The 144179-nt window shown below is 42.9% G+C and overlaps 3 protein-coding genes and 1 long non-coding RNA gene across 5 annotated transcripts; 3 read left to right on the forward strand and 1 right to left on the reverse strand.

Annotated features, from left to right (window-relative positions):
* Nucleotides 1-7566: 7566 nt before the first annotated feature.
* LOC311230539 (uncharacterized protein) lies at nt 7567-14295 on the reverse strand. The gene is made up of 2 exons (XM_084316845.1): nt 14074-14295; nt 7567-10498 (listed from the first exon to the last, which is right to left on the reverse strand). The coding sequence occupies exons 1-2, from the start codon at nt 14258-14260 to the stop codon at nt 9603-9605; spliced, it is 1083 nt and encodes a 360-aa protein (XP_084172971.1). The 5' UTR covers nt 14261-14295; the 3' UTR covers nt 7567-9602.
* A 9760-nt stretch (nt 14296-24055) lies between these two features.
* On the forward strand, nt 24056-81693 carry LOC311230537 (uncharacterized protein). 2 transcript variants are annotated; one of them, XM_084316844.1, is made up of 5 exons: nt 24056-24280; nt 33627-34081; nt 48468-48585; nt 51148-51276; nt 51406-51947. In XM_084316844.1, exons 1-5 carry the CDS (start codon nt 24097-24099, stop codon nt 51864-51866), a joined length of 1347 nt encoding a protein of 448 aa, XP_084172970.1. In that variant the 5' UTR covers nt 24056-24096; the 3' UTR covers nt 51867-51947. The 2 variants fall into 2 exon arrangements, with proteins under 2 accessions (XP_084172970.1, XP_084172969.1); XM_084316843.1 differs by lacking the exons at nt 48468-48585; nt 51148-51276; nt 51406-51947 and adding exons at nt 67789-67859; nt 80029-81693.
* On the forward strand, nt 74872-75426 carry LOC311230538. The gene is made up of 3 exons (XR_014619816.1): nt 74872-74996; nt 75099-75214; nt 75320-75426. It is a non-coding gene; the product is annotated as an uncharacterized lncRNA (long non-coding RNA).
* Nucleotides 81694-89977: 8284 nt separating the features above from the next.
* On the forward strand, nt 89978-100243 carry slc48a1b (solute carrier family 48 member 1b). The gene is made up of 3 exons (XM_084316770.1): nt 89978-90389; nt 94443-94610; nt 98549-100243. The coding sequence occupies exons 1-3, from the start codon at nt 90260-90262 to the stop codon at nt 98683-98685; spliced, it is 435 nt and encodes a 144-aa protein (XP_084172896.1). The 5' UTR covers nt 89978-90259; the 3' UTR covers nt 98686-100243.
* Nucleotides 100244-144179: the final 43936 nt, after the last annotated feature.

Consider the following 144179-nt stretch of genomic DNA (forward strand, 5'->3'; position numbering starts at 1 on the left):
TCAACCATAGGAGCAGGTAAGGGTTCAGTGTCTTGCTTAAGGATACTTAAACCCTGGGAGGAGTTAAGGGTCCGGTGCCTTGCTCAATGACACTTCAACCCTAGGAGCAGGTAAGGGTTCAGTGTCTTGCTCAAGGATACTTCAATCCTGGGAGCAGTTAAGGGTTCAGAGCCTTGCTCAAGGACACTTTTACAGGGGTGAACACATTGGTCATTGCAGGGATCAAACGTGTGACCCTCTGGTTAGTTGAGTGGTTCTTGACCCTCTGGTTAGTAGAGTGGTTCTTGACCCTCTGGTTAGTAGAGTGGTTCTTGGCCCTCTGGTTAGTTGAGTTGGTTCCTGACCCTCTGGTTAGTAGAGTGGTTCTTGACCCTCTGGTTAGTAGAGTGGTTCTTGGCCCTCTGGTTAGTAGAGTGGTTCTTGACCCTCTGGTTAGTTGAGTTGGTTCCTGACCCTCTGGTTAGTTGAGTTGGTTTTTGACCCTCTGGTTGGTAGAGTGGTTTTTGACACTCTGGTTAGTTGAGTTGGTTCTTGACCCTCTGGTTAGTTGAGTTGGTTCTTGACCCTCTGGTTAGTTGAGTTGGTTCTTGACCCTCTGGTTAGTTGAGTTGGTTCTTGACCCTCTGGTTAGTTGAGTTGGTTCTTGACCCTCTGGTTAGTTGAGTTGGTTCTTGACCCTCTGGTTAGTTGAGTTGGTTCTTGACCCTCTGGTTAGTTGAGTTGGTTCTTGACCCTCTGGTTAGTTGAGTTGGTTCTTGACCCTCTGGTTAGTTGAGTTGGTTCTTGACCCTCTGGTTAGTTGAGTTGGTTCTTGACCCTCTGGTTAGTTGAGTTGGTTCTTGACCCTCTGGTTAGTTGAGTTGGTTCTTGACCCTCTGGTTAGTTGAGTTGGTTCTTGACCCTCTGGTTAGTTCAGTGGTTCTTGTTCCTCTGGTGATGTGATGGGAGTGGTTCTTGCCCCTCTGGTGATGTGATGGGAGTGGTTCTTGCTCCTCTGGTGATGGGAGTGGTTCTTGCCCCTCTGGTGATGTGATGGGAGTGGTTCTTGCCCCTCTTGTGGTGGGAGTGGTTCTTGCCCCTCTGGTGATGGGAGTGGTTCTTGCCCCTCTTGTGATGGGAGTGGTTCTTGCCCCTCTGGTGATGGGAGTGGTTCTTGCCCCTCTTGTGATGGGAGTGGTTCTTGCCCCTCTTGTGGTGGGAGTGGTTCTTGCCCCTCTGGTGATGGGAGTGGTTCTTGCCCCTCTTGTGATGGGAGTGGTTCTTGCCCCTCTGGTGGTGTGATGGGAGTGGTTCTTGCCCCTCTTGTGATGGGAGTGGTTCTTGCCCCTCTGGTGGTGTGATGGGAGTGGTTCTTGCCCCTCTAGTGATGGGAGTGGTTCTTGCTCCTTTAGTGATGGGAGTGGTTCTTGCTCCTCTGGTGATGTGATGGGAGTGGTTCTTGCCCCTCTGGTGATGTGATGGGAGTGGTTCTTGCCCCTCTTGTGATGGGAGTGGTTCTTGCTCCTCTGGTGATGTGATGGGAGTGGTTCTTGCCCCTCTTGTGATGGGAGTGGTTCTTGCTCCTCTGGTGATGGGAGTGGTTCTTGCCCCTCTTGTGATGGGAGTGGTTCTTGCCCCTCTGGTGATGGGAGTGGTTCTTGCTCCTCTGGTGATGGGAGTGGTTCTTGCCCCTCTGGTGATGGGAGTGGTTCTTGCCCCTCTGGTGATGTGATGGGAGTGGTTCTTGCTCCTCTGGTGATGGGAGTGGTTCTTGCTCTGTGGGGTCAGGACTTTCCAGGGGGTCACCAAATGTTTGGGGGGGCCATGAAAATATATACATATCGATAATCATATTGTCATCTTTAGTATAGATGTTTTTTTTATGAACAAATGTATATTTGAAGTCTAAAGCCCTCCAACCATGATGAATCATGCTTAGGTCATAGATGAACAGTTAGCTAGTTCTTCTTGTGACTATAGTTGTTTCCTCTTTGGAAAAAACTTTTAATTGTGAATTCAACACCTGGCCCTTTAATCGCTAAGTAAAGTATGTGGTCGTAAAAATATCAGTCAATTAAGCCTTTAAACTAAACTCTGCCTTCATAATGTCAATTGACAAATCTACATTGGTCTTAATACTGTATTTAAAGGGGAATGTCACGTTTTAAGAATCCACGCCGTTCCTGTGCCCCAGGACAGTTGAGTCAGTATTTGTGAACATGCACCACTCTCTCCTAAAGCCAGAAATCAGAGAGAGAACCCCTCCAATCTGTGATGTCACTGGGATGTATAATATGGGGCTGCTCCCATAGACAATGAATGGGGCTCTGACTTTATGAAGCCATAAAAGGTTTGTGTGAGGTTCTAATTCTGCTTCGGACCTTCGAGCAATGCTAGAATGTAAACGTCATTTGGGTAAGAGGTCACGCAAACATTTTATGGCCTCGTAAAAGTCAGAGCCCAATTAATTATAGAGCAGCCCCGGATTTTACATCCCAGTGATATCACTGAGTGGAGGGTTTAAAGAGAGAGTGCTGTGTGTGTGTTCACACATACTGACTGCACTGTCCTGGGGCAGAACATATGGGAATTCTTAAAAAGGGTGTCATTCCCTTTTAAAGACATCCTTTTGCATGACTGCATTGCTGCATTAATTTGCAAAAGGACAATAAATGGTAAATGGCTGCATTTATATAGCGCTTTTATCCAAAGCGCTTTACAATTTGTTCCTCACATTTTTACCCATTCACTCACACATTCACACACTGACGGCGGAGGCGACCATGCAAGGTGCCAACCTGCTCATCAGAAGCAATTAGGGGTTAAGTGTCTTGCTCAGGGACACTTCGACACGTTGCCCGGGAGGAGCGGGAATCAAACCGGGAACCTCCGGATTACCAGACGGCCGCTCTACCTCCCGAGCCACTGTCGCCCCACAACAGTGTGTGGGAAATGCAATTTTACACATTTGTTGATTAAATAAACTATCCGATGAGTTGACAGAATTTCTTTAGTCAAGGACAGCCCAAACTACTACCACTGGCCAGTATGACTTACTATCATAGTCAATTATTAAATGGTGCATTTATATAGCAGCTTTTGTCCAAATCGCTTTACAATTTTGTTCCTCACATTCACCCATTCACTCACACATTCTGTAGGATGCAAGGCGGCAACCTGCTCATCGAGAGCAGTTAGGGGTTAAGTGTCTTGCTCAAGGACACCTCAACACGCTGCCCGGGAGGAGCGGGAATCAAACCGGGAACCTTCCGATTACCAGACGACCGCTCTACCTCCTGAGCCACTGTCGCTCACTCACTGTACATAATAATACTGTAACACTGTACATACATCAGATTAGCATTATCACTCAGTAGTACTCATTTATATATATATATTCCAGTTTAATCACCTGTACATTGTATCTTGTTAATGCACTTTACCGTTACCTTTGCACTCTGGTTAGATGCCAACTTCTTTTCACTGTGCTGTACTTGTGCTGTATGATGACAACACATTTGAATCTAATCTGATCTGAATCTAATTAATTTGTACGTAATTTGTACGTCCAAATAAGTGTCACAGTTCAGATCCATAGAGACCCACCGTGATGAAGTGGCTCATCTCGTTATTGATGAGGTCTTTCAGCTCTGCCTTCTTCAGCTTGCAGTTGTGTCCGGAGTATCTGTGGAAAACGTGGATGATGTTGACCATAGCATTCTCCAGGTCTGACGTGCTTTGCTGTGACTTCTGCTAAATGAAAAGAAAAGAGTATATTTTAGTCACTCGGATTCTAAGAAATGAAACTGTCTATTTAGTCATTCAGATTTAAAGAATTAAAGCTGTCTATTTTAGTCATTCGGATTCAAAGAAAGAAAACTCTATTTTAGTCATTCGGATTCAAAGAAAGAAAGCTGTCTATTTTAGTCATTCAGATTCAAAGACAGAAAGCTGTCTATTTTAGTCATTCAGATTCAAAGACAGAAAACTGTCTATTTTAGTCATTCAGATTAATTTCTGAGTTCTGATCATATATTTTATCTTTTACACTCCCAGTTGAACTGAAAACATTCTGACAAGAGATCTCATTTAGAAATTCTTTCTTTGTATTTTGTTTACATACATAACACTACAGAAGACCGGTATCAGTCATACACTGTACACTGGCTACAGCATAGATCCAATTGTTTAGGACACAGGAAAGACACATAATTTATGCAAGCAAAAGATAATCATTATAAACAACTACTTTGCAAGGTTGGGCACAACTTACTTTTAATCCAACCTGAATACACGTTTAAGCTACATTTCACTCACTACATCCGTGCTAGGCCTATAAATGATTAAACGTTGTTTATAACAGAATTCATTCTCAATTATTTATTTATAGACTGGACATACAAACCTTTTTCTAAGAAAAGATTTAAAGGTTTTCTAGAGAATCCACATCTTAAATTTGAAAGCGAATCACCTCCAACCCATATACCACTTAACTTAATAAAACACATGTTACAATAACACAACGCACAATCTCTCTTTACCTCCATTTGGAGAAACTTCTCTTTCCTTTATCTGTAGTGTGAGGCGGTTATCCAGTGGCTGAGATGGATGCTTGATGCAGCAGAATGCTGAAGACTGCCTGCCTCGCCCAGTTTTGAAAACAGTCAAACGTACATATTGATTTAACACCACGAGGCTCCCAATCCCAGAGGCCACTGTGATGGTTAATGTACTGTATGCCTAATGGGTGTTCGTGGAATATACACAGGCTGAAAACCACTTCCTTCCCCAACTTAGGATGTGCTTATCTTCGTTGGTATATCACAGTAGAAGCTTAATAGCAGGGAGAAAACAAATCAGCCTGCATTATAGTGGAGACAAGACGTCTAAAAAGCTAAAAGCTAATTCAGTTTTCTCTCAATCTCATTATCTCATCCAAGACTTTCTAGGCGAATTCTGAGAAGCATAATTGACACACCGCTAGTACTCATTGTGCAAGCTCTTTAATCACTTAGAAGTGTGAGGTTGTCCCGGCCTTCTCTTCAATAGTTTGTTTACATATCGAACATCTAGCAGTGCTCTTGCTGGAAATCTGTGTAAGCAAAGCGCATGATTCTGCATCATAATTCTGAAGTCTCTTTAGGCATCTTAAGTACTGAACATGAGGGTATCGACATGAATGTACATGTTGTGTCTGCCCTTGCACAAAATGTAATAATGTTACGGTATTAATATAGCCAGCAATATCTTATGCCAAATGATTAGGGCCTATTTAAAAAAAGAAAATAATAAAAGAAATAACTGTATTTATCAATTAAGTCTGAGTCCTCGCCTGCACCTTCCGAGTCCGAATGCAGTCAGTGCTCGAGTCCAAGTCCAAGTCATCAGTGCTCAAGTCCAAGTCAAGTCACGAGTCCTGAAAGTACTACAAGTACTACAGTCCAGCCCAGGACTCGAGTACTACAACACTGCCAGACCCCCCCCAAGAGGTCCTCACTGCCTCAGGTCCCATGCTGGGGACGACACTGTCCTCTGCACTTAAGGCAGAACACACTGTTCCGAGTCATGTCTTCCTGTGACTAGAAGAAACACAGGATCTCACAGATCATATCATATCAAAATGTGTGATATTGCTAACCTTTAGAAATGGTTCAAAGACAATAAGAGGCTTTTCACAGAATGGTTAGAATGCTCCTTTTCCTCCATGTTGGAAGAGACAACGGTTGCCAGATATCAACAAAAATGTAAGACATTGGTTAGATATTAGATTATCACTGGATCCCGTGAACAAAAAACTCCTCTACCACTGTATAGAAGTCTGGTATTTTCTCTTGAAAGTGGTTACCAATAGTTACAAGCAGCCATGTATCGATAGGCTGTTTTAATAAAAAGCCATGTTAATAAAAGAATGATGTGCCACACGTCTCTCCATGTGAAAAATGACTTCATGACTAATGAGTTTTTGCTTTGCCTTCATTCTTTGCGCCAAAAACATGTTGGTCAAATAGGCCTAAAGTAGTATTTTTTACTGGATCCGGCCTACAATAGCGAGTGGCACTAACTGACCGACTGGCTAGTTGACTCCCTATTGTGTCGAGGCGGGTCCGGCTTGGCTTGCCTGTTCTTATTTTCATTGGGAGAAAAAAATGTGCGACTGTTGCGAACCTTCGTTGTGACTGATTTTGTAATGTCGGGGAGGTAAGTGTATGCAGGATACTAAAGGTGGGGTAGTGGTTAACACTGTCGCCTCACAGCAGGAAGGTCCTGGGTTCAATTCCCGCTTGAGGACCAGGTACGGTACCCAGGTGGGGTATCTCCCGTGCCTTTCTGTGTGTTGTTTGCATGTTCTCCCCGTGCTCACAAGGGTTTCCCCTCCAAAAAAAGAGATAAACCCAATAGAAAAACATGCAGAACAGATCACATCACTGGCCAAGACGGACAGGAGCACTTGGATTGGTCCCCGGGCACGGCCCATACTGCAGCCCATGTCTGCTCCCGGCTGCCCTTGGATGTTGAGGATGTTCTACTAGTCGGTGGTTTAAATCGACACTTTACAATTTGACACGTATTACTGTACATTTTAGTGTATATTTTATATTTTAGAATGTATATACATATGATACCAGAATGTATACCCGGGACTGTATTTTATTCTTTATTCTTTATTCTTGACTTTTGTTTTCGACTACCTAAATGTTTACCGTGTGCGATCTGTAGTGCTGAATTTCCCTCAGGATAAATAAAGGATTTCTATTCTATTAAAAGATCATGGCAACATTATGGGAAATGCGCATACCGTCTTCTCCAGAGACAAGAAGATAAGATACCAATTTCCTCTCTGTGCGTTCAGTAGAAAGCTATCCGGCTGCAAGCTGTCCCAGCTTAGTTTTGCCTAAGTAGGCAGGCTACTAAATAAAAACAATCCCTTCCTTACATACACAACAACCTCTTTGCAAGAAAGAAAAGACTGGCTAACAAAGAAATGTTTGTTATAATGGGCAAACGGTTGATTCATATAAAAAAATGTATAAAGAAAACATGGTTCTGCATATATCATGGTTTATTGCACAACAGATACAAGAACACACACACACACAACACACAACCATCACACACTGTTCAAACCCGACAGGTCTGCGAGGCGAGACGTATGAAACTGGTTAGTTGGTTTCTAGGCAGCACCATGACGACCATGTCACTTCAAAAACAGGGAATTCCACCAAAACTGACTTTTAGGTTATTATTCAGCGATAGTAGATATTTTCCTCATCGTTTCTTCAAGGGTCTGAGGAAACATCATGCGTGGTTTTAGAGGAGACTGTGGCCATGCTCTCGAGACACTGACCTCAGAGACTATGCGGCCATGCTCTCGAGACACTGACCTCAGAGACTATGCGGCCATGCTCTCGAGACACTGACCTCAGAGACTATGCGGCCATGCTCTCGAGACACTGACCTCAGAGACTATGCGGCCATGCTCTCGAGACACTGACCTCAGAGACTATGCGGCCATGCTCTCAAGACACTGACCTCAGAGACTATGCGGCCATGCTCTCGAGACACTGACCTCAGAGACTATGCGGCCATGCTCTTGAGACACTGAACTCAGAGACTATGCGGCCATGCTCTCGAGACACTGACCTCAGAGACTATGCGGCCATGCTCTCGAGACACTGAACTCAGAGACTATGTGGCCATGCTCTCGAGACACTGAACTCAGAGACTATGCGGCCATGCTCTCGAGACACTGACCTCAGAGACTATGCGGCCATGCTCTCGAGACACTGACCTCAGAGACTATGTGGCCATGCTCTCGAGACACTGACCTCAGAGACTATGTGGCCATGCTCTCGAGACACTGACCTCAGAGACTATGCGGCCATGCTCTCGAGACACTGACCTCAGAGACTATGTGGCCATGCTCTCGAGACACTGACCTCAGAGACTATGCGGCCATGCTCTCGAGACACTGACCTCAGAGACTATGTGGCCATGCTCTCGAGACACTGACCTCAGAGACTATGCGGCCATGCTCTCGAGACACTGACCTCAGAGACTATGTGGCCATGCTCTCGAGACACTGACCTCAGAGACCATGTGGCCATGCTCTCGAGACACTGACCTCAGAGACCATGTGGCCATGCTCTCGAGACACTGACCTCAGAGACCATGTGGCCATGCTCTCGAGAGTCGAGACACAGGACACCGATTATCACGCATCCTCCTCGCGACAGACGGGATAAAGGTTTAATATCGGCAAAGTGGTCAGAGAGTATAAAAACATCTACACCCCCTGACGTACAATCTTGAAGTTTAAAGGTACCATTAGTACTGTGTAAGAATACCCTTTGTTTGTTCTAAGACAATAGCTTAAATGTCACACCTGGGAGGGAGGGCCCAGTGCCCCCCAGTGCTCACCACGGCCAGCACACAAGAGAGCTGGGTTCCTTGACCTCTCATCTTTAGCCAAGCTCATTGACCTACCCGTTGATCACATGTCCTACCAAATACCAATACGTCTATATTGATCGTGAATATCTGTCCACGCGCATAATTGATTCATCCGGTTCCACCACAGTACCATTTTCAATGGTTTGGCATGAGGACCCTGTAGACTCGACCACAAACAATTCAACAATGTCCTCATTCCACACAGGTGAACGTGGTCGAGTCTACAGGGTCCTTATTCCAAACCGCTCTACTGTATATGCTTTTGCCTAGTCTTGGTGTGGATAAAACTGAAATCTGATTTATGCAATGGGGTAAAGATTACAATGATTATACAAGACAATAAAAAATATTACCCTTTGTGATGTAAAAAAAAAAGACAATTGTCTTTAATTAATCAATTAGCTGTGCTTTATGGAGCTAGGAACACTGCCCACCTAATGTACTGGCCAGTTTGTTGAAGTTTTTATTTTGGTAGCCAGGGAAGGAAGGGAATATATATTGCAATGCACTTTAAAACTCAATACTAGCATCCATTGGTCAGTTTAAATGTATAATAGCCAACCATTTCACCTCAGTCTGTGGTTGTTTTAAATCATTTGAATTGTTTAATTGATTCTATATACTGTTTCTATATATTGTTTTTGTATTTATTATGTGCTGTGCTTCTCGTCGTCATTGTAAACGAGAGCTTGCTCTCAATGATCTTTTGAGATTAGATAAAGATTTAATGAATACATTTAATTTAAAATAGAGATATGTGCCTGTTCCATGAGAAAAGAAAGAGGTGCTGGAAAATAAATAATTCTAAATAGATTTCACCTAAAAACAATTAACAAACAAGTTCCACAGAATCAAGTAAAATGTATAAAATCTTTGAAAAGAAAAGAAAGGGACCTTTAAAATGTTCTTTCAACCGTCTTGAGGCCACGCAGAACAACAGCATCACATTCTCACAGCAACTCAAAAAGCAAGAAGAAAAATAAATAAATAAAAATATCGGGGGGAAACCCTGGTGGAAAAATGTCTACTTTCACAAAATCATAACTTTTTTTAACAAAACAACAAACACAAAAAGGTCAATCCGGCGGCGGCATGACATCTCCCGTTGCGAACAGGCGTCTCTCATGGGGGGGGGGGGGGGGGGCAAACGCTCCCTCTCCGGCGCCGCCCCGTCACTTGGGGGAGGGGTGAGGCGCTCTGGTCCAGCGGTCCCGCTCGGCCGTGTGCAGGCGGAAGTGGGTGTTGAGGTGCGCCGACTGGTTGAAGCACTTGCCGCAGACGCTGCAGCGGAACGGCTTCTCCCCCGTGTGGATGCGGTGGTGCCTCTTCAGCATGCTGACGGTGGTGAAGCTCTTCCGGCACACGGCGCAGCCGTACGGCTTCTCCTTGGTGTGCCAGCGCATGTGCACCTCCAGCTGGCAGGCGAAGCTGAAGCTCTTGCCGCACTCCCGGCAGTAGTGCCACTTCTGCAGGCCCTGCGCCGCCTGGTGGGAGGGCCGCGGCATCGTCTGCGCCGTCCTGGACGCCTTGGCGTTCTTCAGGCGCAGTATGTGCGCGCTGCTCTGCTTGCCGACGGCGTGGGCCGGCGCTTTCGACTGTTGCTGCTGCTGCTGCTGCTGCTGCTGAGCCTCGCAGCCCGGCGCCTTCTCCCGCCGCTGGATCCGGTTGACGTCGGCGGGGGAGTCGTGCGGCGCTCCTCTGTAGTTGGAATAGTCGTGCTCCACCTTTATGTCCATGGTGGGCACCGCCCGGAGGAGGGGCGAGACGCTCTCGCCGTCGGTGTGCGCGGGGTGGTGGAGGTGCGACCTCTGCGGGTGGTCGACCTGACCGCACGCTCCGTCCGCGTAGGAGGGCGAGCCCAGGCACGCGGCGTCGGTGTCGAACTCGCACGCCGGACGTCGCTCTTCCTTGTCGATGTTCCTGAGCTCCGGCTCCTCCTTGATGTGCGGCGGCGGGGGCTCTGGCTCCTCCTCCGGCTCCTCCGCGTCGAAGCCAGACGCCCAGTCCTGCTCACACAGCTGGGGCTCGGCGGGCTGCTCATCCTCCTGGGCCTGGATGGACTGGGGCTCTGAGGGGAACATCACAGTGTCATGTATAGAAAAGCTTAACCCTTTCACTGACACACGATAGAAGGTTAACCCTTTACCATCACACTAGCGACGGTCGAAAGGGTTAACCGGCTGTTGTGTGGCAGTGAAAGGGTTAAAGGGGAATGTCGCCCGTTTTAGTAATATGTTCTCGCTGTGCCCCAGGACAAGTCAGTCAGTGTTAGTTAACACTCGCCACTCTCTCCTGAAGAAAGAAACCCCCGAGAGAGAACCCTCTTTGGTGATCTGGTCATCTGGGGTTGCTCCATAGACAATGAATGGGGTTCTGACTTAATGAGGCCATGAAATGTTTGTGTGAGCTCTCGCACCCAAATTAGGTTTATATTCTAGTATTGTAGACTAAGAGTACTTTCTCTGGTTGAAAGGTGCAACTATCAAATGGTATTTTTATTTTATTTTTAAAGCCCTTATTGGTAAACTTCCCTCTTACATCACAACACTGTTTGAATAGAATCTTGGAACTAGGGATGGGACAGAATATTCGAAAATTCGAAGTCATTCTGTTATTAAGATCGATTTCATTTTTTTTTTACAATCGAATATTCGTTTGGTAAAAAAATTATTAAACTTTATTTTTTTATTTTTATAAAATGCTTTTATTTTTATTGAAGCAAACATTCTTATTTAATTCCTTTTTATATTTAGAGGCAGCCTAATTTTCATAGCCTAATTGATCAAAAAGATGCACATGCTACTGTTTGTTTATTAAAGCCGGTTGATAGGCCAATGCAATGTTGTTATTATAGGCTACGATGGTGAATGGTGTCATTTTGATTTATTGTCGGTCAGCTGATAAAAAATATATTCGATATTATGAAACACGAATTTTCGAATAGCACTTTTGCTAGAAAGTCCCATCCCTACTTGGAAGTTGGAACCTATTCTACATGTTCAAATGGCTTCAGGGTGGCTTCCCTGAACTGCAGCGGTCAGGCAAGCGCTACCGGAGCCTCATGGTCAGCAGCACAGAGAGACTCAGAAGGAGCTTCTATCCCCAGGCCATCAGGATGCTCAATGACAAAGACACCATGTAACAACCCATCATCTACACACACTGCAGTGCACACACATCCACATGTACACACTCACTTTAAACAAACACTCACCTTACCCCTCAATTTATTCACTTTAGACACTTTAACACACTATATTTATCTATTATTAAAGAGATTTGCAACACATTCATACCTCATTTACACCCTACCCCAAGTTTTGTACCTCTGCATTCTATATCACAGTTACTCATTTTACTCTGTATTGTATATTGTATATATCACTTTACCTACTTTTGATTTTTTAACTTACTTTCTTTTTACAGTATGTAGCACACTCTCAGGGGCTCATACAGAAACAAGTATTTCATTAAAAGTATTCTGTATTTTGACAAATAAACAAACTTGAAACTTGGTTCTTAGGGTTCCTCCAGTTTGCTCTGAACTACTGTAGGTAAAACTGCTTTTTCCTTTGATGCTTCCAACACCTGGAATGCCCTCCAACCGACTCTGAAGCTTCTTCCTTTTCTTGCTGCATTTAAAAGTATGATCTCCGTCCTCCGACCACTGTGTGTCGACTTGTAACTGTATTAACTGAATTGACTGTGTGATGGGGCGTTTAATGCACTGCATAGCAGCCACACTTCTCACATATGCTCTCCCTCTCTCTCAGGGAGACCATAGAAACAGAATAATGCTAGGGCTGGGGGCAATATGACCAGAAAATATCACATCACTACACTAATAATATTTGGCGGTATGGTTTTCCAGTACAAATTACAATGTGTGATATTACTTTATTTTTATTATTATTCTATTTATTTTTGGGCTTTCTGTATTTTTTCCCCCACCGATCCCAATTTAGTCGTTATGCCAATTCCCTTCCTGGTCGTTGCGCGCATTGCCCCACTGTTGGCCTGGGAAGGGAGTAGAACTACCACATGCCTGCTCCGATACATGTGGAGTCGCCAGCCGCTTCTTTTCACCTGACAGCGAGGAGTTTCACTGGGGGAACGTAATGCGGAGGTTAGCTGAGGTTCACGCTATTTCCCCCAGAAACATAACCGACCTGACCGACCAGTTAGGAGTCGCTGTTTACAACGACATACCCCACTGGCTTCCCACCCGCTAACACTGCCAATATGTTAGTAGGGACGACTGACCAAGCCGGAGGTACCGCTGACAGCTGGATTCGATCCCAGAGTCTCTGCGGTGGTAGGCGAGAGCTTAGTCCTTGTCCCTGATATTACTTTTTTACATATTTCTCTAGGAACAGCTCCCTCGGCTGTGGTCTCGCTGAACTCCCCACCACCACCACACGACCTACTCCAGTATTCTGTTGAACTCTGAACTCTAAAATCTGTTGCCTCATTCCGCTTATCCTGCCTAGTACAACGGTCTTACACTATACTCATACCTACTTTCATTATACCACTATATTCAATCTATAGTCTATCCATATAACACTGTATAATAACAATGAATACACAATAACACATTGTATAAAAATGTATCTATATGTGTATAGCCATATCTGATCATATTAGTTACACCACTGGCTAGACTGGTTTGTTACCATAGTGTGTTCATACTTGTACCACTGTATATAATATTAAATACTGTACATACATTATCTTAGCACATTACCATTGACATGTTACATATATATATATATACTGTATACTGGAATGCACTTCACTCACTGCTTCTTTGCACTCTGGTTAGATGACAAATTGACAATACATTTTTTTTCACGATATGTATATATATCGTCGCGCATGGATCCCTGACAGTTAGCTATAATACCTTCATATTCTGTAAACCTTCCAGTCCTAAAAATGCTTGTTATTTTATATATTAGATTCAATTAGATTCAAATGTATTGTCATCGTATAGCACAACAAAAATAAGTTGGCGGTAACAGTATGTAACAGTAAAGTGCAATAACAATATACAACGTACAAGTCATTCAAGTGGAATATAAATTAGTACTACTGAGTAATAATGCTAATCTGATGTACAGTGTTACAGTAGTATGTACAATGATACAGGTACACACTGTGGCAGAGGCCAAACTGGCCAGTGGTATAACTAGTAAGAGTAGGTAAGGATACAAATATAGATATAGCCTAGTAGATACAGGTATGTAAACAGGTACGAAAGGGGCTAGTAAACAGGAATATATGCAGTTATATTGAGACAGGTGTGGATACATATATATATATTAATTATATGGTAAATGTATACGGTATATACAGCCTTATTGTACATGCTAGAGATATATGGGTATATCGTTTGAGGTAGGTAGACTAGCCCCTTACGTGACTGCCAGCGACCAGCAGTCACGTAAGGGGCTATGTAGACATGATTACAATGTAAAGCCGTTGGAGACAGTAGATATAGCCTAAATTGAGTATAGCAGGCAATAGGAGGAGACCCATTTCGCCGACTGTCACAACTTCAGCTTCACGGTAATTGTATATTGTGGTATTATACTGTACATGCCTGACCAAAGTCTGCCAATCGTCGTTGTTGTTGTTTACCTGGGTGAAGTAGCAGGCGTTGAACAGCGATATTCAGGAGCCGATTGAGACGCTCATTCTCCTCCTTTGAGCGCAGTATTTCACCCTGGTATTCAACTATCGTGTCTTTAATAGCTCGGAATATCTCGTCAGCGGCAGCTGTGAGTCTTTCGTTTAGAAACACGTTCAATAACTCCAGTTTCGTCATGTTTGGAGGTTGTGTTACAAGAGGTGTCCTTCTGGTGTTTACATCTGTTCACCCGGAAGTAAACGACGACGCCACTTTGCGTCTTCGCCCGTTCGTTCACAGTTTCCGGTATTTTGAGCTCATGGGAGGGGGGCGGCATGGGGGACGGGGGGCAGGGAGCGCGTGAGCTGCTACCACTAGACCAGGGGTTCCCAAACTTTTCAGGCCGCGACCCCCAAATAACGGTGTCCGACCGAGAGAGCCGCGACCCCCACTATTATAGGAGGTAAAAAAAAATTATAATATATATTATATATATAGGTATATATATATTTTTTTATAAATGGAAATGTATGGTTGAAATGCAAACGTTCAAACGCACACACACTAATAAGCATTGGAGGCTTTTAACCAGGGCCGGACTGGGGAAATCATTCAGGCCACGACATATAGTGCAAAATATAGCCCCAGGCAGGCCGGCCGGCCACTTTTTAAGCAGGGGGTCTGGGGGGCATCTATATTAAAGGCAGCCGAAGAGTGCTTCCGCATTGGCGTTTTGCGCTCTGATTGGCCAAGTGCGCGCATGCGCATGAGCCGCGACGCCCTCTAGCCAGGAATCGAAACTCTGTTTAAGCTCCAGAGAGCGAGGCTGAAAATCTGCAGTTCTTGCCCCACTGATGGGAGCCGAATCCCGGATCCGAGTTTTCTGATGAATACCCCCAAAATATGGAGGTCCCGAACGCAATTAAGTATTGATTACGCCGTAACGAATCATTAAAAAAATATACCGTTAACTGGAGTATGTTGTTTCTTTACATATATGTTGGATTAGAGAATTGGTTTGTCATGACAATCCAATAAAAAATTGCGATTTACCCGGTGGCTACAACAACACACAGTAACTACATGCATAATTGTTTACAATAAACGGTGGGGCTGGGCTGGGGCGCGCAGTGCTCCCACTTAGGTGGCGGCGGCGGCGGTTGACCGATGCCGAGGACGAGCGCGCGTCCGTGGGGTAAGACAGCCGGTGAGAGAGCGCGGCGCGGAGCCAATGGCAGTGACATGATGGGAATAATCGGATGCGTTAAACAGCAATCAATTAATTTAATATAACAGTCCGGTTCTGTGTTTGTTTGTCTGTAGATTGTTGGTGAACAACTAACTTTAGGTTAGTTTAACGTGTCCGTGTCGATTAGCCCCACCGTTCATTGTAAACAATGATGTGTGTTGTTGTAGCCACCGGGTAAATCGCGATTTTTTATTGGATTGTCATGACAAACCAATTCTCTAATCCAACATATATGTAAAGAAACAACATACTCCAGTTAACGGTATATTTTTTTAATGATTCGTTACGGCGTAATCAATACTTAATTGCATTCGGGACCTCCATATTTTGGGGGTATTCATCAGAAAACTCGGATCCGGGATTCGGCTCCCATCAGTGGGGCAAGAACTGTGGATTTTCAGCCTCGCTCTCTGGAGCTTAAACGGAGTTTCGATTCCTGGCTAGAGGAGCGTGTCGCGGCTCATGCGCATGCGCGCACTCGGCCAATCAGAGCGCAAAACGCCAATGCGGAAGCACTCTTCGGCTGCCTTTAATATAGACGCGTCTGGGCAGGGGTGTAGCTCCAGATTCTGGGCCCCATGAACGAATGTATTTGTAGGCCCCCAGTGAATGCGAGCGCGCGTTAGCGCGCGAGCAGATTTTTTTTGGGCCATTTTTTTATTGATTAAAACGCATAATATGGTTTTTACCTATACATTCGGATCAGCAGTTCAGCACCTGCACTGTTGGTGGGTGAGCCTAGTAAAGGATGTCGCATTGCGTTCATCTTCAATGCAATGCAATAGTCTACCAAAGCCCCCCCTCTCTCTCTATATATCTCACACACACACACACACACACACACACACACACACACACACACACACACACTTAACAAACATAGTATCAATGAGAGCATCAATAATACACCTGAGTGATGTCTAGTAAAAAAAAAAAAAAAAAAAATTTTTTTTTTTTTTTTTTGGGCCCCCTTCCAGTGCTGGGCCCTTGGAATCATCCTAAGCTACCCCCCCCCCCCAGCTACGCCCCTGCGTCTGGGGGTCCCCCACCAGGAAATGTTTTGTTACAAAGACTTCATTTCCTGCATTCTGGTGCAGGAATTCTTTCAGTTGACTGACTGCATAAATATATATATATATTATTTTGTGAAATCATCTGGCGACCCCCCCCACTTTTGGAACCCCTGCACTAGACGTCAAGGCTCTAATCAACATTCATTCATCGTATCCTCCCACACCACCCCTCACGAGCTCCATGTAGCGCGGAAGTGCAGTGGTCTAATAATGGTTTGTGAAAAGCACAATTGTAGTCATCACTTTAGATGAGGATCGCCTAGAGAGCACGTGTGTCAAAATCAAGGCCCGCGGCCCAAATCCGTTCCGCCTGCCATTTTTACCCGGCCCCCAGACTGAATTTGCTTTGACTCGACTGTCGATATAATCTAGAATCTATAACCTAGAATGACAATTAAAGTCTTCTTAATCAACATACACATTTTTGGCGAATAATTAATTAAATCACAATATGTCATTTCAATCATATACAAAATAAATCTATAATAGTTAAAATATCCATCTCCTTACCCACCTTTTGAACAGCCCTCATTGTATTTATTGAGGCACCAGAGAATGAACAACAACATATTGAGCTGGTATGCACAAACTGTATAGATAAACAAAATGAACTCAGAAAAATTCACCTTTTTTTGGTATTATTATGTGTCCGGCGGCAAAATCTATTTTATCTAAATATTTTTCACTTTGGCCCCCTTTGTAATTTAGTTTGACAACCCTGGCCGAGAGCTGTTCTAACTTGACAACATTCTAAATAGGCCATTTATTTCCTTGATTGATTGGTTGAATTGATTGATTGATTGAAAACTTTATTAACAGATTGCAGAATGGGTACAGTACAGTACAATACACACAATTGTTAAGGGGATGCAGACCAGAGAAAGACTTTTGTCTTGTTTACATCAGGGTCCCCCTGTTGCAATGCAAGGACTATAGTCTCTGTCGCAATGTTTGTTAACTAATACAGTTGCTGACAGGATATAAACAGGGGCCAAAGCTGTTCTCCAAGCAACGGGATAGCAAGAGAATACTTCTGGAAAGGTTTATACAGTTGGGGTCAGGGATGTAGTAGAGGGTCGACCCAGAGTCATTTATTACCAGAGTTTGGACACCATGTTGTGGCCACTTTATCAGAGTGAGTCAGCCACTGACACTATCACACTAGTACTCTTTTTGAAATCTTGCTGTCCAAACTCAGTAAATGGCTCTGGGTAGACCAACGTAAACAAAAAATTAGGGATGCTCGATATTGGCTTTTTTACCGATACCGATATACCGATATTGTCCAACTCTTAATTTCCGATACCGATATCAACCGATACCGATATATGCAGGGTTTCCCCCCCCAAAAAACTGAATAATTTCAGGTAATTAACATTACATATCTCTTGTCGTGTATTAACACAACATTATGCATACTTTGACAATAAATAAAATAATAATTTGTTCTTACTTGCTTGCCTGGGTAAATAAAGGTTAAATAAATGGAAAAAAAATAATATATATATATATATATATTGAAAACCGATACAGATATTTTCCGATATCACATTTTTATGCCAATATTGGCCGATAATATCGTTAGGCCGATAATATCGGACATCCCTACTAAAAACAAAACAAAACGTGATTATATATATATATATATATATATATATATATATATATATATATATATATATATATATATATATATATATATATATATATATATATATATATATATATATATATATATATATATATATATATATATATATATATATATATATAATTATATTATATGGTCTTTGGGGGGGATCATATATAGCAGGGGTCAGCAACCTTTTTGACATGGAGTGCCTGTTTGAAATATAGTTGTAACTAGTGTGCCTCAACAATATTCCATGCATCGTAATTTTTTTCTTCTCATAATCAGGTATTTTTAATGATAATTTTTACATTATTACATCATTATTGTTATTGTTATTATTAACAATATTATTATAATAATAATAATAATAATAATAATAATAATAATAATAATAATAATAATAATAATAATAATAATAATAATAATAATAATAATAATAATAATAATAATAATAATAATAGATCAAATTTATATAGCGCCTTTCATAGAACCCAAGGTCGCTTTACAATCAGGACAAAAAATAGGGCAAGGAAAGTAGGGGGGGGAGGGGAAAAGGGGATGAGGGAAAGTAGGGGATAATGGACCTAATTTAATCTAAAACTAACTGATGGGGAAAGCCTTGGTGAAGAGGTGTGTTTTTAGAGCGGATTTGAAGGTGTCCAGGGTTGGGGCGTTGCGGATTTCGGGGGGGAGAGAGTTCCAGAGGGTAGGGGATGCCACGCTGAAGGCTTATGATGGTTGTATCAACCCTAAATCTGAGTTGGGGGGGGGGGGGGGGAATGCAATGCAGACAAACAGCTGCATACAGTGCGACCATTTCACTCACATTTGCCCATTCATTTTTGGACACATCACACACCATCGGTGTGTGTACTGTACGTGTGCTGTCATAGCTCCACCTACAGGCCTAATGGAGAACACCAGGATGTGAATGGAGGGTGAATGTGAGGTATATCGTGTAAATAAGTTTTGATTGATCGCAAGACTACACTGTAAAAAAAAAAATAATAACAAGTTACCAGAACTTAAAAATATTGAGTTCAGTTACTGTGCATTAAGGTTTTCAGTTTTCAATCCATAATAAGTTAACAGAAAAATAAGTACACAACCACATTATTTCAACCTAATAAAACTATGTTTATTGTCATTGTTTTAAGAACACAAGTTGACTTTGTAATACTCACATTTTGAGTAAAAAAATTGCTTTTAACATGTGCAATGTTCAATGAAATAGAAAAATAAATTATAAAATGTGTTGATTAATCCCACTGGTCACAATGGTGACCGTAATAATGTGTTTGTTATAAGGCTCTGCAAATGTTACTGAATGATGTAGCAATGTATTTCCAGCTAAATTGAAATAATAAACAAATAAAGGGTCTCAATTAAATATGTGGTAGTAAAAAGAACCTGTGGGAGGATTTCAACAAGATAAATGCGACAACAGTGCAAAATATTTTACTATAATATTTCAAAGCAAAAAAAAAAAAAAAATTATAATTTTTTTTTTTTTTTTTTTTTTTTTATACTGCTGCCCCCTGTGCCTATGCAAATGCCCCCGCATGCCTATCGCGTGCCTAGGGTTGCCTACCCCTGATATATAGCCTAGTATATTAGTACTATCTTTTCTTATTAATCAAGATTGTTATATAAACAAAACATGTTATATATTTAAAATGTGTTAGAATAAATAGATAAAATACGATGTAATGTTTATAAGTGTTTGTGTATGGCAGCGAACGTTAATGCGAACGTTAATGCGAACGTTAATGCCGCCATCATAGTGGTGGGTGATTTCAATAGCGCCAATCTGAGAAAGGTATTACCTATCAGCATGTGACTTGTAACACCAGAGGCGGTAACATCCTAGATCACTGTTACACGCAATTCAAAGGTGGATACAAGGCTCATTCTGCTAGTGGCTTTGGTAAATCAGATCACGCGTCCATTTTCCTTTCACCAAAGTACAAACAAAGAATCAAAAGCACTCCCGTAGTCTCGCGAGAGGTGCAGAAATGGGATTTGACGTCAGAGGAGACGCTACAGGCTGCGTTTGACTGCACAGACTGGAGCGTGTTCCGCGACACAGATAACATTCATGTCTACACGGAGACAGTGCTGGACTATGTTCGTACTATGGTGGAACAAACAATCCCCACTACCAAAATGAGAGTTTACCCAAATCAAAAACCCTGGGTAGACAAATCCGTCCGTGAAGCTCTGAGAGCGCGCACCAAAGCATACAACGACGGCCTAGTGGCAGGCAACATGAATGACCACAAGGTGGCGCGATACAACGTAAGGAGGACAGTGACAGAGGCCAAACGACGCTACAAGGATAAAATTGAACTCCAGTTTGAACAGGCTGACTCTAGAGCTATGTGGCAGGGGCTCAAAACGATGACAGACTACAAAGGCGCCTCCCTCAAACTGAACAGTGACATCTCCTTAGCAAATGACCTCAATACCTTCTATGCGAGGTTTGATGCTGGTAATAACAACACCAGCTCACAAGCCACGGCAATGGGGGGGGGGGGTCTGCTGCTGATGGAGACGCAGCGTTCAGGGTAACAGAGCATGAGGTGAGGCGGACCTTTAAAAAAGTGAATATCAGGAAGGCAGCAGGTCCGGACGGCATCCCCGGCCGCGTCCTAAAAGTCTGTGCCGACCAACTGGCCCCAGTATTCACTGACATATTTAACCTGTCCTTAGAACAGGCTGTCATCCCCACCTGCCTGAAGAAGTCCACTATTATCCCTGTACCCAAAAAATCCAAGCCTGCTTGCCTCAACGACTACCGCCCTGTAGCTCTCACCTCCATAGCCATGAAGTGCTTTGAGAAGCTAGTAAAGGGCTACATCTGCTCCTCCCTCCCCATCAACATGGACCCCCTGCAATTTGCATACCGCCCCAACAGGTCCACGGAGGACGCCATAGCCCATGTGCTGCACACAGCAGCATCACACCTGGACAAGAGGCAGGGGAACTATGTGAGAATGCTATTCATCGACTACAGCTCGGCATTCAATACCATAGTCCCCTCCATACTCATAGCCAAGCTCAGGGACCTGGGCTTGAACTATGACCTCTGCCAGTGGGTCTTGGACTTCCTGACTGGCAGACCCCAGGTGGTGAGAGCAGGCAACTGCACCTCCTCATCCATCACCCTCAACATAGGGGCCCCCCAGGGCTGTGTTCTGAGTCCCCTCCTCTACTCCCTGTACACACACGACTGTGTGGCTCAGCGGAGTAGCAATACAATCATCAAATTTGCTGACGACACAGTGGTGGTGGGCCTGATCTCTGCCAACGACGAGAGGGCCTACCTGGAAGAGGTCAAGGTCCTGGCGGGATGGTGCCAGGAAAACAGCCTCTCCCTGAACGTCAGCAAAACAAAGGAGATGATTGTGGACTTCAGGAGGTCGGGGGTCAAGGACTACAGCCCCCTCAGCATCGACGGGGCACCGGTTGAGAGAGTCAACAGCTTTAAGTACCTCGGAGCCTACATATCCGAGGACTTGACATGGACCACACACATTGACAGTGTTGTGAAGAAGGCACGACAACGCCTCTACTTCCTCAGGCGCCTAAGGAAGTTCCAAGTCAGTCAGAAGATCCTTAAGAACTTCTACTCATGTACAATAGAGAGCATCTTGACTGGCAACATCACCTCCTGGTTTGGGAATAGCACTGCACAAGACCGAAGCAGACTACAAAGAGTGACACGTTCAGCCGAACGCACAATTGGAGGGGGGCTCCCCACCCTCCAGAACATTTACAACAAGCGTTGCAAGGGCAAGGCTAAGAGAATCATTAAAGACTCCAGTCACCCGAACAACTGCCTCTTTGAACTGCTGCGGTCAGGCAAGCGATACCGGAGTCTCAAGGCGAGCACAGAAAGACTCAGAAGAAGCTTCTATCCCCAGGCCATCAGGCTGCTAAACGAACAATGAACACTACACAACAACAACCACCAAACGCACATAGCACACACATCCACACGCACACACTCACTTTAAACAAACACACTGTAGCACCCACTCCACACACTTTATAGCACACACCCACTTTAAACAAACACACTGTAGCACCCACTCCCCACACTTTATATTTATTGATGAAGGATTGCACTACAACTCGTACACCTTACTGTAAATTGTACCTAAATTGTACCTCATCCCATTTCTGCTTTGCACTATATAGTACTGTACATTAGTACACTGCATAGTATTGTATATTATATGGTAACTCAGTTACGTCTATTCTGCATCGAACATTGTACATATGTCTATACCGAACACTGTGACCTCATTTTCTTCTTCTAAATTACATGCTATACTATGTTATTTGATACTATCTTGTCTAGCACAATCTCTGGAGCGTAACAGTAAGAAGCATTTTGTATGAAAGTATTCTGTACTTCTGTATGACAACTATTAAAGAAACTTGAAACTTGGATGTTGTGTGCAATGAATGTAGAATGGATGAATTATGTAGTGATCATCATTATTCTGTATCAAAGTGCCTGGTCTGAGGGGGACTGCAGCTCTTCACTAATGGGTTCGACTTGTTCACCTTGTTACCTCATGTTCCTGAAAACATTCTACTGCTATGTGTCAAAAAACATTTAAAAAAACATGTCAGAAATGTTGTTTTCTTCAAAATTACCTTCTTCTCTATACCTGGAAAATTATAACAAAAAGTCTGAATGAAATCTGACTGTCGATCTTTTTCATATGAATAAATATGCGTTTGGCTCTTCTCTATCGCCAGTTGATGCAACACAGTAGTTACTAGTTCATGAATGCTTTTACATTTGTTTACTGTTCTAAACACCAATGTCTGGTGGACATTCTCACAAAAAATCATGGAGAACAAAATGATTTAGTGAACATGAATAACTCAATCCCAAATCTGAAAACTAGAGTGCTACATTTAAAATATGTGATCACATATAAAGTTTGGAGCTTCTCAAGGAGACAAGGTGAAGGTGAGAGAGGAGGATAATGTGAGGAGACAAGGTGAAGGTGAGAGGAGGATAATGTGAGGAGACAAGGTGAAGGTGAGAGAGGAAGAAGAGGATAATGTGAGGAGACAAGGTGAAGGTGAGAGAGGAAGAGGAGGATAATGTGAGGAGACAAGGTGAAGGTGAGAGAGGAAGAGGAGGATAATGTGAGGAGACAAGCCTGAGGTGGTAGGCGAGTGCTTAGACCTCTACACTACCCTGCCCTAAGCCCACAATTTTACCACAGTGTGGCTGTCCACCTATGGCAAAAACATGGCTAGCAAGGCAATGTTATTGCTTGCCACAGTGGTGATGTAGACTCTGTCAGCCAACTCTGCCATTTTAGGTGCCAGTTTACCCTCCGGTAAAAGCTTTTGATCAGGTTGCCACATCAAGCCAGCGGCTTATCCAAGCTCAGACACCAATCCTAAGCCCCTGGTCCCAGCCTTGAACCTGCATAAAAGGCTGGTCAGACCCTTCATATTTGATGTGTTCTCATGCCCCTTGGAGACACAAGGGTCAAACTGAGTGGATTCAGTCTAAGGTAATCATTTAGCCAGATTCTTCTTGACAATGGAAGGTTTGGTATATTTCATGGAGGATCGAAAGGTTTTTTTTTTTTTTTTATATAACAAAATATATTATTCACAAATGCAAATCCTTAAATTCCCCATCTGTATTTATTTTCAACAATGACCCTAAAAGTGATTTCGAAATCTTAAAAAAAAAATGCTCAGCAACTATTTCTCCTTCTCTCACAATATGAATTATTCTGACCACACATACTGTTCATATCGATTATGTTTGATTAAGCCTGAGCACCGAGTGGATGTCCTAATGATCTGTACATTGACGTGTTTAAATAAAGGTTAAAGAAAATGTATGGTCTCCTTGACAATGACCCGGAAACAAACACGTTCCCATACTGCTGGCGGGAACGGGAGACAGGAAGTAATTCTACATTTTTAGAAACAAATATAAGCGATCAGCTGTGTGCCACACGCTGACCACAACGAAGCTCAAGACAAATCTCGCAAAAAAAAAACACAAAAACCTGGTCGACGGTTTTTCAAAATGTCGACTAACAAACTGGAGCTGTTGAGGTGTTTTCTCACCGAACGATTAACAGCAGCCGCGGTGGAGATCTTTGGAGAAGTCGTGAGTGTTGTCGGAGAATACAGAGATGAAAACAAACGTCTGCAGCAGATGCTGGACAACATGCAGCAGCAGCCGGGCACCAGGTTCCACCACGGGGCAGGTTTGTAGAATTAGCTTCACCGTCTTCTTCGCCAATGTTTACACTGCTGCTGTGTTCATGTCGTATAGTTTTCATTTGTCTCGTTACCATAGAGATATAGGAGGAGGATTGATTGAATTGATTGAAAACGTTATTAACAGATTGCAGAATGGGTACAATACAGTACAGCTCAATACACACAATTGTTAAGGGGATGCAGACCAGAGAAAGACTTTCGTCTTGTTTACATCAGGGTCCCCCATTTTCAATTCATCAGGACATATATGACATACAGATAGTCAGTACGGCTACATCTATACATTTATGACATACCAGATTTGCAAATACAGTACTGTTTGTGATACAAAAGGAGTCAAGAAAAGGGAGTATATACATTTGACGTAGAAACTGTACATTGGAGGAGGTTGGGTGGGGACCGTGGGGTTGTGTGGGGGGGGGGGTTGGGTACATTGGGATATTGACAACCATACTGGGTAATTTACATTGGAGGTGGTTGGGGGGGGGAAACACTGTATAAACAAGCAAAACTGTAGGGGGGGACGCCTGTAGCTTTATGCCAAGCAAGCAGTGCAAAAATGCTTCCGCATTCGTCACCGCACGCCAGTGCGGTAAAGCGCCCTTCTTTTCAGACAAATGCTACCGTGCGTGCACCGGCGGCGGCGTGCTCGCTCAGGTGCGTGCGTGCGCCGGCGTGCTCGCGCCAGGTGCCCGCGCATGCGCATGAGATCCCGCCTCGAGCGGAGCTCAATATATATAAGTCACCGCCCCTTATTCAGTATCTAGCAATAGCTCAATTGGCAAGGCCACATGGCTGTGGATCCTATGGCTCGTTTGCTGGCGAGTTCGAATCCCATCGAAAATATTTTTTAACGTGATTTTTTTTTAACGTGTATTCTTTCGCCGGTTAAGGTTAGGCATGGTTAAGGTTAAGGTTAGGCATTGTTTCGGAGTTGGTTAAGGTTAGAACGGTTAAGTTTAGGCGCTGTTAAGGAGCTGGTTAAGGTTAGAGTTTGTCAAAGAGAATGGCAATATAATTTCTATGGTTAAGGTTAGGCATGGTTAAGGTTAAGGTTAAGGTTAGGCATTGTTTCGGAGTTGGTTAAGGTTAGAACGGTTAAGTTTAGGCGTTGTTAAGGAGCTGGTTAAGGTTAGAGTTTGTCAAAGAGAATGGCAATAGACAGCCTATTTCCGCGCGACCTGGGCGCTGGGCGGCGGAAAATGAAAGGCGCATTACTGCACGCCACTACGGTAAATTTTTGCACTGCTTGCTTGGCATAAAGCTACACGCGGGGGGGACACTGTACAAACAAGCAAAATTGTACATTGGACTATTGACAACCATACTAGGTAAATGACTGTACATTGGAGGGGGTTGGGTTAGGACATTTACAGGGGCCAGTTTTGAATTGCAGTCTCCCGTAGGTGTCCCTTGAGATTGGTTTTGAAAGTGGGTAGTGATCCACATTCCTTTACAGCTTTGGGTAGGGCGTTCCACATTGATGTGGCATAATTGCGAAACGTGTTTAGTCCCTTATTTGAGCCGAATCTGGGTTTAACATGATTTGTGGAGCTCCCTCTGGTGTTGTGATCGTGGTATTCACTGACCTTTGGGAAGTATTTTGACATGTACATGGGTACCTTGGTCATGTAGTGTATCTTGTAGACCAGGCCCATTGCAAGTTGCTGTACTCGTCTACTCTAAGCCATCCTAGGTTGTCAAAGTGGGCAGGGGTGAGGTGGGTTCTAGGAGTAAGGTCAAGCAGTAGTCTGACCAGTTTGTTTTGAGATGTTTGTAATTTTGTTTTTAGCGCCTTTGAGGTGCTTTGGTACCATGAGGTGCAAGCATAGTCGTAGTACCCTTGAATGAGTGCTCCTGCCAGAGTCTTCAGGGTATTCCTGTTTACCAGAGAGGAGATCCGGTACAAGAATCGAGTTCTTTGGTTGACTTTTTTTTATTACATTGGATGCCATTTTGTCACAGGAGAGATTAGCCTCTAGGATGGAACCCAGGTAGGTAATTTCATCTTTCCTTGTGACAATATTGTCACCCACTGTAACTGAGAAGCCGTCGGTCTTGCTGAGTTTGTTATTTGAACCGAAGAGAATGGACTCCGTTTTGCCTATGTGTAATGATAGTTTGTTATCAGCGAGCCATATGCAGATTCTGCCTAGTTCCGAGCTGAGGGTTTTTTCAACCTGTAACTTGTTCTTGTCAGAGACCAGGGCTGAGTCGTCCGCAAACAGGAACAAGTTGCAGTCACAGGCTGACGACATGTCATTTGCATAAATTAGGAACAGTAGCGGTCCTAGTATGCTTCCTTGTGGAACACCACAGCTCACTGTGAGGGGGGGGGATAGGGTACCGTTTACCTCCACCATCTGTTCCCTCCCCTCAAGGTAGGATTGCATCCAGCTCACTGATAGACTATCAAAACCAATTGCTTTTAGCTTGTCAGTCAGAATGGAGTGATTGACAGTGTCGAAGGCCTTTTGTAGGTCCAGCATGACCATGCCGCAGTATTTGCCCGCATCCACCTCTTGTTTGATGTGGTCATTCAAATAGAGAAGGCATGTGTCAGTGGAGTGCGATGTTCTGAAGCCAGATTGGAATTCGTAGATTAGATTTTTTTCCGCTAGGTACTTTTCGACCTGTTCGTAGACTATTTTTTCCATGACTTTCGAGATGGAGGTGAGAATAGAAACAGGGCGGTAGTTGCCTGGGTCTAATTTGCTGCCCTTTTTGTGCAGAGGGGTAACCCTCGCAATTTTGAAGTCCTTGGGGACGTGTCCCTGTTTTATGGAGAGGTTTATTATGTGTGTGATGACTGGGGTGATGGCGGCTGCTGAGTCTGAGGAATTTGGAGGGGATGTTGTCATGACCAGTGGCCTTGTTAGGTTGGAGGGCGCTCAGTTTTTTGAGTACCTCATCTGTTGTTACCATTTCCAGCTTGAAGTCGTCCTTGCGGACCCCTAGGTTTTTGTAGTAAGCTACTATGTGTTCTACCCCATAAAGCCCTGAGTGGGAGGGTAGTTTGTTTACCAGTGTTGTGGCTATGTTTGTGAAGAAAATGTTTAAGTAATTGGCTACATCCAGCTTGTCTGTGATGAGCGTGTTGTCCGTTTTTATGTTTAGGAGACATTGTCTTCTTCTTCTTCTTCTTCTTGTGACAGAGGAGACACTTGTTGTTGATGCAGTAGGACCTAGCCCCTTTCGTGACTGTGATGGGGGGCTATTAAAGTAGGACCAGAACCTTATAATGAATCACATTGATATCTAACCAGGGTAATCACATTGTTATTTAACCAGGGTAATCACATTGTTATTTAACCAGGGTAATCACATTGTTATTTAACCAGGGTAATCACACTGCTATTTAACCAGGGTAATCACATTGCTATTTAACCAGGGTAATCACATTGATATTTAACCAGGGTAAACTAATCGCATTGATATCTAATCAGCCAGGATTGATACATTGATATTTCCACCTCTTTTGCAAACGGACCCTGGCCAAGAAGGCCGCAGCATACAGAACATTTTTACATATCGTCACCCTCTTAAAATAATGGCCTAAGTCATTTTTTTTTTTTTTTTTTGCCTAACTCATATCTTCATGATGCTGGCCACCCTCTGGTACAATCGCCTACATCCTTAATTGAAAAGATCATGCCGTTTCTACCCTGGAAGAATATTGCCTATGTCAAGAGTGTGACTTAGGCAGTTTTATCTTTTGCCTAAGTCACAAGACATGCGATTTTGGCAATTTTACAACTTTTCAAGATGGCAGATGCTTCGAGAAGCAAGAAAAGCTACAGTCTGGATGAAGTAATTTCCATGATTCAGGGCTCGTCCCCTATTGGTAAGTGATAAGGTTTACTATAATATAGGCCAGGCTATACATGTTGTGTAGTTATTTAGTCTTTTACTGTCACAAATTATAGTTTAATTACAAACACAAAATAGTGAATGAATCCAAGCAGAAACGTCTCAAATGAATGCCATACAAGGGCAAAGGTGGCAACAATACCTGCGAAGGCTAAGGGTCCTCCCTGCAATTCAAAGTTCTGTCAACGAGTCACGACTCGAGACTGCCAATCCATTACAGAAGAACGGAGGCAGTGGATATTTCAGAATGTTTGGTCGATGAACACCTGGGAAGAACGTCGATTATACATCAAAACTTTAGTCACAAAGGTCACCATAAAGCAAAGGAAAGTTGCTGAAGAATCCAGGCGCAATGTGTCATTGTCCTACCAACTTAAACTTCAGGATGGAACGAGTCATAAAGTGTGCCAGGCACTTTTTTCTTCTACACTTGGTCTCCATGAAAGAACCATTAGACACTGGCTGAATGAAGACACCATCGACCATGACAGACAAGCAGCAGCCCCGCCAACTAAATCTGGACCTAAGAGTGGCAAGCATGCAGGGACCGAAACTAAAGCCCGCCGCCCGCCAGGGGCGCTCAGTTTTTACCTTTGGCGCTTGACACTTAGAGGGCTGCCCGCCGTGTGGCGTGTAGACGTGTAGTTCATAACGATACTCTTATTTTGATTGTGCGAGTACAGATTATAGCCTCTCTCGTCTTTTTTTTTCTCCGCCGCGAGATCGTTAAAAAACTACAAGTCCCACATTGCACTCAAGTCAACGGTCCAATCACAGTAGAGTGACGTGACTGGTTTCATGAGAGAGAAAGCAAATGCGGGCAGTCTGCTCTAGTCTAGATCGGACCTCCATGAGCTACCGTTACTGTTTAAACAATGACTCAGTCAACTATTCACTTTTAGTTTAATACATGACAAGGCATTGTCTAACGGTATCTAGATGGCTAGCTACTGATAGCTGCTGATATCAACAAATGCTCCAGCAATAGTCGACTCGAGTGCATAATACCTCCGTTCCCTCGTTAGCTAGCTCACGTTAGTTAGCTCCCGTTAGATCTATCTGTCCCAGTAAACTAAATTGTCTTAACGTTATCTACCGGGCTAGCAGTAGCTACAGATAGCTCCTGATATCAATGTCTTATAACATTGATTGAATGCGTATTCTAGCTGAGGGCATGTTGAATGTGATTTGACAAAAGAACCGTAACGTTATACAAATAGGGTCCAGCTACATCGCCGGAGAATCCTTGCATGCTGAATGTAGGGTCTAGCTGAATATAGGGTCTAGCTGCAGGGCCGGAGAATCCTTGCTGGAGCTGGAGGCTTCTCAAGTATACACACAGACAGTGGAGCTGTTTGCAGATAGCGAGCATTTTGACTTATTGCGTGGTGGCGATGTCTCGCAGATAATACAACTACAAGTATGATTATATAATATATATTTTATTTAAAAATAATTTTTTTTTTATATAAAATATATATATCTTTTTGTTTAATCAAACAAAATTTGGCAGGTAAGAAATATGCTTGGCGGGTAGATTCTTCCCATCTACCCGCCACTGGCCGGTGAGTCAAAGTTAATTTCGCTCCCTGCAAGCATGCAAAGCTGGAAACTGACGTCACACAGATTTCCTTAAGGACTGGTTGAAGGACCTACCCACTGTTGATTTGCATTACTGCAGAAGCACAGCGACTTACAAAGACAAGAAGTTCCTTCCCCGAGGCACAACAATCTCCCAACTACATCGGGAATATCAACAAGCAGCTGCAACTGCTGGAGTGAAGGCCGTTGGGATACGGCATTTTACAGATGTGTTCCATGAAGGGAAGTATTCCGTATTCATTCCTCGAAAAGATCAGTGTGATGTTTGTTTCATTGAAGCATGGTAATATCAGTAAGGCCAAATATGATGCACATGTCATGGCAAAAGATGAAGCAAGACAAGATAAATCCCACGACAAGGATTCTGCAAACAATGAGAAGTCCGTTTGGACAATGGACTTGCAAGCCGTGCTGCTGTGTCCAAAAACCCAAGCCAGCTGCCTGTATTACAAAACAAAACTGCAGGTCCATAACTTTACCCTCTATGACTTGAAATCAAAGGAAGGGTACTGCTACATGTGGGACGAGACTCAGGGCGATCTCGGTAGCGAAGTATTCGCACACCTTCAATATTGCCATTTTGAAGGTTTGATCAAAGATCATCCAGAAATCAAGGAGATGGTAGTGTGGAGCGATGGTTGTGGTTATCAGAACCGCAATGCAAATGTGGCGAATGCATTTTCTGAGCTTGCCAGGAAATATGGGGTACTAATAACACCGAAGTACCTTGTTGCTGGACACATACACATAGAGTGACAGCATGCATAGTACCATGAACGTAAAATTATTACGGATATCATCACCCCAAGAGACTACGTGATCATACTCCAGGACCTTCAGTCCATGAAACATGTCATGCCCACCGAGTGTCATCACTTCTTCGATAATTTGCCACATAAATAGGCATCAATCAATAGCTCTGCAAAGAAGAGCTGAAGGGAGAAGTGAGGAGAGGAACATGCCTCCCAGTGTTTGATTTTCCTGCCATTTGTTTGATTTTGAGTGATTTAACTACAATAAAAACCCAGTAAAGAAGAGCTGGGGGGAGAAGTGAGGAGAGGAACATGCCTCCTCAGTGTTTGATTCACCTGGCATGTTTGATTTAGCCAAGAGTGATGTAGGAGCCAAAGCTATATATTTAGGTTATTGTATTATATGAATGTTTATTTTTATAACCTTACATTATTATAGCCTCCATAATTTAGTAAATAAAGCTGTAGCCAGCCAGCTAGTATTGATGCTATACAAAATGCTATCCACAAAATAGCTACATAGCTAACCAACTAAATACAATGGTATCCTGAGGTAACGTTAGATACAACGTTTGCTAGTCGAAATGACTGGACACACACAGGGACAAGTTAAACATCAATCAATTAATTTATTCCAACAGGTAGTTTGAGCTGCATGTGAGCCGCGGTCTTTCTCTCCTCTCCTTTGGAAACTAATGATGATACGTAACGTTAGCTAGAAAAAGCACAGAACCGGCCGGCAAAAGTCAAGCTGCTAGCAACAGACACTATAATACTTCCGTCGGGGGATTTCAAAATAAAAGAGCGACGTCTAAAAGCACCGTAAATAGGTTTATTTTGTACATTATCTAACGTTAACACGAACCTAAACTAACTTTAGATTAGTTTAGGTTCGTGTAACGTTAGATATTGTAAAGAATAAACGTATTTACGGTGCTTTTAGACGTCGCTTTTATTTTGAAACCCCCCGCCCGGAAGTAAAAATTATGCTTATTTGTCTGCTTGTTATCAATGGGTTGCTACATACGGGGTACAATGTTACATAGGCTGTGCGTCGATGTTGCAGAAGCATAAAGGCCTGCAACACCTTTGCTTTGTCGATGTTGTGGTGCAGTTGCTTTGAAGTTGCTGTAGCATTTAGAGGCCTTTAACGTTAGCAGAATAGACACACCGAGAGTCTGGTTAATGTTGTTTGGTACGCTAGCACAGTAGCTGAGAATACCGGTCGCAGCTGGTTTGTTTACTTCTGGTAAACGTAATGACGTTAACATCCTGTTTACGTTTACCCAATCAGAAGCCTTCCCAACCCCAAACCTTACGATGACAGTGACTTTCATGTAAACACCTTGTCGGAATTAAGATTTGACATGTAAACTCGCATGATTTTTTTTTTACATCCGAATGATTTGATTCCGAAGTTATAATTCGGAATTAAAAGTCACCATGTAACCGCAGCCACTGTGTAGCTTGAAACAGGACTGAACAGGACTGAACAGATGGACTAAACAACATAGACTGAAGCCTGCATTTCTCAACCAAGGTGCCAAGCCTACAGTTTATGTTTCCTGAAAAATGAGAAATTATGACTTAGGCCACTATTTTAAGAAGGCGACGATATAAAACAAACGCAAATAAAAACAAGATAGTGAGAGCACACAAATACTATAAAATGTCTTCACATTTCAATGAAAACAGACTATATTAAAAACACAAGTGTGATACTGCATGTCGTGTGGTGTTAATGGAAACTGTGTTTCACCAAAAGATTTTATGTTTTTGTTAACGTTCCTATTTTTAAAAGCCAAATTGCTAACCTTAAATGACCAGATGTTGCAGAAAATGCACTGGAGTTGGTGATGTCGGCCGGGTGACCCGATCTGCAATGCTACGCTAGTTTTGGCTTTAGCACGCTCTTGTGGATACTATGCTTTTTTTTTTTAAATTTTAAAACGTTTTCTCTTGGAGAGTAGCTCATATTCACAAATATTGATTGAGCTCTCCAAGGCTGTGGAAATAATTAGGGATGCATCGAAAATTTTCGGCCGAAAATTGCCAAAAATGGCCTTTCGGCTTTTGGCCGAAAGAGTTTTTTCACCGAAAATATATCACAGAATGTCAAAGAACAGAAACAACCTGTAACCTAACGCGTGTTGTTGTGATGATGTCATCAAAACGCGGCTTCAGTCATTACATGCGCAACGTGAGCTCTTCAGTCCTGCGTTCTGCAGCCTGTGATAACTCCTCTTGGGACTCGGGAGTCGTGCTGTTTCTATGTAAACTCTGCGCACAACGCGTCCAATAAATGCGTCTTTAACATGCTTTATATCCTCACCATTACTATATGCCCGTCGCGGTTAAAAACCTTTTTGATTAACGTTAGCGTTAAGCTAGCTAACAAGGCTTCCGGTCCTCTTTCACTACGTCATCCCCCGCTAATAGTCACGGGAGATGTAGTAAATACAACAGTCCTTCCATGTAGGCTAGAACGCAGTGAATTATGACAGTAGTTCAAGTTTCTTTATTAGTTGTCATACAAAAATACAGAGTACTTTTATATAAAATGCTTACTGTAGCCACTACAGTAACATCATTAAGTCTGCTATAAGCTATTCTCCCTCATGTGTGCAGATCTTTATGCAGTTTTAAAGCACATTGGCTTTGTTCTGAATGCACTTTGTTGTAGTTATCCTACAGAGAAAAGAAAATGCACTTGACTTGGAATTAATGTACTGTATGCATTCAGAAGTGCTGAATAAATGTTTTATGGACCCATAATAGTGATTATTTATTATTTAAGTTAAGTTTAGCCATAATCATATATTTTTCCATAATCAGGTAGCTGAACAACATTGGTATAAAAAAAATCTATTCTAGTATGAATCATTTTCGGCCTTTCGGTTTTCAGCCAACTGTTTCCTATTTTCGGTATCGATTTCGGCCAAGAATTTCCCTAGAAATAATGCATTTCAATTATTTAATTTTGTCAGTGTTCTCCTTTTTTTTTAACGATACAAATGCTGACAATAACACACGCCACCAGGCCAAAAGAAAATGCTGGCGGAAACCTATATTCTATGTTGCCGTTTTCTTTTTTTCATTTCACTAGACGAGCCGACTCCCACCATGATGTCCGTTGAGCCGCCCTCGGAGGAGCAGAGCGCCGGTCTGGCAGAGGGGAAGCACCCGGAGGCGTGGCTCATGAGGATCAAAGAGGAGCAGGAGGAGTACGCGACCAGCCCGGGAGGAGATGCGGCCGCCAACTTGGTCCTCCCGCGCGGCACCGTGAAGAGTGGCACGGATCAGGACCCGAGCCTGCCTCACGACACGGATCAGGCCCCGCCGGGCCTACCTTGCTTGTCCCCCGCGCTCCGCATCGTAAAGGTGGAGAGCAACGGCGACTCTCAGTCCACCTTCTCTGTGGCGGACATGGCCAGCGACAACGAGGGCCGGCAGAGCCCAGAGGAGCCCACGGCACCCGGCGATCCCGCGCAGGCGGCGCACCAGAAGAAAGGCAAGAAGCGTTCCCGGTGTGAGGACTGCCACAAGAGCCTGAAGAAGAAGGTGAGCTGTTTCACACATACAAGGGGGAAACAACTAGAGATGTGTTGGTGTGAACATTTCATATCACCATTATAGTGTCCAAAATAATAATTAAAATTTTCAAAAAGTACAGATACAAACTGAACAGATTTATATTAAACTTTAAATAAAATTAGCAGCACTATGCACTTTTTGTTTGCATATGTTATTATTATTGGTGTTACATTTATTATTATTATTTATTATTATTATTATTATTATTATTATTATTATTATTATTATTATTATTATTATTATTATTAACACAGTCTTATGTTCTGTGTTGCATTTGAGTATATGGGTGGCTGACGTGACAATCGTGACATGGCCTTTTTGGAGTCCTTGGTGTCAATAATGAAAAAATACATGATGATTATTTTTATATTGCACAGAACATTTTGTTTTATATGAATGCACAGAGCATTTATGGGATTATTGTTCCAGTTATTCTCAAATTTTAGCCAAATGAGTAAAAGCCCATATTACACAAAGTTTGATTTTTGAATAAAAACAAGAAAATGTATGCATTTGTTTATTTATTTAACTACATATTCACAACTTGGATTTCTACTTGTGAGTGTGATCTTCTAAAAGTCCAGGCATAATATTTTGAATGCTCCATAAACAAAAATATTTTGTCCCAAAAATGTTCCCAATGGATATCATATGGTGTGGCGCCATTCATATTTTTCAACTGGCAATTGTTTGGAAACCTTTGGGGTGGGGGGGGGGGGGGGGGGGGTCCTTCATCTTTTCCGGAAGTAGGACAACATCTCTGAAGGACATTGAAAGGTGAGTTACCCCTCTTAGTTTTCTCAATATATATATATGGTATATTTAGGCACTCCCACTTTTAGACCTTTCACACTGTCTTTTGGTGTGACTCATTTTATGCAAAAATGCCAAAAATAAGATACTTTTGAGTCTATTCTAAATCTATATTGCCATGTGCCAATGAGTGTTGTTAGCATGCTAGCATATAGCCCCAATGCACAATGGTGTTACAGGGTTTTCTCATCACACCATATGATTCATGTGTCACTATAATATGAACTGCATTTACAGACTTAATTATATAATACTATTTCATACATATTTTAAAACGAACTAACTTAAGTTGAATGAATATTCTGTCCTTTTAACACTTCGTCACTTGTATTAACACTATATACCTACTTCCTTACTATCCCATTTCTCAAACTAAATCCATGTTTATCTTCAAGATGTTGTAGTTTAAATGTTTCCCTTTCACTTGTTTTCTTTTTCAGTTTGAGACAGATTTCACTAGAGCGGTGGCGAGTGCAGAAAGAACAAGGAACTACAGGGAGAGATTAAATGGAGATCCTGTAAGGAGAGAGGATGTCCTGAGAAAAAGACGAGAAAAGTAAGTCAAACCATTAAACTGATCAAATATGTTAGTTGTACAACATGTGCTGTACACTGAGCCCATATAACGGGTAGAAAAGCCCTGTATATCTAGAAATCCAATAGTGTACACTAGGGCTGACCTTCGATAATTTTTTTCGGAATTCGAAGCTTCGGGGCCGAGATTCGATTTTAATTTGAAGCTTCGAAATAAAAAATGTAAATTTTTTTTTTATATTTTTTCTTTTTTATGTTGTGGGACTTGTACAGCACTTTGTTCAACTTTGTCAGTGCTGTAAAGTTTAAACCTTTTAAAATCTTAGACAAACTAAACACTTTGCTTTCATGAAATATTGTAAGTCGTCATTTGAGGCTTTATAAAAGCAGCACAATGAACACAAATCTGTCAGTGCCGAGTCCGACCTCATCTTAAATAACAAACGGCATTGCTTGTTGTAATTAACCCTTTAATCGTCAATGACGTGTTAAGACGTCATTCCTCGCCATGCGTAATCTGCCAATGACGTTTTACAGCGTCTTTGAGATCAATATTTCAAAAATCTGTCATGGTAATCATATTTCACTGACGGATCCTTGACTGGTGCTGGGGATCTCCACTCAACTCTCCAACGGTTCAATATTGCCACTTGGTGGCCGATCGCCAAACCGGAAGTGGCTAAGTGGGGCCGGAAGTGCTTGGTGTCCCCCCTATTCCGTCCGCCACTCGCGATCGCTCCCGGGACTCCATCTTGACACACTGGATAATCGATCGGTTGTCATAACTCAATAAACAACGTTATTTGGACGTATATAATATTATACAACCCGAAAATGGTTCATCTCTAGATCAACATCCCATAATAGCGAACTTTTTGCTCCAGTATCATCCCCCATCGCTACAAGGAAGCTGCGGTGAGTTTCAGCGTTTTTGATTATTATTATCCATACAAACTACTAAGATCAATATATCACCCATACTACATGCTTCATTTAACGTCGGTCATTGCATTATAAACGACGATTTTTTTGCAAAAAAAAAAAAATCATATATATATTTTTTTTTACATAATCGGATTTTCTTTTCATATTCTAATCCCATGCCCATCGAACGAAGCTTCGAAGTATTTAAGACAGCCCTAGTGTACACACACACTCTTGGATGAAAAAGGTGATGATTTGACAAGGGGTCTGAGAAAACTAGTCTATAGTGTGAATGTTGTTATTATAATAAGTAAATTAAATTTTTTATTCAAAATGTATCTGATAATTTGTCTGTTTCTAAAATATCTATCTTGAATTGGTCTCATTACAGATACCAAGAGAAGAAACTGACAGGGCAATTACAAATGTTCAGGGTAAATTCTCTACCACCATCTAGAAGAGAAAGACTTAGGGAATTATGGAGACATGCGCAGTTAAAATGCAGGACGAAGAAGAGAGACAAAGAAGAGAGATCTACAGAAGATTTAGAAAGAAGTGCTTACCATGGGATTACCATGGGATTAATACAGTTGGACGATGAATGAATGTTTCTTCAGTTGTTCAGAAGTGCTATACAATGATAAAAAAAATATCAATGATTCTACTGTAAATTCGCACCATGATATCAATCATGTGTTGAAACTATTTTTGTTTGTTAAATGGATTAAATACACGTTCTTGCATTACAGATTGTTGTGTGGTGTGATTCATCCTATGGTGTGACAGCATATCATTTGACTTTCAGAATTATGACATTATGAAGGCTTTTTGGTAAGAAATGTTAGAATTATCACTAATTTGCATAAGGAAGAGCTAGAAATGTGTATAGTAGTGATGAGGAATGCTGATAAATAGACATACATAATTAAAATACACCACTTTTAAATTTTGTACAGAATAACTCGTCACACTATAAATCATTGGTTTGATATAAATAAATGATCTTTGAATCTAAAAACAAAATGTATGGTGTTTGGAAACCGCCAGATAAAAACAGACATTCAGTTGATAATAGATAATAATATAATGGAAAGAATATATGAAAATAAATTCCTGGGAGTGATTTTAGACCATAAACTGCTGGAAACCCCATATAGAATACTCAATCCCAATTCATTGCACACTCTGTACTGTGCAATGATTTTGCCTATTACTGCACAGAGGTATGGGGTAACGCATACAAAACAACCATAAATTCATTGATTATCCTACAAAAAAGAGCAATAAGGGTAATAAACAATGCAGGATATCGGGACCACACACACTGTTCCTACAATCGCATATTTTGAAGTTCATTGATATGGTAAACTTTAAAACTCTGCAAGATATAATCAATTACCGGCAAATGTATGGATAAAGAGGGGGGATACAACCTCAGAGGACCATTGAACTTAAAAAAAAACCTGTGATGAAAACAAAGCTGAAAATAATGTGCATCTCTTACCGAGCCACCCTGTGGAATGGGTTGAGAGGATGATCTCAAATATTGTGAAAACATAAATCAATTAAAATCTAGTCTAATAATCTATTTTCGATAGGTACAGAAGGGAAGAAGAGCTTTAATTGCATTTAATTAATAAAAAAATATATATGATATTGTATTATACGTTATATTACATTATATAATATTAGAATTTATTATTATATTAGTAAACTATATTTACACTATATACTATTATATCATATACTATATCTTATATCACATTATATGTGTTGTATACGCTATTATATACTGTAATGTGTACTATATACTGTATCACTTTATATACATGCAACTATGTATGGATATGTATGTATTAGGGCTGTCCCAGACTAAGGATTTGGATAGTCGATTATGATTGGCCGAAATTAGCCGATAGTAGACTATTGGTTGACTATGAAAAAAATATATATTTTAGAGAATTTATATATATATATATATATATATATATATATATATATATATATATATATATATATATAAATTCTCTAAAATATATATATATATATATTTTTTTTTCATTCCATTTGGGCTGTGGGGGTGCTTACTGTCTAGGCTGGTAAAGCTATGCCTCCTAAAATGTGAATCGGAAATACAGAAATACAGGCTTTCCGGTTTCCGGGCACCCCTGATCTGTTTATAGTCCCCAGCGAAACAAACAACAAGCAGGTCTGTCAGCCTGTCGAGGGAGGCGATAACGAGGTTGTTTCTGGGGGGAATACATTTTCATGAGCACCGTGTCGTGATTTCAGGGGCGGGACTTCCTACCTGATTCCCACTTTCGGCCGTAGTGCTTTACCAGGCTTTATCTCTCGAGATAAAGCTGGGAACGAGGTTACTTACTGTCTGAAGAAGTCGACCGAAGGCTTCTTGTCCTCTGCAAAAGCATGCAATTGGTCCACTGATGGATACATCTTGATATTTGTCTAGTCTAGTGTGTTCATTAGATGGGTGAAATCCTTTTTCAGTGCCTCTGTGCCTATTTTCTTAGGCAGTTAGCCTCTGGTATGCATGCCATTAGCGTTAGCCACGCTTCTAGGCCTCTTTTCTTTTGGAAAGAATGATAACATTTTTTTTTAATTATAATGTTTTTTTTTATTTATTTATTTTTTTTACTAAGAGGTTGGCAGTCGACTACGGCTCCTTTTGATAGATTATTCGACTAATAGGGGTCAGCCCTAGTATGTGTGTGTGTGTATATATATATATATACAGAGCAATGCTATAGACATCATGTATGAATATGGCTAGGTGTGTAGACATGTGCAGGTATATATGTGTATACTGTATATAGTAATTTTGCAATTTTGGGCAGCGGGTGGTCTAATGGTTAGAGAAGCGGGTTTGTGACCGGAAGGTCGCTGGTTCGATCCCCCGGACCAGCAGGAAAAAATCTGGGCTGGGGAAGTGAATTAATAACCCTCTCCTATCCCCTTAACACCAACCGCTGAAGTGTCCTTGAGCAAGGCACTTAACCCTTTCACTGCCACACGACAGAAGGTTAACCCTTTACTATCACACAACCGGCTGTTGTGTGGCAGTGACGGGGTTAACCTTCTGTGTATTGTCGCAATGAAAGGGTTAACCGTTTGGTAGTGTGGCAGTGAAAGGGTTAACCCCCAACTGCTCCAGTGGAGTTGCTCAGTGGCCAACGGTGGCAGACTGTGGTTGTACTGGGCAGCTCCCAGGTGTGAATGGAACTGTGTGAATGTGAAGCAGGGCGTTCCTGAAAAAGAGCATTCAGAACCTACGCTGGGTAAATAAAAAGGTTAATAATGTATGTAAATGTAACAAAAAAAAGTCTTCAGGGGTAGGGCCCGACAAGCCTAGTGCTTCTCCCTAGCCCTTTTCGGACAATGCTGCAATAGCAGCTGGTAAAACTTTGGCGATTTATGGAATGACCATTATGTGTCCAATATCCAAAATAAAAATTAACTGAACTGAACCATGATAATTTGACTCACTAGCACATTATACTAATAAAAATAAATTATTTTCACAAACATCTACAATACCACACACATTTTTGGAAAGATAAGAGTCTGTGAAACAGAACTGAATGATTCCATTACTATGTGAATTATATATATATATATAACCACCCATATGCAAGGACGCCATGCCAATTTACATAAATACAAAGGAGTCTTATGAAGATAGCATAGTAATTGCAGTGATATAAATACAGATGAGTTCCAACCAATTTGACAACTTGTTACGTAATGACTACATTGAATAATGCAAAGGACATATCAGTGGGTGGTATGGCCTAAAATCTAGTATAGTATATTTAAAATTGTGGATGGTAAAGGTATACTATATATCACAGTATATTTGTTTTTCTTATAATGATAATAGAATATGCTTTAGGAGCAGAACAAGACTTAACTATGAGGTTGTTCTTTGTCTTTTACTTAATGTGGTTCCAAGTGGTCATAATGTCTTGTGAAAATATTTCCCCTAGGAACGTAGGTCCACTCAAAGTTGTTTTTGCCACTGAAGCAGAAATCGAGCGCAAAAAAAAAAGTCTCGTTCTGAAATACTTTTTACTCAAGAAATCTGATGTCCAATGAGTAGAGAGAGAGAGCTGTTGCAGTGCAGACAAAGTGGAGGTAATGTTAATGATTACAAATGTTAACTGACTTTTAGTAGTAGTATCGGCGATAACATTATTGCAATAAGCCCCAATAAACACGGATAATATTTGACCGGAATTGACCGGATATTGAAATCTTCCTGGACATGGGGACCAGCACAATTTCAAAGAAAGCCTGGCTCAGAAGCACCTTTCTATCAAATCAAATTTATTTGTAAGGCCCGACAACACACGTTAATGTCCCCATCGGCCGGAAACGTCTTCTTTAAACAAGTCAAGAAGAAACATCACAATAAATTAAGAACAAAACAAAAACACCATAAAGTCCAAAAAAAATAATAAATGAATGCAACACTCCCAGACATACCCCACGCGAAGGTAAGGAAAAACTCACTAAAACCTAGCAATAGGAAAAAATGCACCACAGGCAATGTGGAGGAGAGAAACCTTAGAAGGCTGTTCAAGGGGGGGATCTCCCTTCTTAGATGTCAGTGATGGTAGTGTTGCAATAAAACAGGCGAACAGTTAGTAAGCATGCACTCGTATGTGTAAAGTGCATGCAATAGCAACTGGCCATTTTGAAATATTGGGGGTGGCGCAGAGAGGGTCACATCCTCCCGGTCATCACGGGACGTCTGCTACTCTCAGGGAGACTATCAAACTAGCTCTTCTTCTTTGTTTGCATCGGGAACGGGAGCTCCAGCACCACACACTCGCTGCCCTCCATTTCAGAGAGCATACGTTTGTTTCTAGGTTTAAGTTGCACTGCTTTTTTTATTGGCCAATAATGGGCCAATCTTTTGACGTGTCTTTTTCCACAAACTAGTTCATTATATTTGAATGGAAGCGTGCAGTTCGCTAGCTTTGTGTGTTACATTTGTAAATGTGAAAAAGCCTAAAAGTAGCCTTCTACCGGTACATCCGGAAGAGTCTCTACCGTGGCACAGATTTCTACTTGTATACCCGTTCAACCGGTCTACCGTCCAATTAACTTCTTAGGTACCAGGCCTACTTTTCAAGTTTCCTGCTCAAAATGACATGCCCACAATAAATATGGAATATGTCCACAACCACAAGGGCCATAAACATAATCTTTATATGAAAAGATTCAAGATTCAAGAGGTTTATTCATCACATGCATACACAAGACCTATAGTGAAATGAAGGTGGCCATGCCCGCTTCGATTTGTGCAAAGAATACAAATAATAATGGAATCAAATAGAATAGATAATAAAATAGACATGATAAAAGTACTAAGATAAAATACAATACAATGCTAAGCTTACGGATTAAAAGAAAGAAAGCTAACACGTGTCGGAATCAACATGGATGTTACTGTGACGGAGCAAATGGAGAACATTGTAAAGAATAAAAAATGTACGGTTTTTAGAGTGAATATCCACTTGGAAACACGAGTTAGTAGTCCAAATCATCTAGGAATCAGTTTTCCAATGTATGATCAGTATTTCAGTTAGATGCCTATAACTTGAGCCAGTGCAACTTTAGAGGTTTTAGTAGTTATATGCAGGCAGACCACCAGATGGTGCCATTGGACCTTTATCATGTACCAGACTGTAAAACTAATTATATTTCACTGACATCACTATAGGTTCCACCCAAATTCAACTGTTGTCTCACTTGTTTATTCAAGTCTATTTATTTTCCCACTCAAAGAAAACCATACAACCTAAATTAAGTTAGTCTCGAATGTATTTTCAACCTGAGAATAAAATGACTAAGAGCAAACTTTGAAACATGAACATAGAATGAGATTCACAATACACAACACAATATAACCAAATATAATCAAACGCACAAATAACAAATCAGAACTATGTATAAATATTATATACATGTCTGTTATGCCACTGTCATTTGTACCTGCTGCAAGCCTCAAAACTGTTCCTATTTTGCATCATGCCACTCTGCAAAACTGTTCCTATTCTGCATAATGCCACTCTACAAAACAGTTCCTATTCTGCATCATGCCACTCTGCAAAACTGTTCCTATTCTGCATCATGCCACTCTGCAAAACTGTTCCTATTCTGCATCATGCCACTCTGCAAAACTGTTCCTATTCTGCATCATGCCACTCTGCAAAACTGTTCCTATTCTGCATAATGCCACTCTACAAAACAGTTCCTATTCTGCATAATGCCACTCTACAAAACAGTTCCTATTCTGCATAATGCCACTCTACAAAACAGTTCCTATTCTGCATTATCCCACTCTACAAAACGGTTCCTATTTTGCATTATGCCACTCTGCAAAACAGTTCCTATTCTGCATTATCCCACTCTGCAAAACAGTTCCTATTCTGCATTATGCCACTCTACAAAACTGTTCCTATTTTGCATTATGCCACTCTACAAAACTGTTCCTATTATGCCACTACAAAACAGTTCCTATTCTGCATTATGCCACTCTACAAAACTGTTCCTATTATGCCACTACAAAACAGTTCCTATTCTGCATTATGCCACTCTACAAAACTGTTCCTATTATGCCACTACAAAACAGTTCCTATTCTGCATTATGCCACTCTACAAAACAGTTCCTATTCAGCATTATGCCACTCTGCAAAACTGTTCCTATTCTGTATTATTGTGTGTGGCCTCTTCATGTCAGGGTCATTCCTCCTCTTGAACAGCTCCTTGTGGAGAATGAAACTGTTCACCACTGCAATGTCCACAAAAATACTTGTATCACTTCACATAGCACACGTTAAAAAAAATATGTCTAAAGAGTATTTTTGTTATGAATAAAGTAAAGGATGTGTTAGTTAGAGTATGAGGCAATGAGAACACTCTACTGCTCACTCATCTCACCTTATATAAGTTATTGTGTTGAAGTATGGGGGAATACTTATGGGACTAATATAAAACCATTATATATACTACAGAAGAGGGCTGTAAGAATCACACATAAAGTGAGTTATCGAGAACACACAAATATATTATTTATTAAATCTAGAATAATTAAACTTGAAGACATGGTTAAGTTTCAAACAATGTTAATTATGTTTAGGGCAAGAAATAATACACTGCCAGAAAAATCTTTTTCATTTAGAAAGTGAGTTTAGTAGGAGAAAATACAATTTTAAACATCAGTTTGCACGTACCACACTTAAACAGATGTGTCCTTCAGTTATTGGTGTAAAGTTGTGGAATTCTCTCCATAGCGAGCTTAAGGGATGTAATAGTGTTTATCAATTCAAAAAAATTATAAAAAAATTTTTTTAGTCAGTATGAAAATCAAATGTGATCTGAATAGTGAGATCTTTTCTTTTTCTTTTTCTTCTGTCTTTTATTCTTTATCATTATTATTATTATTTAATTTTTTCTTGTTTAACTGTGGATTGTGTGTTTCTTTTATAATGGTATAAATTATTATTATATTTTATATTATATTATATAGGAATGACTATTTATGATTGTGTAATGAAGAAACTATGATTGTATGATTCCATGTGGCAAATAAAAACTCTGAACTGAACTGAACTGAAAATGTTTTGTGGTGGACGCTGTAGTAACCAAGCAACATCAGATCAATCCACACCACCCATGCTCCGATTGTAGTCCATGGCATACATATTTTTGTGTCGGAGTTCATTATTTCCATTTAACCCTGTGAGGCCATTGGTTGCAAAATTACAACATCACTTTTAGCTATAAAAAAAAAAAAAACGTCTAAATGTTTAAAACACATTTACTTATGCCTCTTTTCCATTGCATAGTACCTACTCGACTATACCCTACCCTACTCTACTCGCTTTAGGTACCTGCCTGGTACTTCATTCGTTTTCCACTGTACTCCGCTTGTCTCCGTGTGGGGAGGTGGGGCCGCTGGCGTACAGCATGAGAGCTCCGTGAGCATAGCTATGTCCGTGAGGGCTTGGAGCAAGCCAGAGTAAACGGTTTTCAATCAATCAATAACAACATTAACCAGACTCTCGTTGTGTCTATTCTGCTAACGTTAACGTTACCTCTTGTGTCTATTCTACTAGCGTTAACGTTACCTCTCGTTGTGTCTATTCTGTTAACGTTACCTCTCGTTGTGTCTATTCTGCTAACGTTAACGTTACCTCTCGTTGTGTCTATTCTGCTAACGTTACCTCGTGTCTATTCTGTTAACGTTAACATTACCTCTCGTTGTGTCTATTCTGTTAACGTTAACATTACCTCTCGTTGTGTCTATTCTGCTAACGTTAACGTTACCTCTCGTTGTGTCTATTCTGTTAACGTTACCTCGTTATGTCTATTCTGTTAACATTATCTCTCGTTGTGTCTATTCTGCTAACGTTACCTTGTGTCTATTCAGTTAACGTTAACATTACCTCTCGTTGTGTCTATTCTGCTAACGTTACCTCTCGTTGTGTCTATTCTGTTAACGTTACCTCGTTGTGTCTATTCTGTTAACATTATCTCTCGTTGTCTATTCTGCTAACGTTAACGTTACCTCTCGTTGTGTCTATTGTGCTAACGTTAACATTACCTCTCGTTGTGTCTATTCTGCTAACGTTACCTTTCGTTGTCTATTCTGCTAACGTTAACATTACCTCTCGTGTCTATTCTGCTAACATTAAGTAAGGGATAATGTATAGCTACAAGGTCATTGTCGCAAAATAATTGACCGACACAAGAGTTTAAAATACAGAGGCGCAGCGCCGAGGTGTTTTAAACGTCAGTGAAGGTCAATTATTTTGCGACAATGATCGAGTATAGCTATACATTATCCCGCTTATTACATGGCTAACTTACTAACAATATACCTAATTCATCGACAAGACTAGATCAAATGAAGACGCAGTTGTTCTGTGGCTCTGTCAGCCCAAATAAAGTGATTATTATTATCGGCAGCCGGCAGGTCTGTGGTCTGATTGCATGACTTGAGTGCAGCTGTGCATATGCTGAGCAGCACTGATACAGTGTTGTAGTGGGCTTGATTGCGAACAGCTGCGCACAGCGGTCATTATTGTCCCACAGCGGTCATTATTGTGTGATAAAAAAATAAAGTTATTATTATAACGGACCTCTGACGCGGGCTATTTACCAATCACAAGCAAGCATTTCGGCGAATGTGAAAACGCCATGTAATAACATTAGGTAATAACCGGTTTAAAATGGATGATTACCTCACGTTGTGTCTATTCTACTAGCATTAACGTTACTAGTACAAACAATCAATAGCGAGTTATATTGATCACGCTATGTACGCTAGCCATGGTAAAACGCAATCACATTAGCACGTAAGCTAACAACAAGCTTAACAAATCAGCTATCTTTTTGTGAGACTAAACTCTCCGCTCTTGGTGGTAAATTGTGTTGATGTTTGTTTTGTTTCATCAATAAATGAGGCAGAATACACAGTGAATGTATCCTTTTGTTTATTGCACTTGTTCCTGCTGCAAACAAATAATGATCTTACGCGATAAATAAAGATGGTTGTGTTTTGTGCAGGACGCTCCAACGTGTGACGCTTCTCTCTTTTCTTTTTTTTTATTGGTCTTTTTCCCCCTCCATTTTCCGCCGATTTTCTCCTATCCCAATGTTAGTCGTATGCCAATTCCCAGTCCCTTCCTGGTCGCCGCGCACTTACCCCCCTCAGTCAGATCATCTGGGAGAGTGGAGGCTACCACGTGCTTCCTCCGACACACGTCCAGCCAATCACCGCTTCTTTTCACCTGGCAGCGCGGATTCTCATTGAGAGGGCGTAGCGTGTGGGAGGACCACACTATCCCCCTCACGTCCAATCCGCGCTTAGCAGGCGCCCCGACCGAACTGTAGGAGTCGCTGTTTACAACGACCCGGACCCACCCCGCCAGCTTCTCCCACCCTCTGATACAGCCAATTGTATCGGTGCAGACGGCCAGCCAAGCTGGTGACAACCCCGGAGCTGTGAGCTGGATTCGAACAGGCAAATCCAGCTCAGCTCCGGGGCTGGTGACGAACGCAATCTCCGCTCGGCCACCTAACCGCCGACGCTTCTCTCTTCTGACCAATCAGTGGTCTGCAGTGTTTCACATCACTTTTCTGGTACCACTTCTACTCGCTTGTGTAAGATCCTGATCAAACTGGCCAGTATCACGTCTTCATCTGTTTTGGCTCTCCATCCAATTCCTCTGCGTTGTGTCATTTTAATGGTCCTGACGTCTAAGATACTGGCTGATGAGATCCTTATCTCCCCCGTTAGTGCAATCCATAAACCATACTAATTCTCCACCTCCGTAAGAATTCGACACTTCGACACCGTGAAATACCTTATGAGGAAAAGCGTTGTTTTATTGCTATAAACAGAACCTCATAATCGGATGTTATCAAATTGTATCGTCCTTGAATAGTCTTTTCTAATGATCTTTCGGTGTGTTCGTCTATCGTCCTTTTGTTATTCAGTCCAATAGTGTTCAGGCCTGGTCTTTAGCCTAACCCTCCTCGCGTTAGCCGGAGCTAATGATGATGTGGCATTCTCCCCCCCCCCCCCAGAGTGTCCTCTGTGTGATCTCAGTCCTACTCGCTCTTGGTCAGATTCTAGTCTGCCTTACACCCGGAAACACCGTTCGACTTATAGATCCTCGCCGTAGCAACGATAGCCCACCCCTTTCTGGTTGTCATGTGCCGCGTTGTCATGACAACTGCTAAATAACCTTTCACACCATTAAACGTTTCATTCCCTGTTGCATTAAAGAGGTCACCCCTCTCCCTCGCTCTGGGCCTACAGTACACTCTTATCAGTTTGTTCTTGCAAGGAATGCAAAACATTGGGCTGGCTGCTAAACATTCTGCTGGCTACTGCCTCTGAACCGCTTCTTCTATCACCGTCTTCCATGCACATTTCGATCACCGTTTTAGCTGTGATCCTCTCCCCCCAATCTATACATCACATACATTGAAAAAGCACCCCAAATCCTTCACTTGGAACCTCGAAAAAGCCGGTACTAAAAAAGTACCCAAAAAGTACCTGTTACCAGGTATTTTGGCAATGGAAAACCGAAAAGGCAGAGTAATATTTTTTACTTGTATCTTACCTCATTGGGCGCCAAAAATGTAAAATCTTGTGTTTCGTCGCCAAGCGTTGAGTGCCAAAACCGTAATATCAAGTTTTTAGATCCTTTGATCTTTTTCCTTTGATCCCTGTTCTATACACTCAGCCAGAGGTCTCCCTGGCTCATCTGCCTACGTTGGAATTGCAATGACGATCGAATCTCACCAGGTGGCAGTATCGCCTACCTTTTGAACTGGGATAGCTTGGTGTGGAGACACCTTTTTTTTCCTGTAAGGGCTCCTCCTCTGAGACAGAGCGATCGCTCGAGATTTTATTGCCTGAAGCCTATTTCCCGTATACACGAGTATAGACATATACACGGGTAATCGCAATGGGATAACTGGGTATTATTCTTTTTGGAGTACCTTCTGGCTAAGGTAAAGTATATTCTATGTCTATTTTACCAAACCTGAAACATGTCTTTGTAATGATAAGTGTCGTGTTTAACATGCTCGACAAACACAAAACGACCCCCCCCTTGATGATTTTGTGACGACACATATGTACATGGTATATACCTTTTTGATTTGGGAGTATTTGGGGTTTCAGGCGATCAACCAGAACGATTTGGGCATATTGCATATAATGCATCATATCTCGCTATTTTATGAAAAAATACTGGATTATTTTGGAAAGGGGCGATGTTTAGCGTGTAATAGCGCACAAACTACATTATGTAGAAATTTACTGATTAGTCAGTAATGGACTATGAACAATGCCTGTCAAATGAGCCATACTATCGTCTCCATAGCTATAATACAGAACACACGATGGGTCTGCAAACATCGTTAAAATGGTCAATAATGCTGGCGCCAGGCAGTACAGATGGGGAAAGTGGGTGGTGCCCAAAGAGTTAATTAATGTATTTTTGACATGTATCTTAATTGATTGTGTTCTAATCAGGTGAACACAACTCTCAAAGCACCAACGAGAGGACAACCACCTTCAGGCATCGAGAGTCCAGTAACGCAGACAGTGACATCAAGGAGCCCTTTGACTGCTCAGAAGAGACCATTCTCAGGTGCGTCTATACTTTCCGTAGCCGCATTTCTGGCAGACGCTCTCTGATTGGCCACTGTTGCCCAATCGTGTGACGAGCTGTGTCTTTGCCCATTTCTGTGTCGAACAGCCTGCAAACTACCTGCCGTTCTATCGCCATGCTCTAAGACAAACTCTAACCTTAACCAACTTCGAAAGAGTGCCTAAGCTTAACCGTCGAAAGAACTTGCCGTCACGCTCTAAGACAAACTCTAACCTTAACCAACTTCGAAAGAGTGCCTAAGCTTAACCAGTGTAGAAACAGGCGTCGGCCAATCAGAGAGCGTCTTGCCAGAAATGCGGCTACGGAAAGTATAGACGCTTCTCAGGTGATGGGAGTCAACCAAACGGGGGCCCATCCAAGAGGTCACACCACCCCCCACTGGATGTACGCATGGACCTAATATCACATTTCCCAGTGGAGACGACACTGCAGACACTGCAGTAAAGGAAACACTAGCATGCAATGCAGCAAGTGTGTTGTTCGGACTATCATTAGAAATTATCATAAGAATAAAAATAATGATGCTAGAACATGAAAGAATGATTTTATTTCGGTCTTTTTTTTCTTCTTTTTTTTACAAAGCATATAGTAGAACTTCCAAAACAAATTAAATTACCGAAAAGGTGTAGGCTGAAGCCCAGGCTTATAATTGCCTACCCTTTTTACATTACACTATTTACACACAAAAAATATATACAAAAAATAAACATAATTCAGTCTATCATTTAGCAAGGGTTACAAACGTTTCATAGTTTTATGTACAAAACGTATACACTTGTTTTTTTTATACTTTATTTTTTATTTTCATATGTTTCTTTTCTTTTTCCCTTTGTCACTATTTGAACACAGCTATGTTATAGATCAAATATAACTAGGATAATAATGAGGTTTTATATTTATGTATCACCTTATATTTGAGTAATTTCTTAAAAGTATGTAGCGAACTACACATTTTTACTTCTTTGTCAAAGCTATTTCATAATTTTGCCCCTTTAACAGATATACATTGACTTTTTATATTTGTCCTTGCCTTTGCGATATTGAATACACAAGTTCCCCTAAGTATATATCGGCTCTCTCTCGTCTGGAACAACTCCTGAATGCCACTTGGAAGTGAGTGCTTATGTGCTTTGTACATTATTATTGCAGTGCTAAGATTGACAAGATCTTCCAATTTTAAGTAGGGATGGGAATCGAAAACCGGTTCCCGTTGGGAGCCGGTTCCTAATTATCCAATTCCTGGAATTGCATGCCTCCGTGACTATCGATTCCCTTATCGCTGCCAGGTTTTTCCTACAGTTGCGCATAACGTTAGCGCCACGCATGTAGCCATGGCAGACTATTTGATTCCTTAAGGGCTCGAAATTGCCTGGGTTTTGGTCATATGCTCCCGCCAGTGATGCAGTACCACGCCGTCCTAGCAGTTCGCTGAGCAGATGTGCACTCGCGCGCACACAAAAATGCATTCACAACTTTGTTTGTTTGTTTATTAACACAGTTAAACAGAAGTAAAAACAATACATAATAAGTTATAACGATTGTGAAGGAGAAGTTAGAAGCCTAGAGGCTTATCAAGAACTTCCCCTGTTTTATAAAATCAAATATACAAAAATACAAAAATATGCATATTATAAAAGAAACACTATACAAAGAAAGAGAAGTGCAAGACCAAAATACAAGCCCTGTGGGGGATTGCTTCAGCTGGTTTGTGCACACGCGAGGGAACAAGTATGCACGTGGCGTCCAGGCAGTTCTGCAGAGAAGTGCATCAGTGAAAAGTAAAAAGTGATGAAATAGTTCAATTATGTCTTACAGCATAGCAAGATGCCACGTGGTCTTCTAGCTAACACATAAAGCAACTGTTCCATGGCCCCGTTTTGAACCCCATGACCCAGCCATGGCATCCCCCCCCCTCTCTCTCTCTCTCACACACACACACACACACACACACAATCAATACATTTACAGATTACAACCTTTATCTATATATTTATATAATGTAGTATTATTATGTTATAACAAGAAAAATATGAAGTAATGTTCTAAATAATACCTCTTCTGTATTAGAAAATCTAATTTAAAAGTGCACTATGCAGTTTCAGAGTTGTTGCAATTAGTGTACTAAACTAATTTATTACACAATACACACATAATCCTTAGAATGATTGTATCATAAGCATCTTATCAAACCAAAACATCATTTTGAGGCATCAAAATAGTTTTCAATTATTTTCTTTCTCTCTTAGCTGCATTCTTCAACCAATTCGGCAAAATATAACTGCGTTTTTACACAGACAAGCAATCTCAAGTTTATTCAGATCTTACATTGTAGTTGCGAATCAATCTCATATACAGCTTTTGTCCGAGATCATAGAACTTCACAATGGAAAACGATGAACAAAGAAATACAATGAAGTATAACAGTTTAGCCTTAGAGCATGGTTTTCTCCATTGATACACAGTTAATCAGATCATGCAAATACATTGCTTATGAAAATGTGTAAATAAATGTGTATGTATTTATTAATTACTTAATTTCAGATGAAGAATCTTCAGCTACAGGAGCATCTTCAGCTACATGGGCTATGAGGGTTTTCTTATTGCAGCACAGTGACCAAGCCACCCTCCCCTCGGCTAATGTCTGTGCCATCTTGATGCAAATGGGTATGGGTAAGTGTGGTCCAAACCTTTTAAATGGCAATGATGGCACCTTTTCTGTGAAATAACGTCTGTCTGTTTGAGGGATACTGGTAAATGGCATGTTCACATCATCTTTATACCAACTTGTTTGTCTTCTAGGGCCTCCAGCCAACCCGGGGCATGTACAGTTGAACTGGTCAATGAGCCAGTTCAACCAATTTATCTTTGCAAGGTACCCTGCGATAAATTTGAACCGGACAGGATTCAAGATGGCATCGGCAAACCGAAGTCGGAATCTTCTCAAGTTCACGGCTCATACGGTCATCGATGTCAAGAGGCACCTGGCGAGAAGCAAGCTATATTTAGTGCCAAATGTGTCCATCCCCTCACCTGTTGTCGGCACCCCTCCCTCCCCTGAGCATGCAGCGCCCAGGAGCACCCCTCCCTCCCCTGAGCATGCAGCGCCCAGGAGCACCCTACCCTCCCCTGAGCATGCAGCGCCCAGGAGCACCCCTCCCTCCCCTGAGCATGCAGCGCCCAGGAGCACCCCTCCCTCCCCTGAGCATGCAGCGCCCAGGAGCACCCTACCCTCCCCTGAGCATGCAGCGCCTGATCCCTGATCCCATTGCTGCATTGTACCTCACTGTTACTCTTTTTTTTTTTACTCTGTATTTTATATTGTATCATATGTGTATATTGATTGACTGAACACTTTTTGTTTACATACTCTTGACTTTGTCTATTTTATACTCTATTTTGGTCATCTGTCAACCTAGGATGGCAAATTACTCCTTCATTTGCCCACGGAGTCTCTGGATAGTAAATCTGGTATGTCATAAATGTATAGATGTAGCAGTACTGTATCTGTATGTCATATGTTATGATGAATTGAAAATGGGGGACCCTGATGTACACCAGCTTAAAATGCTACTGGTTTTTAAAGTACTGAAAGAAAAGGTCCCCAAGTACAGAGTAAATTATTTTAATAAAGTAGGAGATGTCCACAAACACGCCACAAGAGGAAGCCCCACAGACCTGGTCCCGCCGAGAGTCGGGACATGCATGGGGAAAGATGCATTTTTTTTACTCGGCTACGGTAATGTGGAATGCCCTGCCAACATTCATAAAACTCATGAACTCTCCTCGGATTTAAATCCGCCCTAAAAACATGGCTCGGCAGCAACTCAAATTGGTCTTAATATGTTTTTTATGTTTTTTATCTCTTATCATAACTTGGCTTTTATTTCTTTTATCATGAGTTGCTTTTAAGGGTTTGCGGATTTTCTTTTAACATTAGTTAACTATGACTATGAGTTGTTAGGTTAGGTGTTTTTAGGATGTGTCCTGTCTAGTGTACATGTCTATTTGAGTTTCTGTGCCTTTTTATGTTCCATGTATGGACCACAATGGAAACGAGCCTTGGCTTTATTGTGTTTTATCCATTTTTGACCAGCGTGTTGACACTGTTATTGTTTTGTCTTTTAAATGTTTTTGTCCTACGATTGTGTCAAAATAAAGTATTCAATCAATCAAAACAAGACGAAAGCCTTTCTCTGGTCTGCATCCCCTTAACAATTGTGTGTATTGAGCTGTACTGTACTGTACCCATTCTGCAATATGTTAATAAAGTTTTCAATCAATCGGCCACGTTGCCATTGCACCACCTATAGTACAGCGACCAATAGGAAACCGGATCATTTAACACCTTGTTGACGCAGGAAGATATTATACCTTTCCAATCCAGAGTATCTACTGCTTTCAGCACGATGAGCAACGACAATTATTTAAACACTGTGTTTAATCGTGTACTAACTGCAATTGATGGGGCTTTTGACGAGATGACTGAAAGTACAGCAACGGACATTGTCAGTGGTGCAGTCGTAATATGGGAACTGCCCGGACGCCACGTGCACATGCGCACAGAACAGATTATTATTATGCAGAATAAATAGTAGGAAACATGTTTGTATAGGAAATTACTAGTTTTAGTTTAGTTTTTGTAAATATTGCCTTGAAATAGAGAAGCTGAAAAAGGTAGCAGGATGTAGCCTTCAATATATAAAGAAATTAAATTGTCAACAGATATGGTTGAAAAACAAACAATGTTTTAAATGTAATGGTAGTTACAATTTCTTTAATTGAATGAACTTAAACTAGAAAAGTAAATACAAACTAAATTAACAATGTAACTTAGTTTACAGAAGGACAGTTTCCTTCTGAAGCACAACTTAATGCCTCATCCTTGATCCTTCCAGTCGGGACCATTGTCACATAGTGAGAGGTTCCACAGCTCAAGCAAACCCCCACCAATTGGTACAGGCTTGTATTTTGGTTTGGCTCTTCTCGTTCTTTGTTATGCTATCTGTATCCTATTATTATGCAAAGTCTAGGTGATAGATAAGTGCCGGCCGCCGGGTACTTGGCGCACGGCGTGACGAGTCCAGTGACAATTGTGAAAGCATTTTTGTGTGCGCACGCGTGCGCGTACTTCTGCTCAGCGAACTACTAGGGTGGTGTGGTACCCCGTCCACCCACCACTGAATCCCTGGCTCCCGCTGTTTGGCTGCTTCTATGTGCAGTGAAAACTACTCCAATGTTTTAGAACCTAGTCATTGATTTAATTCAGGGTAAGCTAAGATTAGCCGCGGAGCTAACGCTAGCTAATCAAGCTCACAGAGAGAGATAAACAGCTGACAGCAGGTAGTACAGGTACAAATACAATAAAAAGGGGGTGGGGGCTGTTGTGTAAACCTTGTACTCTTTAGTTCACATATAATAAGAGACTGGAGAGCGTGTGATGATCACGTTGACTGTTTAAGCCAGGAAGTACCGTGCAACATACAAACATGTCCGTGTAGCAACACAAGCCAATACCTTACAGGACAGGAGGCCCGGGGAGGGAGCTCTGTGTGTGTGTCTGAAAGACCAGAGACGGAGAAGACAGAGGAATAACGACCTGTTGAATGCAACTACGGTTCAATAGATTAAATTAGTTTAAGATATTGAACTGTAGTTACATTCAACAGGTCGTTATTCAATAGATTAAATTAGTTTAAGAATAAAAAATTTCTAAAAATAAATTATTTAAGAGAATCTCAAATACATTATTTTATTTAAGTGTAGGCTATAGTTAAATCTTTTTTTTCTTTTACAGTTTTTGTATTTTTCTGACATGGGGGCTCAACAATAAATGACAAATCAGAAATGTCAAGTTGCATGTTGTTATTCTAACCAGCTTAGTTCTGTTGCATTTCCAATTTATTTATTTAAATCATAAATTTATCAGGAATCGATAAGGGAATCGAATCGATAAGCAGAATCGATAATGGAATCTTATCGATAAAATCTGATCAATTCCCATCCATAATTTTAAGGCATTTGATTTAATAAAGAGTGCGTTTGTCGGTTCATAGTAATCTGATTGATTCACAATTCGTATGGCTTTCTTCTGCATTATGAGGAGTTGCAGCAATCTTCTCCTCAAAACTCTTGTTTAGAATCACAGAACTAGGCGAGTTCATGTCAATGGAATATCTTGCCATTGAACTAAAAACAGAATCAACTATTGTCACAATATACCGCCCGCCTAGACACTCACCAATATTTATACAGGAGCTCTCTGAACTGATCTCACTATGTGTTACCGGATATGATAAGGTGATCCTAAATGGAGACTTGAACATCCATTTTAATAAGAAAACAGACTCCAAAACTATAGAACTAAAAAATCTACTGGATAGCTTTGACCTAATACAGCATATAACAAATGCAACTCACAGGCTTGGGAATACACTAGACTTAGTTAACAACTGGGCTAAGCATAACAAATATCTCAATAACTGAATTACCTCTCTCCGACCATCACTGTATATTTTTTGTTACTCAAATAACCCTTACTAAAACAAAAAAATAAATCATAGTTAAAAAGAGGCTCCTAAACGACAAAGCTGGATCAAAGTTCATTGATCTTATCAGACTACATGAACCACACAATCATGACAGCTCTCTAAATGAAATGGTAGAAAATCTCAATGATGCAATGTTATCTATATTAAATTCTGTCGCCCCATTAAAAACGAAAAAGAAGAAAACTAGAGCCTCGCCCTGGTTAAACTATAATACGGTCAACAAAGAAAAAAGGAAATGTCGTGCAGCGGAGCGAAAATGGAGAAAAACAAAAACCACCATATGCTGTGATATATACAAAGATGCTTTAACTGCTTATAATAAAACCATCCGCTTAGCAAGGAAAGATTACTTCTCTAAAATCATTACAGAAAATGCTGGAAACTCCACAATCCTTTTTTCCACTATTAATGTACTACTCAACACTGCCCCTACACCTCCTCAGTCATCAACGGTTAAGTGTGAAGAACTTGCACTATTCTTTAACAACAAAATAACCTTGATCAGGGCCAGCATTACTCATGATGGAAATAAAGCTGATTGCTGCAAACCGCGCAATGTAACCATGAGAAGTTTCACATGCATCACATTAGATGTACTCTGCAAAACTGTCTCAGAATGTAACTCCTCCACCTCAGACATTGACCCTATACCTACAGCTTTCTTCAAACAGGTATTTAATAGTGTTTCAAGCCCTGTGCTATAGATATCATAAACACTTCCCTTAGGACTGGTATTTTCCCGGATGCCTTTAAAACAGCAGTTGTAAAGCCATTACTAAAAAAACCTAACTTGGATAGTAATGAAATGGCAAATTATCGTCCAATATCCAACCTACCATTCATTAGTAAAGTACTTGAAAAGATAGTTTCAGTTCAAATAAATTCCTTTCTTGAAGAAAACAACATCTTAGAAGAATTTCAGTCAGGATTCAGAAAATATAGCACTGAAACTGCCCTCACCAAAATAATCAGTGACCTCAGACTAAACTCTGACGAGAATAAGATCTCCATCCTTATCCTGTTAGATCTCAGTGCAGCATTTGATACAATCGATCATGATATTCTAATCGATCGTCTTGAAAACCATGTCGGTTTCTCAGAACATGTGCTGGGCTGGTTTAAAACATACATCAGAGGGAGGAAATTCTATGTTAAACTAGGAGATCACATGTCTGATATATACGACAACAACTATGGAGTTGCACAAGGGAGTTGCTTAGGTCCTTTACTCTTCTCCCTTTACATGTTACCGCTGGGTGATATCATCAGAGAACATAATGTAGATTTCCATAGCTATGCGGATGATACACAACTGTACATATCTGCTGAACCAAATGATACAGCGATTAGCTCCATTACAGACTGCTTACTGGCAATAAATAAATGGATGAGTAAGAACTTCCTGAAACTAAACGAGAACAAAACTGAAATTCTAATTATCGGCTCCAAAACTAAAAAAGAAACATTAATAAAGAACCTGGGGGGACTAACCCCTTGGATCAAATCTGAGGTCACTAGTCTTGGGGTTATCATAGATTCAGAACTGAACTTCAATTATCATATTAGCAAAGTGACAAACATCGTTCTTCCATCTTAGAAATATAGCAAAAGTACAACCATTTATTAATCAGAACGATGCTGAGAAGCTAATTCATGCATTCATATCTAGCCGGTTAGACTACTGTAATGCACTTTTCACAGGTCTCCCTAAGAAAACCACAGAGAGGCTTCAGCTAATCCAAAACTCTGCAGCCCGACTGCTAACTAGAACCAAAAGGAGAGAGCACATTAGTCCAGTCTTAGCTGCTTTACACTGGCTTCCTGTAACATTTAGAATTGACTTTAAGGTCCTTCTCCTTACATACAAAGCTCTAAATGGACAGGGACCTAGCTACATCGCCAACACTCTAATAAATTACACACCAGCAAGAACACTGCGATCATCAGCTGCTGGACTACTAGAGGCTCCCAGAAGCAGTCAAAAGAGGATCGGTAATGCAGCCTTTATCAACTATTAGGGATGGGTACCGAATTCGGTACTTTTGAGGTACCGAACCGAAACACGTCGGTACTACCGATTATCGAATCAAGTGAGAAACCAAAAAAAAATAAAAAAAAATATTTTTAATTAATTTTTTTTTACCTTTTTTTTTTTTTTTTTACCTTTTTTTTTTTCATGTCAACGTTCACACGCACAATATATGCTTACCTAGGATTTGACTTGATTCAACAACAAAGCAGTCGGAGCAATGACAAGCCGAAAACTGTCGAAATTGTAGTTATTTGAAGTTTGGATTTTTTTTTACGACTGAGGTAGGTAAATTAAATTTCGACAGTTTTCGGCTTGTCATTGCTCCGACTGCTTTGTTGTTGAATCAAGTCAAATCCTAGGTAAGCATATATTGTGCGTGTGAACGTTGACATGAAAGAAAAAAAAATAATAATAAATTTTTTTTTTTTTTCTTTTTTAAGTGCCGAAAAAAGGTACCGTTGGGTACCGGTATCGATTCACAGGTACCGGTACCGGTATCGGTTCAAATGTGAAAGGTACCCATCCCTATCAACTATGCCCCAAAACTATGGAACAAACTACCCCAAAACATCAGGGAAGCCAACTCGCTAGACATCTTTAAAAGACAGCTTAAAACCTATCTCTTTGCTCAGGCATTTCACTGATAGATATCTGCTACCACCTAGTGGCAAGAGGAAACATCAGGGATATCCTGACACAACTTGTATTTACCTGCACTATTCTTACCCTGCCTACTCTTATACACTGCCTATCAAATTCATGTGTCGGTTATTGCACTTTTTACTTCTTACTGATGACTATTTTTAAACTGAATCATTTTAAACTATTTTTATTATTTGCTAGATCCAAATGTGAAACACTGATTATTTGTATTACTGAATAGAGAGCCTATTAGGATGCTAGATCCTAATGTGAAACACTGTGATTTGCCATACCTTGCTATGCTCGCTCATGCCTGTATTTTTTATGTCCGTTCTATTTTATAATTTTTTGACTATTTTTAAACTGAATCATTTTAAACTATTTTTACTATTTGTGTTACTGAAAACTGTAAGCGGAGAGCCTATTGGGACGCTAGATCCTAATGTGAAACACTGTGATTCTACCTGTCTATCTTTTTATGCTCGCTTATGCCTGTATTTTTTACTGTTGTGAAGCACTTTGAACTGCAACCTCTGTATGAAAAGTGCTATACAAATAAAGTTATTATTATTATTATTATGAAAATTGGTTAGTGTTTGTTTTATGTGTTCCCCCATACCTCCACACAGTAGGTTATGGAACTATGAGCGAACAGTACAACAAATGGAGTGAGTTCTTGTTTAAGATATATTTCATTGTATATAATATTGCAATGGTTTTTTTATGTGATTTCCAGTTTAATTTATCATCAATTGTCACTCCCAAAAATATATTTTTGTACACACATGGCTGAACACTGGACTAAGATGAAATTCTGTTTTGTAAATACAATCTTATCCATTTATTTTATTTAATTTTTTGTATTTGTAGGAGCCATTATTATTGTGGCATATTATTTTATTATTTGTAATATTATTGGACACCTGGTGGCGGGTTTTAGATTTGACAGCACTGGTTAGGTATTTAGGGTCACAGGTGCAGTAATCAACTAGGACACACAGGTAGTGAGGAGCACACCGTTCTTACCAGAAGCTCAGTAACAGTAGCTCAGTAACACAAGCTCAACAGCTCAGCAACCAGAAGCCAAGAAATACCAAATAAATATAGAATACCATATAATTCCTACAGAACCCACACTGGCAATAAATTGAATGTACAACTGCAACTTCAGCAATAAACACCCCTAAACCTGGAATCACGACTGGATATCCATCATTGCTGTGTCTACTGCGTAAGATCACTCCCTACCATACCTGTGAAGTAACGGGCAAGAGAAAACAGGACATTGGAAATGAAAAATGCCGTTACAGTATTACTTTTTAAAAATAAATGTCTATTTATAAAATCAATTGGGATTATTATTCATGATGTATACCGTTATGGGGCTAAGTAAGCAATCAACTCTGCAAAAGAACCCTTAGTTGTTCTGTATATTTGTTCAGACAATGTGAGTACAAATACAGACATTCTGCTAAGCTAGAGCCAACGTTGCAATGTTACAACATTTCCCTAAAAACATACGAAAATGTAAACATTTTGAAAACTCTTTCATTTGAACATCATCTGTAAGGTAAAACCGTCCCAGCAAAGAAACTTATTAAGAACACTGTTTAAAGTGGTATTTTAATAATACATTAAATATAAAATACTGTGGCATGATTTTAGGTTTGAAACATTTAAAATAAAGGCAAGTTTACAAATAACAAGTTTTAAAGCTATTGAGATAATCGAGGACCCTTTGTCCTGTGATTTGTGCTTCTCAAATGCACAATCTTAAACGTGAAAAAAATAACTTATTTTTAAATCAAGAGACCGCATCAGCCAGATGTTGCATCATCCAGAGGACCATGTCTGACACCTGTGGCTGAGTGAAAAGGTGTGTAGAGCTCTCTCAAATGTCGATAAAAATAGTTTGACCTCAGAGGTACACTTCATGTTTTTGTGGTTGTGGTGGACGCTGTAGTAACCAATCGGATACATCCACACCGCCCATGCTCTGATTGTAGTAAACTACAGCGCCAGGGACGGGTGCAGTCTTAGTCTGCCACACACCTGCCTCTTTCACTTTCCTTTTGGACATTCTGTCCACTGAAGGCTCCATGCTCTGGAGCACATGGTGACATCAAGGATGTCCGTCCACTTCCACCTCAAAAAAACAAAAAAAAACAGCTGGGATGAACAGTTATACGCCCGTCATGGGCTCATTGTAATTCAGGTATTTCAGAGGAGGAGCTGAGGACCCATCTGGCTTTGGACCACCTGGCTTTGAACTCACGGAGTGACTTACACAAATGTACATAAAACGCTAATTTCCAACCATGTGAAATGAAGTAAAAAGAAGAAAGAAAGTATACACTGGAAGAGAATATATAATCAGTTGTCTTTTTTTTTTACACTAATATAATTATATTACTTAATTTGTTTTTGCTTTCATGAGTATCTCAATATCACCTACCCAAACCTTTCACTGGCTTGTCCCTTATAGATGGAATTTCCTTCTCATCTACATAAAACTTTATTTCTACTACCTTCCCTCTGGTCAATCAAATGCTTATTGACTTACTAGGCTTAATCTTCATCCTAGCCCACTTTTTTGTAAACATTTTGTACAAGGCACTGTCCTGGTCACTAATGTCATCCATGGAAGCCCCAATTTCCCAAAGGAAAATACTCAACATTACAATGAAACAAAACGAAGAGGAGCATTATAACATCTGGCCTGTAGAGCGTTATAACATCTGGTCTGTAGAGCATTATAACATCTGTAGAGCATTATAACATCTGGTCTGTAGAGCATTATAACATCTGGCCTGTAGAGCATTATAACATCTGGTTTGTAGAGCATTATAACATCTGGTCTGTAGAGCATTATAACATCTGGTCTGTAGAGGAGCATTATAACATCTGGCCTGTAGAGCATTATAACATCTGGTCTGTAGAGCATTATAACATCTGGTCTGTAGAGGAGCATTATAACATCTGGTCTGTAGAGCATTATAACATCTGGTCTGTAGAGGAGCATTATACCATCTGGTCTGTAGAGCATTATAACATCTGGTCTGTAGAGCATTATAACATCTGGCCTGTAGAGGAGCATTATAACATCTGGCCTGTAGAGCATTATAACATCTGGCCTGTAGAGCATTATACCATCTGGTCTGTAGAGCATTATAACATCTGGTCTGTAGAGCATTATAACATCTGGTCTGTAGAGCATTATAACATCTGGCCTGTAGAGGAGCATTATAACATCTGGTCTGTAGAGCATTATAACATCTGGCCTGTAGAGGAGCATTATAACATCTGGTCTGTAGAGCATTATAACATCTGGCCTGTAGAGCATTATAACATCTGGTCTGTAGAGCATTATAACATCTGGCCTGTAGAGCATTATAACATCTGGTCTGTAGAGCATTATAACATCTGGTCTGTAGAGCATTATAACATCTGGTCTGTAGAGCATTATAACATCTGGTCTGTAGAGCATTATAACATCTGGCCTGTAGAGCATTATAACATCTGGTCTGTAGAGGAGCATTATAACATCTGGCCTGTAGAGCATTATAACATCTGGTCTGTAGAGCATTATAACATCTGGTCTGTAGAGCATTATAACATCTGGTCTGTAGAGCATTATAACATCTGGTCTGTAGAGCATTATAACATCTGGTCTGTAGAGCATTATAACATCTGGTCTGTAGAGCATTATAACATCTGGCCTGTAGAGCATTATAACATCTGGTCTGTAGAGCATTATAACATCTGGTCTGTAGAGGAGCATTATAACATCTGGTCTGTAGAGCATTATAACATCTGGTCTGTAGAGCATTATAACATCTGGTCTGTAGAGCATTATAACATCTGGTCTGTAGAGCATTATAACATCTGGTCTGTAGAGCATTATAACATCTGGTCTGTAGAGCATTATAACATCTGGTCTGTAGAGGAGCATTATAACATCTGGTCTGTAGAGCATTATAACATCTGGCCTGTAGAGCATTATAACATCTGGTCTGTAGAGGAGCATTATAACATCTGGTCTGTAGAGCATTATAACATCTGGCCTGTAGAGCATTATAACATCTGGTCTGTAGAGCATTATAACATCTGGTCTGTAGAGCATTATAACATCTGGCCTGTAGATCATTATAACATCTGGTCTGTAGAGCATTATAACATCTGGCCTGTAGAGCATTATAACATCTGGCCTGTAGAGGATTATAACATCTGGCCTATAGAGCATTATAACATCTGGTCTGTAGAGCATTATAACATCTGGTCTGTAGAGGAGGATTATAACATCTGGCATGTAGAGCATTATAACATCTGGCCTGTAGAGGAGCATTATAACATCTGGTCTGTAGAGCATTATAACATCTGGTCTGTAGAGCATTATAACATCTGGCCTATAGAGCATTATAACATCTGGTCTGTAGAGCATTATAACATCTGGTCTGTAGAGGAGCATTATAACATCTGGTCTGTAGAGCATTATAACATCTGGTCTGTAGAGCATTATAACATCTGGTCTGTAGAGCATTATAACATCTGGCCTGTAGAGCATTATAACATCTGGCCTGTCGAGCATTATAACATCTGGCCTGTAGAGGAGCATTATAACATCTGGTCTGTAGAGCATTATAACATCTGGTCTGTAGAGCATTATAACATCTGGCCTGTAGAGCATTATAACATCTGGTCTGTAGAGCATTATAACATCTGGCCTGTAGAGCATTATAACATCTGGTCTGTAGAGCATTATAACATCTGGTCTGTAGAGGAGCATTATAACATCTGGTCTGTAGAGCATTATAACATCTGGTCTGTAGAGCATTATAACATCTGGTCTGTAGAGCATTATAACATCTGGTCTGTAGAGCATTATAACATCTGGTCTGTAGAGCATTATAACATCTGGTCTGTAGAGCATTATAACATCTGGTCTGTAGAGGAGCATTATAACATCTGGCCTGTAGAGCATTATAACATCTGGTCTGTAGAGCATTATAACATCTGGTCTGTAGAGCATTATAACATCTGGTCTGTAGAGGAGCATTATAACATCTGGTCTGTAGAGCATTATAACATCTGGTATGTAGAGCATTATAACATCTGGCCTGTAGAGCATTATAACATCTGGTCTGTAGAGCATTATAACATCTGGTCTGTAGAGCATTATAACATCTGGTCTGTAGAGCATTATAACATCTGGTCTGTAGAGCATTATAACATCTGGTCTGTAGAGCATTATAACATCTGGTCTGTAGAGCATTATAACATCTGGCCTGTAGAGCATTATAACATCTGGCCTGTCGAGCATTATAACATCTGGCCTGTAGAGGAGCATTATAACATCTGGTCTGTAGAGCATTATAACATCTGGCCTGTAGAGCATTATAACATCTGGTCTGTAGAGCATTATAACATCTGGTATGTAGAGCATTATAACATCTGGCCTGTAGAGCATTATAACATCTGGCCTGTAGAGCATTATAACATCTGGTCTGTAGAGCATTATAACATCTGGCCTGTAGATCATTATAACATCTGGCCTGTAGAGCATTATAACATCTGGCCTGTAGAGCATTATAACATCTGGTCTGTAGAGCATTATAACATCTGGCCTGTAGAGCATTATAACATCTGGTCTGTAGAGCATTATAACATCTGGTCTGTAGAGCATTATAACATCTGGCCTGTAGAGGAGCATTATAACATCTGGTCTGTAGAGCATTATAACATCTGGCCTGTAGAGCATTATAACATCTGGTCTGTAGAGCATTATAACATCTGGCCTGTAGAGCATTATAACATCTGGCCTGTAGAGCATTATAACATCTGGTCTGTAGAGCATTATAACATCTGGTCTGTAGAGCATTATAACATCTGGCCTGTAGAGCATTATAACATCTGGTCTGTAGAGCATTATAACATCTGGTCTGTAGAGCATTATAACATCTGGTCTGTAGAGCATTATAACATCTGGTCTGTAGAGCATTATAACATCTGGTCTGTAGAGCATTATAACATCTGGCCTGTAGAGCATTATAACATCTGGCCTGTAGAGCATTATAACATCTGGTCTGTAGAGCATTATAACATCTGGTCTGTAGAGCATTATAACATCTGGTCTGTAGAGCATTATAACATCTGGTCTGTAGAGCATTATAACATCTGGTCTGTAGAGCATTATAACATCTGGTCTGTAGAGGAGCATTATAACATCTGGCCTGTAGAGCATTATAACATCTGGCCTGTAGAGCATTATAACATCTGGTCTGTAGAGGAGCATTATAACATCTGGTCTGTAGAGCATTATAACATCTGGTCTGTAGAGCATTATAACATCTGGTCTGTAGAGCATTATAACATCTGGTCTGTAGAGCATTATAACATCTGGCCTGTAGATCATTATAACATCTGGCCTGTAGAGCATTATAACATCTGGTCTGTAGAGCATTATAACATCTGGTCTGTAGAGCATTATAACATCTGGTCTGTAGAGCATTATAACATCTGGTCTGTAGAGCATTATAACATCTGGCCTGTAGAGCATTATAACATCTGGCCTGTAGAGGAGCATTATAACATCTGGTCTGTAGAGCATTATAACATCTGGTCTGTAGAGGAGCATTATAACATCTGGTCTGTAGAGCATTATAACATCTGGTCTGTAGAGCATTATAACATCTGGTCTGTAGAGGAGCATTATAACATCTGGTCTGTAGAGCATTATAACATCTGGTCTGTAGAGCATTATAACATCTGGCCTGTAGAGGAGCATTATAACATCTGGTCTGTAGAGCATTATAACATCTGGCCTGTAGAGCATTATAACATCTGGTCTGTAGAGCATTATAACATCTGGTCTGTAGAGCATTATAACATCTGGCCTGTAGAGCATTATAACATCTGGTCTGTAGAGCATTATAACATCTGGTCTGTAGAGCATTATAACATCTGGTCTGTAGAGCATTATAACATCTGGTCTGTAGAGCATTATAACATCTGGTCTGTAGAGCATTATAACATCTGGTCTGTAGAGCATTATAACATCTGGTCTGTAGAGCATTATAACATCTGGTCTGTAGAGCATTATAACATCTGGTCTGTAGAGGAGCATTATAACATCTGGTCTGTAGAGCATTATAACATCTGGTCTGTAGAGCATTATAACATCTGGTCTGTAGAGCATTATAACATCTGGTCTGTAGAGCATTATAACATCTGGCCTGTAGAGCATTATAACATCTGGTCTGTAGAGGAGCATTATAACATCTGGTCTGTAGAGCATTATAACATCTGGCCTGTAGAGCATTATAACATCTGGTCTGTAGAGGAGCATTATAACATCTGGTCTGTAGAGCATTATAACATCTGGTCTGTAGAGCATTATAACATCTGGTCTGTAGAGCATTATAACATCTGGCCTATAGAGCATTATAACATCTGGTCTGTAGAGCATTATAACATCTGGTCTGTAGAGCATTATAACATCTGGTCTGTAGAGCATTATAACATCTGGTCTGTAGAGCATTATAACATCTGGTCTGTAGAGCATTATAACATCTGGTCTGTAGAGCATTATAACATCTGGTCTGTAGAGCATTATAACATCTGGCCTGTAGAGCATTATAACATCTGGTCTGTAGAGCATTATAACATCTGGCCTGTAGAGCATTATAACATCTGGTCTGTAGAGCATTATAACATCTGGTCTGTAGAGCATTATAACATCTGGTCTGTAGAGCATTATAACATCTGGTCTGTAGAGCGTTATAACATCTGGTCTGTAGAGCATTATAACATCTGGTCTGTAGAGCGTTATAACATCTGGTCTGTAGAGCGTTATAACATCTGGTCTGTAGAGCGTTATAACATCTGGTCTGTAGAGGAGCATTATAACATCTGGCCTGTAGAGCATTATAACATCTGGTCTGTAGAGGAGCATTATAACATCTGGCCTGTAGAGCATTATAACATCTGGCCTGTAGAGCATTATAACATCTGGCCTGTAGAGCATTATAACATCTGGTCTGTAGAGCATTATAACATCTGGTCTGTAGAGCATTATAACATCTGGTCTGTAGAGCATTATAACATCTGGTCTGTAGAGCATTATAACATCTGGTCTGTAGAGCATTATAACATCTGGTCTGTAGAGCATTATAACATCTGGCCTGTAGAGCATTATAACATCTGGTCTGTAGAGGAGCATTATAACATCTGGCCTGTAGAGCATTATAACATCTGGTCTGTAGAGGAGCATTATAACATCTGGCCTGTAGAGCATTATAACATCTGGCCTGTAGAGCATTATAACATCTGGTCTGTAGAGCATTATAACATCTGGCCTGTAGAGCATTATAACATCTGGTCTGTAGAGCATAAAACATCTGGCCTGTAGAGCATTATAACATCTGGTCTGTAGAGCATAAAACATCTGGCCTGTAGGGCATTATAACATCTGGTCTGTAGAGCATTATAACATCTGGTCTGTAGAGCATTATAACATCTGGTCTGTAGAGCATAAAACATCTGGCCTGTAGGGCATTATAACATCTGGTCTGTAGAGCATTATAACATCTGGTCTGTAGAGGAGGATTATAACATCTGGTCTGTAGAGCATTATAACATCTGGCCTGTATAGCATTACATCTGGCCTGTAGAGCATTATAACATCTGGTCTGTAGAGCATTATAACATCTGGCCTGTAGAGCATTATAACATCTGGTCTGTAGAGCATTATAACATCTGGTCTGTAGAGGAGCATTATAACATCTGGTCTGTAGAGCATTATAACATCTGGCCTGTAGAGCATTATAACATCTGGTCTGTAGAGCATTATAACATCTGGTCTGTAGAGCATTATAACATCTGGTCTGTAGAGCATTATAACATCTGGTCTGTAGAGGAGAAATATAACATCTGGTCTGTAGAGCATTATAACATCTGGTCTGTAGAGCATTATAACATCTGGTCTGTAGAGGAGAAATATAACATCTGGTCTGTAGAGCATTATAACATCTGGTCTGTAGAGCATTATAACATCTGGTCTGTAGAGGAGAAATATAACATCTGGTCTGTAGAGCATTATAACATCTGGTCTGTAGAGCATTATAACATCTGGTCTGTAGAGCATTATATCATCTGGCCTGTAGAGCATTATAACATCTGGCCTGTAGAGGAGCATTATAACATCTGGTCTGTAGAGCATTATAACATCTGGCCTGTAGAGCATTATAACATCTGGCCTGTAGAGCATTATAACATCTGGTCTGTAGAGCATTATAACATCTGGTCTGTAGAGGAGCATTATAACATCTGGTCTGTAGAGCATTATAACATCTGGTCTGTAGAGGAGCATTATAACATCTGGCCTGTAGAGGAGCATTATAACATCTGGCCTGTAGAGCATTATAACATCTGGCCTGTAGAGCATTATAACATCTGGCCTGTAGAGCATTATAACATCTGGCCTGTAGAGCATTATAACATCTGGTCTGTAGAGGAGCATTATAACATCTGGCCTGTAGAGGAGCATTATAACATCTGGTATGTAGAGCATTATAACATCTGGTCTGTAGAGCATTATAACATCTGGTCTGTAGAGGAGCATTATAACATCTGGCCTGTAGAGCATTATAACATCTGGCCTGTAGAGCATTATAACATCTGGTCTGTAGAGCATTATAACATCTGGTCTGTAGAGCATTATAACATCTGGTCTGTAGAGGAGCATTATAACATCTGGTCTGTAGAGCATTATAACATCTGGTCTGTAGAGCAATATAACATCTGGCCTGTAGAGCATTATAACATCTGGTCTGTAGAGCATTATAACATCTGGTCTGTAGAGGATAAATATAACATCTGGTGAAAACAGGATGAAATATCAAGTAACTAAGCACACATTTGTGATTTTGTGAAATCCTAATCTTTATTTATTTTCCTCTATAGGGTGGAAAGGCAGCCTCCAAAAAGCAGAAGGTGAAGAGACCCATGCAGAAAACCCTGTTGGAGTTCCCAAGGTAGGATGTGAATGACAGAGTCCAGTGAGACGTTTGTTTGTTTTGGTTCTGTACTGCAGCACATTGTTAGGGTTTGTTTTGTCTCTGTACTGCAACACATTGTTAGGGTTTGTTTTGGTTCTGTACCCCAGCACTAGGGGTGGGAATCACCAGTTTCATCACGATACAATATTGTTTATTTGGACGATACGATATTTGCCTATATCACAAAGTCTGCCACGATACGATTCGATTCAGGTTCCTGCGATCGATATGAGATGATATTATATGCCCATATAACACGATCACTAACATTTAGATCAACTCAAAAAAGGCAACGGAAATATCATTTGACATTTTTATTTTTGAGCTCTTCCAGACATTTAAATGAAAAACAATCTATTGTTTTTAATACAAATGAATGAATGAAAAGTTTATTTTTGAACATTTATTCTTTACATTCCTCTAAATAAATCATATCAAGCTTTGTCAAACAGAATAATCGGAATGAAAAAGAAATTATAAACAAAGTCAAGAGCAATATAGTTAGTTGACATGTTCAAAAAAGGAGGAAGCTCCTGTTCACAAATAAGACCTCCTGTTCACTGTAAAGTGCCATGTTTTGATATATTGAGCTTTACACTTTAAGTAAATCTTTTTGGAACTTGCAACATGCAACCTAAGACCCCTTCCTCTCCCAAACCGTTCCTACAATTGTTTTATGTTGCATGATGATCATGAATACATTTATTATGTATTGTATTGTTTATGTTTAAATATCAACATTATCTGTCCATCCTCAGTAAATTTACTATCAATATAATATACTCGTCTGACTTAAAGGTGACATGCATTATAAATGTCATTTTTCAGTCTCTAGCATTGTATTATAGTAATAGGAGTTAGTATCAATGTGTTTTAGTGTCTAAATACCATATTGGCGGATTGCTCTGATTCAGCTCAGACCATTTCCTGCTCCAGTAAATTAAGCCATCCTGATTTGAAGGCCTGAGTGACGTCACTCAGGCTCTGGGTAGCGGACAGTGATGTGATTGGCTCTGTGGTTGTAGCTAATGCCCGCCCACAATCTACCTAGACTGACTACACAGCGAGTGGAAACCACTTCCTCATACTGCGGTAGAGTGAAACCCACCTCTGCATGCACTCTGGAGGGAGAGAGAGAGAGAGAGGGAGGGAGAGACGGAGAGACGGAGAGAGACAGAGAGAGAGAGGGAGGGAGAGAGAGAGAGAGAGAGAAACACTCCGCGCGCAGGTCCCCCCCCCCCATTCGGGAGCACAAGCTCTCTCTCTCCCACCCCCCTCTCTCTCTCTCTCCCACCCCCCCCCCTCTCTCTCTCTCTCTATCTCTCTCTGTCTACCAGTCACCTGTGTGGACTGACTGTCACTCAAAGTGCTTATGGGCGGAGCCAGGCCATAACAGCCTGAAATCTTGAGGCTGAAAAATTATGGTTTTGAGTACTTGATTAGAAATATAAAACAATGCATTTTTTTGAAAAAAAACCTTACAGATGTCTTCAATAGACTCACAGGAATTGTGTAAAGTTGCCCAAATAGTGCTAGGAATAGCAATGCATGTCCCCTTTAATCTGGTTTTTCCAAACGCACACACACACAGAAAGGGAGAATGCTCCCCCCCCCCCCTTGCGCTTGCGCCTTCGAAATCTCATCTACTCTGTGCCATTGTGTCAAATCTTCATTTGATTGACGGTCCATTCGGGTGCCAGCGTTCATTCCGTTTGATAGAAAGCAGGAAAATGCAACCAACCAGAAGGCGAGATTGTTTCAAGTTTACAGCGCTTTCACCCGCCTCTGCTGTGCAATGGGAATCCCTTATTTGCTTTTGGACTTCTTCTCAAGGCGCCATTGCTCTACTCGAGTAAACGAAGTCGGAGTGCTTTTTCCGAGACAGTAAGTTAATTTTACTTATTCTAGTCTAATGAAACATATATATTACTATTGCTATTGATAAATCTAGGTAACGTTAATGCCATAAAACTAATGCCTTTGTTAATCAGAACGTTATTTGCGTTATAACCACTGTATGGTAATACATTATACATTCAGGTATGACATATTACTATTGCTATTGATACATCTAGGTAACGTTAATGACACAAAACGAATGCGTTATAATAATAATAATAATATTTTGACTGTTTTCTGAATATTGTGTCCATGTATACCTGCTGGATATGCAACGATGTCTGCATTATGAGGAGATGAATGCTAACACATGTTTGTGCTTTGTCTTTGTGTTACAGGTTCTCTGCACAGCAGAAGCGGAGTGAGAGGACCCTCTTGAAGCAGGGACTGGGGGTCATGCCTGCTCCGAGCACCTCCACCCAGCATCTCCCTCCACCCATGGTGCTGTCCTTCCAGCAGGTTGGACAAGGACAGCCCGTCACCTTCATCGTGCTGGAGGACCACGCACGCCAGGCCACCAAGCCAGTAGTGCCCATCCTGCCCCGCCCCTCTACCGGCCCTCCACCACCACCTCTCCCCCGGTCCACGGCCTACGCCTACAGGAAGATGAAGGCCGCAGCGGCGGCTGCTGCTGCTGCAGGCGTGGAGCCCCCCTCGTCAACACGCGCAGCACATGTGCAGCAAGTGTGGTCAGCCTAAGAGGCTGGACACTGGCCACACACACTCGCATCACAGGCGTGGCCTACTGCGCTGTTGTTGGCGGGAGGAGTGTCGATGAGTGGCGGGCAATGATGAAGGACACTAAGTGCGAGGACACTTGAACCCCTTAGCTGGGTGGCCTTGGACGTTTTTGTAAATAATTCATGAGTTGGAAGATTTTGTAAATAGTTCATGAATTCAGTTCTACTCCTACGTGAACCGAGACCTCGATGTGGTGTAGGGGCCCCGAGTGGGTCAGTGATCCACAGAGCCATATTGTCGCTAGTCTTGACTACCGGTGGGGACTCCCTTGTCAAGCGGATCTGTGGTGAGACAGACAAAACATCGGTTCAAGTGACTTTTGTGCCAACAACATTTCTTTTTAACAAGGCTTTTGCCTGAATTTTCTTTTACTTTTATTTTTTTTTACTTCTATTCATTTTACTATTATTTTTATTTTATTTTACTCTTAGGTTCTTCCAATTTACTGGTTGTTAGTCTTTTTAATTGTTTTTATTAATTTTAAATTGTTTTATTCATTTAACTTTTGTATTTGTCTCCTGTAAGCGCTCTGAGATTCTCGCGAATGTGGAGCGCGGTACAAATCGAATCCATTATTATTATTATTATTATTAATTAATTCATTCGAGTGTGGGCCTGTATTTTAACAGTGTAATTTAAAATGTTCTGCTTGTGACGCTCTTGGACTGGGCTGTATTTGCCTTTTAACAGTGGGGCCTATTTGTTCATCACATTCTATACTGATTTAACACAACCGGTCCTGTATTGTGTTTTGGAAACAAATGCAAATTTAAAGATATGGAAACACAAGGTTCATCAATGCAGATGGTTAATGTCTGCTATATGGAAACACAAGGTTCATCAATGCAGATGGTTAATGTCTGCTATATGGAAACACAAGGTTCATCAATGCAGATGGTTAATGTCTGCTATATGGAAACACAAGGTTCATCAATGCAGAGGTTTCATGTCTGCTATATGGAAAGATATAGAAACAAAGTTCATCAATGCAGATGTTTAATGTCTGCTATATGGAAACAAGGTTCATCAATGCAGAGGTTTCATGTCTGCTATATGGCAAGATATAGAAACAAGGTTCATCAATGCAGATGTTTAATGTCTGCTATATGGAAACAAGGTTCATCAATGCAGATGTTTAATGTCTGCTGTCTGGAAAGATATGGAAACAAGGTTCATCAATTCAGATGTTTAAATGCCCCATGTACCATTTTTCTCAACATGCATGCAAATTGATTGATTGTGCCATGTATTACACAACTACTTACTAAATAAATATATAGTATTTTCCAAACAAGTTATGCCGTCTGCATTGTTTATTTAAACATATTTTCAATGTACATATTGTTATTACACATTACTATTCTCCCACATTCCTGGTCAAGAATACTTTTAGCCTTATAGTAAAATAAATCAAGGTTTTGCCATAGTCAGGCAGTTCCCATAAAATAACAGTGTGGGATGAGTTGTGCTCACACACCCACGTTTATACAATAAGATGTGTCAGAAGTATGGGGGTAGATTTCTATCAAAAATAAACAAATGCAAAAGTAGAATCCACAATCGTAAAAACGATCCACACACACACCTCTCAATTTGTGTTTCATAAATCATAAAAACACGCTTGATTTGCTTAGATTTAACGTACGGAATTCTAAAAACAGCTTGATCTGGTTAGATTTACATACGGAATTCTAAGGACATGCTTGATCAACTTGGAGTTACGTACGGAATTTTGAGACAAATATTTCACTGTTTTCCCCGCAGGGATTCGTGTGTGACGCTTCTTCTTCTTAGAGGTCCATCATAAATAAACAAACGCAGAAGTAGAATCCACAATCGTAAAAACGATCCACACACACCTCTCAATCTGTGTTTCATAAAACGTTTGATCTGCTTAGATTTATGTACGGAATTCTAAAAACACGTTTGATCTGCTTAGATTTACGTACGGAATTCTAAGGACACGCTTGATCTACTTGGAGTTACGGACAGAATTTTGAGACAAATATTCCACTGTTTTCCCCGTGGGGATTCGTGTGTGAAGCTTCTTCTTCTTCGGCGGTACCGAACACGGCCCGAGTTGTGTTCGGCTCATGAGCGCTACCAGTGGCCAAAATCGCACATTATCTTTAGCCCTATCAACATTCCATTATGAAAATGAATGCTCAAAGTAAATATATATAGTACCATTTTGAAGATAACAACTAGGGCTTTCAAATGATATAAAATATCTGTATGATTATCATGATTATTATTATTATTAATATCTTTCATATTTGATACAGAAATTATTACAAAAATCTTGTCCGGCCACCACATTTCAACAAACAACTGCATTTTCAACCACTTTACTGACAAGCTAGCAGGAAACTTAGAGGGTATGGGATATAGACAATTATATGGGCAATATAGAACAGCTGACAGATTAGAAATATAATTTATTGTTCAAAAGTTATTATAATTATAGTGATAGTAATAAAACAATTCCGTCTGAAAATTAACTTGAATGGGTTTATGATGAATATCTGTTTGTGGGTATGCTCAAAGTAATATATTATTCATATCTTTCATATTTGATACAGAAATTATTACAAAAATCTTGTCCGGCCACCACATTTCAACAAACAACTGCATTCTGAATTAATTTAGCCTTGTAGTTTTCTAATCCCATCGTTTATGTTATATTTGTATTGATTAAACATAAGTCAGTTACTGTACATGACACTGTACATGTCAAATATGCTAAGGTAATTATCTTTACCTTATTGCTTATGGAGCAGTGTCTCCATTTATCCCAGAGGAGTTGATGAACACTGCAGCTGTATTATGTAAGAAATACATACAGTATATAATAATTGTAAAGTGTTTTTTGATGTGTTTTTTTTTGTTTTGGTGTAAATCTAATCTAATATATAATCTATAAATGCTAAATGCTATATGATCTGATAAAGTATACAGTATTCACATAAGGTGCTATAGGTTCCTAGTTGGAGGTCTGGCAGCAGTCCCTGCCCACTGTTGTGGAGTCTGGTATGAAGGACTGGCCGAGGCGGATAGTTGAGTGTGGGGGGGGGGGGGGGGGGGCTTCTCATCTTGACTAGCTCGTCATAGAGGGGGTGGGAGGGATTCTCCAGGATAGCAGCCAGCTTCCTTCTCATCCTCCTCTCTGCCTTTAGATTGGCAAGAGTATAGGGTTTTAGGATGAGGTGGAGGTGGTGGAGTCTATAAGTTCCTTGGGGTACACCTGAGCAATAACCTGGACTGGTCGGACAACACAGAGGCCCTCTACAGGAAGGGACAGAGCAGGCTGTTCTTCCTGAGGAGACTCAGGTCCTTTAATGTTTGCAATAGACTCCTGCAGTCATTCTACCAGTCTGTAGTGGCAAGCGTCCTCTTCTATGCTGTGGCATGCTGGGGGGGGGGCTACATCAAATCGAGGGACACCAACAAAAACTGAACAAGCTGGTGAGGAAGGCTAGCTGGTCAGACTAGAGGTGGTGGCAGAGAGGGGGATGAGAAGGAAGCTGGCTGCAAGGCATCAGGGAGTGAGGAAAACGTATGCCTGTGCACTGAGGGCCCTTTCTCACTTACGTTTGGGGATCGAATCACTGCTCCCGGGAACGGGGGGAGTGTTCTCACTCACCCCTTTTGGGATGCGAAACGGCGCTGATTCGTTTTACCCCCCGCTGAACGGGATCAGTTGGATTAGGTGGTCTCGGAATCGGGCCGTGCGGGTGCGGGGGGCGTGACACACACAGCGTCGTTACTGTCATGCTTGCTTGAATTTTGGGCAGATAACACCACACACAGCAACAACTGGAGAATACCCACAAAAACATTTATTTATGGGCAATTTGAGAGTTCAGACCTCAACCAAAAACAAGTGGATGAAAACATGAAGCCATGTTACAAACGCACGTTACAAACGCACAGCGCGGTTACAACGTGCAAGCCAGCGGAGAGGTACAGTAGGTTACATGATTGATTGATTGATTGAAAAGTTTATTAGTACAGGTCGCGTACAGGTCAATACATACAATTGTTAATACCTAAATAGCTAGCCTGCTGTTTTTGCATTCATTTGGACTTTAGACGCAGTGATGGTGTTTGTGAGCAGGACACGCCAGTGAGAAACAATATAGAGGACTACCCACACTTAAAGGTAATCCCTGTCGTTGATTATGATCATTCCTAATCTTTATGTGGGGGTCTTAAATTACTTAAATTACCAGTAGGCTAATTGCATCTCTGCTGTAGGGTTGGCTGCCTGACGCGTTTCCGCTCCATGTGTGTGAGTATGAAGAAGAGGTCGCCCCAATAGGAGACGACCGTGGTTTCATGTCTACAGTACACGCGGATGTCCGCACTGTGGAACAGGCCAACGAGTGGGTGGAGTTGGTGAAGGAGTCATCCGGGGTTACATGGAGAGTGGAGGTTACGCGACCAAGGGGGGGGAGCCGTGTCCTATTCAAGGTAAGAATTGTGTTGTCAAAACGTCTTATGTCATTTGTTAGACTACCATTTGTGCCTTTCAGCCATACGCATAATGATAACCTCAATCAAAATGTTGTGCAGAAAAGTTACAGGTGCCAGCATAAGGTGATCGGGGCGAGACAAGGCAAGCAGACATCCACAAACACCGGCTGCCGCGCTACCATGGCTGTAACACTAAAAAATAGAGGAATGACCCGGTGAGTTTGAACTATACAATACAATACTTATAATTCAATTGTTTTTATGGACATAACAGTTGGGGCCTAGTTTTTATTGATAGTTGATTTTGATTTATTTTACAGGAGTAAAGACCCACATATCCCTAATTTCCCAATGCAAGTTCGCATTGTGAATATTCACAACCACAATCTCCATGTCTCAGAGGCCATGCGCTATCGAGACGTTGGACAAGAGGCCATAGACACGTTGACAGCGTTGTTCCAGATTGGCCACAACTGAGTCATTCTGGACAAAACACCAAGACTGTCCACACGGTGCGTTGGATGCTCTGACTCTGTCCCATTGCAGACGGTGTCCCTGTGCCTCTGCAGACTCCCTTTCACAAGTCGATAGCCGACATGGGGCATCCTCATCTTAATTCCTGTGACCATTGCATCCAGCTCTTCATCGGTACAGGTGGTGTACAATGCCCTGACTGATATGTTGTTGTCTTGCATCCTTCTGTAGAGGGTGGCATATGACATCCCCAACAAATTTGGCGATGCAAGCCACAGGCAGCCCTATCTCAAGGAGATTAACCAAGCGATCCATGTTGACTACTACCCTTGGGGGGTCCAGGTCCAGGTGTATCTCTGGAGGTGGCAGTTGGTTTTGTCTGTGTCTCTGAATCATGTTGTGCAGCTCTGTCAAACATTCCATAAACCCCTCAGACATTTGAATGTGCTGTGATATGGCATCAATAAAAACCATTTCCTGACTGCACACAAACTCAAGATAGTCGATATCCAGTGGTGGGTGCTGGAGCACGTGTGAAAGGCGGTCTTGCAACCTCGCCAGGGTGTGCTGTTTTAACAATTCCTACGGAGAAAGGAAAAACCTGTGAGGGGACAATTCGACTTTGCTATATTTTACACTATGTAAAGAAAATCTCCTTTTGTATTTACCTATATACCTATATATAATCCCTTCTGTTTGAATGAGGGTAAGCTAATATTAATATGGCTCTCCAACAATAATTTACAATCTGATTAAGATAAGATAATCCTTTATTGATTCCCTTGGGGGAAATTCGGGTGTCAAAGCAGCATATAAATAAAGTCATCCACTCCAAATATTTCCCTAAACGTGTATAAATTATTAATCTGAATCCATTTATCCTTGTCGTTTTCTAATCCCATAGTTTATTTGTTCTATTTGTGTTGATTAAACATAAGTCAGTTACTGTACATGACACTGTACAGTACATGTCAAATATGCTAAGGTAATTAGCTTTAACGTATTTCATAAGGAGCCTTGTGTCCCATTTATCCCAGAGGAGTTGATGAACATGCAGCAGTCAACTAAATGTTTAAATGTGTATTTATCAGGCATGGTAGATGTTCGTTTGTCATTGTATGATTTTTTGTTTCATACAGTTATCGTGGGCTACACCTGCATGCTATTGATTGATTGATTGATTGAAAACTTTATTAACAGATTGCAGAATGGGTACAGTACAGCTCAATACATACAATTGTTCAGGGGATGCAGACCAGAGAAAGACTTTTGTCTTGTTTACATCAGGGTCCCCCATTTTCAATTCATCATAACATGTGACCAGCTAGCTACACAATTAGCTAGCTGAAGCTACCAATGTAGGTATTCATATACCCTGTTAAATACTTAGAAATAATTTCAGTTACTTTGCCCATCATATATTTACTGTACTTACCCATCCAGCTTGCTGCATCCTGGCACCGTGCTCCATTACAGCATGGATTATCCATTCAGATTCAGATTATCCATTCAGATCCATTACAGATTATGTGCGATTTTGGCCACTGGTAGCGCTCATGAGACGAACACAACTCGGGCCGTGTTCGGTAGCGCCGAAAAAGAAGAAGCGTCACACGAATCCACACGGGGAAAACAGTGAAATATTTGTCTCAAAATTCCGTACATAACTCCAAGCAGATCAAGCGTGTCCTTAGAATTCCGTACGTAAATCTAAGCAGATCAAACGTGTTTTTAGAATTACGTACGTAAATCTAAGCAGATCAAGCGTTTTATGAAACACAGATTGAGAGGTGTGTGTGTGTGTGTGTGGATCGTTTTTACGATTGTGGATTCTACTTCTGCGTTTGTTGATTTTTGATAGACCTGTAAGAAGAAGAAGCGTCACACACGAATCCCCGCGGGGAAAACAGCTAAATATTTGTCTCAAAATTCCGTACGTAACTCCAAGCTGATCAAGCGTGTCCTTAGAATTCCATACGTAAATCTAAGCAGATCAAGCTGTTTTTAGAATTCCGTACGTAAATCTAAGCAGATCAAGCTGTTTTTAGAATTCCGTACGTAAATCTAAGCAAATCAAGCGTGTTTTTATGATTTATGAAACACAAATTGAGAGGTGTGTGTGGATCGTTTTTACGATTGTGGATTCTACTTTTGCGTTTGTTTATTTTTGATAGAAATCTACCCCCACAGGGCGGTCAGGTGGCGTAACGGAGATTGCGTTCGTCACCAACCCCGGAGCGGCTGGATTCGCCTGTTCGAATCCAGCTCACAGCTCCGGGGTTGTCACCAGCTTGGCTGGCCGTTCACACTAATACAATTGGCTGTATTAGAGGATGAGAGAAGCTGGCGGGGTGGGTCCGGGTCGTTGTAAACAGCGACTCCTACAGTTCGGTCGGGGCGCCTGCTAAGCGCGGATAGGATCTAAGTGGGATAGTGTGATCCTTCCACACGCTACGCCCTCTCAGTGAGAATCCGCGCTGCCAGGTGAAAAGAAGCGGTTGATTGGCTGGACGTGTGTCGGAGGAAGCACGTGGTAGCCTCCACTCTCCCAGACCGACTGTGGGGGGTAAGTGCGCAGCGACCAGGAAGGGGATTGGGAATTGGCTAACATTGGGATGGGAGAAAATCGGAGGAAAAAGGAGGGGGAAAAAGATCAAAAAAATAATAATAATCTACCCCCATACAGAAGTGTCATGATTTCACTAAAGCCAGAACACGGGTGCAGACACAACCAAGCAGAAACGGTGTGGAATCAGAGTATAACCCACATGTCGGGTGTATTTAATGAGAAAGGAAGAGTAACAGAATCCAGTCGCTTTTGTGATAGAAATGTATATTAATGGCAAATCCATACAAAGACTAGTTTAGGGCCCTAGATTAACATAGGACTGTGTGTGCACAGGTCAATGTACATGGGTATTCCACAACTCAATCAGTGTATAGTATGTAATGGGGATTTATTTCCTTAACATGTCACGTCTGAGGTGAGATTCAAGACGCCATCGTGGCCTCTGTGCCCCCCGGGCACCCCCCCCCCCTCCTTGCAGTAAATCCTGGCTCACTGATCCGCACCCGGATCACCTTTCGCGAGCTAACTGTGGAAACACTTGCAGCGAGGTGATTCCACGACACCAGTTCCATTAGTGGGGAAGGGTGGGGGGGTATATTGACGAGGCTTGACAATAGATAACTTCACATTTATTGGCTGTTTATATTATATCATCAGGGCTTCTCCAGGTTCCAACACCGTGTTACTGTTGTTGACTATTTACTTCCTCGTGTGACGTCACTTCAAATACGGCTACCAAGATGCTCAAAAAGCAAAAGCGAGTCGAGTCAATTAGGTACCATGCAGTGAAAACTGCAAGCAGTTCTAGAAGATTTGGCTATGACATCACTGTGACATCATCAGCGTTCCAGACCGTTCCAGACCGTTCTAGCCTGTTCTAGCCGGTACTACTATGACATCATACATACGAATTAAACTGGGACACGGCGGCAGTTACAACATATACCGAACCGAAAACATGATACGAACCGAACCGTGGATTTTGTGAACTGTTCCACCCCTAACTGCAGCACATTGTTAGCGTTTGTTTTGGTTTGTACTGCAGCACATTGTTAGGGTTTGTTTTGGTTTGTACTGCAGCACATTGTTAGTGTTTGTTTTGGTTTGTACTGCAGCACATTGTTAGTGTTTGTTTTGGTTTGTACTGCAGCACATTGTTACGGTTTGTTTTGGTTTGTACTGCAGCACATTGTTAGTGTTTGTTTTGGTTTGTACTGCAGCACATTGTTACGGTTTGTTTTGGTTTGTACTGCAGCACATTGTTACGGTTTGTTTTGGTTTGTACTGCAGCACATTGTTACGGTTTGTTTTGGTTTGTACTGCAGCACATTGTTAGGGTTTGTTTTGGTTTGTACTGCAGCACATTGTTAAGGTTTGTTTTGGTTTGTACTGCAGCACATTGTTAGGGTTTGTTTTGGTTTGTACTCTAGTAGTACATTATTATGGTTTGGAACTTTTATCCAAAGCGACTTACAAATTGCGTCACCAGGAGGGGCTCCCCTCTGGCAATATTCTAGCAGTATTGAACTTGAGTGCTTCACTCTTGAGTGTATAGTAGTAGGCTGTAGACATATTAGCATAGTAGTATATGTATAGGAGCATAGTAGATAGTAGTATAGACATATTAGCATAGTAGTATATGTATAGGAGCATAGTAGATAGTAGTATAGACATATTAGCATAGTAGGTAGTAGTATAGGTATAGTAGAATAGTACATAGTAGATAGTAGTATAGTGGCATAGTATGTAGTAGTATAGGTATAGTACATAGTAGATAGTAGTATAGACATAGTAGCATAGTAGGTAGTAGTACAGGCATAGTAGATAGTAGTAATCCATTTCAAATACAATGTGCTGGAGTACAGAGCCAAAAACGAAAATGTTTCACATGACTCAGACACACAGCTGCACTATATATTAACTGTGTGGCAGGTGAGTGGTATGCTATTATAATATTTGTCACATTTTAAAATGTTTGTTTTACAGGAGCACACTCTACAAGCCTTTCAAAGGCCAATTTCCTGACCCGAAGGCCTTCATATCCAAGATCTCTGAGGCGTTCAAGGACCTCCCTGATGACGAAAAACCTCTGATCACCAAAATGGGCCTCAGCAGCGACGTGGAGTTGGTGAACTCTGCTTTCGGCCTGGTTCCTAAAGGCTGCCCTCTGTCCTACCAGTACCCAGTGCCGTCGAGCCACGACTACAGCCCACACCATGACGCCCCCCCGCCGCCGGCCCTCCCCCTGGCCTCCCAGGCCATGGAGAAAGTGTGGCCCCCCCCTACCCTCCAGGACAAAGACAGGGAGTACATGATGACCCTCGAGACCTCCTGGGAGGGGGCGCACCGTCTGGAGCTCTGCACGCGCGGGGCGACCGACACGCTGGAGGGACTGCAGAAGCAGCGCATAACCGACCGCTTCCGCGAGATCTGCCACCTCAAGGCGGGGAGGAGCACCGGGCAGCACCTGGCCTTCAAGATGCAGAGAGGCCCTCCCGGGACGTCCAAGGCCTCCAAGAGGGACAAGGAGCAACGGCCGGAAGCTCTCCGGGAATACTGCAAGCACGTGTTCGTCAACTGGTCCCCCTGTGGCCTGGTGGTCCACCCGGACGCTCCGTGGCTGGGGGTCGTCCCCGACGGCCTGGTCTACGACCCCTCGGAGAAGCCCAGGTACGGGCTGGTGCACGTCCGGTGCCCCAAGGTCCGGAGCTTCGTCGACTGCCACTTTATGGACTTTCAGTTCGGCGTCCTGGAGCTGAAGAAGACCCACGCCTACTACTGGCAGATGCAAGGGGAGATGCTGGTGACGGGCGCGGCCTGGTGCGATTTCGTGGTGTACACGGAGGACGACATCCTGGTGCAGCGCATCTATCGAAACCCGGCCATGGTGTTCTCCATGAAGCCAAAGTTGGACAACTTCTTCTTCCAGTTTTACCTGCCGGCTCTGACCGCTGTCTGACTTCCTGTTTGTCATCAAGGAAACTATGAAAGAAGGAAGGGTCACTGTGTAGCGCGCGAACGCAGATTGGTGCCAAGTGTGGAAACGTTCAGTTTGGCCGACATTGAGTCATCTCCTCGTTAATGGCCTGTCATTTAAACGGGTTATTACCTCGGATGTCAGAATCATCTGCAATGTGTTGCATTGTTAACTAGCTAACGTTTGATGTATTGGTTGTGGCTGATGTATATTTCCTCAGATAGCTGGTATATTTAGAATTTGAATACAGGCTTCAATAGAACTGGCACCGAAGTCTGGCACCAAGCAGAGCATAGAACGCTGGTATTCTGACGCGATGACCCGTCCTCCTTTCATAGTTTCCTTGTTTGTCATGTTGTGAATCATTGTTGTTCTGTATAAAGTTCCTAGTGGGTGCTTTGCTGGTAATCTACGTTTTATATCTCGACTGATGATGGTATGAGCGAATGAAGCTCAAGTTCTGTGATTTGTATTGCTTTCATTCAAACGAGTCAAAGACAAATTCTTTGGCTTCACATTTTTTTTTTGTATCTATGTCTCAGGGGTGTATATTGTTTTAGAGCATTGTGTGATTAGATGCGTTGATGTTGGCAAAATATGTTCTGCATTGCATTTCACCTTTTGAAATTGTGCCTTTTCTCTACTCATCTTCATGTAGGCCATGTTCAAGTTTCAAGTTTGTTTATTAAATATCACAATAAAATACACGTACTTTACGGTGAAATGCTTGGTTCTGTATGAGCCCGTGAGAGTGTGCTTCATACAGTAAAAGAATAAAAAAAAAAAAGTAAGTAAAAAGTAAGTTAAACAAAAAAGTAAGTAAAGAGGAATATACATATATACAATATACAAAATTAGGTACAAAACTTTGAGGTAAGGTGCGATTGCAAATGAGGTATGAATGTAGTGCAAATCTCTTTAATAATAGATAAATATAATGTAGTGTTTAAAGTGAGTGTTAAGGTGAGTGTTTGTTTAAAAGTGAGTGTGTGCATGTGGATGTGTGTGCAATGAGTGTAGATCAGGGGTAGGCAACCCTAGGCACGCGTGCCAGCATAGGCACGCGGGGGCATTTTCATTGGCACGGGGCAGCATTAAAAAATATATATATATATATATATTTTTTTTTTCCCGCTTTGAAATATTATAGTGAAATATTTTGCACTGCTTCTAACGGTGTACACAATATGTACAACGACACAATGATTTACATTATTACATATGGTAACGTGGTTGTGGCTTTTACAAATAGTGGTTAGCTTTAGAGATGGATGGCTATGATCACGGAGCAATAGTGCTGTTAGGTGAAACAGATAGAGCTTCATTCATCACTCGGCTAGTAGTAGCAAGGCTCTCTGGCTGCCGCTAGCTGGTGTGTGACTCTCAGGCGTAAGCGGGGTAAGGGGGGCGGGCTAGCGTAGGGTCACGTGGGCTTAGTGGCCAATCAGGCCAACCCCGGAAATCAAATCCGTTGCGGAAGTGGTACACGCGGCCTGGGGATAGAAGCTCTTTCTGAGTCTCTCTGTACTGGCCATGAGACTTCGGTAGCGCTTGCCTGACCGGAACAGTTCAAAGAGACAGTTGTTTGGGTGAATGAATGAAAACTTTATTTAACAGATTGCAGAATGGGTACAATACAGTACGGCTCAATACATACAATTGTTAAGGGGATGCAGACCTGAGAAAGACGTTTGTCTTGTTTCCATTTTCAATTCATATAGACATATATGACATACATGACATACAGATAGTCAGTACTGCTACATCTATACATTTATGACATACCAGATTTGCAAATACAGTACTGTTTGTGATACAGAAGGAGTCAAGAAGAGGGAGTATATACATTTGACGTAGAAACTGTACATTGGAGGAGGTTGGGTGGGGGGGGTTGGGTACATTGGGATATTGACAACCATACTGGGTAATTTACATTGGAGGTGGTTGGGGGGCGGGGGGCACACTGTATAAACAAGTAACACTGTACATTGAGGGGGGGGGGGGAGGAGACACTGTACAAACAAACACAATTGTACATTGAACTATTGACAAAACCATACTAGGTAAATGACTGTACATTGGAGGGGGTTGGGTTAGGATATTTACAGGGGCCAGTGTTGAATTGCAGTCTCCCGTAGGTGTCCCTTGAGAGAGGTTTTGAAAGTGGGTAGTGATCAAGTTTCAAGTTTGGGTGACTAGAGTCTTTGGTTATTATCTTAGCCTTGGCCCTGCAACGCTTGTTGTAAATGTCCTGGAGAGTGGGAAGCCCACCTCCAATTGTGTGTTCGGCTGAACGTGCCACTCTCTGTAGTCTGTTGCGGTCGTGTAGTAGGACTGTTCTTGACAAAAGCTTAGTTGACTAATAGTCATAGGACTATTATCAGAATCAGAATCAAAAAGGTCTCACCCAGAGTCTAAGTGCTGCCTTCGAATAATATATTTTATTAAAATAAATAATAATAATGAATTTAATTTAATCTTTCAGGAATTCAGCATGGGAAAAAATCACTGGTCGACTAAGACCTAACGTCAACAAAGAGAGCCCTGGTTGACTAAGACCTAACGTCAACAAAGAGCCCTGGGCCCTATTCCCCGTACCTGGTTCAACTAATGTGCCTTTCTCACTCATTATATTCGTTTCCATTCTGTTCTAGCCCGTTCCGAGATCTAATGCGAACTTCCCCCTTCCCTCTCCCCCCTCTAGTTTGTGTACACACTGCAGTCTTGGTTCGCTTCGGGTTCTGTTTATGGTTTGCCTTTTGAGCGTTTACGCTTGCCGTAGGCGATGATGTCACGTTCGAAAATGTAAACAGGAAGTGTCTTAACACGACTGCGGAGACTGGATGCTGATATAAATGAACAAATAACCAATAAATATGAAGTTATATTTGAACCTCTGTTGTCAAGCCTTGTCAATATAACCCACCCCATTTTATCACGGTGATGGTGTTGTAGAGTCCGCTTTCGAGTGTTTTGCAGGGTTAACGATAGCGCTAAGCTAACGGCTAACGCTAGTTAGCTTAGCCTTTTACTAGTAACATTGCTGCATCGATTATATTGAATGTCATTGATCTACTGGTCGACCACGGCCGACTGGTTGGGCACCACTGGTCTAATAGAAATAAATGCATTCGAACAAGAAAGTATAGTATACAGCAATGGCTAACGCTAAGCTAACGGCTAACGCTAGTTAGCTTAGCCTGTCCAGCAGCTAACATCCCATCGCTCATGGCAATTATATTACATGTCATTGATCTACTGGTCGACCACGGCCGACTGGTTGGGCACCACTGGTCTAATAGAAATAAATGCATTCAAACAAGAAACGAATGTATAGAAATAAAATTGCCAGGCCTAATGCGAGCCAGAAGTGCTGTGCTTTGTAACGTGGCTTCATGTTTTCATCCACTGAGCTGTGAGGTTCCACATGCTTGTTTTTGGTTGAGGTCTGAACTCTCAAATTGCCCATAAATATCGTTTTTGTGGGTATTGTCCAGTGTGGTTTTATCTGCCCAAAATTCAAGCAAGCATGACAGTAACGACGTTGTGTGTCACGCTCCCCGCTCCCACGGCCTGATTCCGAAACCACCTAATCCAACTGTCCCAGGTTCAGCGGGGGTAAAACGAATCAGCGCCGGTTCGATCCCAAAAAGGGGTGTGTCCGTCTGAGTGAGAACACTCCCCCCCCCGTTCCCGGGAGCAGTGATTCGATCCCAATACGTGAGTGAGAAAGGCGATCAAAAGTCCCATTATCCAGATTCAATTAACCCGATGCTTGAATCCAGGCTTTCCCTGTTCCTCGAACGCTGATTCAGTCTTGTTAATTCGAACCAGACTTGATACTCAGGATAATTGTGCGCGGCCGCCTCACCTGAAAAGACAGCAGGTGTCGATCGCAGGAATATATTTTAAACCCAGTTACAATATCACAATAACGTGTGAGTGACAGTGATACAATTCAACAATCCACAGATTCAGATTCCTCGTAATTCATGTCCACAATCCACACATATAAAGATGCTTCAATTTATGCTTGAATGAAACACAATTCGGGCGCTCCGCCGCAGATACATCCACAGCGCAGAATATTAAACTAATCAGAGCCAAACGCCCGATAGGTTTCATTCATTAAAAATATCCCCACGGGATTCACATTTGCAATGATCCGTTTAGTCCATTATTAAAATAACTGTGTGTCGCGATCGCGAGCGCCGTATCCGTATAACTATGACGTGTATTATTTAGGACAAAGTACATTTAGTATCAGCATTTTAGGTCTATTATTTTACATTTCAAAAGCCCCCTCTAGGAAAACAAAGCACAAAAACATAATTCAGAATGGTATAATGGGATCTACACACTGTGATAATTATTTCAGGAAGCGAGCTGGCATTTCTTTGCGAGGGTGTGGCCATGGTTCATCCAGCTAACTGAACTAAACCCTGCTCCGGAGCAGGTTCAAACTTTTCGATCTGTTGCCATTGCGACTTAGAAAATCCGACGTCGGGGAACGGAAATGTCTGGCTTAAGTCAAGCTATGCTGAAAATTATCCGGCTAACTCAGTTAGCCAGGTACAGGGAATAGGGCCCTGGTCACAATTCACTGAATTGAAAATGGGGGACCCTGATCTAAACAAGACAAACGTCTTTCTCTGGTCTGCATCCCCTTAACAATTGTGTGTATTGAGCCGTACTGTATTGTACCCATTCTGCAATCTGTTAAATAAAGTTTTCATTCATTCATTCTCCTCCCGATGTGTTCGTTCAACTCGCATCTCTGCGACCAGCCGCTCTATCGGAGATAGGATCACATTGTGTCATGTTTTGCTAGAGGGGTGTATATGTTTATTATTCCGAATAGATCTACACAGGCTTATAGCCTATAATACGTGACATTTGAAGCAGGCACCACTGCTGTTGTAATTGTCTGGTAATAGCTGTTTCGAGTGTTTATTATTGGGTTGTTGTCGCAGACTCACTGCATGTTCAATTTGCGGCTCGTATGGTACTTCCTTCTAATACCCAGTTAAATCTGTCTTCAGGGGATTTAGGAGGGGGGCGTACTACTAGCGTAGGTCAGTGGCCAATCAGAGCGCAAAACGGGAACCCGGAAACACAAACGCGTTGGTAAAAGCATAGACGCCTCCTGGCAACACGTTCTTCAGGCGCTTCACACCGCTTGATGACACCATCGCCATGGCCCTGTCTGCTCAAGTTCTTTATTTGTCAAATACACAACAATACAGGGGCATTGCAGGTAATGAAATGTTTGTGTTTCGAGCTCAACGGTGCACAAGATAAAATATAAAATGAGATAAGATTAAATAAAATAGTCAATTATTTACAGAAAGTGTCTTGCGCATAGTGTATGTGCATGTGCAGTGCAGGGTGCGTGTGTGTTCAATAACAATAAGTAGTAGAAAAATATAAAATGAGTCACACTCTAGTGTTCCTCTCCAAAGAGGAGACTACCAGACCCAAGTACCCAAAATAATTCAGGAAAGAAAAGTTCTAGGAGTGCTAGGATCAGGCTAGGGGCAACGTGCTGTCTGTGTACATAAGATAAGATATTCCTTTATTGATCCCCTTGGGGAAATTCAGGCATCATAGCAGCATGGGGGGGGGGGGGGTACAGGTAGTGAAACAACACAGTATACAGGTAGTAAAAGACAACACAGGCAGTGTAAACAAATTGATCAATGTGGTCAATATAATTTACTATCTGACTAGCTGAGGAATATTCACATTATTCACAGTGTCACATAAGGTGCGGTATGCATGAGGTAGTGTTATAATTTACTATCTACTGAGTATACATTAATCAAAGTACCAGGGTAGTCTACTTTGTCCCCCTTGGGTTCCTATAAGTCCCAGGTCAATGTCTGGTAGCAGTCGCTGTCGCTGCCCCCTGTTGTGGGGCCTGGAGGCTGCTAGTCGCTGCCCACTGTTGTGGAGCCTGATGGCCGCTGGTATGAAGGACTGTCCGAGGCGGTTAGTTGAGTGTCGGGGGGGAATGAATGAATGAATGAATTTCACACATTCCATTTAGGCTAGTACATATCAGCTTGGATATAATTTAGTAAGTAAATATCAGCTTAGATATCATTTAGGCTAGTAAGTAAATATCAGCTTTGATATAATTTAGGCTAGTAAGTAAATATCAGCTTTGATATAATTTAGGCTAGTAAGTAAATATCAGCTTGGATATAATTTTGTCTAGTGAGTAAATATCAGATTGGATATAATTTAGACTAGTAAGTAAATATCAGCTTAGATACCATTTAGTCTAGTAAGTAAATATCAGCTTGGATATCATTTAGACTAGTAAGTAAATATCGGTTTAGATACCATTTAGTCTAGTAAGTAAATATAAGCTTGGATATCATTTAGACCAGTAAGTAAATATCCGTTTAGATACCGTTTAGACCCCTGAGGGAAAGAGGTTGTGAATCACTGGCTCATCTCCTGCCAAAGAAAAAGTCCAGACTCCTGAGTCCCAAAGTGGGGCCTGCAGGCAGTGGTGCAGTCGCGGTCACACCCGGTTACACGCCGTGTTACCAGATCACTGAGGCAGAAGTACGCGCGATCGCGCACGGATGTGTACTCGCGTGTACGAGCACACAAAAATGCGCTGTATCCATTCATTGTGACTAAGTACCCGGCCACCGTTTTACATAACAAAAAGCGCAGGTAGACTAAGTGTCTGGGTGTTGGCTATCTGAATGCATCTCCCCCTTCATTCTGTGTGACACAGGCAGTGGAGGTGAATACTAATGTGGCTCGGAATTCCACGCGCACATTCACACAAATAGAGAGCAAGAAGAGCTTGTATGATAGAAAGATTGCACTTGCGTATATGCAAGTATAAATATGTGTGTATAAATCAGTTATGTGCGCATGCACGTACCCGCGCGTGCGCGTGCACGTGGCGTGGCGTGTTACCAGTTCCCATATTAGGACTGCACCACTGCCTGCAGGCCAAACTCAGCCCTCCACAATATTATGTTTGGCCCTCCAAAGGGTTCCAGAATATCATTTGGACTATTTTGATGCAATTTAGCTATATTTGAAGAGTTTTTTTTTAAACTAACTTGACTATTACAACTTATACAAATACACTTAAATTGGACTTAAGACACCATTATTTAATGGTAATGGTCTTATTTATTAAATGATCAATGACCATTCACATTATTTGGTCCATGGCCTGCAACCCTTACATTTCAGTTTTGGCAGCCCTGTTCTAGTTGGTCTGAATGGGGCAGAGAGATGTATGATTGAAAGTACTGGGGTTGTTGTGTGTTTGTTGTCCTTCCTGTGACAAGAGTGGGTGACCTTTTGAATAATGAAAAGAGAGAAAAATCACAGTTAATAAAAAAGAAACAAGGTCCCAGACAGTCAATGGGGCCCAGACTTTGTCCACGGTCCATAAAATGTTTGTCTGAGCTCTGGTTCAGACCCGTTACCAACCAGAACATAAACGCAGGAATAAAAAATCAGTGGCCCATTGTCTGGAGCAGACAGGCTCCATCCGTTGCAAATTCTAGGCATCTCTTTTGATTTCTATTTTGATGACTGGTAGGCATGTTCACAAAATGTCTGGGATAGGAGTAACATGTTAATGGGGCTATATAGAAGATAACATTCTGCAACTGCAACTAAATGTCGCACTAGAGCACCAGCATGTAATTTATCCAATCAGGCGCATTCCACGTGGAGAAATAGGAAGTAGAGAGAGGATACATGCAAACAACAACATCCATTTTGGAAACGCCAAAAAAATCTAAATGATAAATTCAATAATAATTATTAAAAGAATAAGCACCTTTTATTCTGCACCTTTCTAAAAGCTCTGTGGATGTATTGTTATATATTTATTTTTAAATGACTACTCCTTTTTTCTTCTTCTATAGCACCCATTAAAATTGGTCATACCTAGGGCTGTCTTAAATACTTTGAAGCTTCGTTCGATGGGCATGGGATTCTAAATGAATATGAAAATAAAATTCGATTATAAAAATATATGGCCTATATATATGATTTTTTTTTTTTTGCAAGATCAACTCTGCCTCTCTCTCTACAACAAGCAATGCTGTTTGTTATTTAAGATGAGGTCGGACTCGGCACTGTCTGATTTGTGTTCATTGTGCTGCTTTTATAAAGCCTCAAATGATTCGAATATGAAAATAGAACTATGATGGCTTACAATATTTCATGAAAGCAAAGTGTTTTGTTTGTCTAAGATTTAAAAAGGTTTCAACTTTACAGCACTGTAACAAAGTGCTGTACAAGTTCCACAACATAAAAAAAAAAAAAAATTGAATTAAATATATATATTTTTTAATCTCGAAGCTTCGAATGAAAAAAAATCGAATCTCGGCCTCGAAGCTTCGAATTCCAAAAAGAAATTCGAAGGTCAGCCCTAGTCGTCATACCGTTTATATTTAACCCAACATTACATTCCACTCCTGTAGTGGTCACTGTTGTTCTGTGCTTATGCGCGCTGATCGGTGGTGGAGTCCATAGATGTGTTCTATATATATATCTATGGTGGAGTCCCTCGGATGGATGTGTGATTTCTTTCCGTAGCCTATGTTTGCGAATACGCTCTCTGATTGGCTAGCCGCGTACAGCGAAGACCCTCTCTGATTGGTTTAGCGCCGAAGGGTCTCTTCCGCCTTGTACATGCATTCTGCGAAAGTATAGACGCATATATTCTCTGCTTCAAAGTGGTTATGCTTTGGCCCTCTTTCGAAGTGAGTTATACTTATACTTAGAGTTATGGTTAGGGTTAGGGAACGAACAACATATCAATTGTTGTTGAATAGGCGGAAGAGACCCTTCGGCGCTAAACCAATCAGATAGGGTCTTCGCTGTACGCGGCTAGCCAATCAGAGAGCGTCTTCGCAAACATAGGCTACGGAAAGAAATCACGCCGGATGGATACCGTTGGAGCAATGTTGTTGTTAGGCTCGATAGATAATGCGGCTCATTGGGAATAATAACCCGGCCATGTACAGTAGTTGGGTATTTTTTTTAACAAGGGTTTAAACAATAATCCTATCGTCTTGCAGAACACAGCTGCAGCTTTCAGCCCGGTTCAGATTGCTTTTCTTGTTGGAGTGCAGTTGTTTTGATAACCGTATCGTTTTTTATTTTCTTACATAATAATTGCTTCTCGTCTAGTCGAGCCTGCCTTGTTGTTACTTTCTCTCGCTGCCTCTTTCTTTAATTATAATAATGGGTATCAATAAAACGTATATCAGTATTGGTTATGCTTCTGTCGGGACGCTCATCGGATTCTCTGCCTTTCTGGTGTGGAACGTCGTGTACAAACAGCCGTGGACAGCAACGATGGGAGGACTGTCAGGTACAGTAAACAATGTCACCCTATACTGTATGATGTCGACATATTACATTTAGCTCTAACGTGTCGGGAACCAAGCCAACTGTCCTGCACTTGATTAATGCATTTAAATAATATAGCATAATTTCATCTAATGTTAAAAACAAAACGCGAATATAATATGCTGCATATATTTTATAAATGTAAATTGCAATATTGGTATTTATTTTATAACAAACATTTTTATTGTCTATGTGTCTGTGTATAATGGAATATGTACAATAAAGAAAGAAAATAGCTCTAACGTTATGACATTGTAGCTAACTTAGTAGGTAACATTTGGAGTCATGGTGCAGTTATTAGAACTATATGGTGGAACTCTATACTCTGACAGTTTAGTTTTTTATGATTAGCATTAGATTCAAATGTATTGTCATCACAAATAGAAGTTGGCCCAAACAGAGTGCAAAAGTAGCAGAAAAGTGCATTAACAATATACAACGTACAAGTGATTACAGTACAGTGCAACTATGCTATACAGTGATACAGGTATAAAAGGTGAAACAGGTATAAATATGGTTGTAAGCCATAGGCCTGCTGGCCAGTGGTATAATCAGTGGTCACTTCAGTGGACTATATCTTGAGAACATGTCCCCAGGGGACCTCAAATACCCTCAACATGAACCTTCTTCACTTCTGATAAGAGCAGATGAGCTGTAATAAAAATAGTTTGTGTCCTCTTATCAAAAGGTTAAGAGTTATTTCATCTGAGTTATTTCATATGTTCGCCCCCAAGGCTGCTGAACATATAAGATTATCACCACTTTGATATTTATTTATTTTTTACTTTTGTACATCTGTGGTGTTTCTGGTCAAATCTGACCAAACAGAAAATGAATGTGTGAGATTATACTAAACCATGAAGTACTACAGAGTAGCCTAGTGCTGTCACGATACCAAAATCTTTACTGCGATGCCGATACCAGCCTAAGTATCACGATACCGATTCTAAAGCAATACCATGGCAAGAAAAGTAATGTAAAATAATATTAGATGACAGAACATGTAATTTTTTTTTAAATAAAATATGTTTTTATTAATAAAATAACTAAATATTTGCACTCTGTTGAAAGTTAAATAATCTAAAATAATTAAATTATTCTGTTACAGCTGCTGAGTTATAGAGAGAAAGAGGGGAGAGGGGTAGTAGTACAGAGCAGTGAGAGGGTGTTGCTAATGGGAATGTTTAGGGCAAAAAAAACACACAAGCACCATCAGTGTTACTCTGTACACAACACAGCGGTTAACGGATGCATTATTCAATGATGTGAATACGGGGCCACTTTGGTCCTGCCTTGAATAGTGTTCCATTCCTACACTGGATTTTGTAGTAATGGTGGAAGCGGTGGAGCCACGTGAACTTTGAGCCGCTCAGGTCAGAGACTCGTGTAAACGCACCTCTTATCTCCCCCTCTGGGTGTATCAGCCTGCAGCACCAGGCCGCCTGCAGTGGACTCTTGTCATTCTGCTTACCGGTAGTCCACCAACAATTGTATAACATGTCAGCCATAAAGTTGGTATCAAAACCAAAACCGTAAAAGTTCACATGATCACACTTGAACTTTGAAATAGGACATTAAGTGATGTACGTGCATGGGCTCTAGGATATTATCTTAAAGGGGAACTACACCACATTTAACGATTCATACATGTTAGACCTATGGTCTCTCCCGAATCCAAAAACGAAAGAGTGCTAAAACTCAAATGTGTGATGTCATCAGGTATAAAGCTGCTCCATAGACAGTTCATTGCGAAAGATGTTATAGGCCACAATGTTCTGAACATGAGTATATTTTCTGTTTCGGAACGGCGACCACTACTATATAGAATAAAACGTGCTTTGAGTATAAAAACTAAAACACATTCTGTGGCTCCACAAAATCTCACACAAGTGTCCCATTCATTGTCAGCGGAGGAGCTCCAGACTTTTGGAAGTAGGAAACTCAGGGTTGCTGGTCTCTCAACTTTTCAGAAAGGCTGCACATACACTATAAACTGTAAACAACATTGTTTCAATTGAATATAAGATTCTCATCAATACCTGTATGGTAGCCAAATACAACAGTGACTACGCAGCAGCTACTGTTTTCAGAAACCTGCCACACAAACACCAGCTGCTTCCAGGATCACAAGCTTCTCCCTTTGATCAAATACATTATTTTCCGACAGGGAACTTCCGACCTCCGACTTTGAATGGATTGCTGCATTTATACCTGATGACATCATGAGTTTGAGTCTTATGTCTCTGGGTTTTTGGCTTTGGGAGAGAAGAGAGCGAGTCATTGTTCACACATTTTGATTGAACTTTCCTTGGCCGTGGAAATAACATTGGCGGCGTTCTTCATTTGAGTGGTGTTTCCCTTTAATCCATGCATTTGGAACCTTGGTCAGCCAAGCTCGACACACTGACACAGCAGTCCTGTCATTAATCATGACTCAACTTTGAAAGCGGCTGTTGTCATTTGGTCATATTGTTGGAAATAGAGGAAGTGTAACTGTAACTCTAACTGTAACTCTAACTAAACCTAATCTAACCATATTGGTCTGACCCTAGCCTAACCTAACCCGACCACACTGACCCTAACCTAACCTAACCTAACCATAGTGACCCTAACCTAACCCGACAGTGTCTTGAGGGAAGCTGAATTGTCAGTGTGGTTTGTTAAAACAGGAACATAGTTGGCTGCACACTGTGATTTGCTGACTCAGCACTTGGCAACATGCTGTGTCAGGATTAGGGTCGGGTACCGAATTACACCGGTAGTACCGAGTACCGATACGCACTAGATCACTCAGTGCCAAATTTCGGTATCTTGAGAGTGGGTTAAAAAACTAAAAAGGAACTAAAGAGGCTACATACTAATATTTACCAAACAAAAGCAATTTACATGTTTAGTATATGAGTGTAATAATTGATAATGTTGATATTTAAATGTTTAAAAACACAATAAAAAAATAAATAAAGCAACGTTAAAAATAAAGATTGTAGGGACAGATTTGCGAGGGGTTTTATTTTGTGTGGTGTGTTACAAAAACAAATAACAAAATGATCTAAATAAATACGTTTGGCCATATTTCTTTACAACTGAAATGACAGACAGGGTAAAGTACCAAAAAAGAGGTACACACACAGTACACACACACACACACACACACACACACACACACACACACACACACACACACACACACACACACACACACACACACACACACACACACACACACACACACACACACACCACACACACACACAGCGCACACACACACAGACAGTGCACGCACACACACACACACAGTGCACACACACACGCACACACACACAGTGTACACACAGCACCACATGTCTATCATATGACCCCTTCAAGCCCAGGTCAACAGCTGCTGTGGATACAAACCACATCACGTGATGATGAGCACCAGGTTAAAGGTTAAATAAGTAGGGTTGGGTACCGTTCACATTTGCACCGGTACCAGTGCCAGTTCCTGGAATTCACTATCGGTAACCAACGGTACCTTTTTTCTATACTTAACTCTCTCTAATAACAAAAAAAATATTTCATTTCAGTTGTAAAAAAATAAGTCCAAACATCATAACTTCAACATTGTTATTTATTTAGAACATTTAGTTATTTATTGTTGTAACACATCACACAAAATAAATCGCATAATCATGTATTATGTTTGTAAATGTTTAAATATCAACATTATCCCGCAATCCTCAGTAAATATGATCAAACTCCTCTGACCTCGTCTGGTCTTTCCAAAGACCCAAGACAGTAATATATATATTTGTGGAAAAGGCTCCCTCTTGTCTAGCATATTACACTCTTATACTAGTAAACACGTAAAGGTACCGAAACCTGGTACCGATTGATCTACGTGAATCGGTACTCGGTACCCTTAAAAGTATGCGCGCGTGCGTGCGCGTCAGGTGCACCACGGGCTGTACTATATATGATGACAATACGACAATACATTAATATAATCTCATTTTGATTGTGCATGCGTGCTCAGGTGTGCTGGCTCTCTGGACGCTCATCACCCACATCATGTACATGCAGGACTACTGGAGGACGTGGCTGAAAGGTCTCAAGTTCTTCCTCTTCATGGGAGTCTTCTTCTCCGGGCTGGCGGTGATAGCCTTCATCTCCTTCCTCTCCATCGCCATCTCCAACAAGGAGTGTGAGTCTCATATTCCACTAAACACTGAATAGAGAGTCAGGTTCAGTCTCATATTCCACTAAACACTGAATAGAGAGTCAGGTTCAGTTTCATATTCCACTAAACACTGAATAGAGAGTCAGGTTCAGTCTCATATTCCACTAAACACTGAATAGAGAGTCAGGTTCAGTCTCATATTCCACTAAACACTGAATAGAGAGTCAGGTTCGGTCTCATATTCCACTAAACACTGAATAGAGAGTCAGGTTCGGTCTCATATTCCACTAAACACTGAATAGATAGTGAGGTTCGGTCTCATATTCCACTAAACACTGAATAGAGAGTCAGGTTCGGTCTCATATTCCACTAAACACTGAATAGAGTCAGGTTCAGGTTCATATTCCACTAAACTCTGAATAGAGAGTCAGGTTCGGTCTCATATTCCACTAAACACTGAATAGAGAGTCAGGTTCTGTCTCATATTCCACTAAACACTGAATAGATAGTCAGGTTCAGTCTCATATTCCACTAAACACTGAATAGAGAGTCAGGTTCGGTCTCATATTCCACTAAACACTGAATAGAGAGTCAGGTTCTGTCTCATATTCCACTAAACACTGAATAGAGTCAGGTTCAGGTTCATATTCCACTAAACACTGAATAGATAGTCAGGTTCAGTCTCATATTCCACTAAACACTGAAGAGATAGTCAGGTTCAGTCTCATATTCCACTAAACACTGAATAGAGAGTCAGGTTCTGTCTCATATTCCACTGAATAGATAGTCAGGTTCAGTCTCATATTCCACTAAACACTGAATAGATAGTCAGGTTCAGTCTCATATTCCACTAAACACTGAATCAGGCTCAGTCTCATATTCCACTAAACACTGAAGAGATAGTCAGTCTCATTATTCTACTAAACAACACTCAGGTGGAACTGTCCGTTCTTAATAGCAGAAGTAGAAAACAGTCGACTCACAGCTGTTTCTACTTGCTAGCTGTGCAGTCAGGAGGATATACTGTCAGTTTGGCCAAAAACACACAAATGATGCTTCATTGGCCAGTATGGTGTTGTTTTTGGGAAATGACGTTTGACTGGGAAATGATCGCAGGACATTACCTGGCGCAAAGTACCGTGCGATCAAAGAACCATCTTCTAGCGAACCGTCCACTCCACACTTCAAGTGGCCTTATAGTATTCATGCTAATCTCTTTTGCATACTAGCAGAGCACGCCATAGAGCTGCAGAGGTAATGTCATCACCATGCTTGGGCCACAGTGTGATAATATTTAGATCTGTAATGCCACCTTCAGGCAAAAGGATTCCTGTTGGTATTGCTTGTTTACATTTGACATTTTTGTTGTTGCTATTGCTGGCCACACCCCAGGCTCTGTCAAGAGAGGTCTGAAGAAATTCACTCTATTGTTATACTGGCGTGGCCAGTATTGTGTAAGTATTATGATTCAATACTGCGATATTGTGATTTATCTCTCAATTGTCTCTCATTTGACCGCAGTAAACATCGGAAATAATATCCCTCTGAGAAATAAAATGTTGAAATGTATTATAAGTTAAGCCTATGAGGTAAAGTATGCCTTAAAAAGCCATGAATCAATCGCTAGATGAAATCCAAGGCTTTGCAGACTTTCAAGCAGTCAAGACTCAAGAACACAAAACAGTTTGTCTTTCAGTTCTGAAATACCATGAATAATGTGCTACTACTTGACGTCACGTATCAATATAATATGTGACCCGGTCCAGCAGTTTGTGGCTCATGTCTCCCTCTGCCATTTTTTTTTTTAGATTTCCCCTAACCACTCCCCTAACCACTCCCCCCTAACCACTCCCCCTAACCACTCTCCCTAACCACTCTCCCTAACCATTCCCCTAACCACTCCCCCTAACCACTCTCCCTAACCACTCTCCCTAACCCCTTCCCCTAACCATTCCCCTAACCATTCCCCTAACCATTCCTCTAACCACTCCCCCTAACCACTCCCCCTAACCACTCTCCCTAACCACTCCCCCTAACCACCCCCCTAACCACTCCCCCTAACCACCCCCCTAACCACTCCCCCTAACCACTCTCCTAACCACTCCGCTAACCAACCCCCTAACTATTCCCCTAACCATCCCATTAACCACTCTCCTAACCACTCCCCTAGCCACTAGAACCTCTGGTGACGATACCATACTATATCAATATCTTTCTCCACCTCAGGAACACGTGTGTAAGAAGTAACAAGATCATGACAAGGCCAAGTCCACTGAAAACAACAATTAATCACCAAGCAATTTTATCAATTTAGTAGGAATACTTCTTCAGAAAAACATTAGGAACTCATAACTACACACTGTACAGTATATATTTGATCTATATCTGTATATGTCCCATACCTACTCTTACTAGTTATACCACTGGCTAGTAGTGTATTTATACTTGTATCCCTGTACATATTAATACTGTACATGTTACGTTAGATTAACATATACTTTACTGTATTTAGATGCCAACTTCTTTTCGTTGTACTGTACTGTACAATACAGTACATTTGAATCTAATCTCATCTAATTTGAGGGCGGTTGCACTTGCCTTTATTTTGGGGCAATGCTGGCACATTTTCACTATAATTAATACAAATCGAAATTAACTTGACAATTAAATATGAAATGAAAACTCGAGTCACATTTAAACATATATTTTGACATTCCCTTTAAGATCTAGGGCTGGGTATAATATTGATTAATAAAATCTCAGATCGATCTTTACAAATACGGTGTATATATATACTGTATATATATTGTGTTGACTGCTGTAGTGTGTTGGTCAGGTTAGAGGGTTCCTTGTACAATTTACAGCATTAGTTCCCAGAGAATCTCTTTCATATCCAAGCTAAATTGGTATTGTAACTGAAATATCCTTAACCGATTGGATTCAAATAGCATGGAATCGGGTCCTTGCAGCCCTATTAAGATCACTCGCCTGTGTTTGATTTAAAAAGCTAAGGAGCTGAACAGAAGTAGCTGCAAAATTATCTTTTGAATATTCAGTGAAATGTCAGTAGTCACTTTTTGTTAGAAAATCGAACTACTATTTGTTTATTTGTTTATTTAAAGGAGCCATTAGCTTATGCCGTAGCAGTTTGCTAATCTTCCTGGGGTCCACACACAATCAACATTACAATAAAATAATACATTATTAATACAGTAAATAAATACAATTATATTTAACAAAAAGATTAAAGAAATAAGTAAAATGTACAGAAGAACATACAATTATTGATACAGTAAAAATATTAAAACATCCAGTTTTTATATATATATCTTTGCGGATATCAAGAGGTTAATGATTCCAAATGATCCACTTTGCTTACAGTTTACAGGTGAAGTATAGACGAGGGTCGCATTGCTCCAGAAAACTGATATATACACAGTATATGCTGTTATGATATAACGATATCATCCATTACATGGTTACTCAGTAGTAGGGATGCACTGATACTGGTATAGGATATCAGTCCAAATAAAATATTGGTATCTGAGAATTTCCCAGATACTAAAATCCGATATCAAGAAACACGTCTAACATGCCAGAAATCAAAGCAAAGTCACTTGATTTACTGCATTTTGACACGTTATCTTTCTAATGGAGAGAAAAACGTATTATATATCTCAATAATTCCTCTCCTCAAAATGACAGTCCAAGTCTATACTGTTCATTAAAAGTAATGGAACAGATCGGTACTCAGTATCGGCCGATACCCAAAGCCCGGGTATCGTATCGGAACTGAAAAGGTTGGATGGGTGCCTGCCTCCCTGTTCCTCAGTAGTAGGGTTTGTGTCGTACTGTACGCATGGTGTCTAATCTCCATCTCTCCCCACGCAGCCCTTACTGCATTTTGACACGTTATCTTTCTATCTCTATCTCTATCTTAATCTCCATCTCTCCCCACGCAGCCCTGACGGACCCTCACAGCCTGTACCTCTCCGGCGTGTGGAGCTTCATGACCCTGAAGTGGTCCTTCCTGCTGGCGCTCTACGCCCACCGCTATCGCAAGGAGTTCGCCGACATCCGCATCCTCAGTGACTTCTAACCGGGCGACCGGACCCTCGACCTGCCGGGCCCCGCAGGCGAACACGGGTTCTACAGGGTTAGACTCAGCAAGCAGGGGTTTCTAACTCACGAGTGGTCGGTCGGTAGGGACGGACGGACGGAGAGTGGGAGAGAGCGAGGTCGGTTAGGCTGAATTGAGTGGACGTGAAGAGGATTAAGGCAGTATCAACTTAGTGGTAGAAGAGGAGGGGCTTTGTCTGGATGAGCACCTTGACCTCCAGTGGTGCCCTCGTCCCCCTGGTCAGTGACCCTCCTCCTCGCTCTTTTTCTGACACGTGTGTGTGTGTGTGTGTGTGTGTGTGTGTGTGTGTGTGTGTGTGTGTGTGTGTGTGTGTGTGTGTGTGTGTGCACGCTCGCGCAGGGTTGTTTTGTCGGCCTGTCACACAGACACATACAACCCTGTTTTTAATGATTTTCTGGGTTTTATTCTCTTGTAATTATGTCATGTTTTTTCCCCCCTTGTATTTCTGTGCTTCTCCCTTTCTCTGGTCGTCGTTCCACCACTACTGTTGAACCTCATGCTAGGACGTCTATTTCAGGTTCAGATCCTGGGTCGTCTCATTCCGTGTCGAGGATATTCTTCTTGACCGTAGGGGAATAGTCTAAAAGTTTACTAAGCACTTGTCAGTGTTAAGGACTGATCCGAACTTGCAGTTCCACGCCACGGCCACCAGAGGGTGGGAGTCTACCATCAGTGGGGTGTGAATACTGTATGGGGATCAATCGCTTCATAAAAGGGGCCAGATGTTGAGCCAATCATCAGTGTGCTAATGAAGTATGAACCGGTATTGAGAATACATTTGACTTGCACATTAAAGTACAAACCTCTTAACACTTTATTACTCTATTTTTTGGACAAATAAGTTGTGATTATCTGTGGGTGAAACGAGGGGGTAATATCACCCCGAGTCGAGATTGAACCCACTGCGATCGATCGTGTGTCTCGAGGAAGAAAAACACAATTTGCACAGATCCTCCTCTTGTTGATCGTGTCAGGAGGACAACGGGTCCTAGAATGTCGATATGATCTGCTTTCACAGCTCCACGCCCCACCTGTCTGTTCAAATATGTCGTATTTTCTTAGCGGGGGCGTCGTACGGATGAGGGAAGACTTTCGTAGCGATTTTTCTTTTCATCCATAAGACAAAAGCGTTGGTGTGAAAATCGTTTGGGACCCTGTCCTCCCCTGATGGTATCTCTTGTCATGGTTCAGCTCCGACCGCAGGACCTCCACACACCATGTGCAGTGATTTCCATCGCGTCTTCTCGCCTGTCCTCCCGATTCAACTGATTTACACCCGTTGCCTAAAGGAGATTGATTTGATAGTGTTTTTTTTTTTTTTTTTTTTTTATGTTTGTTGTTGTTGTGTTTCTCCTCCGTGTGCGCTACTACCATCTCTGTCCCATCATGGTGTAATATAATGAAGTGTGGCATTCTGTATATGTATATATCCACGTAGACACTGGTGCGAATGTAGGAATGTATGTATCTGTACAGGTATGTGTGTGTGTCCCGAGAGCCGCGTTAATAAAATATCTTTTACGACAACCGTGCGTGTTTGTTGCTTGTGTTCCTTCAGTGCCTTGCAGGGAGGGTATACGTCTGACAGGAGCTTTAGTTGAAAGACACAGATAGTGAAATAGTTGCTTTTTTGACTTATATTCTGAAAAACAATTAGTTTCAGTTACCGCTCAGTTTTCTTTCGGGGGGGGGGGGGGGGGGGGGGGGGTGTAAGAACGGTGGGAACGTTTAACATCACAGACTCGACACGACACCGTTTTCCACACTAACCGCCGGTGACATTCTCCACTATTATGAGAAGCTACCAGCGGAGAGGAGGTCGTGTTTGGAAAGTGTTCCACATTCTCCTCCTCGCTAAGCCAGAGGTCACGGGGGTCTGTCGAGGGCTGACTCTGCATTAGAGCGAGGATTTGCACTAGCGAGGGGTCGGGGGGGGGGGGGGGGGGGTGCACTCTCTCCCACAAAACCAACCCCCCCGACCCCCCTTAGGCCACGATCTCTCAAAAGAAAACACCCTACAGCGCTGCACAGTCAACAGTAAACACTAAGGCAATAACCTGCACTTTGAAGATAGGCAATTATTCAATCCATTCGCGTTTTTTATGAATGCTGTGTGTGTGTGTGGGGGGGAAGGGGCTGTTTCTAAGTGAAAAGCCGCAGAAGACAGGAAATTAAATTGATCACCACTGACACCAAGCTCACCTGGTTATCAAGGAAAAACACTTTTACAACTGTTACAGTTCTGTATTATCAAGGTGTTCCATCCAGCTGAAAACACACTTTGACAACTGTTACAGTTCTGTATTATCAAGGTGTTCCATCCAGCTGAAAACACACTTTGACAACTGTTACAGTTCTGTATTATCAAGGTGTTCCATCCAGCTGAAAACACACTTTGACAACTGTTACAGTTCTGTATTATCAAGGTGTTCCGACCAGCTGGAAACACTGACAACTGTTACAGTTCTGTATTATCAAGGTGTTCCATCCAGCTGAAAACACACGTTTGACAACTATTACAGTTCTGTATTATCAAGGTGTTCCATCCACCAGAAAACACACTTTGACAACTGTTACAGTTCTGTATTATCAAGGTGTTCCATCCAGCATAAAACACACTTTGACAACTGTTACAGTTCTGTATTATCAAGGTGTTCCATCCAGCATAAAACACACTTTGACAACTGTTACAGTTCTGTATTATCAAGGTGTTCCGACCAGCAGAAAACACACTTTGACAACTATTACAGTTCTGTATTATCAAGGTGTTCCATCCAGCAGAAAACACACTTTGACAACTGTTTTTTATATACACCGTGGGAAGGGGGAAACGAAATTGTATTTCTCTGTATGTCTTGCACATTATGAGAAGCGACAATACAGCTGACTTTGACTATGACTTTTGACTGTTACAGTTCTGTATTATCAAGGTGTTCCATCCAAGTGAAAACACACTTTGACAACTATTACAGTTCTGTATTATCAAGGTGTTCCGACCAGCTGAAAACACACTTTGACAACTGTTACAGTTCTGTATTATCAAGGTGTTCCGACCAGCTGGAAACACTGACAACTGTTACAGTTCTGTATTATCAAGGTGTTCCATCCAGCTGAAAACACTGACAACTGTTACAGTTCTGTATTATCAAGGTGTTCCATCCAGCTGAAAACACTGACAACTGTTACAGTTCTGTATTATCAAGGTGTTCCGACCAGCTGGAAACACTGACAACTATTACAGTTCTGTATTATCAAGGTGTTCCATCCAGCTGGAAACACTGACAACTATTACACTTCTGTATTATCAAGGTGTTCCATCCACCAGAAAACACACTTTGACAACTGTTACAGTTCTGTATTATCAAGGTGTTCCGACCAGCAGAAAACACACTTTGACAACTGTTATAGTTCTGTATTATCAAGGTGTTCCGACCAGCATAAAACACACTTTGACAATTATTACAGTTCTGTATTATCAAGGTGTTCCATTCAGCTGAAAACACACTTTGACAACTATTACAGTTCTGTATTATCAAGGTGTTCCGACCAGCAGAAAACACACTTTGACAACTGTTATAGTTCTGTATTATCAAGGTGTTCCATCCAGCTGAAAACACACTTTGACAACTGTTATAGTTCTGTATTATCAAGGTGTTCCATCCAGCAGAAAACACACTTTGACAACTGTTATAGTTCTGTATTATCAAGGTGTTCCATCCAGCTGAAAACACACTTTGACAACTATTAGTTCTGTGTTATCAAGGTGTTCCGACCAGCTGAAAACACTGACAACTATTACAGTTCTGTATTATCAAGGTGTTCCGACCAGCTGAAAACACACTTTGACAACTATTAGTTCTGTGTTATCAAGGTGTTCCGACCAGCTGGAAACACTGACAACTATTACAGTTCTGTATTATCAATGTGTTCCATCCAGCAGAAAACACACGTTGACAACTGTTACAGTTCTGTATTATCAAGGTGTTCCATCCAAGTGAAAACTCACCTTGACAACTATTAGTTCTGTATTATCAAGGTGTTCCGACCAGCTGAAAACACACTTTGACAACTATTACAGTTCTGTATTATCAAGGTGTTCCATCCAGCAGAAAACACACTTTGACAACTGTTACAGTTCTGTATTATCAAGGTGTTCCATCCAGCTGAAAACACACTTTGACAACTATTAGTTCTGTGTCTGCTGTGCTTCAAATGGCTACTATCTTCCGCCGCGGTGCGATGATGCCATCCATCAACAGGGGAGGTGGGTGTGTGCAGAGTTTTGATAACGGTTAAAGGGGCACTTCACCAAAAAAACTATGCTGATTTTATTTTGCACATAATCTCACACACATCCAAAAACTGTTTTGCGTATTCATTTAGTTTGACAGTTATTGAGAGTAAATTAGTTTGAATATGGCCACCAGTGATGTCATCAGAGACATTGAATCCTTGTATTGTGTTAATCACAGCTCCATGAAATGATATAGATGAAAAAATTGCAATAATAGTAACAGCAATACCTTGTCTTATAGGGACTGTTACCTTATCATTTCATTGAGCTGTGATTAACATAACACAACAATGCCCCCGATGACATCACTGGTGGCCATATTCAAATGCATTTACTCTTAATAAGTGTCAAACTAAACAAATGTGTGAAAAACTATTTCGAGTTTTTGGATGTGTGTGAGATTATGTGCAAAATAAATCAGGATTGTTTTTCTTTTTTGGTGAAGTACCCCTTTAAGGCAGCTGGCCGGTGGCAGAACTTTGAAATCCATTGCGTTATGAAAGATACATGCATGTAATACTACATAATGTATACATGTAAGTAAATATGATATTGCGGTCAAACTTGTCTTCAGTTGCAGGGTTAGTGGAGAGACTAATACTGCATACTGTTTCTTAAAAAGTCATTGTCTCCTTGTTATGGTACAGATTGTGGAAAGTGAAACTGGCAGCGCACCAGTGTTTCATTCTTCCAGTCTAAGTATCATTAACTTTGATCCTTTATAAGCCACTATCATTATTTCTCTTGCTTCCCACTCCCCCATACCTCTTTGTTATAAAGGACATTTTTGTTGGTACTTACATCTTAATTGCATTGCATTGGTTCTGTTTGCAAGCCCGCGGAGTCGCATTGCATCAAGGTAATTGCGATGTTGTGGTTTAAGTCGCCATAGTAACATTTTTTTATTTATTTTTTTATCTTAGCCTTTATAAACTTTTTTTTTGTATGTACAGAAACTGAAAAACAATCCCCCGGTTACTTTCCACTGAGCAAGCTGTGGGCTTCGGAGCCAAACGCGTCCTATTAAGTTTATACACTAGGTTGTAAAACGTGAGTGTGTGTTTTTGTGTGGTATGTTAGGAGGGGGAGGGGTCCCCGTTTCATGCAATTATGGGTCTCCTTTCTACCCAAATCAAGGAAGGAAGTCATCTAGCATCTTAACTGGCAGTCTGGCAGCACAGAGGCCTCAGACTGGGACGCAAGAAGGATCAAACATGAAAAGTTTTAGAAATATCTTAAAACATCCTGTGGGATTAGACGTTAAATGACCAGATTTCTTTTAAGCATCACCTGATACTAAACCTAGACTAACTAGAGCTTTAACCACATCACAGTAGGAGAAAATATGTATGGTTCCGTTGTTTTTTTCTTTCATCACACTTTTGGAGTGTGAGCGCATCGAAATATCAACCTTGCTTTAGTGGACACGCACGCAGATGCATATGGTCATGAGACCGGTGCAACTGTTTATGCCTGTCTTGCTACACGTCAAACTTGCTCGTGTGTATCATTGCCATATTAATATGAAGTAGCGGCTCTCAGACTACTGTTCTCCTTCAAGTCTTATGTAGACCTACGTTAGTTTACATGTTAGTACTGCATACTGTATGACAATAGCAACTAACGGCTGGAGAACGTGAGAACTGTTGGGGCTGTCTGACCCTTAATTACTAAACACTGCACAGACTCTGGTGCAGTGTGCTACTACTATATATACCATGTATACTATTATTATTAGTATCATTAATAGTATTATTATTATTATTATTATTATTATTATTATTATTGATAGGATATACTGCCATTCCACTATTATTATTATTATTATTATTATTATTATTATTATTATTATTATTATTATTATTATTATTATTATTATTATTATTATTATTATTATTATTATTATTATTATTATTATTATTATTATTATTATTTATCTCTCTCCCTCTGATATCTCTCCCTATCTGATATCTCTCTGATATCTCTCCCTCCATGATATCTCTCTGATATCTCTCCCTCTCTGATATCTCTTTCCCTCTCTGATATCTTTCCCTCTCTGATATCTCTCTGATATATATCTCCCTCCATGATATCTCTCTGATATCTCTCCCTCTCTGATATCTCTCCCTATCTGATATCTCTCGGATATCTCTCCCTATCTGATATCTCTCCCTGCAGTATGGGTGTAAGCCCAAGACAAATTTCCCAGCTGATGGGACAATAAAGTGACTCTTGACTTGACTCTCTCTGATATCTCTCCCACTCTGATATCTCTCTCCCTCTCCGATATCTCTCCCTCTCTGATATCTCTCTCCCTCTCTGATATCTCTCTCCCTCTCCGGTATCTCTCCCCCTCTGATATCTCCCCCTCTATAATATATTTCCCTCATTAATATCTCTCCCTCTCTGATATCTCTCCCTCTCTAATATATCTCCCTCATTAACATCTCTCCCTCTCTGATATCTCCCTCTCTAATATATATCCCTCATTGATATCTCTCCATCTATGATATATATATCCCTCTCTGGACACCAGGGCCCTGGCGGATCTTCAAGGACATCTAATTAAACAACAGAACAAGCACCCAGATGCAGCCATGATAGTAGCCGGCGACTTCAATCAAGCGAACCTGAAGAAAGTGATGCCTAACTTTTTTCAGCACATCGCTTGCACCACAAGGGGAGGAAATACGCTCGACCACTGTTACACCCCGTTTAGAGCCGGTTACAAGGCAGTACCAGCCATTAGCGGGAGCTACAAGCACATCTGATCACGACACCATATTGCTTATCCCCGCTTACAGGCAGAGATCACATGACGCTGTTGTGTCATGTGAGGTAAAGAAGTGGTCCGACCAAACAGAGGCCACGCTACAGGACGCACTCGATGACGTCGACTGGGGGATGCTCGAGGCAAGCTCCAGTGGCGCCAGTGAGTTCGCGGATGTTGTTGTCAGTTTCATAACAACACTAGCGGATAGCATTGTACCCATGAAGAAGGTTTGAGTCTTCCCGAACCAGAAACCGTGGGTTGACAGTACTATCCGAGCGGCTCTGAAAACTTGCACCATTGCTTATAACCTGGGCAGAGCGTCAGGAAACATGGAGGAGTATAAGGCTACAGTCTATACTCTGCGCAAGGCTGTAAAACTTGCTAAGAGGACATACGCTGACAAGATGGAGGCACAAATGGCCCAGAATGACACAAGATGTTTATGGCGAGGACTACGGACGATAACTGACTACAAAGTGAGCGCCCCCCGGGGGCGATGCTACAGGGTGACAAAGAGCTTTGGCAGAAGATACATGACAACAACGAGAAATCAATGGAGAGGTTGCTCTAGTTCGAACGTCACTCTCGTAGATTTAATATCCGTATAGTGGGATTGGATGAATCGGTCAAATGCACAGACGACTCATTTCCATCAGTGTTAGTTGAAATTCTAGGTAAAGATATCCTTCCTACAGTACCGATAGTGGATCATTGCAACAGAATCGGCACACGAGACCCCAGCGGCAACAAAATAAGAGTGATCATTGCTACTCTGCGTAAAACTGAAATAAGAGACGCGATCATCAGGGATGCACGTAAGCAATGGGGAAAACTGAAATACAAAGATAAACCAGTGTCGTTCTACGAGGATTTGTGCAGGGAGGCTATAAACCTACGAGCCCGTTACAAGGATGTGATGCAGCAGGTCTACAAGAAAAATCTCCATCCCAGCCTACGTTATCCAGCGTTTCTTTCCATTGTGGAGGAAAATGGAAAAAGGATCGGTCTACGGTCGCCTAAAGAGGCCGAAGAGTACATGCATATGCTTGTCTCAAAGATTAAGCCATGAAGGAAACACATCGTGGATGACAAGCTTATTCATCTTTTTATTTATTTTTTATTATTTGGATAACTTTGCCATGGCTCGGACTTCAAAAACGGCATCAAACAAGCTTGTTGACAACATTGAGGTACAAATAGTTTAATACAAGACGCCAGACACTATATTTATAGATTTATGGTTTTTGTGCAGGCAATGATCTGACGTCGACATTTTGGAACATTCTGGAACATTCTAGATTATTTTTCGATCGCTCTGTGTCATATTGGAATATACTGGAATACACTGGAATGGCATAACCCTTTGGTAGGAAGATACTCTGGAACATAACATCAGTTTTATACAAGTCATGATCGGTGGCTAACTTTCTAGAATACACTGGACTTTTACAATGAGGGCCTGGGAACAATAACATTCGGTATGTACCTGCACATGAACCAGATATGGAAGATCAATAAACCCTCATAACGGTTTAATGCCCACTCTTGTCGGGGGACGAACTGCATACAAGGATTTAAAATCCTCATTCTCATCTAAAGGTGTAAGCTTGGCAAAGTTATTTAAAAAATGTTAAGCAATTGCTCCCTAACTTTAGGGATTTCTATAATTTAGAAATCCTTTTTTCTTTTTCTCTGTTTTCTGTAAGGTTCCAACATACACATGTTAGTAGAAGGTTCAAATGAATATACTAATTGAGGCATATTTTTCATTTTTCATTTTATTTTTTATTACATTAAAGGGAGGGTGGCTAGGCCACGAGTGACATTCTATTAAATTAGAATTAAAGTTTTAGATCCTATGGCAATTAGCATTAGCATACTCTCAACGGGACCTCAAGAATTGGATGTATATCCATTGTGAATTCGTACTCCAGACGCATTACCAACAAGCACACAACAACATGTATAGATTATGGCTAGTTTAAATATAATGATCTGGAATACTGGGGGAATAAATAAACAACATAAACGCAAAAGTGTGCTCACACTGATGAAAAACAAACAGGTTGATGTGGCTCTTCTAAGCGAAATGCACCTTTTAGTGGAAGACAAAGCAACGCTAGCGGACAACATATATCAGAACATTAGTCACTCTTCCTTTGGAACAAGATCCTGTGGAGTTGCTATAGTCGTGAAACGGAAGTTGAATATTGAATTGCAGGAAGTATGGTCTGATACAGATGGTCGGATAACCATAGCTAAAATTGTATACAGGAACAGGAAAATAGCGTTGGTAGCGGCATATGCCCCAAATCTTTACGAGGCCAATTTCTACGCTACACTTACCAGAACAATGTTAAACTATCCTGAATACTCATTTATAATTGGCGCAGATTTTAATGCCATTTGGGATCCCGGAATGGATCAATCTTATCCCACCTTCTCCAATGACCAGAAAAATTCATCTAATGCATTAAAGGATTGGGCTAAGAATATAGGTGTAAATGACCTATGGCGATCACTCAACCCTACGACCCGAAAGTACTCTTGTCGATCTGCAAGACACAACACATTTTCCAGAATAGATTATGTTTTTGCATCCCCTAGACTATTTGATAACTATGACGTGGAAATGGTACCCAATGCATTATCAGATCACTGTTATTTACTCTTAAAAGGATCATTTGGTATACTGTCATCCCGAGCCCCAAGATGGCGATTTAACTCGATATTGCTGAAAAATAAGGAATTCATTACACAATTCAAAGAAGCTCTTGATGTATTCCTGCTGGAGAATGCACAATCGGTACAGGACCCCAGAATATTATGGATGTCGGTAAAGGGATTTATCAAGGATTTTACCGGGGTCTTTTCCTCCAAAATACGCAAAAATCGTTGTTCAAAACTGGCACAACTGAACAACTGCCTCTTTGAACTGCTGCGGTCAGGCAAGCGATACCGGAGTCTTAAGGCGAGCACAGAAAGACTCAGAAGAAGCTTCTATCCCCAGGCCATCAGGCTGCTAAACGAACAATAAACACTATGCAACAACCATCAAATGCTCACAGCACACACACCCACATGCACACACTCACTTAAACAAACAAACACACTGCAGCACCCACTCTCCACACTTTAGATCACACAAACACACTTTATATTTATTGATAAAGGATTTGCACTACAACTCGTACACCTACTGTAAATTGTACCTAAATTGCACCTCATCCTATTTCTGCCTTGCACTATAGTATTGTATATTAGTACACTACACAGTTGTATATTATATGGTAACTCAGTTACGTCTACTCTGCATCGAACATTGTACATATGTCTATATTGAACACTGTGACCTCATTTTTTTACTTCTAATTTACATGCTATACTATGTTATTTTATTTCATACTTATCTTGTCTTCCACAGTCTCTGGAGCGTAACAGTAAGAAGCATTTTGTATAAAAGTATTCTGTACTTCTGTATGACAACTATTAAAGAAACTTGAAACTTGAAACTTGGCAGAGATGGAAACGCTTTACTCTACGTTATTTTCCTCTTTACAATACAACTATTCGTGTGAGGATTCGCCTGTCCCTGGACCTTTTTCCTGTGTTTTCCCTGTCTACTCTCCTCAACAGCCCCCACCCTTGCGATGATTTACTCTCCTCTACTCTTCACCAGCCCCCACCCTTGGACATCCTTGATCCTCTACCTTCACGCACCTGTTGGGAGTTTGTAATCACCTCGGGAGAGTACATAGGTTGCAGACTCCCCTCCAGTCCTTGTCGGGTCGTTCTGTGTTCTGGATTCTGTGTTCTGGATTCTGTGTTCTGGATTCTGTGTTCTGGACTCTGTGTTCGTTCTGTATCTGTATCTGTGTACACTCTGTGTTCATGGAGTTCTGTACGTTACCATCCTGTACGTTACCATCACCTGCCGCGTCTCCGGCGTGAGACGACGTGCCAGCCATCACCACCTGTCGCCGTTTGCCTGGAGTGGGACACCGTCTTCGCTCTCTAATTATCTACGGGAGGTTTTCCAGTGTTCCCACTCCAGACGTCAAGCCGGCTCGTCATCGCTCCCGATTCCACGGGAGGAAGGCGTCTCTTCGTGATCCTCGTTCCTGGGGGTGAGGCTCGTCGTCGCTCCCTAGTATTCCACGGGAGGACGGCGTGTGCCCATCCCGTTCCCCTTGGACCCAGGCTCGTCGTCGCTCCCTAGTATTCCACGGGAGGACGGCGTGTTCCCATCCCGGTCCCCTGGGACCCCCTTTGTTCTGCGCTGCCCGTCCGCAGCATCCGAAGAGGAGGAGGAGGATCCCCGTGCCAGGCCTCCGCCGTCGGGCCCCTGGTCCCCGTGCCAGGCCTCCGCCGTCGGGCCCCTGTTCCCGTGCCAGGCCTCCGCCGTCTGAACCCTGTCCTCATCCCTGTAAGCAGCTCTGGCCCTCGCCCTGTCCAAGGCCTTAACCCTGTTCTCTGTCCCTGTCTCCAGCCCGCTTCTCCGGGCCTCTGTCCCTGTCCCCCTCTCCAGTGCCCCTGGTCCTGGCCCTGACACTTAGCCCTGGTCCTTAGCCCTGGCCCTTAGCCTTAGTCCCTTAGCCTGTTCGCCTCTTAAAGGCACAGTGCCGCTTTTCCATATTTCCTTGACTCTAGTGTTTTTGTGTTTTCCCTTAAAGGGACTGTGCCGCTTTTTGTTATGTAAGAAATAAATGCCCTGTTTTGGCTTACTCTCATACCTGTCTTGTGTTGTGCGATTGGGGTCGGTTACAAACCATAACAATTCGGCTCGATTGGAATCTCAAATTACTGTGTTAAAAAAAGAGATTAATGCCACTTTAAAACAACAATCTGAAGTTCAAATACGTAGCACAAGACAACAGTATTACTTTCATGGATCTAAACCAAGTCACCTACTAGCTAATAGCTATGCAGATACGAGCCAACGCAAAAATGTGCAGATAACCCTACTATTAAGGCACAGCAAGGACTTGTTACAGACCCTACAAAAATCAACGAAACAAAAACAAAGTTTTACTCCAACTTGTATAAATCAGAAATGGCCTTCGATCAAAACAAAATGGACATATATCTTAATCAAATTAGCCTTCCTAAACTATCAGAGGATGACGCTAAACAGCTAGAAACACCCATCACACTAGATGAACTTAGGGAGGCCATATCTGTAATGCAAAGTGGTAAGGCTCCTGGAAGGGACGGTATCCCACCAGAAATGTACCTATCATGCTGGGATGTAATAGGACCCCTATTACCTAATATGAATTTATACTCAATTAAGGAGGGGAATTTCCATAAGACTGACAATATTGCACTCATAACAGTCCTCCTTAAAAAAAGACAAAGACCCCACCGATTGCGGTAGTTATAGACCCTTGAGCCTCCTCGGAACCGATATCAAGCTGTATTCCAAGGTATACCCATCAGACTTCAAAAGCATATGACGTCTTTGGTTCATCCTGATCAGACTGGCTTCATAAGAGGCCGCTTGATCACGGATAATATAAGACGGATATTACACGTGTTAGATGCCAGCAAGGATGACACCCCACCTATAGCGATGTTGTCCCTGGATGCGATGAAAGCCTTTGATAGGGTGGAATGGTCTTATTTATGGACAGTACTAGAAAGGATGGGATTAGGAAAAGGATTCATTGATATGATTAAGGTATTATACAAAGACCCATCATTAGCTCAATGTTACCGTTACCCCCTCTTGATGGTTACTGGAAAAAATTACACTCCACCGCATACAAATTTATTTGGAATAACAAACCTCCACGTATAAAAAGATCCACCGCACAGAGAAACAAAGCCGATGGAGGTATGGCATTTCCAGATTTTTACCACTATTTTAAAGCGTACTCTTTAAGACCACTGACAACCTGGTTTGATTCCCAAGCATCTGTATCCTGGAGAAACTTAGAAGAAAATATAGTAGCACCACATAGACTGCAGGACATAGTATACACCATATTATCAATTAAGCAATGCGAATTGAAATTTGGCCCCATTATTACTCATGTGATCCGGATATGGCGTGAAACACAAAAAAAATATTCTAACCAACATAAATGGCATAGTCATACTCCCCTATTCAATAACAATGCACTCCTGATTGGAAAACGACCTATAAGATACCCTAAATGGGAAAAGCAGGGCATACACACAATAGGAGATGTTTTCAACAAACAGGGTTTTTGTAGCTATAAAGACATACATAAAAGATTTAATCTCACCAGTTCCACATATTATTTTTACGCACAGTTATTGGTTTGTTTGAAGGCTCATGGAGTCCCATTAAGGATACCAATAGAGCACCACAGATATCACAAATTCTTCTATGAAAGAGAGACATCGAGAGGTTTCGTATCTGATTTTTATCATCACTTACTAACGTCCTCGTATGGAATCCTCCCCCTAGACTTAGTCTGGAGGAGGGATATACCAGACTTGGAAATAAATTTTGATTGGCAAGAAGTCTGGGCAAACGTTCGAATTGCATCACGTAACCTGGACCATCAACAAATTAATCTTAATTATATTCATAGGACATACCTGACTCCTATAAGATTGAACAGAATGGGACTTAAACAAGACTCCAGATGTTCCTTATGTACAAATGGGGATGAGGGTACATTTATGCACATGTATTGGGATTGCCCTCCAGTTAAGATATTCTGGAAAGAAGTGTCCCAGCAACTATAAAATTTCTTATTGCTGTTGAATGATGTTTTTCAGTTTGCAGTCCCTATACAGCTAAAGAGACTAGTTTTATCTGGTCTCACAGCGGCTAAAAAGCTGATAGCATCACGATGGTTTCAACCGGAAAAAATTTGTCGGAAGGTATGGGTTCTTACATATCTCGATGTGATTTATCTAGAAATATCTACAGCAAGAATTTTAGGTGTCAGTGAAACCAAAATTGCAATCTGGTTAGAAGTGGTGGAGAGATTAAAAGCTAGCATATGAATTGTAGTGCCTGGTTAGGAACAAATGATAAAGGTTGGATTATCCAAGTGGGGGTCCGGGGGGGGGGGGGGGGGGGTGAGCGAGCGAGAGCATATGTATGTAGAGTATTAGATAGCAAGTATTAGGTATATATCTCGTATACTACATTTATTTAAATTGTGATTTCATTGGATGTTTACTGTTAATGCTTGTGTGTCTAATTTTATGTTATGTTTAAAAAATAATAATAATAAAAAAATAAAAATAAAAAAAAATCAGCGCCCCCTCAATGAGGAGTGCCGACGCCTCTCTTGCGGACCAGCTCAACTCCTTTTACGCACGGTTTGGTGCAAACAGTAGCGACGCTAGCTTACCGGCTAACGCCGTCACTGACGCGCCGGCCATCGTGGAGGGGGGAGGCCATCCGCGGGGGGGCGGGGGGGCACTCTCTTGACAGAACACAGTGTGAGAAGAGCATTTATGCGGGTGAACACCAGAAAGGCCATAACAGGACGTATACTTAAGTCCTGTGCTAACCAGCTAGCCCCAGTGTTCACCACCATATTTAATCTATCCCTGGCTGAGTCCGTGGTCCCTGCCTGTTTCAAGGTGTCCACTATAATACCGGTACCAAAGAAACAGGTCTTAATGACTACAGACCGGTGGCACTCACCTCTGTGGTCATGAAATGTTTTGAGAGGCTGGTTAAGGATTACATTTGTGCCTCCCTCCCCAGTGATATGGACCCTATGCAATTTGCATACAGGCCAAACAGGTCCACTGACGATGCGGTCTCCCAAGTACTACACAGCACCCTCTCTTACCTAGACTGCCAGAAGGGGGGCTATGTGAGACTGTTGTTCATTGACTATAGCTCAGCGTTCAACACCATAGTCCCCACCAGACTGGTGGACAAGTTGATCGAGCTGGGTCTGAGCTCCGCTCTGAGTGCCTGGATACTGGACTTTCTGAGTGAAAGACCCCAGGCGGTCAGAGTGGGGGGTCAGACCTCCAACACCATCACCCTGAGTATCCGGTCCCCCCAGGGCTATGTTCTGAGCCCCCTGCTGTATTCACTATACACACATGACTGTGTGGCCAAGTTCAGCTCCAACTCCATAGTGAAGTTTGCGGACGACACAGTGGTGGTGGGGCTGATCTCTGACAACAACGAGAAGGCCTAGCGGGAGGAGGTTGAGGTACTGGAACGCTGGTGTCAGGACAACAGCCTGCTCCTGAACATTGGTAAAACCAAGGAGCTGATCGTGGATTTTAGGAGAACACAGCAGGACACACACACACCACTGAGGATAAACGGGGCTACCGTGGACAGGGTGAGCAGCTTCAAGTACCTGTCCACATCTCAGAGGACCTGACATGGACAACACACATAGACTCAGTCGTAAAGAAGGCGAAGCAGCGCCTCTACCACCTGAGACAGTTAAGGAAGTTCAGAGTATCGGGGAAGATACTCCAGTCCTTCTACTCCGGAGCTGTAGAGAGCATCTTGACTGGAAACATCACTGCCTGGTATGGAAACAGCACGTCACAGGACAAGAAGGCCCTACAGAGAGTGGTGCGCTCAGCTGAACGTACTACGGGTATTGCACTACCACCCCTGCAGGTCTTACAAGAGGTGCAAATCCAGAGCCTGCAGAATAATGAAAGATCCTCACCACCCCAACAGCCTGTTCAAGCTGCTGCGGTCAGGCAAACGCCTGCGAGCACCAGTAACGAGGACAGAGAGACTTCGGCTCAGCTTCTTCCCCCAGGCCATCAGAGTCTTGAACACTGAACTCTCCACACACACACACACACACACATGCTGCACACGCTCACACTCAACGGTCACTTTACACAACGAAAAGGTCACTTTAAAAACAAGAACGGGAGTGGTTCTTGTATAGTAAACAGATGGATATAGCAAGCTAGCATAAGGACACTTAGTACAACTGTAGATTGTATAGTATAGCATTGTATAGTAGTGTACATAAGACCCAGTGCCTCATCCGTAGCTAACAGTGTATTGCACTATCACAGGACCTTAGCATGTCTTACCTTGCTTTTTGTAAACTTTATGTACATTATACCTGTTATGTCTTATTCTTATTACTTGTATTATTGCACAAATGTCTTATTCTCATCCTATTCTTATTACTTGTATTATTGCACAATCGCTGCGGGCATGACCCCCCGCATTTCACTGTATGCTTGTATGCCGTGACAAATAAAACTCTTGACTTGACTTGATATCTCTCCCTCTCTGATATCTCTCCCTCTCTGATATCTCTCCTGCAGTCCAAACCTATTGGGAACTCATATCTAGAAGAACAACATCTGAAATATATCCCCTATTGGTGTCAGACTGTGGTTATACTGGGCCGCTCCTAGTGGTCAACAGCGTCAGACTGTGGTTGTACTGGGCTGCTCCTAGTGGTCAACAGTGTCAGACTGTGGTTGTACTGGGCTGCTCCTAGTGGTCAACAGCGTCAGACTGTGGTTGTACTGGGCTGCTCCTAGTGGTCAACAGTGTCAGACTGTGGTTGTACTGGGCTGCTCCTAGTGGTCAACAGTGTCAGACTGTGGTTATACTGGGCCGCTCCTAGTGGTCAATAGTGTCAGACTGTGGTTGTACTGGGCAGCTCCTAGTGGTCAACAGTGTCAGACTGTGGTTATACTGGGCGGCTCCTAGTGGTCAACAGCGTCAGACTGTGGTTATACTGGGCGGCTCCTAGTGGTCAACAGTGTCAGACTGTGGTTGTACTGGGCAGCTCCTAGTGGTCAACAGCGTCAGACTGTGGTTGTACTGGGAAGCTCCCAGGTGTGAAGGTGCGGAACTGTGTGAATGTGAAGCTGGGCGTTGCTGGAAAAGAGTGTGTTGAGACAGAAGCGGGAATTGAACCAGGAACCTCCGGATTGCCAGATGACTGCTCTACCTCCCAAGCCACTGTCACCCCTACATGACCCCCTACATGACCACAATACCAGACATGCTTCAAGTAGTCGCTTTACCCTACCTCTGCCTAGAACCAATGCTCTAAAGAAAACTGCAATGTATAGAGCCATAACATATTGGAATATGATCCCATTACATATCATACGGACAGAAAACAAGGACAGTTTAAAAAAGAAACTTAAAGAAGCCATAATCCGGAAGGAAATCAATATATGTCATGCATGAGTGTAGCTGCAGCCATTTTATCCAAACGTCTTCTGTTTACTTTGTGTGTTTTTTTAAAGGTATGGTGAAATGGATTCACCTATGACCTTTTGTTTTATTTTCTATTGATTATGTATGTGATATATGACTGATTTACACTGAATGTTTCATATTTGTATGTGTATATCTGTGAGGACCCCAGGAAAGATAGTCAACACGTTGATGATGACTAATGGGGATCCTAATAAACATAAACATAACTAAGTATACTATGGGTTAACTAAGTATACTATGGTTTAAATAAGTCTACTATGGTTTAACTAAGTATATTAGGGGTGATGTTATTACCCCTCCTGCTGTTACATGTGCGCTTAGGAGGCATGGTGATTGGAACCCAGTTGCAGATGAAACACGATCACGAGGGCTTGAATTGAGCAGGCAGGAGACGGCGATGTGATAATAACAAGGTTTACTCAAAAGACAAAAACAAAAGAAACACGACTGACACAGGTAACATGAAACAATGACCCAGCAAGTGTATGCTGGGCCCACAACACCTAAATACAAACACTAATTAGAGACAGAGGGTGATTACTAACAGGACACAGGTGTGGTAGACAGAACTAACAGAAGACTGAACACACAGGGGAAAACTATAGCAAATGTACAAACTGAGACACACAAGACTAAAACACATTTACAAAACACAGACAGTGTGAGGTTTTGCCCGCTGCTCACTACCTTTTCTCTGTCTTCTTTAAGCCTACTGTTAGGAATTCCCTATTCTCTGTCTTCTTTAAGCCTACTGTTAGGAATTCCCTACTCACTCTCTCTAGCCCCCACCCTCTCGTTCCTTACCCTTAGTGGCCACACCTGTTTGATATTCTATTATCTCTCGCACCTGTGGTGGCAGGCTAATTAGTCCCCCTGTGGGCTTTAAATACCAGGGCGCTTCCCCTCGTTTTGGCGTGGGGTCGTGTTGTATACTTGCCGAGTCATATTCTCTAAACATCTAGACTCTTTCGGGAGATCCTCTGTCTGCCTAGGCTGTTCCATTCTCCGGCGTCGAGATGTTTGCTCCAGCCTTCGCCAGCTGTCGCCGTTGCCTGTGGGGGAGACTGGTCTGCGCTCCCTGTACTTCCACGGGAGGCACCCCAGCGTTCCACTGCAGACCCCCGCGCAGCTGTTCGTCCTGACGCACATCCAGACCAGCGCAGACGCTCTCCAGTCCTCAGCGCGCAACGCGCATCTTCCAAGGACGCTCGAGCTTGGCACGCTCTCCAGACCAGCGCGCAACGCGCATCTTCCAAGAACCCTCGAGCTTGGCACGCTCCTCCGTACCAGCGCACTGACGCGCATCTTCCAGACCTTCGAGCTTGGCACGCTCCTCCGTACCAGCGCACTGACGCGCATCTTCCAGACCTTCGAGCTTGGCACGCTCCTCCGTACCAGCGCACTGACGCGCATCTTCCAGACCTTCGAGCTTGGCACGCTCCTCCGTACCAGCGCACCGACGCGCATCTTCCAGACCTTCCTGCTTGGCACACTCCTCCACGCAGACGCACCAGATGCGTCTCTCGGTTCCGACGCGCACACCAAGGTGTGGCGCGCACTCTGTTCTTCGGCTCCGACAGTGGCTACCCGGTGGACGACATCCTCGCCACCGCCACTGTTCCGACGCGCACACCAAGGTGTGGCGCGCACTCTGTTCCTCGGCTCCGACAGCGGCTACCCGGTGGACGACATCCTCGCCACCGCCACTGTTCCGACGCGCACACCAAGGTGTGGCGCGCACTCTGTTCCTCGGCTCCGACAGCGGCTACCCGGTGGACGACATCCTCGCCACCGCCGCTGTTCCAGCACCCTGTTCCTCGGCTCCGACAGCGGCTACCCGGTGGACGACATCCTCGTCACCGCCGCTGTTCCAGCACTCTGTTCCCTCGGCTCGGACAGCCAGCCACCCGGTGGCGATGCCCTCGCCCCGTTGCTGTCCCTGTACCTTTACGCATACGCCTGGGTGAGTTTTGATTGTGATGTCACTCACTCAGCGTAGTGCCCTTGCCCCCGTTCCCGCTGCTGCCCCTGTACCTTTACGCATACGCCTGGGTGTGTTTTGATTGTGATGTCACTCACTCAGCGTAATGCCCCTTGCCCTCGTCCCGCTGCTGTTCCCCAGCGTATTGCCTCTGTTTTTGGTTCTCACTTTGAATAGCATTTTTGGACTTTACATCTCCCCCTGTGTGTTTGTCACACGAAGATATTATTACTTTGTTCACTTTGTTATTTGGACTGTTCTGCACCTGCTCTGCTTTTTCCCTTTGTGCATTAACTATCTCCTCTGTCCTGCAGAGCGGCCCAGATGATTTCCACCAGTCCTCCCAGTTCCTCCCTGTTTCCCAGCCCGCCTCCGCGGGCCTCAGTCCCCTCTGTTCCCAAGTTTTCCCCTTCTAGTTCCACCTAGTTCCTGTTCCCTAGTTCTCCCCTTTTCTAGTTCCACCTAGTTCCTGTTCCCTAGTTCTCCCCTTCTAGTTCCACCTAGTTCCTGGTCCCAAGTTCTCCCCTTCTAGTTCCACCTAGTTCCTGTTCCCTAGTTCTCCCCTTCTAGTTCCACCTAGTTCCTGTTCCCTAGTTCTCCCCTTCTAGTTCCACCTAGTTCCTGTTCCCTAGTTCTCCCCTTCTAGTTCCACCTAGTTCCTGGTCCCTAGTTCTCCCCTTCTAGTTCCACCTAGTTCCTGGTCCCAAGTTCTCCCCTTCTAGTTCCACCTCAGTTCCCCTCTTTCCCAAGTTCTCCCCTTCTGGTTCCACCTAGTCCCTAGTCCTCTATCCCTAGTTCTCCTAGTCCCTAGTCCTCTATCCCTAGCTCTCCTAGTCCCTAGTCCTCAATCCCTAGCTCTCCTAGTCCCTAGTCCTCTGTCCCTAGTTCTCCTTGTCCCTAGTTCTCCTAGTCTCTAGTTCCTCTGTTCCCTAGGCGTTCCCTTAACCTTCCCTTAGGCGTTCCCTTACTTTCCCTTAGTGTTCCCTTTTCCTGCCCGCCTCTTAAAGGCACCTTTCCTTCCCCTCATATTATATTCCTGTATTTGTTATTCTCCCTTAAAGGGACAGTGCCCTTTTCCCTGTATTTCCCTGTTTGTTCAATAAATATCTGTTTCTTGGCAAACCATCATACCTGTCTTGTGTTGTGCGATTGGGGTCGGTTACAAACCATAACAGTACGACCCCACCTAATCGACGACCCCAGCCAGCACAGACGGTGTATGTTGAGTTGCCTTTTTTTTTCTTCTCTTGTTCCCTCTAGCTCCCCTGTTAGCCCAGTTTTGCTTCCTTGTTAGCCCTGTTAGCTCCCCTGTTAGCTTGTTAGTCTCCCCTCTAGCTCCCCTGTTAGCCCTGTTTGCTTCCCTGTTTGCCCAGTTTAGCTTCCCTGTTAGTCCTGTTTAGCTCCCTTGTTAGCCTGTTACTCCCCTGTTTAGCTTGTTGGTCTCCCCGGTTAGCTCCCCTGTTTGCTTCCCGTTTTGCCCTGTTTGACCCCCCTGTAGCTAGCCATGCCCTGGCAGCTAACCCAGTCCCTCAGCAGAGCCCCTGTCTGCTAGCTTAGCCCCGGCTGTTAGCACAGCCTCTATGTTAATGCAGCCTTGCAGCTGGCATAGGCCCTGTAGCTAGCCAGGCCCAAGCAGCTAACCCGGTCCCTCTGCATGGCCTCCACTTTTTTGTGTAGTTTATCCCACTGCTAGGACTGCCCTTTCAGCTTGCAAGGTCAGTTTTTCTCACACAGCTAGGACTGTCCTTCCAGCTAGCTTGTGCTCTCATGCTGGTCCAGCCCTGTCTGCCAGCTTAGCCCCGGCTGCTAGCACAGCCTCTATGTTTATGCAGCCCTTGCTGCTAGCATAGGCCCTGTAGCTATCAGTGCCTTGGCAGCTACCCTTTCCCTCTGCTAGCCTAGCTCCGGCAGCTTGCGCAGCCTCTATGTTGATGTAGCAGTACAGCTAGCATAGGCCCTGTAGCTGTCAGTGCCCTGGCAGCTGACCTTCCCTCTGCTAGCCCCTTTTCCCGGTGCTACCATGGTTACCCCTTTTGCTACCCTGCTTGCCCCTCAGTTCTCTAGACCCAGTTCCTCTGGACCTGTTCTCTAGACCAGTTCTCTAGCCCGGTTCTCTAGCCCAGTTCTCTAGACCAGTTCTCTAGACCAGTTCCTCTAGACCAGTTCTCTAGACCAGTTCTCCAAACCAGTTCTCTAGACCAGTTCTCTTGCCCAGTTCGCTAGACTAGTTCTCTAGACCCAGTTCCTCTAGACTAGTTACCCCTCGGCGACCCTGTTTCTTTTGCTAGCCCCACTCTTGTGGTGGCTTCCCCTACTGGCTTGGCCAGTGCCTTCGTTTTTGTCTTGTTTTGCCCCCTGCCACTCTGTCTGTATTTGTTTTGGGTCGCCGGGTGGCTCCCGTTGGAGGGGGGGATACTGTGAGGTTTTGCCCGCTGCTCACTACCTTTTCTCTGTCTTCTTTAAGCCTACTGTTAGGAATTCCCTATTCTCTGTCTTCTTTAAGCCTACTGTTAGGAATTCCCTACTCACTCTCTCTAGCCCCCACCCTCTCGTTCCTTACCCTTAGTGGCCACACCTGTTTGATATTCTATTATCTCTCGCACCTGTGGTGGCAGGCTAATTAGTCCCCCTGTGGGCTTTAAATACCAGGGCGCTTCCCCTCGTTTTGGCGTGGGGTCGTGTTGTATACTTGCCGAGTCATATTCTCTAAACATCTAGACTCTTTCGGGAGATCCTCTGTCTGCCTAGGCTGTTCCATTCTCCGGCGTCGAGATGTTTGCTCCAGCCTTCGCCAGCTGTCGCCGTTGCCTGTGGGGGAGACTGGTCTGCGCTCCCTGTACTTCCACGGGAGGCACCCCAGCGTTCCACTGCAGACCCCCGCGCAGCTGTTCGTCCTGACGCACATCCAGACCAGCGCAGACGCTCTCCAGTCCTCAGCGCGCAACGCGCATCTTCCAAGGACGCTCGAGCTTGGCACGCTCTCCAGACCAGCGCGCAACGCGCATCTTCCAAGAACCCTCGAGCTTGGCACGCTCCTCCGTACCAGCGCACTGACGCGCATCTTCCAGACCTTCGAGCTTGGCACGCTCCTCCGTACCAGCGCACTGACGCGCATCTTCCAGACCTTCGAGCTTGGCACGCTCCTCCGTACCAGCGCACTGACGCGCATCTTCCAGACCTTCGAGCTTGGCACGCTCCTCCGTACCAGCGCACCGACGCGCATCTTCCAGACCTTCCTGCTTGGCACACTCCTCCACGCAGACACACCAGATGCGTCTCTCGGTTCCGACGCGCACACCAAGGTGTGGCGCGCACTCTGTTCTTCGGCTCCGACAGTGGCTACCCGGTGGACGACATCCTCGCCACCGCCACTGTTCCGACGCGCACACCAAGGTGTGGCGCGCACTCTGTTCCTCGGCTCCGACAGCGGCTACCCGGTGGACGACATCCTCGCCACCGCCACTGTTCCGACGCGCACACCAAGGTGTGGCGCGCACTCTGTTCCTCGGCTCCGACAGCGGCTACCCGGTGGACGACATCCTCGCCACCGCCGCTGTTCCAGCACCCTGTTCCTCGGCTCCGACAGCGGCTACCCGGTGGACGACATCCTCGTCACCGCCGCTGTTCCAGCACTCTGTTCCCTCGGCTCGGACAGCCAGCCACCCGGTGGCGATGCCCTCGCCCCGTTGCTGTCCCTGTACCTTTACGCATACGCCTGGGTGAGTTTTGATTGTGATGTCACTCACTCAGCGTAGTGCCCTTGCCCCCGTTCCCGCTGCTGCCCCTGTACCTTTACGCATACGCCTGGGTGTGTTTTGATTGTGATGTCACTCACTCAGCGTAATGCCCCTTGCCCTCGTCCCGCTGCTGTTCCCCAGCGTATTGCCTCTGTTTTTGGTTCTCACTTTGAATAGCATTTTTGGACTTTACATCTCCCCCTGTGTGTTTGTCACACGAAGATATTATTACTTTGTTCACTTTGTTATTTGGACTGTTCTGCACCTGCTCTGCTTTTTCCCTTTGTGCATTAACTATCTCCTCTGTCCTGCAGAGCGGCCCAGATGATTTCCACCAGTCCTCCCAGTTCCTCCCTGTTTCCCAGCCCGCCTCCGCGGGCCTCAGTCCCCTCTGTTCCCAAGTTTTCCCCTTCTAGTTCCACCTAGTTCCTGTTCCCTAGTTCTCCCCTTTTCTAGTTCCACCTAGTTCCTGTTCCCTAGTTCTCCCCTTCTAGTTCCACCTAGTTCCTGGTCCCAAGTTCTCCCCTTCTAGTTCCACCTAGTTCCTGTTCCCTAGTTCTCCCCTTCTAGTTCCACCTAGTTCCTGTTCCCTAGTTCTCCCCTTCTAGTTCCACCTAGTTCCTGTTCCCTAGTTCTCCCCTTCTAGTTCCACCTAGTTCCTGGTCCCTAGTTCTCCCCTTCTAGTTCCACCTAGTTCCTGGTCCCAAGTTCTCCCCTTCTAGTTCCACCTCAGTTCCCCTCTTTCCCAAGTTCTCCCCTTCTGGTTCCACCTAGTCCCTAGTCCTCTATCCCTAGTTCTCCTAGTCCCTAGTCCTCTATCCCTAGCTCTCCTAGTCCCTAGTCCTCAATCCCTAGCTCTCCTAGTCCCTAGTCCTCTGTCCCTAGTTCTCCTTGTCCCTAGTTCTCCTAGTCTCTAGTTCCTCTGTTCCCTAGGCGTTCCCTTAACCTTCCCTTAGGCGTTCCCTTACTTTCCCTTAGTGTTCCCTTTTCCTGCCCGCCTCTTAAAGGCACCTTTCCTTCCCCTCATATTATATTCCTGTATTTGTTATTCTCCCTTAAAGGGACAGTGCCCTTTTCCCTGTATTTCCCTGTTTGTTCAATAAATATCTGTTTCTTGGCAAACCATCATACCTGTCTTGTGTTGTGCGATTGGGGTCGGTTACAAACCATAACAGACAGTAGGGACACAAGTCTAACACAGTGGAAATAATAAAGACAACAAAGACAATGAATATACAAAACATAACTGGAGGCAAATAATGTTAAACAGGTGAGTGAGCTGATGCCAGATCTGCCACATCTGGATCAGCCCACCAGGTGGCAGTGTTGTAGTGTGCAGTGGTGTATTGTTATTGAAAGGGGTTCTGAAGGGGAGTTGTGAAGGTCCGAATCCTGGACCAACCGAACCGGGAGGAGGGTTGCAGTCTGGTCCAGCAGGACCAGGGGAAGCGTTACACCTGCTGGTAATATGTAGGAACTGTCATCTAGGTTGGAAGACTACCGGATGTGACTGCTTCTTCTACTTTGTTGAAATGTAGGTGGCTTGGCGCGAGCTAGGAGCTAGCAGCTGTATGTAGTACTGAGGTCTTGACAATAAAGTAACCTACTGAAACATGGTGACAGAAGTGGTCTAGTTTTACACGCTAGAAAGTAAAGTAATTATGGCTGCTTTCGGAAGTATCCCCGCTCCGGAGGGCATGCAGATGTCTGGAGATTCTTGCAAAAACTGAGAAACGTTCCGAGCCGAGTTTGAGGACTTTTCACTAGCAACAGGTCTGACGGCGAAATCTGCGGAGATACAAGCCGCCACGCTGAGAAGAATAATAGGCAGTGAGTGTCGGCATATTTACATGCACAATCTTACGCTGACTGCTGACCAGAAATGGGACTCAGCTGCCATTCTGGACGCTTTGGAGGAATATTTTAAACCCGCGAAAAACGTAATATACGAGAGGTACATTTTCGGCTGCTGCAAGCAGGAGACAGACGAGCCGATTGACAGTTTCATCACGCGGCTGCGAGAGAGAGCGGCTACGTGCGAGTACGGTGGGCTACGGGATGAGATGTTATGGGACCGGCTTGTATTGGGCATTTCAAGTGAAGGAACCAGACGCAGGTTGCTCCGGGAACAGGACTTGACATTGCCAGTAGCTGTGGAAATATGTCGCCTTGCTGAGGTGACTGAGAAACGTCTGAGGACGATAGACGGAATACAAATGGACACAATAAATGCAACGGACAAGCGGCGATACAGAGCTCAGGAGAGCTCCACAACGAGACATAAGGTGACAAATTTGCTAATTGACTGTAAATACTGTGTTATCAATCACAAGAGAGGCAGATATCAGTGCCCTCCATATGGCAAAGCATGCAGGGCCTGTGGTGTTGCAAATCATTTTGCAAAGGTGTGCCAGGCAGGGGGCAAAATGAGCAGAGTAAAAAAGGTGCATATCGTAGAATAGATGATACAACACGAGGAGCAGAGGGCTCAGACAACGAAGAACTGATCTATGCTGCTGAATGCATTAGCACAGTACAATCCAAGGGCCTCAAATGGTTTGCAATGCTGCGACTGAATAACATAAAACAAGCATGTCAGTTGGATTCGGGGGCTACATGCAATGTCATGGGCAGGACAGTAAAGGAGAGACTATCGCCAAATACCCCTTTGCGGCCAAGCACTACAGAACTAAAGCTGTAATCAGGGCAGCTGATGCGATCGCTGGGGCGATATCACACAGACTGTGTCATTAAGGGAGTTAAGCACAGCCTTGTGTTTGAAGTGGTGGAGACTGAACAAAGCCCACTGCTTTCCGGTTCTACGTGTGTGCGTCTAGGGCTCATGACTGTCACTATTCCTGCAGAGCTCAACATCAAAGTTGAACAGTGCCTTAAGGGACCCTTAACCAAAGAGCAACCGTACTACGTTCATATGTTGATGTCTTCAATGACCCAGTGGAGTCAGTACCGGGAGAATTGGACCAGAGTGTGACCCCAGTTCAATGTGCACAGTGAAATGTGCCAGTGGCATTAAGGGCGCGGGTGAAAACGCAGCTGGAGAAATATGAGAGCGATGGACATATTGCTCGTGTCACCGAGCCGACACCCTGGATAAGCAACATGGTCGTGGTCAACAGAAAAGAAAAGATTCGACCACGCATTGACCCAGAGTTCCTCAATCAGGCACTGAAGAGAGCACATTACCTCATGCCGACATTGGAGGACGTGCTCTACAAATTGCCCAAGGCGCGCATATTCACTCTGGTGGATGCCAGGGAGGCATTTCTCCAATGCAAGCCGGATGATGATGAGAGCAGCTGGAAAACTACTTTCTGGACACCTTGGGGTAGAATGAGGTGGCTGGAACTCCCCTTCAGGGTGTCCGTGGCTCCTGAAGTTTAGCAACATACGCAACACGAGCTGCTCGGAGACCTCAGCGGCGTCGAGCCAAATCACTGACGATATCCTCGTCGTCGGATGTGGGGGACTCTGATATCGAGGCAGAGCGCGATCACGACAGCAAGCTGCTCGCACTGATGGAACGGTGCAGAAAGATAAAGCTCAGGCTCAGCATACAAAAGCTACGGTTCAAACTGAAGGCGGTTCAGTTTCATGGACACATACTGTCCTCACAGGGACTGAGAATAGACCCAGAAAAGACCAGAGCAGTCCTGGGCATGCCAAACACCCACTGACGCCAAGGCTGTTCAGCGCTTCATCGGGTTCGTGACTTACTTGGCTAAGTTCCTGCCACGGCTGTCTGAGGTGTGTGAGCCACTTCGCCGTCTCCTAGACAAGGACAGCGTGTGGCACTGGCTGCCTATAAGCACGACCAAGCTGTACAGGAAATAAAGCGCTTGGTGTCCACCAGTGATGCCACAGATTACTTGTAAAAGTAATCTGATTACTGATTACTGATTACTCCTTTAAAAAGTAATCTAAGTTACTTTACTGATTACTTGATTATCAGAGTAACTTAGTTACTTTGAAAGTCGTCGTCGTTCCCCCAACAGTTTTTTTTAAACGCTTTATTGAAAGTGCATAAATTGTTTTTAACTTGTTTCTCTGCACATAACGTAAATTGTTAAACTAGTGCTTCCGCTACACACCTGTATTAAAATACTATGACATCACCAAACCAGTCACAGTGCAAAGTGACGCCAACAAGAACGGCCTGGGGTGCTGCATAACGCAGGCGGGACAACTCGTGGCATTTGCCTCACGTGCTTACACCAACCGAGCAGAACTACGCTCAAATTGAGAAAGAATGGTTGAGCATTGTTTTTGCATGCCAACGATTCCACCACTACCTGTACGGTAGGGAGACAATCACAGCGGAAACAGACCATAAGCCGTTGATCTCAATCTTCAAAAAGCCGCTCCTCTGTGCCCCAAAGCGTCTTCAAAGTATGTTGATGCAGCTCCAAAATTACAACCTGGAAGTCACTTACAAGCCGGGGCCAGAGATGTATATCAGTGACACTCTAAGCAGAACAACAACACAGGACAGGAGGTCAGATATGACACACACACAGCACACAGTGTGCAGCATAGAGGGAGAGCAGGCCGCGTTTACGCACGTTGACCAGGCACAACACCTCAACGTTACCGACCACAGGTTCCGCCAGATCCTGCAGTACACAGAGGTTGATGAGAACCTACAGGACTTGAAGTCGATCGTGCTGCGGGGGTGGCCGGATATGAAGGAGGACGCACCTCTGAGTGTGAGGGACTATTCAAGTCAAGTCAAGTCAAGAGTTTTATTTGTCACGGCATACAAGTATACAATGAAATGCGGGTGGTCTTGCCCGCAACGATGTGCAATACAGTGGTACAACATATAATAGAATCCAATAAAAACAACATTGTGCAATAACAGGTAACAGGTAACATGGTGTGACATCTCGGTATCTGTACATAGTTATTTACAGAGCATATAGGACATGCTAGGTAGCTTTGGTAGTGGAATACACTGTTACTGTTGCTATACTAATTTAAAGTGGCCTTTCCTTTTGGCAATACGTGTGGGTGAGTGCGGCATGAGTGTGTGCCCGCTCATGTTAAAGTGTTAAAGTGGCTGCTAGTGCACAGCGTGCGTGTCGTGTGTGTGCTCATCTGTGCTTGTGTGTGGATAGTTCAGTGTTCTGTGGCACTCAATGTTCATTGTTCAAGGCTCTGATGGCCTGGGGGGGCCTCTCTGTCCTAGTAGCTGGGGTTCGCAGGCGTCTGCCTGACCTCAGCAGCTGGAACAGGCTGTTATTGGGGTGGTGGGGGTCTTTCATTATTCTGCAGGCTCTGGATTTGCACCTCTTGTTGTATAGAACCTGCAGGGGAGGTAGTGCAATACCCGTGGTACGCTCGGCTGAGCGCACCACTCTCTGTAGGGCCTTCTTGTCCTGTGCCGTGCTGTTTCCATACCAGGCAGTGATGTTTCCGGTCAAGATGCTCTCTACAGCTCCTGAGTAGAAGGACTGGAGTATCTTCCCCGATACTCTGAACTTCCTTAACTGTCTCAGGTGGTAGAGGCGCTGCTTCGCCTTCTTTACTACTGTGTCTATGTGTGTTGACCATGTCAGATCCTCTGAGATGTGGACCCACAGGTACTTAAAGCTGCTCACCCTGTCCACGGTAGCCCTGTTAATCCTCAGTGGTGTGTGTGTCTCCTGCTGTCCTCTCCTATAATCCACGATCAGCTCCTTGGTTTTACCAATGTTCAGGAGCAGGCTGTTGTCCTGGCACCAGCGTTCCAGTACCTCAACCTCCTCCCGGTAGGCCTTCTCGTCGTTGTCCGAGATCAGCCCCACCACCACCGTGTCGTCTGCGGACTTCACTATGGAGTTGAAGCTGAACTTGGCCACACAATCGTGTGTGTAGAGTGAGTACAGCAGGGGGCTCAGAACACAGCCCTGGGGGGACCCGATGCTCAGGGTGATGGTGTTGGAGGTCTGACCCCCCACCCTGACCGCCTGGGGTCTTTCGCTCAGAAAGTCCAGTACCCAGGCGCTCAGGGCGGAGCTCAGACCCAGCTCGATCAGCTTGTCCACCAGTCTGGTGGGGACTATGGTGTTGAACGCTGAGCTGTAGTCAATGAACAACAGTCTCACATAGCCCCCCTTCTGACGGTCAAGGTGAGAGAGGGTGCTGTGCAGTACCTGGGAGACCGCGTCGTCAGTGGACCTGTTTGTCCTGTATGCTATTGGTCCTTCCGTGATGAAATCAACATGCAGAATGGAGTGCTCTACAGGGGGCAATGTGTTATCATACCTAGGGCACTGAGATTGGAAATGCTGGGCAGAATTCATGCAAGCCACATTGGTGGGGAGGCGTGCCGTGCTACAGGCAAGCTAGGGACACGCTATTCTGGCCAAATAATGAGAGGGGAAATCAAGGACCACGTGTTCAACTGCCCGGCCCTGAGTGTGCAGAAGGCATCACTGAGGCTGGGGAGGAGAGACTAATAGATTGTGGGGGGGGGGGGCAAACAGGTGTGCCTCAATACAGATCCATTTCCGGTTGTAACTCGCCCGATCATCCACCAGGGGGCGGTATTGAAGCGTTGCACGGTTGTGCCGAGTCCCACTGTCTCAGCCGAGGCTGGGTGAGGGAATTATGAATACCATGGCGAAAAAATGAAATATGATCTCAATAACGTTGTACGCGGTGGAATAGCGGAATTCGCATGACCTTGAAACCCGTCGTAAGCCGTTTTTGGCGGTGGATGTGTTAACCATTCATAAGAAGGGAGATGTTATGGTGATGTTATTACCCCTTCTGCTGGTAATATACTGTCATCTGGGTTGGAACTACCGGATGAATGAATGAACGAATGAATGAATGAATGAATGAATGAATGAATGAATGAATGAATGAATGAATGAATGAATGAAAACGTTAGGTTATGACTATAACCAAGTTCTGTGAATTAGGGGTGACGCTTGGCATCACTACTGCACTTCCTCGCGTACGTGCACGCGCACTGAATAAATTCCACAAATGTACCTTTAATACCAGTATTAGTCTGACCACACCCCTCATCAGCTTACCTTCATAAGCAGGTGTGTGGTCACCTGCTCTCCTCCTTCCCAAGCTTTCACCACAAGGTGAGGTCAAGGGCTGCAGCGGCCGTCTGATGCCAAGCGTCACCCCTAATTCACAGAACTTGGTTATAGTCATAACCTAACGTTCTGTTTCATTAGGGGCTCTGCTTGGCATCACTACTGCACAAGGGGAGGCCAAGCGGAGCCGCTGGCTGACAAATAAACCCCGCTGACAGCCCCCCAAAACCATCAGAACAGGGAGGGCCGAGCCCCCCCGACCCCCCCTAATGGAGGGTATCCCCCCTATTAGGGGCTTCACGGGAAGGCGACGGACCCGACCGTGCGAAGAGGCACTCAAGCAACTCAACGCACAGGGTGAGCAGACCGTGGCTTGACCCCACGACTACACACACGCACAACCCGCATGCCACCCGGGAATGAACGGAGGAACAACCTCGTTACTGCCCCCAGAATCACGGGGTCAAGGGCAAAAACCCAACCCCGTGGCAAGGCCGTAGCAGCGGAGCGCGAAGGAAGACCCAGACCCACCAAAAAGACTGGACTCCCTGGAACGGGGGCCCGGAGAAGTCCATGATGCCAGCATCAAGACCCCACCAGGTGGGCACGTAGTGCCCCGCCCCCCACATCGCCAGCGTATTCGGACAAAGGCCCCTCAGTTACTGCACCTGGTATTCCCAGGCGGTATCCCAACCAAGTACTAACCAGGCCAGAACCTGCTTAGCTTCCGAGATCGGACGAGATCGGGCGTGTTCAGGTCGGTACGGCCGTAAGCCGAGCGGGCCCTGTCCCCCCAATAGTACACCGCCTGGCACACCGACCCTGCAGAACAGACAGTCAGCATGGCCGTAAGCACACAAAAGGTCAACCAACGGAAGCAGGCAGCGCACCGGGGAAAAACCAGGCAACAGGCTGTTAACCCTAGCCTGGAGACTGCGGACGAGACAGGCGCCAGAGGGGACAGCTGAACACAGCTGCCCCGGCGGAAGGGGCGTATGCTGGCGTCGTTGCATGACCAAGCCTCCATTTAAAAATCCCCACCCAGAGGGGTTGAGGCAGAGAAGGCTGACACGATTGGCAGATGTCATGAACGTGCAGGGGCACCCTCAACCGGGTAACCCGGGAGTTGACACTGCTCCAACACACCAGGGAATCAACCACCTTGGTGTTACCCAATGCGGTGGTTGTTCCTATAACCCCTCAAGAAAAAACTCCAAAACACACCTGCGGGTATACACCGGCTATACCGCAGTACAAGTGTCCCAGTTTCCAAAAAAGGGTTAACCCAGGCCTACGGGTCGACGAACATTACCTCGGACCGGGCCTGGCGATACGGGAAGCACAGGGTCACCAGAGGAGGTCAAAGACCACCCCCAACAGGCCCCTCTTCGCCATGCGTGAGAGAGGAGCGAAAAATAATGGAGAACCAGCCCCTAAGCACACCGTACTTGGTATTCCCAGGCGGTCTCCCAACCAAGTACTAACCAGGACCAACCTGTGTAGCGGCCGAGATCCGACGAGATCGAGCGTGTACAGGTTGGCATGGCCGTAAGCCATTACGACAGTGCTGAGTAAAAACGTACCCAACCAGGGTCTCCATAGCGCTTAACCCTGTGACACCCGGACCGACCTGGCATTTTTCCCCCTGAAAAAAGCCCAAGTCCCTCAGGGTACCAGAACAGCAGATCTGCATCCCCGGCGGACAACGGGTTCAACTGATCCGGTCCAGCGTGACCAGAACCAGTCCCGTGCCCTAACCACGCCGACATGCCAACTCCAGGAGAAAGGGCAGATATGCGTGTCGATCTTAACATGAAAAAGAAGGCGCCACCCAGACGTTCGGCCGAACCGCGCCTGGTGGCCCACCCCAAGGGCGTGAGACCCCTCTACATATGTTCAGATCCATTCCGTCATCATCCCCCAGACATGAACGAGAATCCGTCGAAAAACCAACCCAGGTCGTGGGATTTGGTCGTCGGAAGAGGAAAAACCCCCATCTCAGTTGCTTTATAAAAACGCCCATACACACTCAATAATCGAAATGAATCGAATACATATACAATAGAATAGGACCCTTCTAGAGGGTCCACTCACTTTGACAATCTGAGGAGGAAGGCTCTGTACTCTGATGGAGGCTCCCTCACATGGAAGAAGGAGTCCGAACTCACAGAAGGCCCGAATAGGCGCTTGGTGAGGAGGAGCCCTGACCACCCCCCTGAAACAGATCCATCACATGGACCTGAACAGCACACGGAAGTCCTACCAACAGAGACGCGCACGGTGACGTACTCTATGGCGGGGGAATTCCTGCGGTGCACACGCCCAATATACCAGGCCGTGGGACCAGGAAACTCCCTCCCCCCCCCCCCCCCCCGTAACGTGCCGAACCGCCACGTGACGGGAACCTTGAAGGACAGGGGGTGTACCCCTGACCGACAGAAATAAGGGGGAGAGGAAAGGTTACCAGTTCACCCCTTTACGACCCCACACCCATGATACGATGTAATGACAAAAAGAGAATATGACACAGTCATAGTCAGCTCTATGAAGCGTTTGACAGCTCCACACAGCGCATGAGCTAACCTGCTATCTGATTTTTACTAAGGAAAAACACAGAATAGAGAGGGCTCTAAGAGCCCCGGTCCAACATACACATGTGCTTCTGTGGCCAGTCCAACCCAGTTGTAGGTCACATGACACACACAACCCATCATCACCTACAAAAAATGGCAAAAACACTCAACAGAGGAACGCCGTTTTTCACAATGAGAGAATACATCATTCTCGATTAGTATCGGCCACAGGCCTTGCTAAGCACACACGACAGCGACCAAACAATCTTTTCGTTTAGGAAAATAAAGTTTCTCCAGCAGTTTTAGCACAACCTCAGCAATCAAGCTAAGGGTTACATCGCATCCCTACCACACAAAAGACACAATTAGTGCACAAACATGTCTGATAGGAGGATGAAAAAGTCCCCAGGGAACCGGGGGGAAACACAATCCTCTTATTTTACCCTCAATACGGCCAGTTAAAAACAGGAAACCCTGTTAATATGTGAACACACTGTTCATTGTCATCACAGGCTGAGAAAAGAACATTCTTTCACTCACTTGTCACCAAGCATAGCTTCATAGGTTAGTTACCTTAGTTGTGAGTACACGGTACATATAAACACCATGATGTTTCTCACACAACAACCAGATCATTACATCCCGATTTGCACGGAGAAGCTAACTGCCAGTGACAAAAACAGCTCACACATAACCCGCGCCGTATCCCAAATGCATTGCAGCAACACACGTTTTGGGAAAAAACATCGTTATTCACAATACATTTAGAAAAGTAAAACCAGAAGACGTGTTATAAGGTCTGGTCAAACCTGTTCCTACCCGGAACGTAGATCAGCGAAGTGCAGTCACAGACACCGTAGGAACACAGCCGCTCCTGTGTTGTTCGAACTGGGCAGCGTCGCCGCTCCAACCCGCACTACAGTCCTTTGTTGATGCAACCTTGCCGTCCTGGCTCAGGGCAGGGTCGACGAAACATCCCCTGTCAAGGATGACGTCGTAGTCAAGAGTGTAAAACATGTTAAAATCAAAGCACGTTCAACAGAATAGCATCAAGCTAACGGCCGCTCCAACCGTTCGGGTGCTACTGCTCCTGCTCGCGAGACGCCGAGCTAACGACGCACGCGACCAGAAGCGAGCTCACGGCGGCGCGCGAGAAGCTAAGCTACCCCGCGCCAGGCCATGGCCTATAGCAGCAAGCTAACGTTACCTAGCGATCACGACATGCTAGCACCGCAGCTAACAGCTGACTGGCTAACAGTAGGCCCAACCTGAGCAGGCCATGCAGCGATCCCAGCAGGCTAACGCAGCAGTTAACAGCTGACTGGCTAACCGTAAGCTAAGCAGCTATCAACTGAACCTGTAAACAATGACATAACACTCACCCAGACAGGCCGCCGTTCTGAACCTCTCCTCACTTTTTAAGAGAAAAGAGAAAACAAGATGTCAACACCGCTTCACAACGGTGATTTTACCAACACCCGACGGAATCAGCACAATACCAACTGGCCTGTGTAGCTGACTTTGAACATGGATCTGCCGCTATCGCACATCCATGCACATATCCCCTCGTGAAGGAATACTCTCATTTGGATATGAAAGATGGGGCCTTAACACGGTGACAGAGAGAATCCACTCGTCCAAAACACACAGGGATCACCAGTGTTAATGGTCGCGGCCCACTAGTTAAAACTATAATGGTCTTCAGACCAAGGCCTTCTGTTGCCTAGGTGGCTGAACAAAGGACCCTAGCCTGGGGCCGGTTTCCATAAACATTGTCAAGTAGCCCCCATAGCACTAACAGACAAGTGGAGCCTGCCAGCAAACACTACTCACCCAACCTGGAACGCACCGCTTCTCACAACAGCGGCATGTCCGACAGTTCAGCTGTGGCCTGACAGGTTTCACCCCAACAAACACAGCAAGGAACTGCAGTCGAGAAGCATGCAGTGGCGTGCTCCCAATACGAAAACCGGTGGAGGGTTTTTAGAATGATCATCATCTTCTAGACACTCCAGTACGAAGACAATATCGCCGTATTTTCTCGAAAATAGTGAGAGAGAAAATAAAGATATGATGTCAACGTATCTCCTTCCTTGTAAACAAAATTTTTCTCCACGTCAACTAACAACACGTCAAGTGGGGTACTACCGAGGCACTTCCTTGTGGTGAAAGCGAGAAGGAGGAGAGCAGGTGACCACACACCTGCTTATGAAGGTAAGCTGATGAGGGGTGTGGTCAGACTAATACTGGTATTAAAGGTACATTTGTGGAATTTATTCAGTGCGCGTGCACGTACGCGAGGAAGTGCAGTAGTGATGCCAAGCAGAGCCCCTAATGAAACAGAACTTTATTTAACAGATTGCAGAATGGGTACAATACAGTACGGCTCAATTCACACAAATGTTAAGGGGATGCAGACCAGAGAAAGACGTTTGTCTTGTTTACATCAGGGTCCCCCATTTTCAATTCATAGTGACATTTATGACATACACAACATACATGACATCATGACATTTATGACATAGGGACATACATGACATACAGGTATATAGTACTGTTACATTTGTGACATATATGATATGCAAATATACAGTACTGTTACCCAGAGATCCTAACAGAAAATATATACATATGATGGGGAGGAGATGTGACTGCTTCTTCTACTTTGTTGAAATGTAGGTGGCTTGGCGCGAGCTAGGAGCTAGCAGCTGTATGTATTACTGAGGTCTTGACAATAAAGTAACCTACTGAAACTAACTAAGTATACTATGGGTTAAATACATCTACTATGGTTTAACTAAGTCTACTATGGTTTAACTAAGTCTACTATGGGTTAACTAAGTATACTATGGTTTAACTAAGTATACTATGGGTTAACTAAGTATACTATGGGTTTACTAAGTATATTATGGGTTAAATAAGTCTACTATGGTTTAACTAAGTCTACTATGGTTTAACCTCTTAAGCCCGGAGCCCTATTTTCTGAAAATCCGCCTAAAATACATACCTAAGTAAATGGAATATTGCTCCACTTGTACAAGGACCATTTGCATATTCTTGGTATCTATGGACCTCAGTGAATGTATTCCCAGTGTCAGAAATATTGTGTCTATTACTAGGCTTGCTTAAATTGTGATGAAACAAAGGAGAATATGAATTATGATTTTTCTTTGCATCTTTGACAGTGAATAACACCATGCTAATAATGACCAGAAAAACTGCCAATGATCTCGTGCAGTACCTTCTTGAGATCTCGCAAAGTAAACAAGACCAAAATGAAAAGGAAAATCTATCTAATAACACTTTAACCTATTGATAAACTAACGTATTCATATAATATAATATACATTATAAATGCTGTTGTGACATGGTTATGATGTTTATACTTGAATACGTTTGAAAAATAAAACGATACTTTTGTCAAACAGTCTGGAGAGATTGATTTATGACGTGATGTCATTTGCGGTCCGCCGACCGGGTGGAAGAGGTTAACTAAGTATACTATGGGTTAAATAAGTCTACTATTGGTTAAATAAGTAACATATGGGTTAAATATGTATACTATGGGTTAACCTGTTAAGCTGTAGCCCTATTTTTCAGAAGTTTCGCCTAAAAGTACATGCCCAAGTAAATGGAAGATTGCTCCACTTCTACAAGGTCAATTTGCATGTTCTTGGTATTTAGGAACATCTATGGACCTCTGGGAATGTATTCCCAGTATCAGAAATATTGTGTCTGTTACTAGGCTTGAGTAAATTGTGATGAAACAAAGGAGAATATAAATTATGATTTTCTTTGCATCTTTGCCGGTGAATAAAACCATGTCAAAATTGTGCAACCTGCGACCTCACTCACTGAGCTCATTCAGCACCTTCTTGAGATCAAGTGTAATGAATAAAAAAATGTATAAAGGGAATATGATTAAAAAAGGATTTGTAGATACAGTAATAATTATAATCCATTTGAATTATACATTCAAAATTGTATTATGAACTATTTATGACCTTATTATGGCCATATCATACATCTATGGATAGGGAAAAGGCTCCTCTTTCCAATGGCATTTAGTAATTTTCTTGCGGTTTTACGATAAAAGAGAGATAGAATTCGCATTATTCCGATAAATTCAAATTTTCTGACTTTTTTAAAACATCTGTAAACAAACGTAGTGCTGGAAAATATACACTTTGACTGCTGTTTTGATAGGGTTAGGGTCTTTACTCTTGGCTACATTTGAAAAAGAAACACAACATTAATCAATACGGTCTGTATTGATCCATTTATGATAAAACAGCAGGGTCCCCAATTGGGGGACCTAAGTGTACTATAGGTTAAATAAATAAACTCGTCTCCAAGCTACAGGACATGAACATCAACCCGGCCATAAACTACTGGATCCTTGACTTCCTCAGCAAGAGAACCCAAAAAGTCAAGGTGAACAATCTCACATCCCACTCCCTGACACTCAGCACTGGTGCCCCACAGGTCTGCGTCCTTTCCCCCTGGCTCTTCTCCCTCTACACACTGCATCACTGAGCACAGAGTGACAGTTACCATCTTCCTGGACTCTTACTGTTGAAACAGCACTGTGCAATATTACACCTACTGTAGACTTCAGTATATTTTTACTGTATTTATTTACTGTATATTTTTTTCTATTTTATTTTATTCTATTCTTATTCTTAGGCAATTTGTTTTGTTATTCTTATTAGTGACTTGTTCTGTCTAAATGTTTAATGTTGAGCGATTTGCAGTGTAAAATTTCCCTCGGGATAATAAAAGTATTTCTATTCTATTCTATTCCAACCAACTCATCTCCCTGGACAGCTCAGTAAACATTTTCAAATATGCAGACGACACCACCATCCTCTGCCTGATCAAAGACAACGACGAGACCTCATACCGGGGAGAGGTGGACAGAGCAGCGAGATGGTGCTCTATCGACAACCTCCTGCTCAACACCTCCAAAACCACGGAAATAGCCATCGATTTAAGGTCTGCCAAAAAAACACACAAACTCCCACTATCAATCTCTGACCAATCCATAACCCTGACGGACTCACTCAAATTCCTCGGCACCCACATCAACAATAACTTAAAATGGGATACCAACATCACCTACATCACAAAAAAGGCCCAGCAGCGCCTGTACTTCCTCAGGTAACTTCTTCCAATTCTTTTTTTTATTATCTTTTCCACCCTTATTTTTCCGTTTTTCCCCCCTCCCAATGTTAGTCGTTATGCCAATTCCCAATCCCCTTCCTGGTCGTTGTGCACTCTACCCCCTACCATCGGTCTGGGAGGGCGGAGACTATCACATGCTTCCTCCGACACATGTGTACCCAGCCCACCACTTCTTTTCACCTGGCAGCGCGGACTCTCACTGGGAGAGTGTAACGTGCGAAAGGTCACACTACCTCCCTCCAGATCCTTCCCTCGCTGTGCAGGCGCCCCGATCGAACTGTAGGAGTCGCTGTTTACAACGACCCGGACCCACGCACCGGCTTCCCTCCCGCTGACTCTGCCAATCGAGCCAGTATGACGGCCGCCCAAGCCGGAGGCAACGCTGACAGCCGGATTCGATACCAGTGCTGCTGGTCCAATTCTATACTGCCATCATCCAAAGCATACTTACCTCATCAATCATAGTCTGGTACGGTTCTGCACAAAAACACTCTATTCAAAAACGTCAGCGCATCATAAACAAGGCCTCCAAAATCATAGGGTGTGACCTTCCCTCCCTGGACTCCATCTTCACCTCCCGCACAACCACCTGCGCCAGAAAAATTGCAAAGGACCCCTCACACCCAGCACACCCCCTGTTTCAGCCCCTGCCCTCAGGTAGGCGCTTCAAGTCCATCCTCTCAAAAAACACCCGCTTCAAGGACAGCTTCTTCCCAACCGCCATTCACTGTACTGTAGAGCAATAAAGGAATCTTGTATCTTGTAATAGGTATACTATGGGTTAAATAAGTATACTACGAGTTATATAATTCTACTATGGGTTAAATAAGTATACTATGGGTTAAATAGGTACACTATGGGTTAAATAACTCTACTATGAGTTAAATAAGTATACTATGGGTTAAATAGGTACACTATGGGTTGAATAACTCTACTATGAGTTAAATAAGTATAATATGGGTTAAATAGGTACACTATGGGTTGAATAACTACTATGATAAGTCTTATTGTTGTCTCACTGTTCTGTCCTGTCTTGCACTTTACTTAAAATTATTTATTTACTGTTGTATTGTTCTTAATTGTGAAAAAAGTATGCACTGTAATGTCAAAACACGTTCCATTTTGTATATGAAATGGCGAATAAAGTAATCTGAATCTGAATCTGAATGAGTTAAATAAGTATACTATGGGTTATATATGTCTACTATGGGTTAAGTCATTTCACTATGGGTTAAATAAGTCAGGGGTCTTCAAATTGTGATCCTGATCCCAATGGAAACATGAAAGGCGTGTGTTTATAATGCCGTAAGAAAAGCGCCAAGATTTACTCAAGATAATTGACAAATTCTGTAAACTATCAGGCTTCAAAATCAATTGGCCCAAATCGGCTTGTTTACCTCTGAATTAATTGGCCAGAATGGTGCAACTACCGGCCGACATCCCCATAGTCGAACATTTTAAATACCTAGGCATTGAGATTTTCCCCACCCTAAGTCAGACAGTTAGACACAACTTTACAGGCACCTACAACAAAGTACTTCAGGATCTCAATAGATGGTCAAGCCTTCCCAACTCACTACAAGCCCGAGCATCCATAATAAAAATGAACGTGCTACCCAGGATCAACTTTGTTATCTCAATGCTCCCCTTACCCCCTCCAATCGACCACTGGCGCAAGATACAAGCTATGGTATCAAAATCTATTTGGAACAACAAACGACTGTGAATCAAAATAACCACCACTCAACGGAGGAAACAGGATGGGGGACTAGCAATCCCTGATTTTAAATTATATTTCTGCTCCTTCTCATTGAGACCCCTGATCAATGGTGCGTTGGTGATTTCATACCTGGTTGCACTGTGTTTTAATGACGCCACGTGCACACGCGCTCCCGCACATGCGCATAAATGTTCCCTCGCGTGCGCACAGAATAAAGACAATGCTTAATTGCCTCTAGGAATGGAATGTAACACATTTCATTCACAAGTTTTGTGTGAATGTATCTGAGGACGTATTTGAACAAACCTGACGACCTGAGCTATTGTTATGCAAAGTAGCCAGGTGGGTACTTGGCGAGTTGGTGCATCAGTCGAGTGCAGCGCATTATTGTGTGCACGCGCGTGCACAATCCGTGCATTTTGCGTGCACGTGCTACTGCTCACAGGCCCGGTTGCGCGGTGTATAACCCCGTCCCATGACCAACGCACCCCTGCCCCTGATGAGCTGGTTTGATTGCGAAATTGCTGTGTCATGGCGTACCTTAGAGGAAGCAGCAGTCTATCCACAAACATTACAAGATATAGTATATACTCCAACACCCCTATTACAAATGTCAATTACAATATGGTCCTATCATCTCCTACGTGATTCAAACATGGCGTAACGCACAGAGGTCTTGTACTATCAAGTGCCCATGGCACCTCGACTCTCCAATATTTCATAACCACCAATTACTTGTTGGGCGTAAACCCATTAACAACAGTGGGAGGGCGGCTAGGTGGTGTAGTGGGCAAGGCGCTCGCCATCAACGCTGGAGACGCTGGGTTCGAATCCAGCTCTCGGCGTTGCTATCAGCTTGGCTGGTCGTTCATACTAACACAATTGGCAGTGTTAGGGGTGGGAAAGCTGATGGGTGGGTCCGGGGCGTTGTGGACAGCGACCCCTACAGTTCGGTCGGGGCGCCTGCACAGCGAGGGTAGGATCTGGAGGGAGGTAGTGTGACCTTCCACACGTTACACTCTCCCGGTGAGAATCTGCGCTGCCAGGCTGGCTGCCAGGCTGGCTGCACATGCGTCGGAGGAAAGCATGTGACAGTCTCCGGCCTCCCGGACCAACAGTAGGGGGGAGTGCGCAACAACCAGGAAGGGGGTTGGGAATTGGCATAACGACTAACAGTGGGATGGGAGAAAAATCGGAAAAAAGGAGGGGGGAAAAAGATAATATATAAAAAAAAAAAAACAGTGGGAAAGGAGAGGAGTACACACTCTGGGGGATGTTTATGATAAGACCGGTCTTCGCGCATTTCAAGACCTAAGAGATTTTTATGACCTCCCCGGCATATCCCTTTTTCTTCTACTTACAGCTAAGGGCGGCACTCAGGGCACATTCTGTGGGATCAAACACTACATCCACACCCTTTTTTAAGCTCATCAGAGACAGAACAACCTCAAGGGGTTTTCTTTCAAATTTCTATACACTCTTAATCAAATCCACATATAAAAACTAGGGATGTTCGATATTGGCTTTTTTTACCGATACCGATGTACCGATATTGTCCAACTCTTAATTTCCGATACCGATATCAACCGATACCGATATATGCAGGGTTTCCCCCCCCAAAAAACGGAATAATTTCTCTTGTTGTGGAATTAACACAACATTATGCATACTTTTGACAATAAATAAAATCAGAATTTGTTCTTACTTGCTTGCCTGGGTAAATAAAGGTTAAATAAATGTAAAAAAATAAAAATAAAAACAGATACAGATAATTTTCGATACCACATTTTAATGCCAATATCGGCCGATAATATCGGTAGGCCGATAATATCGGACATCCCTAATAAAAACCTAACATTAGATATAGGACATCCTATATCGCGAGAGGACATCCCAGAATTAGACCCTGAGTTTGACTGGGATGATATCTGGACTAATGTCACATTGGCTTCCCGTAACCCTAATCACCAGCAAATACAACCAACTATGGGCCTCAGCGGCCGAGAAGGTAAAGGCCATAATTTAGCGGCGAAGCGGGGTCGGGATGTTGGTCCTGAGGGGTCCTGGGGGGTTGGGGGAAGAAATTTCTTTTGTGGTGTCTGTAGTGTGATAGTAGTACTGTCCTGTGATGTCTTGTGTATTATTGTTGTTACTGTATTGTGTTGTGTTTTGTTACATGTAAACATTTTAAATGGAAAATTCAAATTGTATCACAAAAAAAAGAAGCGCCAAGCTGGTCGGCTGTGCTGGCCGCTTCTGTGTTCCAAAAGCTGTTGGTTCTAATTAATTAATTAATTTTACAGTATTTTTCAGTTTGCTGGGGATTTTCTTTTTCTTAAGAGGCTCCTCAGTGTCATCATCGACATCGTGGGACCTCACCTCACCTAGGACCACAGCGCCGAGGTTGGGAAACCCCCAGTGAGTGAGCAGCGATGATGACACTACCGATGCTTCTAACCTGCCGTACAGGTTCCTACAGGCCTCCTGTGTCTCCCTGAAGCCCGACGGCTAAGGAACCAAATTGATAAGGATGAAATTTCGCATTAATAATGAAAAGAATAGCGTTCAGTCTAAATAAAGAAGAAAGGAGCGATGAAGGGAGAAAGAGAGAGAGAGAGAGAGAGAGAGAGAGAGAGAGAGAGAGAGAGAGAGAGAGAGAGAGAGAGAGAGAGAGAAAAACCTGAATGAAAGGCAAACATCTTGAGTTAGTAGAGAACCAGATGGCCTCGCTGACATTAAAAAAGGCGCTTTGGCATTTCGAGGAGGCAGTATCGGAATGATTTCCGAGGAACTTCCGCAAGAGCACAGTACAAAGCCCACAGATATTTAAGCAATATCCATAGCAATTTACTGTTTTATTTACAAACTGAAACATGTGTTTCTAGCCCTTTGTGACCCCCCCCCCCCCCCCCCCCACACACACACACAAATCCCATTCTCCTTATTACCACACCAAATCACTGTTGCAGCATCTCTCTCTCTTACCGTATTTGTTTTCCCCCCGTAGTTATTCTTTCTCTCTCTCATCTTCCCCATCACTCAATCAAACTCAGGCCCCGGGGGCGTCCTCTAAGAGGCCCCCCCTCCCTCAGGGCCCCGACCAGACCCTAGGACCCGCACCGTTTAACCCTTTCAAGTTGGCAGCACTGCAGCGCCGGTGCCCAGGAAAACCTCCGGCCTCGGCCTCGCCGCGCTGTGCCGTTGCTCCCGCGTGCCCCTGGGACCGCAGCAGCAGCCTCTCGGCATCTGAAACGTTTTAGGGAGACACATATTTGCCGTTTTAGAAGCACAAAGGGATATGCCATGGCAGCGCCGCGTTTGAAGTGGCTTCACGGAGGGAAGCAGAACCAGAACGTGGGCTTTAGGAGAACCATAAAGAAACGCCGGAGCCAACCTAACTTTTCGTAAGGTCATCTAATCTAATGGAAGATGGGATTGATTCAATGTGAAAGCGTGCGGCTTTGAAGCCCGGGCAGCGGCGGAGTTCTGTTGATGTTTCTAATGCAATAGCTCTGTTCTGTAGGAACGCGAGAGCATTCCTCTTTACCTTGCAGACAGACGGTGCTTTTTCGACGGCACTGAGCGTGCGTGATAGCGGCTTAATCTCGCCGGAGATTTCATTGGTTCTGACAAAAGGGATTGATTCAGGGTTTTTAAGATGCCGGGGGTTTGAGATCGGAGGCTACGGGCGCTGTCGGGATCTGGTGTTTATATCTCCCGAGGGCCACGGTTTGAAGGGTGACGTTTGATGGACAGCACAGTTTGCCTTCGGAATTGTCTCTGGGTCTTTGAACCTTGCTTTTAAAACAAATATGCAAATCGGTGTGCGGTTTTGGAACTCTAGGTCTGTAAGAGAGACGGTTCTAGTCTGTTCTCGGGGAAAGCCGAATAAGTATTTCATCACACATTTAGGCACGATTTCATCACACGTATTTAGAGTTCATTCTAAACAAGAGGAATGGGACACGGTCGAGAGCGGGGACTTGGAGAACTTGTTCCTGGCTCCATCCAGTGAAACCCAAGCAAGGAAAAATCGGTTATAATGCTGTAATTAGCCTTCTGTTTGGACTTGTGGATTCACATTAAGAAACTGCATCAGATGACAGTGTGGCTACCTACCAGCCGAGTTACCGTGACATCACCAGAACCCACCAGCATGTGCTATTCCCACCCACCCGCAACTGCCTGGCTGGCAACAATTATAAAAACCACAGACCTGCAACCACATGGACCAGCCTTTTTTTTTATTATTATAAATTTTTTTATGATGCACCAGACTGCGATTTCAAACAATCAAACTTTTGTTGTTGTAAATAAAAGGCCCTTGCAGTAACCTAATTAGGTTTCCGTTCTGCCGCGCTGATGACCTGCCGGTATGGAAGCGGGTATAGCTGAGGTGCGTTTTCATGTCTTATTATTGTATTCCCTTCAGGACTCAGTCTCAAACCACCCGCACTTATTTGGAAAGTTCTTCTCCAGACCCTCACATCCGGCCCGACCCGTGGGGCCTGCAGGTCACTCCGCCCCGCGGTGGATTATGATTTATCAATTATCTCGTAGACGGATCTTCTGATCAAAATATAGGTTTAGTGGTAAAAACAATAAATACAAAGTACATGTAGGTTAATTGAGCTTTGGCTGAGAGGAGTGCTCTCATCGTGGCCAATATAGGAGACACACTGAGGAAGAGAGGGAGACAATGAGTTTAAATATAGAGAGGGGTGGGGGCTGTAGCCCCTGGCCTCTCACTCAGGTGTGAACTAAGCTATTGTTTGGGGCAACCAACTGGATTCCTGGACACCGCGCATCACCAGCGGTGAATGGAGAGGATCTGATCACGTTTTTACGGCAGATTCAATAATGTGATGTTGCTGCCTTTTTAGAATCGCTAACATAATTGTTGTGATGCTCCCCCCCTCGGTCCATAGTGATGCTAGGTTGGGAAACGTACTTGACACTTTCGTACATATTACTTTGAAGGCATTTCTGCATTATTTGATAGTGTACAGTGGTGGGTAATGGGAACAATGGGGAGAGAGAGAGGAGGCCACGATGAAACAGACAGTTGGCAACTATTTCTATAATGGATTAGTTGGATCTACGTTACGCTGCCTGCACCTCTGTGGTCTGTTGTTGAAGCCATTTGATGTGAAGCAAAGCCTGTTAATACTTAGTTTGTGTTTTATGTTTTTCTTTATTATTATTTAAACTGTTCAGCTCCTTTCAATCTGAAGACTTAAACAGTTTTTTGTAAAAGAAATTATAAAAAAGAAATCAAAGAAATCTAAAAAATAATATAGCCTATATAATTTTATAACCGGCAATTTGCATGTTGTTTGAAAGAGCATTGAACAAGACGAGGAATACCGTTTAGTTTTTTGTTTAATAAAAAAAAATCTTTTGATTCAACTCGTTAGTCGCAGCCTCGGTGGTGGTGACGTCAACGGGGAACCTTGAGCATTAGTGGAGCTCTGCTCTCACTGACCAGTCCTCTCCTGCTGTCCTGTGTGTCCAGCTGGTGCAGAATGTTAGGAAGCTGCTCCTGGTGACACTGGGGCTTCACGTTTGCCAAGACGGTTTCCTTGGCACCTGGCCATCCCGCCACCTGTAACGACCCTGGGCCACGGCCATCTTGTGTGCGACACAGGATGTGGTGGAGATTTACCTCAGGCCACAGTTCTCTTTTTTAATTTGAGGAAGTCATCAAGGATGTATGAAGGAGGACAATTGGGGTATTGTGGGTAACTGTTTCACACAAAGTGGAGAATTTTTAAATAGCGGGGGAAAAAATAAATCTTTTCGGGAATGTCTGAATAGAGATCTCCAATGGATTTAATACCCTTATTATGAAACACTGGGTCATCTCACATTCAGATCATTTTATTGTCTTAGCTTTTCTAAATGTACATACATTCTGAAAAACGTGAGATGCTTGTTTTCCCAACTCCTCAACCCTAG

The sequence above is a fragment of the Notolepis coatsorum genome (genome assembly GCF_963971535.1).
Source record: "Notolepis coatsorum genome assembly, chromosome: 6".
Taxonomy (NCBI): domain Eukaryota; kingdom Metazoa; phylum Chordata; class Actinopteri; order Aulopiformes; family Paralepididae; genus Notolepis; species Notolepis coatsorum.

Bases quoted from the DNA above. Each gene is read 5' to 3' on its own strand.
- LOC311230539 (XM_084316845.1), bottom strand. From the start codon at position 14,260: ATGACGAAACTGGAGTTATTGAACGTGTTTCTAAACGAAAGACTCACA. The intron at 10,499-14,073 runs GTAAACAACAAC...TGTTCCCCTCAG, and splicing joins ACGCCTGCTACTTCACCCAG to AGCCCCAGTCCATCCAGGCC.
- LOC311230537 (XM_084316843.1), top strand. From the start codon at position 24,097: ATGTCGACTAACAAACTGGAGCTGTTGAGGTGTTTTCTCACCGAACGA. The intron at 34,082-67,788 runs GTGAGCTGTTTC...TTTCCTCTATAG, and splicing joins ACAAGAGCCTGAAGAAGAAG to GGTGGAAAGGCAGCCTCCAA. The intron at 67,860-80,028 runs GTAGGATGTGAA...TTTGTTTTACAG, and splicing joins ACCCTGTTGGAGTTCCCAAG to GAGCACACTCTACAAGCCTT.
- slc48a1b (XM_084316770.1), top strand. From the start codon at position 90,260: ATGGGTATCAATAAAACGTATATCAGTATTGGTTATGCTTCTGTCGGG. The intron at 90,390-94,442 runs GTACAGTAAACA...ATGCGTGCTCAG, and splicing joins AACGATGGGAGGACTGTCAG to GTGTGCTGGCTCTCTGGACG. The intron at 94,611-98,548 runs GTGAGTCTCATA...CTCCCCACGCAG, and splicing joins CGCCATCTCCAACAAGGAGT to CCCTGACGGACCCTCACAGC.